This window comes from Labrus bergylta, chromosome 7 (assembly GCF_963930695.1).
Source record: "Labrus bergylta chromosome 7, fLabBer1.1, whole genome shotgun sequence".
Lineage (NCBI taxonomy): Eukaryota > Metazoa > Chordata > Actinopteri > Labriformes > Labridae > Labrus > Labrus bergylta.
In genome coordinates this window covers 18,965,529-19,079,179 of record NC_089201.1, presented here as the reverse complement: position 1 = coordinate 19,079,179, position 113,651 = coordinate 18,965,529, and the positions used below count along the sequence as shown (strand labels likewise).

The 113,651-nt window shown below is 40.3% G+C and overlaps 5 protein-coding genes and 1 long non-coding RNA gene across 14 annotated transcripts; 4 read left to right on the top strand and 2 right to left on the bottom strand.

Moving 5' to 3' along the window:
- Positions 1–25,301: 25,301 nt before the first annotated feature.
- Positions 25,302–67,717, bottom strand: LOC110005077 (adaptor related protein complex 3 subunit beta 2). Of its 7 annotated transcripts, none has more exons than XM_065956972.1 (28): positions 67,474–67,717; positions 54,081–54,156; positions 53,543–53,617; positions 53,123–53,218; positions 52,676–52,836; positions 51,949–52,015; positions 51,361–51,543; positions 50,035–50,232; positions 48,070–48,167; positions 46,367–46,421; positions 46,182–46,253; positions 45,725–45,787; positions 45,449–45,581; positions 44,997–45,106; positions 44,689–44,865; positions 43,793–43,979; positions 43,249–43,379; positions 38,054–38,092; positions 37,208–37,322; positions 36,212–36,398; positions 35,883–36,042; positions 35,618–35,705; positions 35,263–35,372; positions 33,994–34,222; positions 32,756–32,840; positions 32,551–32,648; positions 29,429–29,567; positions 25,302–28,265 (listed from the first exon to the last, which is right to left on the bottom strand). In XM_065956972.1, exons 1-28 carry the CDS (start codon positions 67,584–67,586, stop codon positions 28,115–28,117), a joined length of 3,396 nt encoding a protein of 1,131 aa, XP_065813044.1. In that variant the 5' UTR covers positions 67,587–67,717; the 3' UTR covers positions 25,302–28,114. The 7 variants fall into 7 exon arrangements, with proteins under 7 accessions (XP_065813044.1, XP_065813043.1, XP_020516188.1 ...); XM_065956971.1 differs by lacking the exon at positions 67,474–67,717 and adding an exon at positions 62,291–63,079; XM_020660532.3 differs by lacking the exon at positions 67,474–67,717 and adding an exon at positions 62,291–63,078 and having other exon boundaries at positions 43,261–43,379.
- A 2,986-nt stretch (positions 67,718–70,703) lies between these two features.
- On the top strand, positions 70,704–77,285 carry dnai4 (dynein axonemal intermediate chain 4). Of its 2 annotated transcripts, XM_020660835.3 has the most exons (17): positions 70,704–70,850; positions 70,992–71,166; positions 71,873–72,033; positions 72,337–72,440; positions 72,633–72,789; positions 72,983–73,122; positions 73,260–73,412; positions 73,517–73,702; positions 73,812–73,966; positions 74,347–74,433; positions 74,727–74,881; positions 74,968–75,128; positions 75,694–75,791; positions 75,966–76,064; positions 76,435–76,661; positions 76,796–76,949; positions 77,157–77,285. In XM_020660835.3, the coding sequence occupies exons 1-17, from the start codon at positions 70,801–70,803 to the stop codon at positions 77,220–77,222; spliced, it is 2,328 nt and encodes a 775-aa protein (XP_020516491.2). In that variant the 5' UTR covers positions 70,704–70,800; the 3' UTR covers positions 77,223–77,285. The 2 variants fall into 2 exon arrangements, with proteins under 2 accessions (XP_020516491.2, XP_065813042.1); XM_065956970.1 differs by lacking the exon at positions 77,157–77,285 and having other exon boundaries at positions 76,796–77,030.
- On the bottom strand, positions 72,570–76,047 carry LOC110005488 (uncharacterized). The gene is made up of 3 exons (XR_002279130.3): positions 75,936–76,047; positions 75,542–75,594; positions 72,570–75,138 (listed from the first exon to the last, which is right to left on the bottom strand). It is a non-coding gene; the product is annotated as an uncharacterized lncRNA (long non-coding RNA).
- Positions 77,286–81,168: 3,883 nt separating the features above from the next.
- snx22 (sorting nexin 22) lies at positions 81,169–89,075 on the top strand. Its single transcript, XM_020660847.3, has 7 exons — positions 81,169–81,382; positions 83,716–83,799; positions 85,454–85,558; positions 85,736–85,830; positions 86,289–86,321; positions 87,707–87,774; positions 88,311–89,075. The coding sequence occupies exons 1-7, from the start codon at positions 81,320–81,322 to the stop codon at positions 88,430–88,432; spliced, it is 570 nt and encodes a 189-aa protein (XP_020516503.1). The 5' UTR covers positions 81,169–81,319; the 3' UTR covers positions 88,433–89,075.
- Positions 89,076–90,526: 1,451 nt separating this feature from the next.
- adpgk (ADP-dependent glucokinase) lies at positions 90,527–98,294 on the top strand. 2 transcript variants are annotated; one of them, XM_020660226.3, is made up of 8 exons: positions 90,527–90,729; positions 92,437–92,680; positions 93,559–93,784; positions 93,894–93,956; positions 94,925–95,045; positions 95,135–95,331; positions 95,887–95,985; positions 96,122–98,294. In XM_020660226.3, the coding sequence occupies exons 2-8, from the start codon at positions 92,454–92,456 to the stop codon at positions 96,680–96,682; spliced, it is 1,494 nt and encodes a 497-aa protein (XP_020515882.2). In that variant the 5' UTR covers positions 90,527–90,729; positions 92,437–92,453; the 3' UTR covers positions 96,683–98,294. The 2 variants fall into 2 exon arrangements, with proteins under 2 accessions (XP_020515882.2, XP_020515874.2); XM_020660218.3 differs by having other exon boundaries at positions 96,119–98,294.
- A 263-nt stretch (positions 98,295–98,557) lies between these two features.
- ppib (peptidylprolyl isomerase B (cyclophilin B)) lies at positions 98,558–103,167 on the top strand. The gene is made up of 5 exons (XM_020660237.3): positions 98,558–98,814; positions 100,116–100,229; positions 100,424–100,517; positions 101,400–101,584; positions 102,752–103,167. Exons 1-5 carry the CDS (start codon positions 98,680–98,682, stop codon positions 102,872–102,874), a joined length of 651 nt encoding a protein of 216 aa, XP_020515893.1. The 5' UTR covers positions 98,558–98,679; the 3' UTR covers positions 102,875–103,167.
- Positions 103,168–113,651: the final 10,484 nt, after the last annotated feature.

Sequence of the window (113,651 nt, the reverse complement as noted above, 5' to 3'; positions counted from 1 at the left end):
GATGAAGGTGGGTCAAAGATGACACCAAGGTTACGGATGTGGGGGGAAGGGAGCACTGTGGCGAAATCGATGGCGACGGAGAAGTTGTTGGTGGATTTGATGATGGGTTTGGGGCCGATATGATGATGATGACTTCTGATTTGTTGCAGTTGAGTTTGAGAAAGTTGGTTTGGAGCCAGGATTTTATTTCTGTGATGCAGTCAGTGAGGATTGAGTGAGTGGCAGGGTTGATGGCTTTGGTGGCCATGTGGAGCTGGATGTCGTCGGCCTTTTCCAGGAATTGTTGGTGCCGTAAATTTTACATTGCAAACAAAAACTAAACAATGAAATTCAAAAAATCGAAATGTTTGACTGAAACATCCTCAAATGGGAACAAAACGACTTCTCAACATTTTCACGAGCTGGAAAAATTTGAGGCTTTTGGATGAAGATTTGCACGAGGAACCCTCTTCCGTGGCCTGTTGGTGCCATAACATTAACAGTGTCCAGAATGAACAATTAAAGGTCAAAGCAAAACAACAAGAATATTCTTTAACCCCATCCTGAAGTTGACCTCAACCAACTTTACAACACGAATGGTTGGAAACTTCTGTGAGAAGATTTGAAGAGGGTCTCGACAGCTGAAAACGAGAGTGATGAGCGGAGGCGGACGATGTTTTGAAGATTGAAAAAGGCTGTTTTTTGGTGATGTGTTTGTCCAAGGAGAGCGTTGGGTCGAAGATGACATCAAGGTTACGGATGTGGGGGGAAGGGTAGCACTGTGGAGCCATCGATGGAGAGGGAGAAGTTGTTGGTGGATTTGATGATGGGTTTGGGGCCGATGATGATGATGACTTCTGATTTGTTGCAGTTGAGTTTGAGAAAGTTGGTTTGGAGCCAGGATTTTATTTCTGTGATGCAGTCAGTGAGGATTGAGTGAGTGGCAGGGTTGATGGCTTTGGTGGCCATGTGGAGCTGGATGTTGTCGGCCTTTTCCAGGAATTGTTGGTGCCGTAAGTTTTACATTGCAAACAAAAACTAAACAATGAAATTCAAAAAATCGAAATGTTTGACTGAAACATCCTCAAATGGGAACAAAACGACTTCTCAATATTTTCACTAGCTGGAAAAATTTGAGGCTGTTGGATGAAGATTTGCACGAGGAACCCTCTTCCATGGCCTGTTGGTGCCATAACATTACAGTGTCGAGAATGAACAAATAAAGGTAAAAGCAAAACAACAAGGATATTCTTTAACCCCATCCTGAAGTTGGCAATGACCAACTTTACAACAGGAAAGGTTTGAAGCTTCTGTGAGAAGACTGCCACATGAGCAATACTTTTAGGATTGTTGGTATTAAAAAAAATTACAACTTTGACAATGAAAAATAAAAAAGTAAAACATAAAAACAAGAGTATTCTGCAACCCCATCCTGAAGTTGGCAATGACCAACTTTACAACAGGAAAGGTTGGAAGCTGTTTTGATAAGACTTTAACTGGAGGAAAACTTTCAAAGGCTTGTTGGTGTAAAAAAAATTACAACTTTGACGAGGAAAAAGTAAAAAATCAAAAACAAGAATATTCTGAAACCCTATCCTGAAGTTGGCCTCAACCAACTTTACAACACGAGCGGTTGAAAGCTTCTGTGAGAAGATTTGAAGAGGGTCTCGGCGGCTGAAAATGAGAGTGATGAGCGGAGGCGGGCGATGTTTTGAAGATGGAAAAGGGCTGTTTTGGTGATGTGTTTGATGTGGTTGTCGAAGATGAAGGTGGGTCAAAGATGACACCAAGGTTACGGATGTGGGGGGAAGGGAGCACTGTGGCGAAATCGATGGCGACGGAGAAGTTGTTGGTGGATTTGATGATGGGTTTGGGGCCGATATGATGATGATGACTTCTGATTTGTTGCAGTTGAGTTTGAGAAAGTTGGTTTGGAGCCAGGATTTTATTTCTGTGATGCAGTCAGTGAGGATTGAGTGAGTGGCAGGGTTGATGGCTTTGGTGGCCATGTGGAGCTGGATGTCGTCGGCCTTTTCCAGGAATTGTTGGTGCCGTAAATTTTACATTGCAAACAAAAACTAAACAATGAAATTCAAAAAATCGAAATGTTTGACTGAAACATCCTCAAATGGGAACAAAACGACTTCTCAACATTTTCACGAGCTGGAAAAATTTGAGGCTTTTGGATGAAGATTTGCACGAGGAACCCTCTTCCGTGGCCTGTTGGTGCCATAACATTAACAGTGTCCAGAATGAACAATTAAAGGTCAAAGCAAAACAACAAGAATATTCTTTAACCCCATCCTGAAGTTGACCTCAACCAACTTTACAACACGAATGGTTGGAAACTTCTGTGAGAAGATTTGAAGAGGGTCTCGACAGCTGAAAACGAGAGTGATGAGCGGAGGCGGACGATGTTTTGAAGATTGAAAAAGGCTGTTTTTTGGTGATGTGTTTGTCCAAGGAGAGCGTTGGGTCGAAGATGACATCAAGGTTACGGATGTGGGGGGAAGGGTAGCACTGTGGAGCCATCGATGGAGAGGGAGAAGTTGTTGGTGGATTTGATGATGGGTTTGGGGCCGATGATGATGATGACTTCTGATTTGTTGCAGTTGAGTTTGAGAAAGTTGGTTTGGAGCCAGGATTTTATTTCTGTGATGCAGTCAGTGAGGATTGAGTGAGTGGCAGGGGTGATGGCTTTGGTGGCCATGTGGAGCTGGATGTTGTCGGCCTTTTCCAGGAATTGTTGGTGCCGTAAATTTTACATTGCAAACAAAAACTAAACAATGAAATTCAAAAAATCGAAATGTTTGACTGAAACATCCTCAAATGGGAACAAAACGACTTCTCAACATTTTAACGAGCTGGAAAAATTTGAGGCTTTTGGATGAAGATTTGCACGAGGAACCCTCTTCCGTGGCCTGTTGGTGCCATAACATTAACAGTGTCCAGAATGAACAATTTAAGGTCAAAGCAAAACAACAAGAATATTCTTTAACCCCATCCTGAAGTTGACCTCAACCAACTTTACAACACGAATGGTTGGAAACTTCTGTGAGAAGATTTGAAGAGGGTCTCGACAGCTGAAAACGAGAGTGATGAGCGGAGGCGGACGATGTTTTGAAGATTGAAAAAGGCTGTTTTTTGGTGATGTGTTTGTCCAAGGAGAGCGTTGGGTCGAAAATGACACCAAGGTTACGGATGTGGGGGGAAGGGTAGCACTGTGGAGCCATCGATGGAGAGGGAGAAGTTGTTGGTGGATTTGATGATGGGTTTGGGGCCGATGATGACTTCTGATTTGTTGCAGTTGAGTTTGAGAAAGTTGGTTTGGAGCCAGGATTTTATTTCTGTGATGCAGTCAGTGAGGATTGAGTGAGTGGCAGGGTTGATGGCTTTGGTGGCCATGTGGAGCTGGATGTCGTCGGCCTTTTCCAGGAATTGTTGGTGCCGTAAATTTTACATTGCAAACAAAAACTAAACAATGACATTCAAAAAATCGAAATGTTTGACTGAAACATCCTCAAATGGGAACAAAACGACTTCTCAACATTTTCACGAGCTGGAAAAATTTGAGGCTTTTGGATGAAGATTTGCACGAGGAACCCTCTTCCGTGGCCTGTTGGTGCCATAACATTAACAGTGTCCAGAATGAACAATTAAAGGTCAAAGCAAAACAACAAGAATATTCTTTAACCCCATCCTGAAGTTGACCTCAACCAACTTTACAACACGAATGGTTGGAAACTTCTGTGAGAAGATTTGAAGAGGGTCTCGACAGCTGAAAACGAGAGTGATGAGCGGACGATGTTTTGAAGATTGAAAAAGGCTGTTTTTTGGTGATGTGTTTGATGTGTTTGTCCAAGCGGAGGCGGGCGATGTTTTGAAGATGGAAAAAGGCTGTTTTGGTGATGTGTTTGATGTGGTTGTCGAAGATGAAGGTGGGTCAAAGATGACACCAAGGGTACGGATGTGGGGGGAAGGGAGCACTGTGGCGAAATCGATGGCGACGGAGAAGTTGTTGGTGGATTTGATGATGGGTTTGGGGCCGATATGATGATGATGACTTCTGATTTGTTGCAGTTGAGTTTGAGAAAGTTGGTTTGGAGCCAGGATTTTATTTCTGTGATGCAGTCAGTGAGGATTGAGTGAGTGGCAGGGTTGATGGCTTTGGTGGCCATGTGGAGCTGGATGTCGTCGGCCTTTTCCAGGAATTGTTGGTGCCGTAAATTTTACATTGCAAACAAAAACTAAACAATGAAATTCAAAAAATCGAAATGTTTGACTGAAACATCCTCAAATGGGAACAAAACGACTTCTCAACATTTTCACGAGCTGGAAAAATTTGAGGCTTTTGGATGAAGATTTGCACGAGGAACCCTCTTCCGTGGCCTGTTGGTGCCATAACATTAACAGTGTCCAGAATGAACAATTAAAGGTCAAAGCAAAACAACAAGAATATTCTTTAACCCCATCCTGAAGTTGACCTCAACCAACTTTACAACACGAATGGTTGGAAACTTCTGTGAGAAGATTTGAAGAGGGTCTCGACAGCTGAAAACGAGAGTGATGAGCGGAGGCGGACGATGTTTTGAAGATTGAAAAAGGCTGTTTTTTGGTGATGTGTTTGATGTGTTTGTCCAAGGAGAGCGTTGGGTCGAAGATGACATCAAGGTTACGGATGTGGGGGGAAGGGTAGCACTGTGGAGCCATCGATGGAGAGGGAGAAGTTGTTGGTGGATTTGATGATGGGTTTGGGGCCGATGATGATGATGACTTCTGATTTGTTGCAGTTGAGTTTGAGAAAGTTGGTTTGGAGCCAGGATTTTATTTCTGTGATGCAGTCAGTGAGGATTGAGTGAGTGGCAGGGTTGATGGCTTTGGTGGCCATGTGGAGCTGGATGTCGTCGGCCTTTTCCAGGAATTGTTGGTGCCGTAAATTTTACATTGCAAACAAAAACTAAACAATGAAATTCAAAAAATCGAAATGTTTGACTGAAACATCCTCAAATGGGAACAAAACGACTTCTCAACATTTTCACGAGCTGGAAAAATTTGAGGCTTTTGGATGAAGATTTGCACGAGGAACCCTCTTCCGTGGCCTGTTGGTGCCATAACATTAACAGTGTCCAGAATGAACAATTAAAGGTCAAAGCAAAACAACAAGAATATTCTTTAACCCCATCCTGAAGTTGACCTCAACCAACTTTACAACACGAATGGTTGGAAACTTCTGTGAGAAGATTTGAAGAGGGTCTCGACAGCTGAAAACGAGAGTGATGAGCGGAGGCGGACGATGTTTTGAAGATTGAAAAAGGCTGTTTTTTGGTGATGTGTTTGTCCAAGGAGAGCGTTGGGTCGAAGATGACACCAAGGTTACAGATGTGGGGGGAAGGGTAGCACTGTGGAGCCATCGATGGAGAGGGAGAAGTTGTTGGTGGATTTGATGATGGGTTTGGGGCCGATGATGATGATGACTTCTGATTTGTTGCAGTTGAGTTTGAGAAAGTTGGTTTGGAGCCAGGATTTTATTTCTGTGATGCAGTCAGTGAGGATTGAGTGAGTGGCAGGGTTGATGGCTTTGGTGGCCATGTGGAGCTGGATGTTGTCGGCCTTTTCCAGGAATTGTTGGTGCCGTAAATTTTACATTGCAAACAAAAACTAAACAATGACATTCAAAAAATCGAAATGTTTGACTGAAACATCCTCAAATGGGAACAAAACGACTTCTCAACATTTTCACGAGCTGGAAAAATTTGAGGCTTTTGGATGAAGATTTGCACGAGGAACCCTCTTCCGTGGCCTGTTGGTGCCATAACATTAACAGTGTCCAGAATGAACAATTAAAGGTCAAAGCAAAACAACAAGAATATTCTTTAACCCCATCCTGAAGTTGACCTCAACCAACTTTACAACACGAATGGTTGGAAACTTCTGTGAGAAGATTTGAAGAGGGTCTCGACAGCTGAAAACGAGAGTGATGAGTGGACGATGTTTTGAAGATTGAAAAAGGCTGTTTTTTGGTGATGTGTTTGATGTGTTTGTCCAAGCGGAGGCGGGCGATGTTTTGAAGATGGAAAAAGGCTGTTTTGGTGATGTGTTTGATGTGGTTGTCGAAGATGAAGGTGGGTCAAAGATGACACCAAGGGTACGGATGTGGGGGGAAGGGAGCACTGTGGCGAAATCGATGGCGACGGAGAAGTTGTTGGTGGATTTGATGATGGGTTTGGGGCCGATATGATGATGATGACTTCTGATTTGTTGCAGTTGAGTTTGAGAAAGTTGGTTTGGAGCCAGGATTTTATTTCTGTGATGCAGTCAGTGAGGATTGAGTGAGTGGCAGGGTTGATGGCTTTGGTGGCCATGTGGAGCTGGATGTCGTCGGCCTTTTCCAGGAATTGTTGGTGCCGTAAATTTTACATTGCAAACAAAAACTAAACAATGAAATTCAAAAAATCGAAATGTTTGACTGAAACATCCTCAAATGGGAACAAAACGACTTCTCAACATTTTCACGAGCTGGAAAAATTTGAGGCTTTTGGATGAAGATTTGCACGAGGAACCCTCTTCCGTGGCCTGTTGGTGCCATAACATTAACAGTGTCCAGAATGAACAATTAAAGGTCAAAGCAAAACAACAAGAATATTCTTTAACCCCATCCTGAAGTTGACCTCAACCAACTTTACAACACGAATGGTTGGAAACTTCTGTGAGAAGATTTGAAGAGGGTCTCGACAGCTGAAAACGAGAGTGATGAGCGGAGGCGGACGATGTTTTGAAGATTGAAAAAGGCTGTTTTTTGGTGATGTGTTTGATGTGTTTGTCCAAGGAGAGCGTTGGGTCGAAGATGACATCAAGGTTACGGATGTGGGGGGAAGGGTAGCACTGTGGAGCCATCGATGGAGAGGGAGAAGTTGTTGGTGGATTTGATGATGGGTTTGGGGCCGATGATGATGATGACTTCTGATTTGTTGCAGTTGAGTTTGAGAAAGTTGGTTTGGAGCCAGGATTTTATTTCTGTGATGCAGTCAGTGAGGATTGAGTGAGTGGCAGGGTTGATGGCTTTGGTGGCCATGTGGAGCTGGATGTTGTCGGCCTTTTCCAGGAATTGTTGGTGCCGTAAATTTTACATTGCAAACAAAAACTAAACAATGACATTCAAAAAATCGAAATGTTTGACTGAAACATCCTCAAATGGGAACAAAACGACTTCTCAACATTTTCACGAGCTGGAAAAATTTGAGGCTTTTGGATGAAGATTTGCACGAGGAACCCTCTTCCGTGGCCTGTTGGTGCCATAACATTAACAGTGTCCAGAATGAACAATTAAAGGTCAAAGCAAAACAACAAGAATATTCTTTAACCCCATCCTGAAGTTGACCTCAACCAACTTTACAACACGAATGGTTGGAAACTTCTGTGAGAAGATTTGAAGAGGGTCTCGACAGCTGAAAACGAGAGTGATGAGCGGACGATGTTTTGAAGATTGAAAAAGGCTGTTTTTTGGTGATGTGTTTGATGTGTTTGTCCAAGCGGAGGCGGGCGATGTTTTGAAGATGGAAAAAGGCTGTTTTGGTGATGTGTTTGATGTGGTTGTCGAAGATGAAGGTGGGTCAAAGATGACACCAAGGGTACGGATGTGGGGGGAAGGGAGCACTGTGGCGAAATCGATGGCGACGGAGAAGTTGTTGGTGGATTTGATGATGGGTTTGGGGCCGATATGATGATGATGACTTCTGATTTGTTGCAGTTGAGTTTGAGAAAGTTGGTTTGGAGCCAGGATTTTATTTCTGTGATGCAGTCAGTGAGGATTGAGTGAGTGGCAGGGTTGATGGCTTTGGTGGCCATGTGGAGCTGGATGTCGTCGGCCTTTTCCAGGAATTGTTGGTGCCGTAAATTTTACATTGCAAACAAAAACTAAACAATGAAATTCAAAAAATCGAAATGTTTGACTGAAACATCCTCAAATGGGAACAAAACGACTTCTCAACATTTTCACGAGCTGGAAAAATTTGAGGCTTTTGGATGAAGATTTGCACGAGGAACCCTCTTCCGTGGCCTGTTGGTGCCATAACATTAACAGTGTCCAGAATGAACAATTAAAGGTCAAAGCAAAACAACAAGAATATTCTTTAACCCCATCCTGAAGTTGACCTCAACCAACTTTACAACACGAATGGTTGGAAACTTCTGTGAGAAGATTTGAAGAGGGTCTCGACAGCTGAAAACGAGAGTGATGAGCGGAGGCGGACGATGTTTTGAAGATTGAAAAAGGCTGTTTTTTGGTGATGTGTTTGATGTGTTTGTCCAAGGAGAGCGTTGGGTCGAAGATGACATCAAGGTTACGGATGTGGGGGGAAGGGTAGCACTGTGGAGCCATCGATGGAGAGGGAGAAGTTGTTGGTGGATTTGATGATGGGTTTGGGGCCGATGATGATGATGACTTCTGATTTGTTGCAGTTGAGTTTGAGAAAGTTGGTTTGGAGCCAGGATTTTATTTCTGTGATGCAGTCAGTGAGGATTGAGTGAGTGGCAGGGTTGATGGCTTTGGTGGCCATGTGGAGCTGGATGTCGTCGGCCTTTTCCAGGAATTGTTGGTGCCGTAAATTTTACATTGCAAACAAAAACTAAACAATGAAATTCAAAAAATCGAAATGTTTGACTGAAACATCCTCAAATGGGAACAAAACGACTTCTCAACATTTTCACGAGCTGGAAAAATTTGAGGCTTTTGGATGAAGATTTGCACGAGGAACCCTCTTCCGTGGCCTGTTGGTGCCATAACATTAACAGTGTCCAGAATGAACAATTAAAGGTCAAAGCAAAACAACAAGAATATTCTTTAACCCCATCCTGAAGTTGACCTCAACCAACTTTACAACACGAATGGTTGGAAACTTCTGTGAGAAGATTTGAAGAGGGTCTCGACAGCTGAAAACGAGAGTGATGAGCGGAGGCGGACGATGTTTTGAAGATTGAAAAAGGCTGTTTTTTGGTGATGTGTTTGTCCAAGGAGAGCGTTGGGTCGAAGATGACACCAAGGTTACGGATGTGGGGGGAAGGGTAGCACTGTGGAGCCATCGATGGAGAGGGAGAAGTTGTTGGTGGATTTGATGATGGGTTTGGGGCCGATGATGATGATGACTTCTGATTTGTTGCAGTTGAGTTTGAGAAAGTTGGTTTGGAGCCAGGATTTTATTTCTGTGATGCAGTCAGTGAGGATTGAGTGAGTGGCAGGGTTGATGGCTTTGGTGGCCATGTGGAGCTGGATGTTGTCGGCCTTTTCCAGGAATTGTTGGTGCCGTAAATTTTACATTGCAAACAAAAACTAAACAATGAAATTCAAAAAATCGAAATGTTTGACTGAAACATCCTCAAATGGGAACAAAACGACTTCTCAATATTTTCACTAGCTGGAAAAATTTGAGGCTGTTGGATGAAGATTTGCACGAGGAACCCTCTTCCATGGCCTGTTGGTGCCATAACATTACAGTGTCGAGAACGAACAAATAAAGGTAAAAGCAAAACAACAAGGATATTCTTTAACCCCATCCTGAAGTTGGCAATGACCAACTTTACAACAGGAAAGGTTTGAAGCTTCTGTGAGAAGACTGCCACATGAGCAATACTTTTAGGATTGTTGGTATTAAAAAAAATTACAACTTTGACAATGAAAAATAAAAAAGTAAAACATAAAAACAAGAGTATTCTGCAACCCCATCCTGAAGTTGGCAATGACCAACTTTACAACAGGAAAGGTTGGAAGCTGTTTTGATAAGACTTTAACTGGAGGAAAACTTTCAAAGGCTTGTTGGTGTAAAAAAAATTACAACTTTGACGAGGAAAAAGTAAAAAATCAAAAACAAGAATATTCTGAAACCCTATCCTGAAGTTGGCCTCAACCAACTTTACAACACGAGCGGTTGGAAGCTTCTGTGAGAAGATTTGAAGAGGGTCTCGCCGGCTGAAAATGAGAGTGATGAGCGGAGGCGGGCGATGTTTTGAAGATGGAAAAAGGCTGTTTTGGTGATGTGTTTGATGTGGTTGTCGAAGATGAAGGTGGGTCAAAGATGACACCAAGGTTACGGATGTGGGGGGAAGGGAGCACTGTGGCGAAATCGATGGCGACGGAGAAGTTGTTGGTGGATTTGATGATGGGTTTGGGGCCGATATGATGATGATGACTTCTGATTTGTTGCAGTTGAGTTTGAGAAAGTTGGTTTGGAGCCAGGATTTTATTTCTGTGATGCAGTCAGTGAGGATTGAGTGAGTGGCAGGGTTGATGGCTTTGGTGGCCATGTGGAGCTGGATGTCGTCGGCCTTTTCCAGGAATTGTTGGTGCCGTAAATTTTACATTGCAAACAAAAACTAAACAATGAAATTCAAAAAATCGAAATGTTTGACGAAAACATCCTCAAATGGGCACAAAACAACTTCTCAACATTTTCACGAGCTGGAAAAATTTGACGCTTTTGGATGAAGATTTGCACGAGGAACCCTCTTCCGTGGCCTGTTGGTGCCATAACATTAACAATGTCCAGAATGAACAATTAAAGGTCAAAGCAAAACAACAAGAATATTCTTTAACCCCATCCTGAAGTTGACCTCAACCAACTTTACAACACGAATGGTTGGAAACTTCTGTGAGAAGATTTGAAGAGGGTCTCGACAGCTGAAAACGAGAGTGATGAGCGGACGATGTTTTGAAGATTGAAAAAGGCTGTTTTTTGGTGATGTGTTTGATGTGTTTGTCCAAGCGGAGGCGGGCGATGTTTTGAAGATGGAAAAAGGCTGTTTTGGTGATGTGTTTGATGTGGTTGTCGAAGATGAAGGTGGGTCAAAGATGACACCAAGGGTACGGATGTGGGGGGAAGGGAGCACTGTGGCGAAATCGATGGCGACGGAGAAGTTGTTGGTGGATTTGATGATGGGTTTGGGGCCGATATGATGATGATGACTTCTGATTTGTTGCAGTTGAGTTTGAGAAAGTTGGTTTGGAGCCAGGATTTTATTTCTGTGATGCAGTCAGTGAGGATTGAGTGAGTGGCAGGGTTGATGGCTTTGGTGGCCATGTGGAGCTGGATGTCGTCGGCCTTTTCCAGGAATTGTTGGTGCCGTAAATTTTACATTGCAAACAAAAACTAAACAATGAAATTCAAAAAATCGAAATGTTTGACTGAAACATCCTCAAATGGGAACAAAACGACTTCTCAACATTTTCACGAGCTGGAAAAATTTGAGGCTTTTGGATGAAGATTTGCACGAGGAACCCTCTTCCATGGCCTGTTGGTGCCATAACATTAACAGTGTCCAGAATGAACAATTAAAGGTCAAAGCAAAACAACAAGAATATTCTTTAACCCCATCCTGAAGTTGACCTCAACCAACTTTACAACACGAATGGTTGGAAACTTCTGTGAGAAGATTTGAAGAGGGTCTCGACAGCTGAAAACGAGAGTGATGAGCGGAGGCGGACGATGTTTTGAAGATTGAAAAAGGCTGTTTTTTGGTGATGTGTTTGTCCAAGGAGAGCGTTGGGTCGAAGATGACACCAAGGTTACGGATGTGGGGGGAAGGGTAGCACTGTGGAGCCATCGATGGAGAGGGAGAAGTTGTTGGTGGATTTGATGATGGGTTTGGGGCCGATGATGATGATGACTTCTGATTTGTTGCAGTTGAGTTTGAGAAAGTTGGTTTGGAGCCAGGATTTTATTTCTGTGATGCAGTCAGTGAGGATTGAGTGAGTGGCAGGGTTGATGGCTTTGGTGGCCATGTGGAGCTGGATGTTGTCGGCCTTTTCCAGGAATTGTTGGTGCCGTAAATTTTACATTGCAAACAAAAACTAAACAATGAAATTCAAAAAATCGAAATGTTTGACTGAAACATCCTCAAATGGGAACAAAACGACTTCTCAATATTTTCACTAGCTGGAAAAATTTGAGGCTGTTGGATGAAGATTTGCACGAGGAACCCTCTTCCATGGCCTGTTGGTGCCATAACATTACAGTGTCGAGAATGAACAAATAAAGGTAAAAGCAAAACAACAAGGATATTCTTTAACCCCATCCTGAAGTTGGCAATGACCAACTTTACAACAGGAAAGGTTTGAAGCTTCTGTGAGAAGACTGCCACATGAGCAATACTTTTAGGATTGTTGGTATTAAAAAAAATTACAACTTTGACAATGAAAAATAAAAAAGTAAAACATAAAAACAAGAGTATTCTGCAACCCCATCCTGAAGTTGGCAATGACCAACTTTACAACAGGAAAGGTTGGAAGCTGTTTTGATAAGACTTTAACTGGAGGAAAACTTTCAAAGGCTTGTTGGTGTAAAAAAAATTACAACTTTGACGAGGAAAAAGTAAAAAATCAAAAACAAGAATATTCTGAAACCCTATCCTGAAGTTGGCCTCAACCAACTTTACAACACGAGCGGTTGGAAGCTTCTGTGAGAAGATTTGAAGAGGGTCTCGCCGGCTGAAAATGAGAGTGATGAGCGGAGGCGGGCGATGTTTTGAAGATGGAAAAAGGCTGTTTTGGTGATGTGTTTGATGTGGTTGTCGAAGATGAAGGTGGGTCAAAGATGACACCAAGGTTACGGATGTGGGGGGAAGGGAGCACTGTGGCGAAATCGATGGCGACGGAGAAGTTGTTGGTGGATTTGATGATGGGTTTGGGGCCGATATGATGATGATGACTTCTGATTTGTTGCAGTTGAGTTTGAGAAAGTTGGTTTGGAGCCAGGATTTTATTTCTGTGATGCAGTCAGTGAGGATTGAGTGAGTGGCAGGGTTGATGGCTTTGGTGGCCATGTGGAGCTGGATGTCGTCGGCCTTTTCCAGGAATTGTTGGTGCCGTAAATTTTACATTGCAAACAAAAACTAAACAATGAAATTCAAAAAATCGAAATGTTTGACGAAAACATCCTCAAATGGGCACAAAACAACTTCTCAACATTTTCACGAGCTGGAAAAATTTGACGCTTTTGGATGAAGATTTGCACGAGGAACCCTCTTCCGTGGCCTGTTGGTGCCATAACATTAACAATGTCCAGAATGAACAATTAAAGGTCAAAGCAAAACAACAAGAATATTCTTTAACCCCATCCTGAAGTTGACCTCAACCAACTTTACAACACGAATGGTTGGAAACTTCTGTGAGAAGATTTGAAGAGGGTCTCGACAGCTGAAAACGAGAGTGATGAGCGGACGATGTTTTGAAGATTGAAAAAGGCTGTTTTTTGGTGATGTGTTTGATGTGTTTGTCCAAGCGGAGGCGGGCGATGTTTTGAAGATGGAAAAAGGCTGTTTTGGTGATGTGTTTGATGTGGTTGTCGAAGATGAAGGTGGGTCAAAGATGACACCAAGGGTACGGATGTGGGGGGAAGGGAGCACTGTGGCGAAATCGATGGCGACGGAGAAGTTGTTGGTGGATTTGATGATGGGTTTGGGGCCGATATGATGATGATGACTTCTGATTTGTTGCAGTTGAGTTTGAGAAAGTTGGTTTGGAGCCAGGATTTTATTTCTGTGATGCAGTCAGTGAGGATTGAGTGAGTGGCAGGGTTGATGGCTTTGGTGGCCATGTGGAGCTGGATGTCGTCGGCCTTTTCCAGGAATTGTTGGTGCCGTAAATTTTACATTGCAAACAAAAACTAAACAATGAAATTCAAAAAATCGAAATGTTTGACTGAAACATCCTCAAATGGGAACAAAACGACTTCTCAACATTTTCACGAGCTGGAAAAATTTGAGGCTTTTGGATGAAGATTTGCACGAGGAACCCTCTTCCATGGCCTGTTGGTGCCATAACATTAACAGTGTCCAGAATGAACAATTAAAGGTCAAAGCAAAACAACAAGAATATTCTTTAACCCCATCCTGAAGTTGACCTCAACCAACTTTACAACACGAATGGTTGGAAACTTCTGTGAGAAGATTTGAAGAGGGTCTCGACAGCTGAAAACGAGAGTGATGAGCGGAGGCGGACGATGTTTTGAAGATTGAAAAAGGCTGTTTTTTGGTGATGTGTTTGTCCAAGGAGAGCGTTGGGTCGAAGATGACACCAAGGTTACGGATGTGGGGGGAAGGGTAGCACTGTGGAGCCATCGATGGAGAGGGAGAAGTTGTTGGTGGATTTGATGATGGGTTTGGGGCCGATATGATGATGATGACTTCTGATTTGTTGCAGTTGAGTTTGAGAAAGTTGGTTTGGAGCCAGGATTTTATTTCTGTGATGCAGTCAGTGAGGATTGAGTGAGTGGCAGGGTTGATGGCTTTGGTGGCCATGTGGAGCTGGATGTTGTCTGCCTTTTCCAGGAATTGTTGGTGCCGTAAATTTTACATTGCAAACAAAAACTAAACAATGAAATTCAAAAAATCGAAATGTTTGACTAAAACATCCTCAAATGGGAACAAAACGACTTCTCAATATTTTCACTAGCTGGAAAAATTTGAGGCTTTTGGATGAAGATTTGCACGAGGAACCCTCTTCCATGGCCTGTTGGTGCCATAACATTACAGTGTCGAGAATGAACAAATAAAGGTAAAAGCAAAACAACAAGGATATTCTTTAACCCCATCCTGAAGTTGGCAATGACCAACTTTACAACAGGAAAGGTTTGAAGCTTCTGTGAGAAGACTGCCACATGAGCAATACTTTTAGGATTGTTGGTATTAAAAAAAATTACAACTCTGACAATGAAAAATAAAAAAGTAAAACATAAAAACAAGAGTATTCTGCAACCCCATCCTGAAGTTGGCAATGACCAACTTTACAACAGGAAAGGTTGGAAGCTGTTTTGATAAGACTTTAACTGGAGGAAAACTTTCAAAGGCTTGTTGGTGTAAAAAAAATTACAACTTTGACGAGGAAAAAGTAAAAAATCAAAAACAAGAATATTCTGAAACCCTATCCTGAAGTTGGCCTCAACCAACTTTACAACACGAGCGGTTGGAAGCTTCTGTGAGAAGATTTGAAGAGGGTCTCGCCGGCTGAAAATGAGAGTGATGAGCGGAGGCAGGCGATGTTTTGAAGATGGAAAAAGGCTGTTTTGGTGATGTGTTTGATGTGGTTGTCGAAGATGAAGGTGGGTCAAAGATGACACCAAGGTTACGGATGTGGGGGGAAGGGAGCACTGTGGCGAAATCGATGGCAACGGAGAAGTTGTTGGTGGATTTGATGATGGGTTTGGGGCCGATATGATGATGATGACTTCTGATTTGTTGCAGTTGAGTTTGAGAAAGTTGGTTTGGAGCCAGGATTTTATTTCTGTGATGCAGTCAGTGAGGATTGAGTGAGTGGCAGGGTTGATGGCTTTGGTGGCCATGTGGAGCTGGATGTCGTCGGCCTTTTCCAGGAATTGTTGGTGCCGTAAATTTTACATTGCAAACAAAAACTAAACAATGAAATTCAAAAAATCGAAATGTTTGACTGAAACATCCTCAAATGGGAACAAAACGACTTCTCAACATTTTCACGAGCTGGAAAAATTTGAGGCTTTTGGATGAAGATTTGCACGAGGAACCCTCTTCCGTGGCCTGTTGGTGCCATAACATTAACAGTGTCCAGAATGAACAATTAAAGGTCAAAGCAAAACAACAAGAATATTCTTTAACCCCATCCTGAAGTTGACCTCAACCAACTTTACAACACGAATGGTTGGAAACTTCTGTGAGAAGATTTGAAGAGGGTCTCGACAGCTGAAAACGAGAGTGATGAGCGGAGGCGGACGATGTTTTGAAGATTGAAAAAGGCTGTTTTTTGGTGATGTGTTTGATGTGTTTGTCCAAGGAGAGCGTCGGGTCGAAGATGACATCAAGGTTACGGACGTGGGGGGAAGGGTAGCACTGTGGAGCCATCGATGGAGAGGGAGAAGTTGTTGGTGGATTTGATGATGGGTTTGGGGCCGATGATGATGATGACTTCTGATTTGTTGCAGTTGAGTTTGAGAAAGTTGGTTTGGAGCCAGGATTTTATTTCTGTGATGCAGTCAGTGAGGATTGAGTGAGTGGCAGGGGTGATGGCTTTGGTGGCCATGTGGAGCTGGATGTTGTCGGCCTTTTCCAGGAATTGTTGGTGCCGTAAATTTTACATTGCAAACAAAAACTAAACAATGAAATTCAAAAAATCGAAATGTTTGACTGAAACATCCTCAAATGGGAACAAAACGACTTCTCAACATTTTCACGAGCTGGAAAAATTTGAGGCTTTTGGATGAAGATTTGCACGAGGAACCCTCTTCCGTGGCCTGTTGGTGCCATAACATTAACAGTGTCCAGAATGAACAATTTAAGGTCAAAGCAAAACAACAAGAATATTCTTTAACCCCATCCTGAAGTTGACCTCAACCAACTTTACAACACGAATGGTTGGAAACTTCTGTGAGAAGATTTGAAGAGGGTCTCGACAGCTGAAAACGAGAGTGATGAGCGGAGGCGGACGATGTTTTGAAGATTGAAAAAGGCTGTTTTTTGGTGATGTGTTTGTCCAAGGAGAGCGTTGGGTCGAAAATGACACCAAGGTTACGGATGTGGGGGGAAGGGTAGCACTGTGGAGCCATCGATGGAGAGGGAGAAGTTGTTGGTGGATTTGATGATGGGTTTGGGGCCGATGATGACTTCTGATTTGTTGCAGTTGAGTTTGAGAAAGTTGGTTTGGAGCCAGGATTTTATTTCTGTGATGCAGTCAGTGAGGATTGAGTGAGTGGCAGGGTTGATGGCTTTGGTGGCCATGTGGAGCTGGATGTCGTCGGCCTTTTCCAGGAATTGTTGGTGCCGTAAATTTTACATTGCAAACAAAAACTAAACAATGACATTCAAAAAATCGAAATGTTTGACTGAAACATCCTCAAATGGGAACAAAACGACTTCTCAACATTTTCACGAGCTGGAAAAATTTGAGGCTTTTGGATGAAGATTTGCACGAGGAACCCTCTTCCGTGGCCTGTTGGTGCCATAACATTAACAGTGTCCAGAATGAACAATTAAAGGTCAAAGCAAAACAACAAGAATATTCTTTAACCCCATCCTGAAGTTGACCTCAACCAACTTTACAACACGAATGGTTGGAAACTTCTGTGAGAAGATTTGAAGAGGGTCTCGACAGCTGAAAACGAGAGTGATGAGCGGACGATGTTTTGAAGATTGAAAAAGGCTGTTTTTTGGTGATGTGTTTGATGTGTTTGTCCAAGCGGAGGCGGGCGATGTTTTGAAGATGGAAAAAGGCTGTTTTGGTGATGTGTTTGATGTGGTTGTCGAAGATGAAGGTGGGTCAAAGATGACACCAAGGGTACGGATGTGGGGGGAAGGGAGCACTGTGGCGAAATCGATGGCGACGGAGAAGTTGTTGCTGGATTTGATGATGGGTTTGGGGCCGATATGATGATGATGACTTCTGATTTGTTGCAGTTGAGTTTGAGAAAGTTGGTTTGGAGCCAGGATTTTATTTCTGTGATGCAGTCAGTGAGGATTGAGTGAGTGGCAGGGTTGATGGCTTTGGTGGCCATGTGGAGCTGGATGTCGTCGGCCTTTTCCAGGAATTGTTGGTGCCGTAAATTTTACATTGCAAACAAAAACTAAACAATGAAATTCAAAAAATCGAAATGTTTGACTGAAACATCCTCAAATGGGAACAAAACGACTTCTCAACATTTTCACGAGCTGGAAAAATTTGAGGCTTTTGGATGAAGATTTGCACGAGGAACCCTCTTCCGTGGCCTGTTGGTGCCATAACATTAACAGTGTCCAGAATGAACAATTAAAGGTCAAAGCAAAACAACAAGAATATTCTTTAACCCCATCCTGAAGTTGACCTCAACCAACTTTACAACACGAATGGTTGGAAACTTCTGTGAGAAGATTTGAAGAGGGTCTCGACAGCTGAAAACGAGAGTGATGAGCGGAGGCGGACGATGTTTTGAAGATTGAAAAAGGCTGTTTTTTGGTGATGTGTTTGATGTGTTTGTCCAAGGAGAGCGTTGGGTCGAAGATGACACCAAGGTTACGGATGTGGGGGGAAGGGTAGCACTGTGGAGCCATCGATGGAGAGGGAGAAGTTGTTGGTGGATTTGATGATGGGTTTGGGGCCGATGATGATGATGACTTCTGATTTGTTGCAGTTGAGTTTGAGAAAGTTGGTTTGGAGCCAGGATTTTATTTCTGTGATGCAGTCAGTGAGGATTGAGTGAGTGGCAGGGTTGATGGCTTTGGTGGCCATGTGGAGCTGGATGTCGTCGGCCTTTTCCAGGAATTGTTGGTGCCGTAAATTTTACATTGCAAACAAAAACTAAACAATGAAATTCAAAAAATCGAAATGTTTGACTGAAACATCCTCAAATGGGAACAAAACGACTTCTCAACATTTTCACGAGCTGGAAAAATTTGAGGCTTTTGGATGAAGATTTGCACGAGGAACCCTCTTCCGTGGCCTGTTGGTGCCATAACATTAACAGTGTCCAGAATGAACAATTAAAGGTCAAAGCAAAACAACAAGAATATTCTTTAACCCCATCCTGAAGTTGACCTCAACCAACTTTACAACACGAATGGTTGGAAACTTCTGTGAGAAGATTTGAAGAGGGTCTCGACAGCTGAAAACGAGAGTGATGAGCGGACGATGTTTTGAAGATTGAAAAAGGCTGTTTTTTGGTGATGTGTTTGTCCAAGGAGAGCGTTGGGTCGAAGATGACACCAAGGTTACGGATGTGGGGGGAAGGGTAGCACTGTGGAGCCATCGATGGAGAGGGAGAAGTTGTTGGTGGATTTGATGATGGGTTTGGGGCCGATATGATGATGATGACTTCTGATTTGTTGCAGTTGAGTTTGAGAAAGTTGGTTTGGAGCCAGGATTTTATTTCTGTGATGCAGTCAGTGAGGATTGAGTGAGTGGCAGGGTTGATGGCTTTGGTGGCCATGTGGAGCTGGATGTTGTCGGCCTTTTCCAGGAATTGTTGGTGCCGTAAATTTTACATTGCAAACAAAAACTAAACAATGAAATTCAAAAAATCGAAATGTTTGACTGAAACATCCTCAAATGGGAACAAAACGACTTCTCAATATTTTCACTAGCTGGAAAAATTTGAGGCTGTTGGATGAAGATTTGCACGAGGAACCCTCTTCCATGGCCTGTTGGTGCCATAACATTACAGTGTCGAGAACGAACAAATAAAGGTAAAAGCAAAACAACAAGGATATTCTTTAACCCCATCCTGAAGTTGGCAATGACCAACTTTACAACAGGAAAGGTTTGAAGCTTCTGTGAGAAGACTGCCACATGAGCAATACTTTTAGGATTGTTGGTATTAAAAAAAATTACAACTTTGACAATGAAAAATAAAAAAGTAAAACATAAAAACAAGAGTATTCTGCAACCCCATCCTGAAGTTGGCAATGACCAACTTTACAACAGGAAAGGTTGGAAGCTGTTTTGATAAGACTTTAACTGGAGGAAAACTTTCAAAGGCTTGTTGGTGTAAAAAAAATTACAACTTTGACGAGGAAAAAGTAAAAAATCAAAAACAAGAATATTCTGAAACCCTATCCTGAAGTTGGCCTCAACCAACTTTACAACACGAGCGGTTGGAAGCTTCTGTGAGAAGATTTGAAGAGGGTCTCGCCGGCTGAAAATGAGAGTGATGAGCGGAGGCGGGCGATGTTTTGAAGATGGAAAAAGGCTGTTTTGGTGATGTGTTTGATGTGGTTGTCGAAGATGAAGGTGGGTCAAAGATGACACCAAGGTTACGGATGTGGGGGGAAGGGAGCACTGTGGCGAAATCGATGGCGACGGAGAAGTTGTTGGTGGATTTGATGATGGGTTTGGGGCCGATATGATGATGATGACTTCTGATTTGTTGCAGTTGAGTTTGAGAAAGTTGGTTTGGAGCCAGGATTTTATTTCTGTGATGCAGTCAGTGAGGATTGAGTGAGTGGCAGGGTTGATGGCTTTGGTGGCCATGTGGAGCTGGATGTCGTCGGCCTTTTCCAGGAATTGTTGGTGCCGTAAATTTTACATTGCAAACAAAAACTAAACAATGAAATTCAAAAAATCGAAATGTTTGACGAAAACATCCTCAAATGGGCACAAAACAACTTCTCAACATTTTCACGAGCTGGAAAAATTTGATGCTTTTGGATGAAGATTTGCACGAGGAACCCTCTTCCGTGGCCTGTTGGTGCCATAACATTAACAATGTCCAGAATGAACAATTAAAGGTCAAAGCAAAACAACAAGAATATTCTTTAACCCCATCCTGAAGTTGACCTCAACCAACTTTACAACACGAATGGTTGGAAACTTCTGTGAGAAGATTTGAAGAGGGTCTCGACAGCTGAAAACGAGAGTGATGAGCGGACGATGTTTTGAAGATTGAAAAAGGCTGTTTTTTGGTGATGTGTTTGATGTGTTTGTCCAAGCGGAGGCGGGCGATGTTTTGAAGATGGAAAAAGGCTGTTTTGGTGATGTGTTTGATGTGGTTGTCGAAGATGAAGGTGGGTCAAAGATGACACCAAGGGTACGGATGTGGGGGGAAGGGAGCACTGTGGCGAAATCGATGGCGACGGAGAAGTTGTTGCTGGATTTGATGATGGGTTTGGGGCCGATATGATGATGATGACTTCTGATTTGTTGCAGTTGAGTTTGAGAAAGTTGGTTTGGAGCCAGGATTTTATTTCTGTGATGCAGTCAGTGAGGATTGAGTGAGTGGCAGGGTTGATGGCTTTGGTGGCCATGTGGAGCTGGATGTCGTCGGCCTTTTCCAGGAATTGTTGGTGCCGTAAATTTTACATTGCAAACAAAAACTAAACAATGAAATTCAAAAAATCGAAATGTTTGACTAAAACATCCTCAAATGGGAACAAAACGACTTCTCAATATTTTCACTAGCTGGAAAAATTTGAGGCTTTTGGATGAAGATTTGCACGAGGAACCCTCTTCCATGGCCTGTTGGTGCCATAACATTACAGTGTCGAGAATGAACAAATAAAGGTAAAAGCAAAACAACAAGGATATTCTTTAACCCCATCCTGAAGTTGGCAATGACCAACTTTACAACAGGAAAGGTTTGAAGCTTCTGTGAGAAGACTGCCACATGAGCAATACTTTTAGGATTGTTGGTATTAAAAAAAATTACAACTCTGACAATGAAAAATAAAAAAGTAAAACATAAAAACAAGAGTATTCTGCAACCCCATCCTGAAGTTGGCAATGACCAACTTTACAACAGGAAAGGTTGGAAGCTGTTTTGATAAGACTTTAACTGGAGGAAAACTTTCAAAGGCTTGTTGGTGTAAAAAAAATTACAACTTTGACGAGGAAAAAGTAAAAAATCAAAAACAAGAATATTCTGAAACCCTATCCTGAAGTTGGCCTCAACCAACTTTACAACACGAGCAGTTGAAAGCTTCTGTGAGAAGATTTGAAGAGGGTCTCGCCGGCTGAAAATGAGAGTGATGAGCGGAGGCGGGCGATGTTTTGAAGATGGAAAAAGGCTGTTTTGGTGATGTGTTTGATGTGGTTGTCGAAGATGAAGGTGGGTCAAAGATGACACCAAGGTTACGGATGTGGGGGGAAGGGAGCACTGTGGCGAAATCGATGGCGACGGAGAAGTTGTTGGTGGATTTGATGATGGGTTTGGGGCCGATATGATGATGATGACTTCTGATTTGTTGCAGTTGAGTTTGAGAAAGTTGGTTTGGAGCCAGGATTTTATTTCTGTGATGCAGTCAGTGAGGATTGAGTGAGTGGCAGGGTTGATGGCTTTGGTGGCCATGTGGAGCTGGATGTCGTCGGCCTTTTCCAGGAATTGTTGGTGCCGTAAATTTTACATTGCAAACAAAAACTAAACAATGAAATTCAAAAAATCGAAATGTTTGACTGAAACATCCTCAAATGGGAACAAAATGACTTCTCAACATTTTCACGAGCTGGAAAAATTTGAGGCTTTTGGATGAAGATTTGCACGAGGAACCCTCTTCCGTGGTCTGTTGGTGCCATAACATTAACAGTGTCCAGAATGAACAATTAAAGGTCAAAGCAAAACAACAAGAATATTCTTTAACCCCATCCTGAAGTTGACCTCAACCAACTTTACAACACGAATGGTTGGAAACTTCTGTGAGAAGATTTGAAGAGGGTCTCGACAGCTGAAAACGAGAGTGATGAGCGGAGGCGGACGATGTTTTGAAGATTGAAAAAGGCTGTTTTTTGGTGATGTGTTTGTCCAAGGAGAGCGTTGGGTCGAAGATGACATCAAGGTTACGGATGTGGGGGGGAAGGGTAGCACTGTGGAGCCATCGATGGAGAGGGAGAAGTTGTTGGTGGATTTGATGATGGGTTTGGGGCCGATGATGATGATGACTTCTGATTTGTTGCAGTTGAGTTTGAGAAAGTTGGTTTGGAGCCAGGATTTTATTTCTGTGATGCAGTCAGTGAGGATTGAGTGAGTGGCAGGGGTGATGGCTTTGGTGGCCATGTGGAGCTGGATGTCGTCGGCCTTTTCCAGGAATTGTTGGTGCCGTAAATTTTACATTGCAAACAAAAACTAAACAATGAAATTCAAAAAATCGAAATATTTGACTGAAACATCCTTAAATGGGAACAAAACGACTTCTCAATATTTTCACTAGCTGGAAAAATTTGAGGCTGTTGGATGAAGATTTGCACGAGGAACCCTCTTCCATGGCCTGTTGGTGCCATAACATTACAGTGTCGAGAACGAACAAATAAAGGTAAAAGCAAAACAACAAGGATATTCTTTAACCCCATCCTGAAGTTGGCAATGACCAACTTTACAACAGGAAAGGTTGGAAGCTGTTTTGATAAGACTTTAACTGGAGTTAAACTTTCAAAGGCTTGTTGGTGTAAAAAAAATTACAACTTTGACGAGGAAAAAGTAAAAAATCAAAAACAAGAATATTCTGAAACCCTATCCTGAAGTTGGCCTCAACCAACTTTACAACACGAGCGGTTGGAAGCTTCTGTGAGAAGATTTGAAGAGCAGGACTCCTTTTCCGGGCTTGTTGGTGTCATTAAATTTACATTGAAAGAAAAACTAAACAATGAAAAAAAACGCAGAGAAATGTTCTATAAAACATCCTCCAATGGGCACAAAACAACTTTTCAACATGTTCACTAGCTGGAAAACGTCTGAGGTGTTTGTAAGTAGATTTGCACAAGAACAATGCTTGTTGGTGAAATAAAATGTACGGTGTTGAGATTGAAAAATAAAAGACAAAAAATAAAACAGCTTATGACACTATCCTCAAGGCAGCACTGAACAGCTTCTCAAATGTAAACCAGCAAGTAAAAGTTTGAGACTTTAGTGAGAAGACTTACACATGAGGAACCCTCTTCCAGGGCTTGTTGGTGCCAAAACATTCACAGAGTCAAAAATGAAACATTTAAACCTAAAAACAAAAAAAGATAAAGCAAAAATAAGAATATTCTGCAACCCCTTTCTCAAGTTGGCTAAAACATTTTTAGGACAGGAAGGGAAAAGGGGAGTAAAGTTGCAACATTTGTCAACAGAGACTTATGCAGAGATTAAAATGGTAAAAACAAAGCACCAGGGAGCACAGCCTCAAAAAAACAAGGTTACAGTCACTCGTATTTTTCAACCTAGCACGTCGACACTTACCTGAAAAATGTAAAGTTAAGGATTACTCAACATTTCCTCGACTTTCCAGCGCAGCAAAAGTCAACGAAGTATCCGGCAGCCTCAGCATCACGGAACAGCGCCAAATAAGATGTCCACCACAAGAGTGTGTCAAAGTCAGTCTTTTCCTTTGTGAAGAACAAAAACAGCGAGGGTCTGCAGTCAGACCACATCCAACTATCACCCCTGTCTGGCGGCTAACCTGTCCTGTATGTGAAGTAACGTTCTGAAGTCTATGACGTAATAAAGAGAAGAACACAGAACGTCACACATCAAAGACGGAATGCTGCGCATGCGCACACCTACCCATTATCAGATTCAATTTATAAAGCTTTATTGGCATGAATGTTCCATGTACAATGGTGCCAAAGCATCAATTCAATGCAAAATAATTACAAAAATGATCAATGATGTTGCATAAGTAAAGGTAATAATTATTTCAAAATGGAAAATAAACTATCAAAAAATATAAAACAACAACAAATGATCAGAAATAAGAACAGGTGTCATTCAATATATTACATTTTTATTCAATCAATCAACACATAGGTATAATCCAATAAACTAACTGTATATTCTTGGCTTTGCTGCAAACTTGCAGTAAGTGTGAGAGATGTAGAGATGTAGTAAGAGTATGAACATAGCCATATATGTTATATAGATTCTATATCTATATAACATATGGATTATATAGTATAATCCATAGCCTTCCATCCTCACTCAATCCCACACATTTTCATTTGTTACTCACGCCTCAACACCAGCTTCCTTTACAGGAACATCCCGTCTCACTGGGCTTTGTTGAGGAAGAGTCTTTCATGTGTCCCATATAGGCGTCTCCTTGAACTCCATGATCTGCTCGGCCAGTGGTCTAACACCCAAAGAAGGAGATCTGTGACTTTTGACATTTTAACATTCACAGTGTAGAAAAAAAACTGTCTGAAACTTGATGTTCAGAGCTGCCTGCAGACTGAGCTCTGTACAGTCTGAATCTACAGGGAAAGCTGCAGCTGTAAAGTAATGGAAGATAAGACCTCTAACATTTCCCTCTCCAATGTAGCTTAGCAAAAGTAATCAATGAAATCAACAAGTAATACATGAAAACTAATACAAGTTTCTCAAAAGTGTACTGATGTAAAAAGTACTGGTGTGGTGTGCGTCTTGTACTTATCTTGACACTTTAACATGCAAGTATGTAATTTGTGATTGTTTCTTTTTTTCCACATTATGTAGTGCACGTTGTGTTGCCTTGTGTGTGAAATGTGCTCAATAAATAAAGTTTGTCTTGATCTGATTATTGTTGGGATAACTTTCCATCACTGTTGAATTCGACAGAAAATCAGGTCATCTGCTGAAATCTTTACAACCTTGGTTCTTAATGTTCATATGCAACAAAAAAGCATTGTAAAATTTCAGCAGATGAAGGTTTTGAGGTAAGCTTTGTCACCACTTTTATCTACTATATTTTTCTTTTACGGTACATCAAATCTACCTGAGGGCACATATCAAAAAACCTGCACCAGAGTAAATCATGTAAACTAAACTTCCTCTCCTCCAGTCATCACTCAAGCTGCCAGTCTGTTGATCTCTGCATATTCGCTACTCGATGAACAATCACACCTGTCACAGATTTAAAGGTCCAGTTATTGTTCTTAACAGATGACACGTGACAGCCATGTTTCTGTATTTTTTATTTGTATAATAAATAAACTTGTAATACTTCAGAACCACAATTCACAACCACACACGGAGTATCATAAACCATACTTTGGATATTTGAAAGCAGATGCAGATAAAACATGTTTCCAGTGGAGAGTTTTAACCCTTTTTTTTTATAACATTAAAAGTAGAATTTCTAACTTTACATTCTTCATGACGGCCTGCTGCGGAGACTTTAAGTGTGAGAGGTTTCATTGTAAACAATGCAACAAGGTCATAACAGGCCTACAATGATGCTGCTGCTGCTGCTGCTGCTCGATGTTTATGAAGCTTGACTATAATATACTCCTTTGGTCAACACAGCTGTAACATTTTCTGAAAGTAAAAAACAAAACAAAAAATAGAAGAAATAAATGAACAGATAGGAAACATGCAGCCACCGGACACGTAACAAAAAAATGAGCCACATGGCCATAAATCATAATATTAAAGAAAGGCATGAGAATGACTAATAGAGTGAGACGAAGGCAACACGCAATTTGAAAATGTTCGACGTGATCATAAGCAGTCCTTGAGTTATCATCTAGTGTTACTATAAAATAAATCTTACCAACTGAAACCTGTCTGTGACGAAACAATCATTTTTATGTAGATTTACCATGGAAATATAAGTCATGAGCATGTTTACAGTTTACATTTGAATCCTTTAGTGCCTTTAATCCCAGTGTTGCCAGTCACTGTAGCTGCACCTCCTTTGTTTTTAGTTGCACCCTAAGTCATTTTCTTCTTGAACTGGGCCTGCAGTACACAACCCTGCCTCACGGCCTGTGTGCACACGAGCAGTAACCTGCCTTTCTTGGACAGATGTTGTAGTTCATCTTTATTTTTGTGTCCTGCACAATCAATAAAATCAAAGGGGCCTTGAATTGAGAGCTGCCTTAATTTGTGAAAACATGTGGCAACTCCAGGCTAGTAAAAGTGGGGCCTCAGATTAGATGGGCTTATATTTTCAGTTTTACGCTAGCCTCTTTGCTTTCTTGCTGACAGTCAGATGAGCAGATTGACACCACCTGTACCTGTGTGGTTAATTAGCTGCGTTAGCTACATGAGCTAGCTTGAATCTGTCTCAAGAAAAAAATAATAATAATGAAATTCCTCATTTATGAAGCTAAATAAATTCCATTTTATGTTTTTATTAGCTACTATTGCTTCCTACTAAAGCCTACAGTACAGACGTTTACTCTAAGCAAGATTTTTTTTTATTTTCTATTTAAATAAGTAATTTTGTTAGTTGAGGCCTTAGATGTTGTGTTTCTTTCATCTGTCTTCTACATTTTGCACAGCAGCTCAATCACATTTGTGGGTTGGTCGGTCAGAAACAAAATTCCAATTAAATATAAGCTGGGTTAATTATAGATAGATCTTATTTAAGCTGTCACCAGAGACAAATAACTTCTCACTTCTTGTCCAGTGGACTGATGGTTATGACTCCTTTCATGACGATATCGAGTCAAAACTGATAGTTAATGTTTACTAGGTTGATTTTCAGTGTCATCATGCACACACACACACACACACACACACACACACACACACACACACACACACACACGGGCTCACACACACCCTACTTATAGGATACTGTACTACATGACGCAGTACATACAATAACATTTACACATCTTCAATCTTTTATAAATGCTTCACTTGTAAGAATGAGCATGAGCACGATGACAGATAGGAAACATCAACATTTGACTCCTAGGATTGTTCCGTTATTGATCATGAAGATATTTAGAGCCAGAATGAAATGACTGAGTTTATAGGTCATTGTTTTTGTTTTTTTAGTTGAGCCTTCATGCTACGTTGAGGTACTCTGATGACTTCAAATGATTGGATGAGAATCGACTATACTGATCTTAAAGTCTACTTTGCCTTCGTTGTGGTGACGTTGTTTTTTTTTTTTCAGGGACTGTTTACCTAATCTATACAAAGCCTTACTTTGATCATCTACATGTATAAATACATGTAAGTAAAAAGCATAAAATTAGAATTACTGAAAAATGTATGCATCCATCTTTTAAAAGGAAAACATTTTCCTACTTGGAAACCTCATTTTGAAGCATAAAAGCAAAAACTGCATCTCATAGCCTTCATAAGCACATGGAGTAAGCGAGCATTAAGTTTTATTTTTACACTTATTTATTTTGTTTTTATCTTTTCAACTGTTAGTTAATTTATCTTGACATTTATTGTCCAAGTGAGAGACAGCAAAAGTAGTAATTCTTCTGATCTTAACACCTCTCTATTTCTTATGTTCATCACCTGCTGCTGCACTATTTTGTTGAAACATGCAACTTAAAAACACTTCCTAACTTCAAGTACTCTGTGTGCTGATAAAGGCCGCAAAATTGAGTTGAAATGAAAAAATGTTTAAGCTTTTGAAAAGAAAGTCGAGGGTGGAAGTCTCAAAAGATGTGCAAATCCATGGTATTGTTCAGTTATTATCTAGACTTAAATAAATCAGATGAAACAAAGGAAAAGATGTTGAAAATACTAAAACTCTAAAAATGTAAATAAAGGAGGAGGTTGTATCACGTCAAATATCAGTCACGTCTGATTGTCAACAATATAAACTACAGCTGTGGCATTCAGTGAATATCAGAGTTGTTCCTAAAAGTCGAGGGCTCTTGAACAAAAAAAACAACAAACTGGACTTAAACATTCGGGAAACTTCCCTCACTGGTTGGTCAGAGGAGTTGGGAGGAGTTGCTACAGGTGTGATGGACGATACGTGGAAGGCGTGTCGGGATGAAGGGGCGGTGAGGTCACTGCGTCAGAGCCAGCAGGATGTCCTTCACCAGCATGGTGCCGATCACCATTTTCTCACAGTTGACTGTCAGCTGGGCCGCTCCTTCCTCTTTGGTCGCCACGGTGACCAGCACCAAGCTGCTGCTGTTCACCGTCCTGCCAGCGAACCTGTGGACAGGATGATCAGGAGGAGGAGGAAGAGGAGGACTGAGGTTTAAAGCAGCAAAGATCAGAAGTAAAGATGAAGCCGCAGACATAAAGGAGGGAGACAAATGTGTCAATGCAATAAAAAAAAACATGAGAAGGTTTAATAAACAGCAAAATAATGATGTAAGATTCAAATTCAATTTTTACCTTCTATAAAGCTCTTTCTTCTAACATGCATTATTCTTTTATATGTTGTAATCCTCTCTCATTTAAAAAAAAAAATCTGTATTTAAGATTTGTGTTCTCTTGCTCATGTTTAAAAATATTACCCTGAATATATTTCAAATATGTTACAACCAGCAATTGTTTGACTTAATAAATCCACCCTAAAATCATCATTTCTAATTGGGTTTTCACCAAACTGACTTCTGCAGAGATTCAGTTATGCAGGTTTGACATTAAGGAAAAAACAATTCTTAACAATCAACAAAACAATCTATAAAAAAAATAGTAAAACAACACTAACGCCTAATATCATTGTCTTTCTTTCCAGGATGTAATGATAAAGATATAGAAAAAAAAAAATCAAAAACAAGCATCAACGTTTTTTGGTTAAATGTTCACATTAAATAAATAAAACTCATGTTTTGTTGTCAGGTTAAATGTTTGCACTGATTTTAACAGACTTCAGTTACCATGTCGACACCAATATTTGAATGAAGGTCCAGATTAAATGGATGTATTTTGTTTAAACCTAACATCAAGTAAAAGACCTTCCACACCAGCTACAACAACTTTAGAAATAACCATGCACATGCTAATTTCTTCAGCTCAGGAAAATGGATTCTGATGACTTCTTTTTTACATAATCATGCAGAGAGAGTGTTTTCCATTTCCATGAAATACTTCAAAAAGAGATGATCTAAGACAACCTAACACTTTGCTATGAGAGTTGTCATCGTTTAAGGACAAGTCTGTTCAATGGTGTCTTGGCGGTCATCAAACAAGACTCGAACACTGCAGAAGACTGTCAGGGAGTGTTTCAGCAAGTTTCCAAATGAGCCTTAAAAATATTTTATAATTTGTAGACAACAATCAGTTTGATTTACATACGGTAAAAAGTAAGCAGATTTAGTTTGAGATCATTGACAGCACCAACAGAGGGGGGTGTTGCTCCCCTTTACCTGCACTCTTTGTCAGAACCACAGGGCACTCTGCTGAGGTTGGCGGCGGTGGTGACCCTCTGGACGATGGCGTGCTCGTTCCGACACTTCACGTCCAGGGTTAGCTTCTCCGTGATTTCATTCATACCCATCAGCTGACCTGCAGAGGAGTGAGCAGAGCACTGGTCAAACAGGAACGCTCTGAAGCCAGTTAGCAGTGAATAATTCCACAACATGACACAACAGGGAGCTGCTTGTAGAGTGTCCTTAAAGGGACAGTACTGTTTTATTATCTACTCATGTTCAGGATACCAGCTGTAGACGTATAGTGTCATATACTTACTGTAGGGCTCACAACACAGAGATTTGCACACAATTGTCTCCTACAGTCGTCTGGGACATTCATGTGACACAAAATGAATGACGCAGTGCTTTTCAAACTTTAACTGGAATGAACTGATGCTGAACACAGCAGAGGAGTGACTCAGCGCACTGGATCAATTCAAAGCCATGAAGAGGCTCATTTGTGCGAGCTGTTTTTTATGCCTCATGAGTTCACATTGTTTAGTGAAAGTGAGATATTAGAGGAACTGCAGTTTTTGGACCTTATTTTCGTTCAGCAGTTGGAAAGTCTCTGGTTATTTTGTCTTGTCTGATTGTCCTCTCAAAAACTTGATTAAAATAAACAAATGAAACAAATAAAACAAGCACTCCTTTTTGTTTAGGTGAACATTTCATAGGGGAACTTTTGATTCAAAGGGGGTCAGGATCCTCAACAGGGAACACCTGGTGGGTCATATAAATATGCCTTATCTCAACTTAAATTTCAGCTATTTTGCGCAGGAATTAGTTCATAATCTTGCATCTATGGATAATATTTAAATATAAAACTTTGTACCGTTAGTTAAACTAACCCCCAATGCAAAGTAATATATCATTCAGGCAAAATGTATTTTTGTAAACACAATACATTTGTCAGATATTTGTGTCGAAGGGGCTTTACAATCGGTCCATGTGTATCCTGAGGCACTTTTGTAGGATAAGAAAAACTCCCCAAAGATATCCATTTAAAAGCAGATATTAGAGGATTGAGTTTTCTTTAAGGTTCCTGAGTCAAAGGGAAACAATGGACTTAATGAACAATCCAGCAAGAATTTATCATAAAATGATCAATGATTAAAATGAATGCTGGTTGCACTCTAAAAGTGGACAGTTGAAACTTTGATCTTTTACATTTTTCAAATTTCTTGTTCTTAAATGTATTCAAGCGTGGTTTTAATCAGGCGTCAAGGTTTTTGTTTTACTTGCAAATTGAAAAAAAATAAAAATTCTCAATGCAGAACAAAAATCAAACAGAAGAAAAATGCATAATGACACTGAAGCATTTCAGATTCCCAACATGTTCAGTGGTTACCAGCAGCGTGAAGGCTCAGAGAACAGAAATAAGAGCGATGGTGCACATGATAGGGTGCAGCTGTTTCGAGTATTTTATCGGTACTTTTTGTCCACATGGTGCTCGAGTAGTGAATCAGTGGATGAGCATTTCCATGTCATTCCTGACGTTGCAGAGCGTGAGCGGCCTTTTATAGATGCAGGTTAGTAAAGGTGAGTCTGTTCAGTGGGGATTACCAAGACAGGGCAGAGAGTAAGGCAGGGAGAAAGGGAGGCGTTAGAGGGTTGTGGGAGTGAGGGGTCTGTGTGAGGTTAAGGTTGGCTTGAAGGCAGGTGAAAAGACAAATCTATCGAAGCCAACTTACCTAGATTCTGTAAAAGCTTCTCTATGGGAGGGGGGAGGTAGGAAAAGGGAGGAACCGTGGATATAACACATGTTTTAAAGAGTCACTACGGGTTTGTTAGAGCTCAACGACCAGCTCAGTGTTAGACTAGACAGGAAATGAAAACCAAACAACAGAAACATGCTGGAAACTGTTGTCTGTAGCTGCTCAAACAAACTACTTGTGGTAACATTTTAATTTGCAAAATCAGTTTTACAGTGAGAGATCACTGGGGATCCATCCCAACACACACACACACTTGCAGGAATGTTAACAATTATATGCAGTGTCTCTAATGCACCAATGTGTTTAAGCCTCACTTTAGTTGAGTACTGTATTATGTAAAAATTACGTCTTCTGATAGACAATGGTAACAGACAAAGAATTGAAAAAATCTGACAAAAATGTTCCTTTGAATTGAAACAGATACTTCAAAGAAAGTGTTTCAGAAATAAATACACGTGTCTGATTACAGGTGTATTTATTTATTTTAAGCTGCTATTTCCAAATTAGGCAATGGGGGGGGGTATAAAAAAGGCTGATGATGACAAATTAATGACAGTGATTGTAGTGATTATCTAATGTCCAAATTTCTTATCTTGCTTTTAGTCACTTGCATTGGAAGGTTATTGACTTGTAATAAAATAAAATGTCCAAAATTAAATTACTTCCTGATGTTCCAGTTTATTGTCACATATGAAGCAGAGACAAACCGTGACGATGATATGATGAGTTGTTATTTCCGAGATTATACTGTTGGTTGTCGTTCTTTTGTTATAGCCTACTTGCGTTATGTTGTGTTACAGTAAGAACTGTATGTTCCCACCACCTATGCCCTCGTTTCCTGTTCTGTGACATATAAACACTCAACCAACAACCTGACCTATTAACCCAAATGATCAATTATCACCACCTAGTGTCCAAATTAAGTAAATAAATAAACATATAAACAAAACCCATTGAAATACAATACATAAATATACACACACTAAATTGGCTCCTACAGTGATGTAGATTTGTTTCTCTCGGACCATACATCCAATTTTCAGTCAGAGTTTCAAAGATGTTTCCTAAATAATTGACCCTCATTTTATCAGTGGGCCTAATTTGTCTCTAGTTATTAAACAGCCTACACAAACTCCTGCAGCTTTGATCAACAAAGGTGGAGTATTCTGTTCTTCTTTTAATGTGGTTATACAAAGCTCACAAAGATCTGATTCAGTGCAACAAACCCCGACCCTCCAATGCATGATATATTTACAGGTTTTAGTTTCAGGACATGCTACAGTATAATCTCTGAAAGACTTAGGCTCAAAAGATTGATGAAGAAAAAACAAACGTCTGCTTTGATTTTCTTTAATCACTCACCTTGCTCTTTTTTAAACTCATTCTCAGTCAGGAAGACGGGCCTCATCAGCTCCCCGACGGGCGGCTGAATCGACACGAAGAATTTCCTGGTGTGAGTGCTGACAATAGAGATGATGAGACAAAAACAGAAAACAGGGATTCTTAATATTCTTCTGTAAAAGACAAGTGATTTCTGAACGTATGCATTTTCTGGCTCAATGCTCACCACAGCTGGAAGTTTGCTGCTTGTGTTGAGTCGCAGAAATCGATGCCCATCACAGCTGTGGCCGTCTCTCCTGCTGGCAGCAGCTCTGTCGACACACAAGAACAAAAAGACAACAGTGTTGAAACGGTATCACAAACCTTCAGACAGCAGCTCTGCAGCTTTGATCAGAGATGAAGCAGCTGTCCTCCACTGCAGACTCTGTGGTTTTCAATATGTGTACCACAGTGAAATGTCCAAGCTGGCAAACTTGAAACTTTCTTATCTACTAGTTATGTTGTAGTCAAGACCACACTAACCGGAACCAAGACATACCGGAGTGCTCAGAGCCCGAGACCAGACCAAGACATTTAGGGATCAAGACCGAGGCAAGACCAAGACCAAGCAGGGCGAGATTGAGACAACACCAAGACCATAAATATCAATGAAAAATCATCATCTTGAGTGCAGGGGTTACTCACTTAGACTGTAATGCCGGGGAGGTTGCGGCCGTAACCGGGGGATAAAAATCAAACTATAAATGAATTTAAGTTCTTAGTTCTTCAAGAAAGCGACGTTTTCCTTCTAATCACAGTGATGACCCAGAAAAATAGCCTATCAGTGGTGATCTTGATTTAAAATCCGGAGTCCACCCACTCTGAAACCGAGACAAGACCAAATAATTCAATTCAATTCATTTAGCAGGCTTTTAACCAAAGCGATGTACATCAGAGAGTAAGTACAACACTAATCCATTCATACACCGCCACTGAGGCAGGGGGAGCAATGCGGGGTTAGGTTTCTTGCCCAAGGACACATCGGACATGTTGATCAGCTGGAGATCGAACCCTCAACCTTCCGGTTGAGAGGTGATGACTCTACCAACTGAGCCACAGCCGCGAATGAAAGTCCATTAAGTCCGAGATGAGACAGGGTGTGCTCACTTTAGTTTCTCTTCTCGCAGATCAACTAGCCTGTTGTTCAATTAATCAGGCCTTATTAGGAACTTGTGCACAGGAAATAAAAAGTATATATCTCTTTTTGCTCATACCCATCCTTTACCCCAAAATTCTTGTAGGTCTAACCAGTCGGTCTCTAGTAGGATACTGTGAGCACATTTGTGCTAACTAAACACTTTTCCTAAAGTAAGCTAACAGTATGGTGTTTCCAGGTTTGTAAAAGAATAATGGGGTCTGGTTTGGATTACATTGCGTTAAAAAGCCCAGACCCTCCCTGACTCCGACCAACAGCTCATCACTCACCAATCTCAGGAAACTCTTTGACCCTCATCCCGGACTGGAGCTTCACGTCCTCCATGTGCAGGTTCTTGGTTTCAGAGGTGGCGTTGTTGGTGAACTGCATCTGCACCGCCACCATGTTGGCGTCGGGGCTGAACGGCTGCCGACTGAAGCAGTACTCCACTGACAGACCCTCCCCTGTGATCCGGTGCAGCAGCTCGTAGCTCTTCAGTGCACTGGAGGGAGCGATGGTCTGAAGGCGGAGACGAAGATTCATTAGCAACGCTGAGACGCTCTTGTTTTTCAGAGAAACAGGCTATATAAATGCAGGCTATATTTTTTACTACTGAATGTGTTCGTAAATGTATACACTTAAGCAGATGTTTGGAGTTAAAAATCTGTTTGATTGACTTTGCTGAGATTGGATGTCTAGGACGGGTGATGCCTTGGCACTTAAATAAAGACATGGATGTTGTATGTAAGATATCTACTGAATCAAATATTAAAACTACCTTACTATATCATCAGACATTAAGGAAACATGCTACAGTATGTTGAAGTGCTAGCTTATCTGACAACAATGCAGCAGCCACTATGTCCTCTTAAGGTTCATTTCTGGTCCGTAATGGTCTGTATTTGTTTTGACCAGAGAATGTAGGAGGTTTTGAGGCACCCCCACACAGTGCTCCGCAGTTTGCCAGGTAAACAGTAGACCAACAGGTGTTGCAGTGATGGGCAAGCAAACTGGTTCAGATAGAACTAAATCTACCTGACCTAAATAGCCTCTGCATTTTTCTAACACTCCTGAAGACATAGAAACGTGGCAAAATGAGGAAAAAAATTGGAGATGCTTTTGAACAATGGAGAGCTGTGAGAACGCAGAAAGGTTTCAAGACTGATGCAGAGCTGGCTAAACACTGAAGCTTCTGTGTCCATAACATGGCATCCTGTGTACACATTGACTCTATGGAGGAGGGGGCGAGACTTTATTGGAGAAATACACAAATACAAACAGTATATATGGTTTGCGGCGTGATTAGGCTCAAATCTGAACAGGCCAGACGGACTGTCCTTTAGCACAGAGCACCACATTTATAATAAAGCCTTCTCAGAAAGACATACTGTAGGTGTCCTTGACTGATTATGCCACAGAAGACTTCCTGAACTACTGAACTACTGCAGGATTCAATCCCGATCATTTTAGTCTCCTTTTCCTTCAGATAGAGCCAGCCATCTCTTCTAAAATATCTGTGAAAAGAGTGAAGATGCTAACAAGGAAGACGATTCACTTACTGCAGGCGAGAGAACGGCGTCAGACAAAGATAATCCCTCCAGGTCGGTCACAAGGCTGTTAGAGAGGAAGGTGTTGACGGGTGTGACTTGAGGAGATGGAGTGGGTTCAACTGGGAAAACAGACAAGAGAGGGAGAAGTAATCAGGAGATAGATTCAAACTTGTATCATCTTGTGAGAGAACAAAAAGTTGTCTTTTTTGTTCTCTGATAGCCAGAAGTGTTGGCAACTGTGATTTCAAAAAGTGATTACATGTTTTTCAAACGTCCTTGTTCGCCTAACTGAGGTAGCATCAATGCTTCGGCACTTTCTGTCAGAGCACACACTTTTTTTTTTAAGAGGATAAAAAAAACTCACAATCATCAAGGTCAAGCAGAGACATTTCTTTCTTCTCCTTCTTGCTTTCTTTCTTGACAGGCTTCGAAGGAGGTTTAGATTCAGCTGCCTGGGAGGTAGATGAAAGAAAACAAACATGAAGACATTTTTATGTCACCGTGTGCAGCCTGAATCCCAGTCCTGAAGTGAATGACAAAAATACAGTTCCAGATTTTAAAAGTCTTTTTTCACCTAAATTACAAATTTTAGGGTGTTTTTTTTTGTAATGTGGAGACTTTTTTGATACCTTTTTTTTCTTTTTGACTTCCACCTCAGACTCAGAGTCTTCAGACTCGGAATGGCTGCTCTCAGACTCGCTGTCCTCCTCCTCAGATTCAGACTCTGTGTCGCTCTTGCATTGTTTCATCTTCCTCTGGTGCTTCCTCTCTTCTTCGCTGCTCTGCTCACTGCAGAGAAAAGCGATCAGAATCACAGATGTATTTTATTAAGGAATGAAGGGCTTGTTAGGGAGTCAAGATATTTCTCTCAGAACATAAGAACGGATCACATTAATCCGCAAACAAAATGCGGTCATAAAAGAAATATCAGACTAGGATTAAACAGATTGCGACAGACCTTTCGCTCTCTTGCACCGGCTTCTTTAATTCTTGCTTTTTCTTCTTCTTCTTGTCCTTTTCATCCTCATCTTCCTCCTCCTCCTCCTCCTCAGACTCAGAGCCCTCCTCGCTTTCTTCGCTCTCTGATCCAGAACCGCTCTCCTCGCTGCCGCTGCCACTTTCCGAGCCGCTGGCCGAGTCTGACTCTGAAGGAGAAAAGGTCAGACTCAGTCGTAAAGGTCAGTGATTCTACACAGAATACAGGGAGCTAAAGGTCTCCCTGTCTCCCATTAAAGTTTTTGAACAATTCAAAGGAATCCTGGTCAAACTAAACCGAAGTGTCTAAAGTTACTTTTGATCCTGTGATATCTCTCTTTGTTTCTTCACATACACCAATGAAGAACACATTTTTATTGTCTCTTGTATTATTGATGCTCCAATTTACAATAAAAAAAGTGCACCTCCTACATTCACAGATTTGATGTCTCTTAGGATGAACCTGAGGCACACACACACACACCACAAAAATGACTAACGACAAACATTAGTAAGACAATTTTATGTCAAGGCTACAATTTGATGGGTTTCCCCCCTTCACAAATTTTAAGCAGGTGGATATCAATTCTTTTTCTTTTAAAGTCAATCTTGTTCATCTCTAGGAAAACAACTTGTCAGATATAGAGATGCCAATGAAGAAGTCATGTCCATCTTTATGTAACGTTTCCAAGTTTATCAGTTCTATTTATTGATGCCAGCATGTTTTCTTCTGTTAGGTTTAGATTGCAAAAACATGAAAGTCAAACTCTTGAGTCTACTCTAGTGGAAACGAGTTCTTAGAAGGAAGGCATGGAGGAGGAGAGGAAAAACCTGCAATCTCGTGTTTTTAAGATTTGTTGACAACAGTAAAAAAAAAAATCTACTGATCTCATACCAACACAAAAAAACACTGTTGTACAACTAGTTTTACAAACTAGATGTGCATACACAGACACATCCAGGAGCCCCAAATAGTTACCGCTGTCAGCCGACTCAGTTGGCCCCGACTCGCCCTCTGAGTCTGAGTAGAACGGCTTCTCCACCTTCTTCTCCTTCCTCTTCTCACGGCTGCTGCATTTGGTCCATTCAGGCACCTGGCAGGTGAAGCAGAGTTCAAACAGTAAGTCGTCAGCTCTGCCTCAGTTGAAATAAGACCCTCAGACAGCAGCAGAGACGTGGGCAGATTACAATAGCATGGCCATGAATGCCTCTGCCTGGGCGTGATGCAGCCAAATAAAGCCAGCGGTCAGATCTGCTCTTAGATCTGACGGTCAGACAACAGATTCAGTACAGACAGAAACGCTTGCATGGAGCTTTCCTTCCTTTTTTTTTTTTTTTTTTTTTTGAACAGATAAATGTCAGCACCAGGGGATGCCTTCATGACCAGTTGCAGAGATGGCTATTTATTTTTTTTTAAATACAGGGAGCAGTTCCATTAAGAGAAGTGATGTCTTCGAGGAGCGTGACCATCCTCCCACACACAAAAACAGGCCATCTGTCTCGCTCTTTCTATGACCAAACTCATTAGCTAAAGCCAACAGCAAATGAGTGTGGACATCTCCAAACCGCATTTAAAAACCTACAAAGGCTGCTAATGCATCTCGACATGTCGGAGGAGGAGCACGCCCTGCTAAAAGAATCACTTCTTTAATGGTAGAGACCGCGGAAGAGGGTGCTGTGTTTCAGGTAGCTTTTGGCTGAGCTTAGCACAGAACAGCGACTACGTTAGGCAGGGTGTCAAAAAAGCACTCGGGGGTTTTTTTGCGTTTCGTTATATGGGTGTTGAGGCTTAAGGAGTTGGGCTCTTTGCCGCTAACTGACTCACACTCGTTAAGGTTGTGACTCTTTCAAGCAGCGTAAAAACCTGGCAGATGCAGAAAAGAAAAAGATTGGGATGGAGGTGAGAAAAAGGAAAAAAGAAGGGAAGATTTTTAGAAAAAACGTCAGGAAAGCAAGAGAAAACAGGCACAGGAAGGATTCTGGGTCTAAAAGAAAAGACGTGTGAGAACAGTTTCTGATAACACAGAGACAAAAACAAATCCCAAATGTCATCACAGTAAACCTATTTACCACAATATGGCCGCTCAATAGCTACTAAAAATATCAGTATATTTTCCTAATCATACACTCCAATATAACTTAAATATATACTTAAATATATACTTAAATTAAGAAATTAAAAGTAAAATTTAACATTCACTACTTACTGAAACTTCAACATAATACACAACAATGCATTGAGTATAAATGTCTTCATCAGTGACAAAGCAGGATGTTGTATTAACGTGGACTGAAATGAGTCAAAGGTGGGTGGAAAAGGTGGAAAAGGTGAAACAGACGAGGGGGGGTAAATAAGCTGCTATGGAGTAAGAAGTCACATCACTCAGCATCACGCAACAACTTTTGTGACACTTTAACACACTGTGTCACAAATTTCATGAGAGACCATTGAGGTGCAAGAAGAGGAAACAATGTCAAACTAAAAACGACCAATCAATTTCCACTCTGATAACTCGTTTAACTACTTGCTTGTTGATGATCTTTTGCCCCCCCCATGTCCCAAAGTAGATATCTCTATGTAGAAAGTGTTTTATCCAAAGTCATGAAACTGTAGAGGGTCAAACTTTCCCTCCTTTTTTTCCTGCTTTTAACATCAAACTCAGAATAAGCAGGTCAGTAAATGGACTTTTGGAGAGAATGGTTTTGTCAAGTGGTTTTTTTATTTCAGTTCAAAAATGAACCTTCACTCTCAACCTTTTTAATCCTCATGGCACATTAGTGGACATGTGATATTATATCATGAGAAGTTTGAACTTCTTAGTTCACTGACATGCCATCAATTTCACCAATTCATGAGATCATGGGATATGATTGAAACGATAAATCATATGAAGCCGACAACCAGGAATCACCATGACAACAACCATTAGTTTGTGAACTCCCATTTTTGAGGATTCAAGTTCAGAACTTTGGCCGTCCCCATGTTGTTTTTTCTAGAGCCAGAACTGACCATATTTTGACAAGATGTTTCATTTCTTCGTCTCTATACCCTGATGTAAAGGTCACCATGGGAACGACTTGACTATCACACATGGTAAGGCCTTAATCACACCCTGCTTTATAGTCTATTTAACTCTAAATGGGACCATTATTTACACATTGAAAATCAGGTCATGACTAGAGTTTAACCTGACAAGTGTAGCCAATGCGTGAGTTCTTGAACCTGCATTCTTCCTAATTTCCAGCAGGGGAAGACTCCTTTGGTTGCCAAAAAGACCTTGGATTGTAAAAAGTTTGTGACAAATCAAGCCAACTTCATAGTTTCAAGATTACCTTGACAAACTTTTCCTAATAAGTCTATTGTCTGTTGCTTGTTTCAGGACATTTCTTGTGTTAGTGATGATCCCATTTACAGTAAAATGGACAAAAAAAGCATTGCATGGTTTAGGACGAGGCTACTTTCTAATGAAGTGCATACTCAATCGGCCCCATTGACCATCTAATCCAAATATGGTCACTTCTGTCTTCAAATTAACAGAATGGAAATGGCCAAAATGCCAAAAAGTCCACAAAACAAAAAGTGATGACACAGTGGCTAAATCTATGTCTTGTAAGTCTGAGTACAGAAAGCTCCAGGACAGGCAAGTCAGTAAAGCAAGTGTTCTATAACGGTCTTGTGTTTGTAAGCGGGAGAATTAACTATCAAGCTTAGCCGTCTAATACTTGGTGTAATTTGCCACTTCAGTCAGTTTTGCCTTGAAGTTTTAGCGCCAACTCTTACTTAACAACTTTAATTCTTCATGTTCTGCTCTTTTAAGAGGATAAAGAATAATCTCTTTCCACTTGAGACAAAAGAAAAACAGCTGCCACGTTTATCCTCTGCTTATCTTGCAAAGATTCAGAGTCGAATCTCATTAATCGTATCTTGTCAATTCGATCATCATCGCTTACTGCATGATGACAACCAGAGTAAGACTATAAGAGGAAAGAGAGAGAGCAGGCATCAAAACAAACACCACCGCACTCCCAAACTGGGGACACCTCTCGCCAGTCTCCCAGCAGGCCGATCCGCCCCTCGCTGGTGTCTATGACCTCCTCTATCTGTGGAGATGGGGTAGTGAGCAGAGGAGACAGTCGGTCAGAGAGGTCGGGGCTTCAGAGGACCCTTCCAGCATCTACAGCCACATCATCAGTGGATGTAATGGGACTCTCATTTTTGATAATAAGCCACTGAGGCGTCTAAGCTTCACAAGTGAAAGACCATACCAGAAGTTTCTGCTCATTTTTGCTCCTTAACTACAACTCAGGTCAATTTTACATCATTGTCAGTAGTTTGCTTAATTTGATAAGTGTGCAATTTAGACAGTGTGCAGTAGTTTGCTTGCAGGTTTTCTGTAATAAAAAACAAAGTGTTTCCCAATATTGGGGGCCTATTTTTGTTGCCCTGATATAGAAACAGAATCCTAAGATTTTTACTAGAATTGTATTGAAGTTCTGGTACATCTGTTAACGTGACATCATTGTTGACCCTTCTCAAAGCAAACTTCTCGTTTTTAGACTGACTTCCAAGCTTCCCATTCTCATTTATTTAAACAGACTTTTAATAACAGAGTTTAAGTTTCATCTGGATGTTGATAACATGACATCTTTTAGAGTCGTTTTTTTTAAGCTTTGTTCATGATTTCATTTGTGACTCAGATAGTCAAACATGTTCTTTCTTTAAAGGTTAGCAGTAATCCTGGGGTTGTCACTGTTAAGTGTGGTCTTTTTTTGTGGCTTTTAGTGGGATTGCTCTACCTTGTCTTTTTGCTGTTAGCACTTGAAGTGGCAGTAGTGTTTAACATTTCCACAGATTATCCATGTATTTGAGTTATTTCAAGGTTTTCATCTTGCATGTTTAGTTTATTTTACACGGCCGCAGCATTTGGTTTCAGGTGTTTCAGCTGACAGAGGCTGGTGGAGGTCTTGTCACAGATGCCCCATAATAAGTTTATTTCATAACACATTCATTACTGCTTTAAATCAAACCGTACTGTAATCTTATTCCGATGTTTATTTTACTCATTGTTCTTTCTTTTAATCATAAATACAAACAAATACCTAAAATAAACATGGCACATTTTGAGAAAATTTGTATTACTATGGGTGTTTAAACCTACACAGAGAGGTTATATTTCATTTTAAAATACTTGTCTTAAATCCAAACTACATCTCAGTTTTAGCCACAAAATTTTGCTGAGGAAGTAACTGATCCTGAACAGATGCATGCCGAACTAATTAGCGAAGACATTTAACATCCAAATCTAAAATATAATTCAAGTAAATTTTAGCATAATTATGAATTTAATGTACTTAGATTTTGAATTTTTTTAAGGCCTGGACTTATTTGAGTTTTGAGTTTTTGTTTTAAGCACATCATACATGAACAGCTTACATGTTGAAAACACACTATGTTAACTTGGTCAGGTTAGGAAATTAGTCACCTTTTGTTATCTATCATTAAGAAGACATTGCGTGAAAAAATGTACGTTATTATTAGACCGTATCCTGGTTACAATAAGAGAAGTGGAACATGAGGTCAGCGTTGCAAACCCTGCTGAGATGTGTTATCAGAAAACCAATCCAATGTTGCAGTGTCTTTGAATGCAGCTACAGAAAAGAAAAAGTGTGTCTGCTCACAGCTGCTCTATCTCATGTTGTCTGAGGTAACAAAAGCCCCTCTGATAAAAGGCTGGAAGAGTTCACTGTGACTGATCTCAAACAGAAATCAATTCTGTGCAATGAAGACCAATATCTGCCTGGAAAGGTTGAGAATTGAATTCGATGAAAATTAAATGGAAAACAGACGACACTAATGAAGCTTATTTGACTGATTTAGCTGAACCTCCTGGTATGGTCTGTTTTTGTGTTTGTGTCTTGTTCATTCATAAACATTGTTACATAACTAGAGTGTAATGCAGCAATGCACCTGTGGCCTCATCCTGAAATCTGCTTCACAAATATAGGTTAACACTCAGCATGGAACATTTAGCATGTAGGTTAATATATATCTACACTACATTAGAAATACTCAACAAATATGACAACAAAATCAAGTCTTGAGGTCACTCCTAGAATTTAAAATCAAGTGTTTTTTTGTGGCGTTAAGTCTTGATTTTTTTTTTTTTTATGTACACAGAAGTGACGGCCTCAAGTTTTGATTTCATGTCTTCATTCAGATCACATTGTTAGTTATGAACCGATGGCACATTAAGGGGATGGCATGGAGAGGGGGAGGAGGGAATCTGGTGAAGTAGGATGGTGCTATAAAGAAGGAGGTGTTGTGTACTCCTGATACACTTTTGTTCATGTTCAAGTGTCTTTGTTCAGGAGGATATAACTTGTATATCTTTTTTTACTTGGAAATTTGGAAATATAGACTTTGAAAACAAAACTGGTAACACTTATAAAAGTATTGGCATGATCCTAGATGTCAGGAGCCGTAGTGTCCTGTTTATACAAAATTGTAGAGAAAACTTGGGTTCTGGCTTGTTTTTGTATCACATGTGCTATTGGCTCAAACAATGGTGAGAAATCACCTGGACGGAGCGAGTGAGCTGCTGCCAAACAGAAGCAGGTGCAGCACAGAGGTTGAGGAGTTCACTACAGGTTTTCACAGGGAATCAGAAGTTTTTAAATATAGCCTTTTAATCCTCCTCTCCTCCATGGAGGTGGGGGGGGGCAGTTGTTGAGAAGCATCATCCATTTGGAGACTGATGGAGGCCAAACAGGATGCATGTTAGCGATGAGCTGTTAATGCTAATGAGATATAAGTGAATGAAAGATGGCCAATGAAAGAGGAATCAATGTTATATTGGAGTTAATGTTATATTGGATGTGAAGCTTTGGTGACTCTGTCCGCCCCCTCTGAGGCACTGCTCTGGGGCAGGAGCAAACGTTGCTCCCCTCCACCTTTCGGGGCCCCTGGAGACCCCAGAGGGCCCCTGTGTCTCTGTATGTTACTGTTCCCACTGCACGCACAGACTCCTTCACCTCCACGTTGCGCACGGAGGGGTCTGGGGCGGCTTCAGGCCAGTCAGGCAACTCCTGGTAGCCGCCAGCCTTGGCATTCAGCAAGTGGGACAATGACCCCAACTGGAAGTGGTCTCGATCTGCAACGGTACAAGAAAAAGGGGAATCCAGAATGCAAAACTAAAACTACAAACAGAGTTACAGTAACTCTTATTGTAGATGTTTTATGAAGCAGGAACTCATGCTTAACATTTAAAAAAAAAAATGTTTCCTGTAACTTGAGGGCTTTAAGTGAAGTGTACAGAAAGTGAAATGTTGCCATGGAAACATTTAGTAAGCTGCCGACTATATTTCGGAAAATGAGTCCTTCTGAAAGTATGCAGAATTAGCTTTAAGAAGTTTCTGTGTGCAGGGTACCCATGGATATAAAGACAACTACTATCATAATATGCTGTTGCTGAAAAAAAGAAATAAAAGCATGATGCTTCACAGGAAAGTCCTGGAGTTATTGGCATATTTCCCTGGATGATTTCTTTTGAAACGGCCTCTTTACCTTTAAATGGAGACTCGAGCACTGGTGCAGGTTTGAGGGCGAGGAACAGTTTCTTAGCGTACTTGCTGAGCGCTCCACTCTTCTCTGTCGGGACAATGAGCTGGCGGATGAAGCGAGCCCGATCACGGATGTCGTAGTTCTGGTCATACTTGGCCAAGTTGAGAACGTACTGCGTCAACAGTTTAGTCTGTGAGAGGAGAGGATATGAACGAGACCTGTGACGAGGACAGAACAAACGAGAATACCTGCCATCTGACAGCTCATGCTTTCATTCATGTGCGGTTGTGTTTATTGTAAGACGAGTTGCAGTCAGCAAGTCAAACCACTTTAAAATGTCTGACAGGATCAGTTAAAGACAGTGAACACTACGTGGATAATTAGTTGGCTAATGAAGTATCATAAAGGTGGCTGTAGCGAGTACACAGCTTTTTCTGTAGCTGTTGAGATGTTGAAGAAGAAGTTTGAAAGGTGAATTTCAGGCTTGCCGTGGTGTAGCTTGGGTGTTTCTAAGTAGTAAGGAGGAATTAGCTGGTTGCTAGGTAGTTTTAATTATGTTCTTAGTAGTTGGTAGAAAGAAGCTGTCCTGGATATTTTGATGCTTGTTCTCTGTTACCCCCGGTGTTTCAGCCGTAGCTTGCCATGAGCACAGAGGTGAGTATTGTGGGCATAGGTTATCATAGGTATCGCAGTTTTTGGTAAAGATTTAAAAATAATGAATGGTTTTTATGTCTCAAAAAGTCTGAAAGGGGCCATCATTTGTGATCTTACCAAAAACATTATAAAATCTTTTGGTCAAGTATTTAAGTTAACATCATTTTTTTGTGTGGGTGATGTTTCCACAGAGCATCCTGGTTACATTGCATACACTGTTTAATAAAAAAATGTGTCATTCCAACCTGTTTCGAGTTGGTTAAATAAAGCTTGGCAGCCAAATTTATGATCTGCAGCTTGACGATGTCCTCTTCATTGGTGAATGACTTTGCCATCTTCCTCAGGACGTCTGGGGCGATCTTGGGTACATGTTCACAGTATTCTCCAATCAGCCACAGGATGCTGGCCCGCGCCATCGGCACCTGAGAGCAGGTTCAATCAAATATAAAAAAGGTTGTGTGCGTCTACCTCTTCTACTTGTTATAGAGACAGATGGAACTCCTGCTACAAAAGGTCAGGTTTAAACAAACAGTATGACTTTTGGCAGTCTCACCTGGATGTTGTCCGTTAGTTTGGCCATGTGCTTTATGATGTCGCTGTGCTTCTCCGGCTGCATCTGCAGCAGCTTCTTAATAACCACCACTGACTCAGCTACAACCAACTCTGCACAAAAGAAGAAGAAACCCCTTCATGAATTCATAAACAAACATTGAATGGTAATTGCTTTATCTTCATGCTCAACTGAGTTACAAAAGTGAAATGTGTTTATGAATTAATCTCACATTTCTTAACTTATCCTTCAAATCTTTAAACCTTCTTTACATTTTTCTTATCTGTTAAATTCAATTTTTTATACCCAAATGCATCCGAAGGCTTGAATATAATGTAACAAAAAAAATAAAACATATCGTTGCAAATTTTCAAACTATGGCCAACACAATTAATTCCCTCCTTGATTATGCGCATATGTGTACCACTCAAAGAATATCACAAGGACATACTTACCATCTCGATTAGACAGCAGCTGCACCAGGCCGTTCAGACATGTGTCTCTGACCTCGCCGATGTTGGTAGCACAGCGGCCAATTGCTTGGATTGTTGCGGCCACAAAGTCTTTATCCATGCTCTTAATGTATGTCTGCAAGAATAAATGTTCACATACTAATAATAGAGTTTGTCTATAATCACTTTACCAAATATAAATTCTGCAGATCTGTCTTTCAGCATGAAGGGACTCCATGTCTCTCTTCAGAAAGTATCAAACTTGATGTTGCACTTTACCTGAAACTCTCTGAGGATGGTGGAAATGTTTGTCTCGTTGGCCAGATTGGTGAGGACCTCCAGCTGCGGAAGACAAAAAGAAAAATATGTTTTTTGAACGCTGCAATAAATGCTGTAGACTTCTTTATCATAGCATAACTCAAATTCAAGAACCTGCTCCAGTGACAAAGCTTCTGATTAAAATCATTATTTCAGTATGTTAAAATTTCAAGTTGAACTCTAAAGCTTAGGACCTGCTTAAACCTTCATTAAGCACAGCAAGGTCACACCATCCTTTGATTAAGTGGTCAACATTGCTGCTTGTAACAACCAAACAACGCGGTGTAAGTGGGTTTAAAATGATTAAAGATAGGCCGATGTACTGTACATGAAACCACCATGCGTCTGAGTTAAGAGAATCAATAGTCTTCCATTGAGTCAGAGCTAAGATTCAATAAAAGAACACAATAGAAAGCACCTTGAGGACTTTTATCTGAGTTGGGTCCGTGGAGCGGATGTAGAAACTCTTCAGGTACGGTTCAAACATCCCCTGTGAAACATCAAGGCAGGAAAAAGTCAAAAAGTAATAAAGGTGTAAGGCCTTGAAAGTTTGATTTCCATCCCAACATACAACCATCCACAGTGCTAAAAGATGTGACTCACCCGTCTCTTAATGGTCATTGTTGCCACGTTTTGAAGAACAACATACTGGACTTCACTGCAACAGGACACAGACACGGAAGAGAGATTCATAGAAATAAATTCAGGGTTATAATAAAGATGAATATTCTAAGATGTTATGTGTTATGTTATGAAATAAAAAATGGTAAATGGACTTGAGCTTGTATAACGCTTTTCTAGTCTTCTGATACTTAAAGCGCTTTTACACCACATGTCACACCTACCAACTGAGCCACAGCCGCCCCATTAATAAACCATGTGGCCATGATAGAGGTCAACATCTCATCACATTAGTAGTGATAATCATAAATAATCAGGATAAAACATCACTAACAAATGCATCAGATGTCATCAGCTCGTTAATGTGTCAGAATGCCCAACCCTAGATAATGTAAGCTACCAGAATGCTTAACTAGATAAGAAAATCTGATTTTTCTAACGTGCTATACGTTTCAGTTGCTAAATGGAAATGGTACACAGATCTTGCAGCCATGACTATCTCTACAGTAAGTGAGCTTGACAGTACAAACTTTTCACAATTTTATTTTAAGTTTTTATAATTGCTGTACAAGAAATGATTATTGTTACCACTCATACACATGCCTAGTCTCTTTAAAGGTCACATATTCTCCTCCTTTTCAACAAGCTTAAAGAAGTCTCAGAGCTCCCTAAAACATGTCTGTGAAGTCTCTTGTTCTAAATCCACTCTGATCCTGTATTTGATCATGTCTATAAACCCCTCTATTTCAGTCCAGCTCAGAACAGGCTGTTTCTGTGTCTGTAGCTTTAAATGCAAATGAGCTGTGTCTGACCACGCCCCTCTCTGAAAGGGCTTGGGTGCTACTGCCCTTTGTGATGTCATAAAGGGAAAATTTTCATGTTTATCTTCATGCGTACCATAAACAAATAACCTTTTCTGACATGACGACTCTGGTGAAATGAGCTTTACATCTGCATCTTCATTTGAGTATCTGCTTGTAGATGGTCTAAAAACATTGACCAATTAAAAATGGTTTAAAAGAACTTGATTGTGTTCATTTTCATTTCTTCCTTTTTTGTTGTTGTTGCAATGATTTAGCTGTGCCACCGATAACTCCACGCTAATAATTAGGCCTGATGAAACATATCATACAGTACAATGGATTTCTGACAAATCCCCCACAGAGAGAGGCTGCTGTTAGGTCGCTGCTGAGTGATGATCCCATTACAAACACACCCTGAACCACCGGAGCACTTGTTCAATAAGGAGCTGACAGTTTTCAGGACTAACAGCCACAGAGCCACTGATGTGTCACCATCACTCCTCATGGTTTATGCTTTCATGTTTACCTCAGTCTCACTCTGCTCCCCGTTTAATTTCACTCGCTGCTTCAGGGCTGGAGAGATTTATTTTACTATCCTCGCTTGTCCTGTTTTTTTTTTTCCAGAGTGTTTTCCACTTTGTTGAGTTTCATGGTTATTATAGGTTTCTCTTATCACATTCAGCTTCTCTTTTTGACACTTTGACTTGTTTTATGTCTCTCTTTATGCGCGTCTCGCATCATATTTCACCCTCAGCTCCGTTCTCAGACACATTAACAATTAGAAATGGCTCATACTGCTAGTTTGACTGACTCCACTGAGATTCATTTTAGAATACCCTGCTATGGTACTGAAATGTACAAGTCAGAGCTACTACTGCTCACCTGTGGCTCCTCAGGAGACGGACCAGGGCCTTGGCAATCACCCCAACCTCTGCTTTTGGGGCAAGATGAAAATACAGCTGAGCCACAGCCATCACCACCTGGAATGAGGAAACAAGGGAGAGGTGGTAAAATGTCCCCAGGGATACCATCTCATAAATGTAAAATACAGTACAAATTAAAGAGGACATACATGTGAGGCTGAAATGTCCTGACCTCACATTGTTTGAAATCTAAACAGGGTGAAATGTCTCTAACTTCTTATGAACAGAAAAATGACTGATTAGAAGATACTCACAGGCAAAGCTGCGGGATGTAAACACGAGCAAATACTCTGTCATAAAGTAGTATGTGTACGGATGGAGTAATGATGTATCTGTCTCTGAGCTGATTGCATACACTTCTGTAATCTGCACACTTGTAGTCAAACTACTAAAAAGAAAGCCTACAGAAATGACATGTAGCTTATACTGTAACTATGCAATGAGACTGATACTAAGAGACATGGTGCAGTCAGTGCAAGTGAAATGTTTGTTTTTTTACAAGAGTCAAAAATTGTCCAAGCTGAAATCTTTTATAAATGTATTTCCCAGGTTGATTATTCTGAAAAATAAAAACTCTTGGTTTTATAAACGTCAGAAGTAATTATTAATTGCTACATATATCAGAGTTGGAGACATTGGTACAGTTGCCTCATTATAATTAGCTATCTATGGGGCACTGGTAGCCTAGTGGTGAGAGCAAACGCCCCATGTACGGAGGATAAGGCCCTCCAAGCAGGCAGCCCGGGTTTGAATCCGATCTGTGGCTCCTTCCCTCTCTCCCTGATTTCTGACTCTATCCACTTTAAAAAAAATAATGACCTATCTATATATTTTGCATTTCAAACCATGAACTCTTATTGTGCTCTCATTTCCTTGCTACTTTTCCTTGCAAAATCTTTGCTGTGTTGTTTTGCTCATGTTAGATTAATGTTTGGTGTCTTTCAATAATACATCAAAGAGTATCTGCTCCCTTTTCGTAAAGTGTCTTTAGATAACTTTTGTTAAAAGCAGGCGCTACAAAAATAAAGACTGATTGATTCTGTGTATTGCCTTGTTGTATATATCAACCTTAACTCTGTCAGAAAGTTTAGAAATTAGTTTAAACTCAGTATTTGTTCTCCATTGAAGATACAATAACTTTAAAGCAACAGCCCTACATAAATGCATCACTGTTCAGGATTGGATTGTGTCTGATTTATTCTGCCTCTGTGCTGAATATGCATGAAAGAACTGATCAGATAATCTGCCAATGACTTATTCAAAAAAGGCTCTGTGTCTTTTTCAGGTTTTCTAAGAACTCAATCAGCATGTTGCAGCTTTTAAATACTTTTTCTGCCTGCACATAAAGTTTTAAACACAGTATGTATTACCATATAAATATGGTGGAGGAGCAGCACTAGCATTAACTTTGAGTCTTCTTATTCTCAGTCCAATATCTGCTCTTCTTTTTATCTCTGCTTTCGGCCTCTTCTTACTTCAGGGAAAAGTCGTCTCTTCAGCTGATAACTGCTTCCCCATGTTCAGCAGCTAGGTGCTAATCTGATTGCTAATTTTATCTGTTTGGTGTTGGGCACTTGGCAACACTGGGGGTATCAGAGCTTCTTCGTTGAAACACCTTGAAGATAGCAGCTTGGCTACAGCTGTAGGCAGAATAGTGCGTGAAACAACATACAGGAAACGAAACTGGACTTCAAAGGTCAGTAAAGCAGAAGTAATGTAGCATGAATTAAAAAAATATTATCCCTCAAAGATTTACTTTGAGTTAGTATCTGGTTAATGGTGAAACAATGGTGACTGAGCCTGGGACATAAAGTAATGCTGGAGAAAGCAACTTGGATAAGCTCTACCATGGCAACTGTCTCAAGGCTGCTCTTTGTTGAACTGATGTAAGCTATGTGAACAATCAACAGTGCAGTTGACTCACAGCAGCATTGCGGCTCTGCAGGAGCGGCTTGGTGTTCCTAAGCAGCAGCCGGTGGTCTGGATCCATCACGTACGGCTTCCTCTTGGCCATGGCATGAGCCTCTTCCTTCTTATCTTTCTCCTCCTCGTCATCGTCCTCATCTTCGTCCGAGCCGTAGAAGGTCTTGTCTCCGCCGCTGCCCTCCTCCAGCAGAGACTCCTGCAGAGAAAGGGTTGATGAAACGGTGATGTGGGGAACAGACTTTCTCTAGCATGGAAAGTAGTTGCGGCTGATAATAATAAAAGTCACCAGATGGTAATTTGCTCTTGAATATATTAGAAGTGTGGGGAGCATTATCATAAGACTTCCTGTAGAGCCGAACAGTTATACCGATTTATCACCCCTTATACACTGGGGTTTTTCTGCAACAGTAATATTCCAACACAGCATGAAAAATTGCTCAATTTATTTTCTAGCGGCTTATGGGAAAATAAGTCAACAGGTGGGTCTGAAAAAACGGATAAAAACAGAAGAAAAATATCAAAAGTTGGCAACTATTGAAAGAGAAAATAATGACAGGACAGCCTCAATTTGTGCCTCTGCAGGGTCATAATGACAGACCTGGAAAAACATAATTAATCCAAACAAATAGAAGTCGTGCAAAAAACATGCACTTGTACACCGAATGTTAGTAATCTCATAAAATCATATTCTTGTGTAAATATGTTGTTGGTGGCAGCACAAAACAAGACATTTAGGATTATGGTCCATATTCTTTTAAGGGATCAGAAAGCAAGCTGTCTGTGTAAATCTTTGTAAAAACCACTGAACATGTTGTATAAAATAGTCTAAATAAACTAATGGCTGTACAAGCAGTGACAAAATACAAAGAAAGTGCTAAAGGTCACATATTTGACTCTTTTTCAACATGTTTAAATAAGTCTCAGAGCTCCCCAAAACATGTCTGTTTGTCTGTCTTTAAACAACTGAAGAGAATCTGATGTTCACCCAGCTCCACATGACAGCACAGCACCCGTTAGTGATTATATTATCAGGGGTCTCTCTCTATCTCGCTCTCTTTCCTCCCACAGTGAAGCAGGTTAGCAGAGCTGGGCTGTCTTACAAATCAAGAACTAATTGGTGATTTGTAATTGAACTTTTTTTTTATCAATAACTTCATTTTTTCAACATATTTTTTTCTGGTGTAAATTTACAATTTTGTAGTCTTTCCCATCTTTGCTGTTCACAAATTAAAAAAAATTAAAAAAAATGTAAAGGCCGGTCTGGTATTGAGGCCTGTCCTAATTAAAAGCCGGGCTTTTCATTTTGTTTCTGTTTCTTACTCACATTCATGTTTGGGTTTAAGAACTGGGTCCTGGCGTAGCGGGTCAGCATGTTGATGATGACGACCTGCCCCCACTCCTCCACGTCAATCAGGAGGTTACACAACTTCCTGTAGTTCTTGTGGATCAGGTCGATGCGCTCCGGACAAACCTCCTCAAAAGCCATGACAACGCTTCCTGCCACCAGCTGCAGCACAGTTACAAACACAACTGGTGGTTATATTAGGATCATTTTCTGAGATACGTTTTGTCAAGAGAGCACATGATGTCACTCAGGATTACTGACCCTGTGCCTGTGTGCTGAAATCATACCTTGAGTTCAACAAGAAACCTCAATTTGTAGATTAAATTCTACAGCCTGTTATTTTAGGAATATTTCATCATTTTATGCAAAAACTACAACCAGAGGAAGATTGGTTAAACAACTGATACAGTTTGAGTCAACTGAGGCGTGGAATTCAAATCAGGTTATGTGAACAGAAGCTGGTTCTTATTATTTTGTGAATTCTGTGTTTTTCCAGACTTGTATTTGCCTTTGTTGGGAAGAAAAAGTCCTGTGGAGAAATGTTTAATCAGCAGTGCAAATACTCACCGTGGTTTTGTCAGCGAGGAGTTTCTCTATGACTTCAATCAGCTGGTCCTTCTGTTCTGGATCCAAACTGAGAGCAGAGGTGAACAAAATATTTTATGTGTATAAAACAAGAAACGTTTAAGGAAGAACGACTTAGTAACATTATAGGATCAAATATAAAACAAATTGATTTTCTTCCCTCCAGCCAGAGCAGAAAATGATTTCTGCAGGATGAACCTCCCACCGCCAAAAAACAACAACAAGTCAGAATAATATTTGATCTTAGCAGAGTGGTTCTCAAACTTTGGATCAGGACTCTCTTTTTATAATGAATGTATTATTTTAGTTTCTGGTATCAATGTTATAGAATGCTCAATGGCAACATTTCTATCGCTTAACTAGAAGTCAAATTATTTTTTACTGATACTGAAGTGGATAAGAAGGCTGCACGGTGGAGCAGTTGTTACCGCTTTTGCCTCACAGCGAGGAGTTCCTGGTTTGAATCTTGCAATTGCATGTTCTCCCCGTGCATGGGTTCCCCCCCACCAGTCCAAAGATATGCTCGTTAGTGTGACTGGCTATTCTAAATTGCCCGTAGGTGTGAATGTGAGTGTAGCTGGATGTCTGTCTCTATATGTCAGCTCTGTGATTGACTGGAGTTCTGTCTTTACACACAAAATAAGTGAAGTAAGATATATTTTTTTTTTCTAATTGGATCCTGAGTGCTGAGAAAGTCTCGATGCGTTACCTGTACAGTTTAGGGATGGCGTGAGCAGCTGTCTTTCTGACGTATGGGGACATATCGGAGGCCGCCTCTTTGATGGCCAACATCATGATGGGCACGATGATCGTCACTCTGATGCTGGAGAGAACTCGCAGAGCGCTGGCTCTGATCAGCTGGTTTGGATCCTGCAGAAAATACAGAAAGATAACTTTGTAAGTTACATTTCTGCCAGGATCGACTAGGTTTGTGCAGAATATACATGCTAATGTTAGCATGCTAATGGCCTCACAATGACAGCAATGGGAACAATAACTGTTTGAACAGATAGTGGCAGTCAGTCCCATGAAAACAAAGTGGTGGACCACTTAAGATAACAAGCTGCTAATGATGTCTAGTATACCTTTCTCGAGATTCATCCACATTTTGAAGTAGAAAATCTGCCTGAATAGTGTCGTATAAAAGCGGCTGTACCTTCAACCCTCGCTGAAATGTTGAAATGGACAGCAGAGCCAGATCCTGCTGCTCCTCGGCATAACGCACCAGGTAAACGTAGACCAGCTTCTTCACCTGCAAGAGGAGAAACACAGATGGATTAAAAAAAGTTATGTAGAATAGTTCAATTATTTTCACTGAGAAAAGAAAAGATGAGAAAAGAGATGAAGCAGCGGGATTGAAAGCTCAAAAAGAGGAAAGGAAATTTGGAATTTTGTTTAGGTGATATAAAGCATGATCCTTTGGGGCTTTGGGGCTGCATTAATTATATGCAAGCAAAACAAAAACTGAAATATTTAAAAGCTTTTAATGCAGGCAGCAACTTTTTGTTTGCCTCATACAAGCTAGCTCTAGAGAAATGATAGAAGAAGAAACATGACACTGGAGTTCATTACAAACCTCAATGTTCTTACACGCCACATTTTTCACCACAGCAGGGAAGAGATCTGATGCATTTTTACCCCGGGCAATCATCTGCAGGAAACACACATACACGCACGAGAAGAGAAGGTAATAGCATTGAGAACTCAAGGTGACATTTTAAAGAGTGTGAATCATTTGCAGCCAAAGCTTCAACTTCTGTTTTATCTTGTGTTTTCTCATTTCGTTCCTTTTCCTTCACTTTTATCGTCTCGGCCCTGCAGGGAAGATGAATGAGGAGCTGGGCGTGGAGCTTCAGAAGGAAGACTCCCACACAGATTATGAATATTTAACAGCTGACTGTGCAGCTTGTGTGTTTCACTTTCAGGATCCTAACTTCACTACAGTTTTAGTTTGTATGATCACCCATGAAGGCATTTTTTTTTTTTTTTGACTAAAACTCAGTTTAAAGAACAAGTTTTGAATCTTCAGATGCTTCATGTTGTGTTGTTCGTTCAACTAGCAGCTGCACCTGCTGATCAGTGAAATCCCAAAGTCAACCATAATTCATACTCACAGCTACAATCCGCTTCATTGCCTCCAGCTTCAGGGAGTCTTTGTTGCTGTCCAGCATCTCCTTCAAGTCGTCGTGTCTGAGGGAGGAAAGAGCTCAAATTAGCTCACGGCATGCCACTCTTTTTTTTTTTTCTTCGCAGTATTGTAAACACCATAACAACTCTTATTACACAGACTTCAAACAAAAAATACAGACCAGTTTGACAATTTTCCATTCAAGGCTCAAAATGTATTCAATTCTGCAAGTGTGACCCAAAAATTATTCTCTTTGAAGTGGGAACTTCGGCTTGAAAAATATGGAAACCTTTGAAACTGCAGCTCATAAAGCGCGATAATGTGAAAGTGACATAATCCCTAAAACATGTTGACATCCACGAGACATGATCTTCTTCTTTTAGCAGGATAGAGTAAACAACATGCCTCCATCAGAGGAAGTCTGTGGACGATGTGACACATTAGAACTGTAAATCAGCTTCTTCTCTGTTGTTCTTTTGTGTATCCAGTGTTTATTAGTTACGCCTTATGTTATATGTCTTAACCACCCTCAGGGGACATTGGGGGTCCCCAGTCTCTTGCATTCTTATTTTTTGGAGGTCGCAAGCTGAAAAGTTTGGTAACCCCTGATTTAAACTGTCCCTCCTCTTGAAATATGAACTTGTCTTCCTCGCTGCATGCCGCTGATCTTTCTCAGAGTAGAGACGGTGTAAGACTCCCACACTGCCAACATTTTTGAGATTTCAACAAATCAGAACGGGAGACTTCTGTCAAATAATAAACCCTCTTCTCTGAATCAGGAGATAGGTATGCTAACTCTCCAGCATGAAGCTGATGTGAGCAATAGATAAAAGTCGACAACCAACATCTGTGAATGTCACTTTAATCCCAAATGGGACGATGTTTGTCAACAGAGCGGATTTCTGATACCGATGTTCAACCAATATATCAGATTAGGTAAAACAGATAATTCCGTGTTTTAATCAGATGCTATTCTAGTTATAAATTACCACCCTGAACCATTTAAAAGTATGTAAATTCCGCCGCCAGTGGGCTCTCAATCAAAACAATAACAAAAATATGTTGAGGCTGGTGGAAAGATTTATGGGAGTTCTCTCTGCTCCCCCCGAATGAACTCTGACTAGACCGTAGTCAAGATGAACGGGCGAAACAGACGAGAATACGTTTAATGACCATGTTGGTAGGGTTTTAGATCATATTTAAAACATAGTTAACGTTAAATTATAACCAGCTTTTCAAAATAAATCAACATTCAAGAGACGCAAACATGTCACTGTGCAGCCACTTTAGCTTGTCCTCCTTTTTAAAGATATTGGGACTACAACCAGCGACTTCACCCATGAGAAGCAGGATCCATGTGTGTGGATCATCCAAGCTGACATCCCCACCCTGCTGCAATATAAACACACATAAACAACAACGGCAGGCTCAACCAAAACCTGCAACGGTTAGTCAGAGGCAGCAGAGCAGTGCAGACAGGATCACTGCTTCAGCTGCCAAGATAAAGACGCCAGCTAACTGAAGGTTAAAAGCCTGATCAACGGCAACTTCTAACAAACATTTAAACTGTTTTGAGATCTCTTATGCCAAATACTACAATAATTACTTCAAATTGCCTTTACATTTCCTTTACGGTTTGAATCTTGTTCAAGACATCTAAACCTGCAGGACTATCTTGTTTTTTCTTATCGCTCATTACAACTTTTGGTTAACCTTTAAGTTAAATCAACAACCAAGCCCTTCATTTATATAAACTGAACGTACTCTGTCGGCAGAAATCAAAGAAATGCTTATTAAGTAGTATGTTTATTTGGAGAAAATTAAAGTTGTACTTAATTAACCTTTGAGATATTAACAATCATCCATACATTGTGGTGATGCATATAACATGCCCATGTGCAAATATGGGCAAACTTTAAATTTTTGGGTTTTGTTTAAGAGAGACAATGGACGTAAATCAACATCCATATGAAAGCGACACGTCAATTAATCAATCGATCTTTAATCGGGGCGGCAGTAACTAAGTCTGTAGGGACTTGGGTTGGGAACCGGAAGGTCGCCGGTTCCAATCCCAGTGCGGACCAAAATCTGGAAGTTGGTCTGGTAGCTAGAGAGGTGCCAGATCACTTCCTGAGCACTGACAAGGTGCCCTTGAACAAGGCACCAAACCTCCCACCCACCACCAGCTCAGGACCGCCCGCTGCGGGCAGCTCCGTCACTCTGACATCTCTCAATTAGTCCATTTCCTTTTTGTGCATGTGTATATTTCAGCTTTTGTGTGCATGACTATTGACAGAGTGTAAAACAGAATTTCCCCATGCGGGGATCAATAAAGTAAATCTTCCTCTTCTTCTTTATTTTTATAGCTTATTATCTCGAGACACTTGACAAAAAGAGTAGGTCTATTATATATTATATATTATGTAAGTGTTGAAGAAATGAAAGCACAAAAACATACAGTGTCATCATTTTGTCATACTTTTAGTATCAACAAGTCAATTGCTATAATGGTTCGACAAAACTACTTCACTACGTGATAACGTTATGAACGTTAATCGTTCCTATGAGGTGTCCTTGATAGTGACAGTTTGTCTAAACTCAAAACTAACAGACAGAGGGAGGGAATAACACATGCAAAGATATTAAACGTCTCGTCATTAAAGGTGTGGGTTTAAGGGAATTAAGGGAGGGTTTGGTCGGAAGTGGGCGGGGTGATTAAATAACTGCAAAGCTGCTGATTTCTCCTCTGACTTGTTTCCAGGGCAACACAGGATGCAATAAAAATGTGTTAAGTGATTTCCTGTCTTCGTGCAGAGCATGTGTAACATCTGACAGTTTTTCTACAGGGGACTGAAGGTGTGTGGAGCTAAGCTGCAGACACACAGAGGTCTGCTCCTGATCCATGCCTCTCTCACTGGCGTTCAGTAACAGGATTTACACGGTGGACATCATGTAATCCATGCACCACGTTTGTCTGTTATACAACTAAAGTGGTGCAACAGTTTAAAAAAATATTGGTCATCGGATCAAGTCGACCTGATAAGCTGGATATTGCAAAACGTCCCATATCATTTTAAGTGTTAGACTGAAGCCATGAGGCATCGAGAGGGTTTGTCTTGATTTTCTTCTTTTTTTACCTCCTCTTAACCAAATGTGCATAAAAAAAAGTTTAATTTGCTTGTTGTTTTTTGGCCACATTTGAATATCCATATCATGTTTACCTTTCTTGAAATCATCCTTTTTATGAAGTCATTTTATTTGTGTAGATTTTGGTTGTCAGACATATCATCAGTGTCAGACTCATCAGCGCTTTAAAATGCATGCTTGTAGGCTGATTTTAATCCAGAGGCAGATTAAAAAAACATTTTCTATCAGCAAAACACATTAAAGGAGTGATAAGTAACTCTGGTACTTAGTGTTTAAATTTGGTACTGCAGTCCAAATTCAAAACATTAGATAGAGCTGTCTCCCCTTCGCTCCCATCTCCCCAGAGTCGATGCGACCGCTGGTTGTCATGCCACGGTCACGGAAAGCTTCAGTGTTTAGCCAGCTCGGCATCGGTCTTGAAACTAACCTCTCAATATTTTTCAAAAGCATCTCCAATATCTATCCTAGTTTTACCACGTTTCTGATCTTGGAGTTCATTGGAAAAATGCCAAGGCTTTTTAGGTCGTGTACAATCAGTTATCTTTGCTTGCCTTCTGCCATCGCTGCAACACCTGTTGGTTTGCGATGATAACTGGTCTCATATCTGGCAAACCGAGGGGCATCCAAAACAGTCAGGTGCCTTAAAACCGCCTACATCCTTTGATTAAAAAAAATAAATACAGATCATTCTGGACTGGAATCAATAGAAGGTGGAACTTTTATAATTTAATTCAGTAGATATCTTACATAAGAAGAGTGTGCAGATTTAACATTTTCTCTGACTATTGATATTAGGATTGATTTGTGAATACTTCACTAAATTAACCACTCTGATTACAGTCTTTTCATCCTTTGTTTTTGTTTTAACTTTCTTGTGCTCTTTATATCACATACAAGGAATACCAAAATACTTCCATAAAATCCATTTCCAAACTAGATGATCCAACTCGAGTTAGACATTTTATTTATTCATGTGCCTGAGTGGGAGACTGATGAAGGGGTACAGATATTCAATCTGTGTTTGTGGTGTGACAGCAGGGAATGGAGGCCTTGCAGTCTATGAGGAGGCCGTTGCAGACCCCAGCTGATTTATCACGACTAAAGAAGCATGTTTGTGTGTGGCCGTGCGTGAGTGTGTGTGCAAGCAAGTTGTCCTGTGTGCTAACCAATGTGTCCTCTTTCGTCTCCAACAAGCATTAAAGTGTTAATAATTAGATTGCATGAGTAATACAGTTCACTCTGTCACACACTTCAAAACCTTAATTCATCAAAGAGTGTCAAATTAAAGACAGTATCTATAAAATGCTGCTCCTGATTATTTTGGGAGGCAGGCAGTGAACTGACTCGGGTTTCTTGGATGCATATTATAGTGGTCATATCCCAAAACAAATTAAAAAGTAAATCTGTGAAAAATGTAAAGATAACTTGCCCAGAGCAATGAAGGCCCAGCGATGAGGATGAGTAACACTGATGCTGATTTCCAGCAGAAAATGAAGGTCCCACTGGTTCATTTCTCCCTGTGAAATTGTGATGATGGGTTGCGGCCTCTGGCCATGACTCCAAAATTGTGAACACATTTCAATCAACTAGTCTCTTTATGACAGTCTCAAAACTCCTCCACCGCCTGCGTTTGATGTCAAACCTGAAGTGTCTCTCTTCTTACAACATTTGAAGACATGATATGAAAGCAAAGGTCAAACTTTAAACACAGAAAAAGAGCAACTAGTATTAAAAAATCTCCCCGTTTATATATTCTTTTCCCCATGTTTGTACAACTAGTCTACCGCCGACGCTAAATTGACTCCACTTCTTTGCCTTGAAAGTTAGCTTGAGATTTTATTTCAAACATGGCGACCGCCTTCATAACGCCCATCAGAAACCAATGTGTGATGTCGCTGAGGCTACGTCAATGTTTCATACAGTCTATGCATAAAACCAAAGTAGTTGACTAAATGAAAACTGTTGGATTTACCAACACGTGATGCAGATCATTCTGAGGGGATCATGAACACCGCATCAAAAAGATGTGGAGATTTCACCCTTGATACCAAAAATGTCAACTTTATAGCACTGCTCGGGGAGAAGTCAGGGGGATTACCAATTACATTAGACTTCATCTTCAGGGCACCATAAATGTCTGTATCCATTTCGTGACAATCCAAACAAAGTTGTAGAGAAATTACAAACTAGTCTTACGTATAACCTTTGATGTTTAAGCTTCTTTCAAGACATGCTACTTTGCACCAATATTAGGGAATCATACCGGGCAGAATCTAACAATTTTCCGTTAAAAGTACGATGTCATTGACCCAACGCTGCTGCTACATGATGTTGCTCTGACCTTGTTCATACTGTGTCTCACTCTCACTTCCACTCCTTGCAGCTGAAAGCAACTCACATCATTTCTTTGGCTGTTATGAACAGAAAACTCAAAGAAACACAACATATCACGACTGAAACCATGATAGACAGGTCAATTTCAAAATTTACTTCACACTGTCAAAGTGACAAAGTGTAATGGTAGAGAGGAGACACATATCAACCGAAGACTTAATTAGTTTTGCGGCACGTGTCTATTTACCGCCTTCATCGGCTTCACTAATTAATAAAGTGACAGGGATTTGTGTAGCCTGTTTGATGACAAATAGGTTTTTGAAGATCTAATTAAAACGGGCCCTGAAAACATTGATTACGTTTGCTGAGGCAGTGACCAAACATGAGACCTGTCAACGTGTAAAACTGATCCTCAATTTGCGACCACAGACGAACATGCACAAACATGGTTTGACCTACGCCAAGGAGATGATGTCTTACAGACCCAATTGTCAGTAGAATAAAAAACTAACTATAACACTTTTTTTTTTTACATGAAATTTGATGGAAGTTAACTTGATGGCGAAGACCAAGACAATGAATAACCCATTTTTCTTTTACTCATGTATCAAAACTCATGTTACTCTTTCATTCATGATCATGTTTAAAACTGTATCTGATTAGAGGGTATTTTCTGCTTTCAAACATGCATGTTAAAATACTCAAGGCGTTTTTTTTAACAAAAGCTAACTGCTCGAGGTACTTCAGTTTCCCTTCTCAACTATGATATATTTTTTTATAAATAAATGCCATCTATAAATGCCACCTCAGTGAATTATCTTTGAAATAAAGCTTTGTCTTGAGCACATGCAGGAAAAAGACGACCCTCTGACTGGGTTCACACTTCACTGCTCCTGCCCAAAGGTCTCGCAGTAATTTTACCCCAACACTGGTTCTCTTATTTCCCTGGATTTTGTCCCGTCCTCATGACGAACAACAGCTGAATTTACAAACAGCTTTGAATTATTTAACCTGCGCTGGTACAACAGAGAACACCGGTGGTCAGGTTACCTGGCACCAAACCCGGCCAGGAGATCTGGAGGACTCTCCAGCTGGAAACTCTTTGCGGAAGAAGTCCAGTGTTCAGTGATACAAGACGCAATGTCGTTTTTGTCCACTAAGAAGAGAGACTGCAAAAACATTAGAAGGAGTAGATATGGAAATGTATTTGCATGAATCACAGAAAAGCTTGCATTCATAAGCAGCTGGTAAGGCTGTTTTACATAAGCTGACTCTTTTGGAAGAGACTTTAGAAGTTTCTTGTTTTTCTTGGTGACAGATGAAAAATGTGCTTGCATAAACCAACCACGAGTGTACTTCAGTAAAACCCTCATCCAGTAAACATAAAAGCATATTCTTGTCTATATTTATGAGTCAATAAAGTCGAGAAGTGTTATTTTTGATCTCTCTGAGCTAATGTGATTCTGAAGAGCACCACTTTTGATGTTCATCATTGGCTGTTTTTTTTTTCAGTCCAATTAACTAAAGAGCACAACGGCTCCCATGGACTTTGAATGATAACATGAGTCTGATTTACTGAACAGTATGTACATTTGATAATTGAACAGCCACGTTGCAGCAAAGCTATGAAGATATATGGATGTTGTATTTCCATGAAAAGATGATCTAGTGTGGGTAAAGTCTATTAAGACTTTTCAGGGCACTGTGAGGACTAATGACAGTAGTTACCATATTTTTTGACTAGCGATCCTTAAATATAATGCAATGTATACCCTTACTTCCATCTTACATATTGCCAGCAGTTAAAGGTAAAAAAACAAGAATCAGCCATTGAATAGGTGTACTTGTACAATGACAAATAAATCTATTCTATTCTATTCTATTCAGTTTCTGTTTAATACAGTTATACACTGAGTGTTTTTTACAATTAGTTTTTACAAACTACTTAAAAAAAAGGGCTTTGGATGCTGTGAAACTCACATTTTCAGTATTTTGTTATCCTTCACACACCAAACCAACTTGAACAATCAAGTGAACAATCTGCAGACTAATCAATAGCGTAATGAAAATAAGTATTAATTGCAGCAATGACAACACTCTCTCACTGCCAACATAACTGTCTTTCATTTGAGTTTGTCCAACAGGTGACTTATTGTGTCTCTGAATAAGCAGTTAGGTATACTACTGTAGCTGCTTGCAAGCTTTTATCTGATGTGACACAACAGACACACATCGGCTACTGACATCTGTGCATGCCGCATTACTTGCCGATGGGTCAGCGTCTGTCAACAGGTCAGATGCCCATGTTCAACCAGTGTTGTTGTGCATCTCTAGGTATTCAAACTATCTTTTTCGGCTTTTGTCCCTTAATAGTGAAGCATTTCCCATAAGCCAAACCTGGTCATATGTTCTGTATCTCAATAAGTGTAGTAGGCAGTTCAACCGAAGCAAGGCAAAACATCTATTGTGTTCATATAATGGAGAAAATAAAATCCGTAAAATAAAAAGAAATGTAATTGAAGATATAGTTTGTCTTATTGTCTCATTGTACTTGGAAATGACCGATTTCAACCCAATGACATTTTCTACTTTCCTAATAGTTCTACTTTCCTAATAGTTTAAGCTTCCATCCAGTTGCATTGGACGTAATCTGCCCTGGAAAGGAAGCAGCTAAATGCCCTGTGAACATGTATGCATCCTCTTGGAGAATCCTACCGCAAAGGTTGACTCTGGAAACTGCCACCTCCACTACCGTCTTCCAGTGGTGCTCGTTCCTCGTGGTCTCCCCCTCCTCCTCCACCACCTGAACCTCCAGATCGGAGGTGTCGCAGCTCGTCAGGTTGCAGGGCGCTGTACCAGGAATGCTGTGCGTTGTCAGGGGTCAGCACGGGGCTCTTGTCCTCCTCCTGGCCCTGGACCTGACTCTGCACCGTCTTCACAATGTTCACTGCGTTGACCGGCAGCTGCAGCAGCCTCTGCATGGTGGTCATGCTTGCAACTTGGCTTATGGGAAAAACCTGTAGAATCCCTGGTGGATTAAGTGCAAAAACAGCACTTTTCTTAAACTGATCCTTTGTCTTAATTAGCTGGATCAATTCTTTAGATTTCCCAGAGCAGAGAGGCGCCTCAGGTATAAATACTCCTTTGAGGTTAAATACATCCAATGTGGATCATTTTTGCTGAAATGATGCAACAAACCTCTTCAGAAATGCTCCAGTGTCTTCCAAATAGTCTTCTCCACGGTGACAAGAATGATATACTCTTTGTATACTCTGTCCAAATCCACACGAGACCCAGTACACCATAGGTTTTCTTCTTACTGCTGAGTCTGTACGCATCCAGTGAGGCAGCAGGCATCAGCTGCTCAGTAAATGGATGCTCGACAGAGAGGGGCGTGGAGTTTTATTCGCCATAAAGCCTCCTCTCCTCTCGCGACTCCTCCCTCTCTCTCTCGCTCTCTCTTTCTCTCTCTTTGCCTCCCTGTACTACACACATCCATGTATCCCAGCTCTCCAACGATGACACAGCCTCTCCCATCTTTGGCCACGTAATCATCACCCCCCCCCCCCCCCCCCCGCTTCATGCTTGTCATCTCTGCCTCCGCCTCCAGCAGCTAGAAGTCTCGCTTACCTCATTCACCTTTACTCTCGCTCTTTCACAGCTTTCTTTATCTGTCTCCCCACCTAACAAACCCTTCCCCGTACCAGACAGATGCTTTTACATATCACTAACACCTCCTGCTTATTAGGTGAAAAATGTCCCCAGTCCTATTCATTTTTAATACTCCTTATTTTTCATTTCTGGTCTTTCGTGACTCAGCTTTCTTGGCAGAGTCGTGATCAGGACAACTCTCTCTCTCTTTCTCTCTCTCTCTCTCTCTCTGTCTCTTTTTCTCTCGCTCTCTCTCTCTCCCACTCTTTTCTTTTTGGCTGAAACCAAAATAACTGCCTTGAAGCACAACTCACATATGCTCTTCGTGTGATCTTTAACAGCTCAGTCAGGTGTTGAAATTAACCAAAGACTAATTGGATTTTTAACCTGTCTTGTCAACAAGCTACACAGCCCAGGGCTTCAGCATTCTTAACGATCATGGCATTAAATTAAAGCAATGTTGGATATAAAACAGCAAGATGATCATTGAACAGATTGGAGCCTTTGATCTCTTGAGTTCTCAATGTTTTTGAATGAGATCTACTTTAAAAAATCCCCAGAAATATAGTCATTATCTAAAACAATTCAATAATAACCAATTTTTGTAAATCTCTAATTATTCTCACAACAAAGCACTGATGCTGCCAAATGTTACTTAAAAAGTATCTGTGTTCATTTCCCCTTTTTATTGTCAAAATGTCTGATTTTGGATACAGTGCTGTGGTATCAAATTCTCATAATAAAGAGAGCTTAACTGAGTATATATCTCAAGAGGAATATACTGAGACTCTCATGAATTAATCAACTGCTTGAAGTATGTATCTAAGTCTTAAAGTTGGGTAATTTAAATTCATTCCCTCCCCTACTGGGATCAAAATGGAAATACGCTTTTTAGCTTTAGCTCTGTATCTTTAATGATTTCCAAAATGCTAATGTGTGTGTGATTTTTTTTATTAATTTTTTAGAGACATTTAAAAAAAACACATTTTTGCTTTTTGCTGCCAGTAAATGAGCAGATTGATGCTGCTTAAATGAAACACTACATCCAGCCGGTGGTAAAGTTAGCTTAGCATTAAGACTGTAAACAGGGGAAAAACAGCTAGCCTGTCTTTTTCTGATGAAACAAAGTCAGATGCCAACAGCCCTAAAGTTCACTTATGTTATATCGAGTGTGTTTTATGTAAAAAATTAAAGTGTGATGACATTTTGCAGTTTTATGAGGCTCTTATTCAGGAAACATTCTTGACTAAATGCACTTATACTTCTAAAGTGTGCGCTGTTTGCCTGACAACATCAAGGTGACGACAACAGCCTGACATTTTTGGGGGAAAATGTTTTGTTGCTTGTTTGTTGCATGGTTGTAGAACATTTTTATCCTTTGATACTTTTCAATACCACGTGTATTAATCATGATACAATTTCCATCATTTTAATGCAGCAGTGGTCCTTTCAGATTCACAGAATGGTAAATATTGATGTTTCTTTATTCATTTTGAGTAATTAAAAACTAGACAGTTACAATATTGAGCGCCTACTCTATTTCCTTTACCGTGGTAGTATTGTATCAAAGTTTAAATTCTGGTTTCATGACAGCCCTGGTTTGTTGTGGATCATATGAGAAGATGAATAGCTTTTTAATTTCTGTTTGTTAAAGGTCACATTCTCACAAGTCTCAAAGCTCCCCGAAACATGTCTGTGAAGTTTCTTGTTCTAAATTAACTCTGATCCTGTATTTGATCATGTCTATAAACCCCTCTATCTCAGCCCTGCTCAGAACAGGCTGTTTATGTGTCTGTACCTTTAAATGCAAATGAACTGTGTCTGACCACGCCCCTCTCTGGAAGGGGATTCGGCTTGGGCTCTCTTGTTCCATGCCCTATTGTTTACGGTGCAAAGGCAAACTCAGAGGGCAGAACAAACACCTAGCTGTGGGAGCGTTAGCCTTACTTGGCATAAATACTGAGAAGCTATATAGTAACTAGCTAGCTCAGTTTTTGTCAATTTTGTCTTCAACTTTTGTAGAAAGGAGGTTTTAATGTTTAACTCTTAAAATGATGGCAGGCTGCTTTATAGTTACAAATCAGGGTTAAGCAAAAGTGATTTTCCAAATATATTCAAGCTACCTTTGACCTTTATTTATGTTTAAAGGTTCAAAGAAACCAAAAACAACATAGAAATCTATGTATGGAGTAAAAAGTGATATTGAAATCAAGCTAATGTTAGATAACATTTTCACAAAAGAACTAGCTCCCCTTTAACTCAAAAAAGCTTCAAAATCATCCGCCAGAATGTTCAACCACATGATGAGATACAATTATTCTTATTCAATATTTGATTAAACGGCTTGAGAACAAAATGTTCTGCAAAGTACTTCAATAAAATGTGCAGGCCATGAATGAGGTTTTTAAATTCTGAAATGTCCGTACCTGACCTGACAATGAACATTTTTAAACGTGATCGTTTTTAAACCACCAGAGTGAAAAAACAGAGAGTTGAGCATGTTTTGTAGACTGAAGCAACAATTCACATCTGCCGTGTTTCCAAGGAGATGACCATGAAGGACGAGCCAGTGCTTTCATTGTCATGTTTACAGATAAACCAGTTGATCTACTTTCACTGAGGAGACATCAACCTCTGCAAACACTGATCTAGTGTAGAAAGGGACACACCCTGCTGACGCCTAAATCAATTAATGATGGCAGGATGTGCTCAAAATTAATTCACAACTTATGGGTAACTTATGGCAAACAGACACAAGACAATAAACCCTCCTCCATCAGAGTAAAAGGTCACAGATCACAGACACAAATGCCATCTACCATCCATGAACAATGAGCTCCCCCTGCTGGTGAATAATGGTATGTAACAGTGAAGCTTTTCGATGCCTCTGCTGTTTTAATAGTTTCATCTAAAAGTTGTAATTTGACTACAGTAATGGCACAAACAATAACGTTATACCGTTATAAATGTTTCTCAACTGAGATAGCTCAATTGACAAAGTATGTTTAAGCATAAGAGAAAGGAAAAGTAGGCATAGATTAAGAAACTACAGGATCCCCTCAGATTAAACATGTACAAATATAGAAGTCTGCCTTGGGAGAAAGTGTATGTGTTAAACACTTTCAATGAGGCAATAATGAATGTAATGTAATTTCCCACAGAGACGTACAGTATAACTGAATCATGCACTAAGGCACTGATTAAGGAGCATTAGCTGGCATAGCTATCCAACTGACACATGTAGAAAACATAGGTTGACATCTGTTTTGAAGTGAAATCAAATAGCTACTGAACATAACCAATCAAACAAGTACCAATCAAGAAGAATTTTTCATTAAAATCACTGTCAACCAATGCATAGCCTACTTAAACTCCCAAACATCAGAATCTGGCTCTTGTTTTGCTTGTATATGTTGTTTGGATAATAAAAATAAATCTTTTTTTTGTAACCTTTTTCCTGACATTTAAAGCCCAAACAACAACAATCAGTATCAGCCCTTTAAACTGTTTTTATGTGTTAAAAAAACCCATTATTATAATGCTTGTCAAGTGACTATACTGTGTACTTCTAAAGAGACAGAACACAACTGATATCCCTTATTAAAATCGCAATATATTTAGCAAAAAAAAGAAAATATATGGCAATGGGAAATTTTTCCAATATCGTGCAGCTCTAATATACGGTCTTACTTGTATTTTATAACTCATGGCTGGTGTTAATCGTGTTTCAGTTCATTATAAAACATAGATGTAAAGCTGGCATGCTCACAGTGAGCTGGTGTCGCTGTGCGAGCTGTCCAGCAGGGGTGGTGCTGAAAAGCAGAGCTGAGGCCTGGCATCCCCCATCTATGACAACAGGCCTTTTAAAACGTCCCAATACAAAAAGATGACATAAACACTGCCAATATGAACACCGAGCACCTCTCTGCTTTGAACACGGGCAAGGGAATGCGTGTATATTTCACGAACAGCGCTATCAATCGGCTGTTATTTGACACTAGGACAAAATCACGGTGAGAGATTCAGCACCACAGTGAAGAAAACAGCTTCAGATCAGGGGCCTGTTATCAAACAAAGTTGAGTTTGAGTGGGATTTTGGGATTCATTCAGATGTTTAAACGCAGTGAAACACATACATAGTCGTGCACCTCCCCCGCCATTAGCTCGCCCAGTAGCCTGTATCGCCCCCCCCCCCCCTAGTCTATATGACAAATGAAAACGGCGTCAAGCGGCAGGTAGCTCCGTACCTTTTGTAGTCGGAGGAGAAAATCCCTCCGCTCGCCGGGTCGTGACCATATTCAGGCTCTCCGACGCTGGACGAGCCCCCCTTCTCGTCGTTGAAAGCAGAGCTGGAGGACATTGTAGTGGCTTTATTTCTGTTGTGTGTGTGTGTTTTTCCTCTCCCCCCCCTCGCCAGCAGAGATGGAGATTTAGTGCAGAGGGCAGCAGGATATACGGCTCTTAAAGGCGCACGAGCACACCACCGTTATCTGTGAGATGCTCGCGCGGAAGGGGGGGTGGGGGGCTGATGGGTGGAGGGATGATGCCGTTGTCACGTGATTTTTGTAGTCCTAACACCCGGAAGTATTTCTCACATAGAGGCTATCTTTTCCTCATAGATAACAACAAATCAAAACCAAATCAAAAATGAAAATGTTGATGTACTTGTACTTCACAACAGGTTTAAATGTCCTGTAGGCCTACAGTTTTTTGTTTTTTTGCTTGTATAGTGTATTTTATACTAGTTAAAAGTTGTAAATACATTGCATGTGTGTTTATATTTTATTCCCATCCATTCTTATTTTATTTGCACTTATATGCATGCTCTCCTTCTTGTTTTTTTTAAACTGCTGCAACACTTGAATTTCCCCTCTGTGGATCAATAAAGGATTAGGTTATCTATATCATCGTACAATATATTATTTTATTAATTATTTTTACATCAACCTACTGACCGATTTTAAATCTTTATTGCGAACATGTGAAGAGAAAATGTAAAAAAGGATGAAGGATTTAACAAGGAATGTGTCGCTCTAAATTGGCTACATCCAGAACCTGCTTTGTTGTCCTTGTTTATATCGTTCTCTTTTTTAATCTTTTGCCAACTTAGAACTGAAATCAAATTCTTTGTATGTGTGAAAAAAACTTTTGGTAATGCTTCCCTCCCTTAAGTTATTTGAGATTTGTTAATACATTGTAAAAATAAAAAGTTATGATAACATAAAATTCAATGTTAGTTTTACTTCAAGTCTATGAAAATGTTGTGTTAACTCAATATTATGTGCTTATGTCACCTCAACTAATTAAAAGTTTTCCAACTTTGAAAAGTGTTTCATTAACTTAAAAATGGAGAGCTCTGTCGAACCCTCCTCGCTCGCAGAGACATCTAGTGCAACAGAGGGCACTGCTGTTATTTGTGCTTATCTGCACATGGAATTAAACATTGTCACAAACATGTTTGATTAGCTGCAAAACATGTTTCAATTTCGCTCTGAATAAAAATGTAAATAAAAAAAAATAATAATAATAATTATCCAATGGCTGGTGCTGACACAAGAAATATGATGCTCTGAAAATACTTTTCCTGCCAAATTGACTTATCCCCACTTCATGACTCCACTTTTCGCATGAGATTTCTCCCGAAGCACCCTGTCTCTCACCAGCTCCCTGAGACCGGTGGCGAGTCTCTCTTTCTCTGGAGACTGAAAAATATCTTCACTTCAGAAACAAAGAGAAGAACTTCTTTACGTGTCGCTGTGACGAAGCAGTCTGAGGTCGTCTGAGGCAGAGCAGCTTTAAAAAGTGCCAGTTCTCTCTGGTGAAACATGAAAACAGTCTTATGTTGGACAGGGGGGAAAACTGTGATACTATAAAGTCTTTATATAGAGTCTGCATGAGTCAGGTGTTTGACAATGTTTCCTGAATTTTAATTTCAGACGGGATTAAATTACTGGATGTTGAGGATAGTTTCTTATTTTTTACTCCATTTTCTAATATTATCTGTTACCTTTGCACTAGGCTCTCCTTGTGATGTCACAGTGGGATTCTGGTTAAAAAACAAATACCTACCTCTCCCATGATATCTCCTCCCATGGACTCCACCCCCAGCGTAGAGAAAAACTTTTGCACAGGTCCACCATTTTTATTCTTGCTAGTGAAGGAGTGATGTCTAACGGGAAAACCCGAGCGTTCTGAGAGAGCTGGTTTATACAGGGTCACAAACCTCCTCTGGTGCTTGAGTCATGTTATATTTTGACCAAAGCACAGCACAGATGTTTCATTTAGACCACAGGGGACTGTTTGAAAAGGTGGAAAAGGGCTATAATATATTATCTTTAAAGGATTGGTTTAGTTTTCAAAGTTTTTACATTGACATATTTATTTATTGCCTGCTTTTAAAGCCTCAGTTAGACCATTATTCTTAGCCCTGGATTAAACCTTGTTTTGTTTTCTTTAAGCCTAAATTAGTTCAACATTTTTGGCCCAAATTTCATCGATCCTCTGGTTCCTCAGTCTTTTTGTGTCCCATATCGTTGTGCTTTTCGTTTTTCTGATGCCCTCTTCTTCTTTCCCCAACACACACTTGCTCTCTTACCTCTGATCAATAAATCCGCTCTGATACTCCTCTCCATAACCCTTCTTCATTTGCATCACTTGATCTTTGACCTCCGTATGGTTGAAGAGGTTTTTAATTTTGGATTTCAAGTCAAAAGAAATTGAAAGACCATTTTGCCTCAATTAGATCATTTCACAAGAACTGAATTGTGATGAAAAGTTTCGTTAACTTAAAGATTTTAGTACAACGGACTTGATGTCAAGTTTATTTGACTAGAAAATTGTATTTCTTTGGAATAATCACAGATTTATCTCAACTTATCTTTTTAAATTCAGTTAATTTAACATTTTAAGGCAGCCCGGGTACTAACTTTTTTGAGTCATAACAACTAGTTTTTTTTCACAGTATCAGTTGTAAAAGTATAGCACATTTTGCTATAACAGAAGAATAACAGAAGCACTTTGGTCTTTTGCAGCCCCCTAGTGGACATGTAATCTTCTAATCCAGCATAAAATTGAGCCATGAACCATGCAGACGCTTCCTCATAATATGCAGCAGGCATTTTAATGAAATATATGATATGACACAGGATCTCTCTTTCTACAACAGAAGCAAACAGGCATATTTAAGAAAACAACAACAACAACAACAACAACAACAACACGATTCATCACTCGGTGCTCGTCTTATCATGCCTGTTTCTGAAGCCTGTTCGGGACATCCCGGGGATTTAAAGAGTTAAAAGTAGTGACTAAAGCATCTAACCCTTAGCCAACCATCTAAAAGCCCAAAACTGACTTATTTATCTGATGAAAATCTAATTTTAAAGCACAATAATCACTTTTTTTTTCTTCAAGCAAACAGAACTAACAAGCGAGCCCAGAGCGTCACGTTACCATGGCAACCTGAAACAAGCCGAAAGGAGGTTCTCAGCTGTAAAGCAACAAGTGTGTAAATAATTATCGATAGATATTACAGACTAACGCGTTTTCCCTCATTTAGGGTAGACAAAACAAATATGTACACCCAAGCGGAGAGCAAGAAGAAAGCCAGTCGTGTGCTTAACTCGTGAGTTTTTCTTTTACAAGTGTTGTTTTATGCGAGTTAACCGATATAAGTTTACCTATCTGTTGGGTGAACTAGGTGCGTTTCTACCTGTGTTGTCAATAGTAGTCGCCCTGCTTAATTGTTGTTGAATGTGTCTCCTAGGTCTTCACGAGGGATGACCAGTTCTGTTTCAGGCATGCATAAGGTCGGTATGACTTCAAGAAACAAATGGAGCTTCACAGGTTCACTGACCCGCAAAGGATCCATCCTGGCCGGTCACAGAAGCAGCAAACTGAGCATCGTGGATGACAGGAGTGAAGTCCCCAGAGCTGTTCAGGTAACACAAGTACATCATGTTGGCATCAAAAATACTGAGAGTGAAAGCCTTCACTATTAGAATTACCATTTCAAAAAAGGTCTATTGGATAATAGTATTGCCTTTGTGCAGACACCACTTTGATATAGCAGCTAATACATGTGGTGCCACATGAATTATTAACTTAGTAAAAATGCATAATTCTTTCTCACAAATGCAGTTACATAGGCATATACTGTATATTAATATGGCGATTCACAGGTAAGGAAAGATCTGCCCAAAAGTTGAAATAAAGTAGGCTACAGCACCAGGGCAAATGTTTGTGGTTGTTTTCTACTGTTGGCTGAATGTATCTGGTTTCCTATCACAATGGTGAAAGTAGAAATCTAATCCAGAGGAACAAAAGAAAGAGGAAAATACACAAGTAACAACAGTTCAGGGGAATTTTCTGTTGTGTTGATTTCTCTTTGAATGAGTTTTAAAGTTGCATGAAAAAAGCAGTACAGAATATCTGCTCTGTGTACATCACCTTCCGATGTGAAAGTTTTAGATAAGACAAAACACTAATTTTGCATTTACATTCGGTGATAATGTCTTTCCTCTTAAAAGTGACCGATAGATAGTTTCATCGTGAGTCCATATTGGGCCAAACTTATTGAGGAAGAATGAATCAGTGATTCAGTTATGAATGTCACTCTGATTGAGGATGTGGTCCTCGTCTTTGCAGGTCCTGGATGACGAAGGCAATGATGTCACTCCTCTGCCCCTGTATCAAGAAGAGCCAGGAGACAAGCTCAAGCAAGGCAAATTCATCCTGGAAGAAGTATTTTCCAGTTTAAGATCTGACCACTTAAAATCCTCTTCCACCTTCAATCTGCCCAATGCCAGGTAGACTGTCGTCATACACACTTAAGCAACATAACCTTACCATCGTGTGTTAAACAGAAATAAACCCACCACTCAGTAGTCTAGAGTACAATTATATTCAAGAATAGAAAGTGATTGTTTTGTGGGATATAATTAAAATCGCAATAATAGAATAGCATATATTTTATATGGATAAGGTTAAGTCTAGCTTCTATTCTGTAAGGTGTCTTACAGAGTTACAGTTCAGTTTCTTGTAAGAGAAATTTGGCCACAAAAATATACTCCGTACTATATGCTATCATAGGCTCTTTTCTTTTTTTGCAGCTCGTACATGGGAAGCAGCCCAACATCAAGCATGAGAGCATCAATGACCAAGGAGAGTGAGGATAGTGTTCTAGACATACCGACCCTACCTCCAGCTCCATGGGGTGAAGAGTCCTCACTTTTTAAAATATAAACAGTACTTTCATTACCTTTAGCACTTATAAAGTAATTCATCCTGCTGTGTTTAGAATTAAATGTTGTAAGTGTTACATTTTTAAACAAATATTGACGTATGCAGGAGAATTTCAACTTTTATTGATATATATATATATTTTTTTGTCACTGTTCCTCACTAGAGGTCCCAAGAAAAAGAGAAAATGTGGAACAACAGGTGACAGAAGAGATGCTGGATGAGGTAGTAGACGTATTGCTCCATGAGACAGACACCATTACCCTGCTGGACATGCCCAACAACTCTGTGTCAGAGGATGCTGAGGAAGCAGAGGCCATTGAGTGAGTGAAATCCCCTGCTTGTTTTTTCTTTTTACATCTTAAGTAAAAATGTCTAATATTCAGACACAGAAAGTGTTTCCTAAACTTTGGAGCATATATTGTGCAGTACCAGTAAAGAGCTGCATGCAGTATAAGCTCTGTGTTAACATACTCGTGTTCTTCTTTGGTTTGTAACACGCTGTTGTTGTTACAGAAAACAAAACATTCAGTATGCCGAACTTTGCAAGAACAGATTGGGAAACGATAAGTATGTGGACCGATCAACACAGACATTCAGCGAAGCACCAAAACACAAACAGAACCAGTGTGACCAGATAGTCACCCTGGATGAAGGTAAGGTGTAATTATCCATCTGATCTCCTGAGTAAACAATGAAACCCCATAAGCAGAAGATAGTACAGATTATATAGATAGGTCCAATATGTTTAGAGTTAGTAGTCCACTTACAACGACTTGTTTGACTTCCACAGGCACGATGGCAACTGTCTGGGACATCTATGACTCTTTCTGTGAGAAAGAAGAAACACCTGAAAGTGAAGTGGCTGACTTCCCTGATTGTGCTGTGAGTAGCAGTCAGGAGAGGAAAGATGACAAGAGCAGCAGCAGCAGCACAGTCATCACAGGTAACAGCATCTGGGAGAACACTGACTGAAGTACTCAAAGCTGTATCTGAATTATTTAACACAGTTTGTTAATTAAGGTTAAGTTATGCACATCTTTTCTCCAGGTAGTACCGCTAGCTCACTGTTTGAGAAGGAATCATGCAGGAGTAGTTTAAATGCAGAGCCCGACCCACAAGTGATCACGATGTCCGAGTCATTCCAACACAGCTTATTAGTGTTGGAGAGGAGTGTCATGCTAAACCTCTTCCAACCCAAGCTGGCTGCTTATAGACAGCTTCCCATACTAGAAGGTAAAGTCAAGTTATCCCTGCTTTCTTTTGTTCTACTTTTGAAAACAAATTAATTCAATAAATGCAAGTGTATTTGAATAAACATTTGAAGTAATATTGAATGTGATAGATCCTGACAGCACAGAGAAGCCTACAGCTGAGGAACAGAGAAAGGAGTGCGAGGAGAGCTCTTCATCGCCAACTCTAGAAGCTCTTTGGTCTTTCAGCTGTGAGCTCACCAGAGGGTGCAACATAACAACCATGGCCTTGAACAAGGAGAACCCGGTAACACTCAAAAACACACAGACCAGAACAACACAAAACAGCTGCTCTTGTAGCAGAACAGCAGCTTCTGTGCTTGTATATTTATATCATCATTTTATATTTACTTTATACTTTTCTTCAGACACATAGCATACCATATCATATTTATAAGCGGCCTTTGAAAACAAATGCACTCTGTAGCTGTACCTATATTACGTGAACATTTTTACAATTAAGATAATCAAAATAGCAGGGTTGCCACTGAAGTTATAACTGGCAATTTTTACTTTTTCATGGTTCCCTAGCATTACTAGTCTGTTTGAAAGTTGGAATCTTAATCTGCGCTGGTCAAATGTGTCAACGCTCATTTATTTTTTTGTTTGTGCTCTGTACTCTGTAAGGATCTCCTGGCTGTGGGCTATGGTGACTTTGTTTCCTTTAGCCAGAAACCAGGTTTTATCTGCTGCTGGTCCCTCAAAAATCCTTCGGTATGTTTATCCCTTTTTTTTTTTTTTGTTTCGATTTCCTTTCAGCCAACATCTTCCTGTTCCCTGTATCCACCTACTAGTAGAACCACACTGAGATGTAATCACATTTTTTTAAACACTTTTACATATGTTTTCTAAGTAAGTTGAAGTTTACTTAAGACAATGAATTCTAAAATGCACCCATTGGTCAGCCAAAGGCCTCACACAGTGACTAACAGCAGTTAGCATGTGTGGTTAAATGTTCCTCGTTCTTTTGGGACTAACAGTGATTGTAAATATATCCCTCTGTGCAGTGGCCCGAGCGTGTCTTCCACTGTCATAGTAGCGTGACGTCCCTGGATTTCTCAGCCAAAAACTCTGGTCAGCTAGCTGTGGGGATGTATGATGGCACAGTGGCCATCTATAATGTCACATGTCTGAACAACATGGCATGTATTGCCAGCAGCAGGTGAGGACTTTGTGTGTGTGTCAAATTAATGTTGAAATGTACACTTTTGATATACAAACATAGTTTTCCTTATATTTGTGTTGCAGTGAGTGCTCTAAAAGGCACCTGCACCCAGTGTGGCAGGTGAGGTGCATCAAACAAGAGATGAATCTGTCAGGACAGGGAAGTGTAGAAAATGTCGTCTCTGTGTCGACAGACAGCAGGGTCTCCAAGTGGCTCCTCAGCAGCAACGCTCTCGACTGCATAGGTACTTCAGTCTGCACGAGGTTGTGATTTCACCATTTCATGTTCCAGAAGAAATAAAAATAGAAAGGTGGGATTCAGAAGTAAAGAGTGACATTCTTACCTTTAACACACAACAACTCAATACAATGGGTTAATTTTAAAATATGGTTTAAAATCATCGTGAAATAATGATAGAAAAAACACGCTCAACTCCCTTTCAACGTAAAACAACGGTGCTGAATCCCGAAAAACTATTAGGACAGCGCTCCAAAATTGTATTTTAATTGCCACACACCTGTTACACACTGAAGAGCGTCTGCTGGAAATGTCAGTGTGGCAATTCAAAATACAATTTTGGAGTGCTGTCCTAATTGTTCTTCTTGTACAAATCACTGTGCTCATGAGTGTCATGAGTGTGTCATGAGTGTTTCTTACTGTAGTTGCCTGCTCTGCTGGCTTCTTCTTCTTCTTGTCTTACACTCCTTGCCCTAAAAGATTTTTCGAGAATAAATAAAGGTTGAATAAATTAAACAGTTAATATCATAAACCATCATATCTGTGTCCTTTCTGAAAAAAACTTTTTGCAGACCTGAAGAAGCTAAAAAGAACTCAAAATGTGAGGAAGACGGAAGAAAGTGTTTTGCCTGCAATGACTCCTGGTCTGAGTATTGACTTCCACCCAAATGTGAGTTAACACCAAAAATAAGGTTGATTTTTTTTGTCTGTGAAGCTGTTTCCAAAGCCAATCATTCAGTTTTCATGAAAACAATTTGAGTATGTGGATATGGGTTTTGTTTGCCATTTCTCTCACAGAGTATAAAATACATACATGTTTTGCTTGATTGCTCTTGTCCTGCAGGATTCCAGTGTCTATCTGGTGGGCACGTATGAGGGACACATCCACAAGTGCTCCATCTCAGACAGTCAGCATTCTGTTGGTACTTACAAAAAACACATTGTAGGTCCTTCTATATTAAACATTTGATTCAAGGCAAAAGTTGAATGCATGTGTGGGAAATAATGGTCTATTTCAATACTTCGCTTCATTTAAAGATTACATCGTTATGTGTTTAAGGTTGAAGGTCACAGACTTTTGGGCTGAACTCAAGTTTTTCAGCCTCGTAACTGTTTCAAACCATCCAACAGAACAGACATGCAAAAGGTGGTTTTAATTGTTCTGGTCTACAGTTTAAATATTTGTGATGGAGAATGTGGTTTTAATTCAACATGGTAGTATGGGTAAAAGTACCCTGTACAGTAATGTATTACTGTTGTTGAATAGAGGTTGATCATGACAGTTTCCATATCCCATCATGCTTGTCTCTCAGTGCCCTGTGACCCACATTGAATGGTCTCCATTTACTCCCGATGTGTTCCTGAGCTGCTCCACTGACTGGAGCATCCAGCTGTGGAGGCAGGACCTCTCCTCCCCTGTGCTGAGCTTCACATCCACTCAGACGGCCGTCAAAATTGTTAGATGGTCTCCACGCTGGTCCACAGTATTTGCAGCCGTCAAAGCAGAACAGCTGGAGCTCTGGGACCTGAATTCAAACATGTGAGTCAGACTGCCAGAGATCCTGTCCCGTCTCCCGTTTGTACTGCTTGTTTGTTCATTCTTTTTTTTCATATGATGTCACACAAATATCAGAAATCATCCTGTGTGCACTCAATTCAAATGTCTCCCTATAGACTGAACCCAATCGTAGTGCACCAAGCTAAACCTGGTGTGAGGTTTACGTTCCTGCTGTTTGCCAGAGGGACAGACTGTCTGTTGGTGGGGGACAGTGATGGGCAGGTGACCGTCTACCAGATCAAAAACCTCTGCATGGACGAAGGCAAGCAGGTAGATTTGAACCGGCCTATGTTATCTTCTACTTATTATACGTCTTCTACTCCCAAACACATAAAATACATCAACGAATAGATGGATTTATAAAAGAAGGCACAGAGTTCTTTAGAAGCAAAAATATGATTTTAAATTGTATTTTTTTTTCAACTTATTTAAGAACAGTTTTCAATTCCGACTCTTACTTTCTCTTCTTCCTTTCAGGTGGACAGTTTGGAAAACATTGTTTGCTCTGTGGTCTCCAGGCAGATTCAGACTACACAAACCTAATATATACTTTTAGTTTACAGTTTTTTCAAAGGTTGAATTCTCTTAATTCATTAACAAATAAATAAAATAAAATAAAGTCAAGAAAAAAAATACAGCTTCAATGTGATTATTTAGCTGAGTGGTTTGTGTCTTTATGAACAAATAAACGTAACAGAAAAAAACAGACAAACATGTTACGAATATGTTGAAAATATTTTCATCTGCCAAAGGGAGGCCTGGGAGAAAAGGTTCGCAAATCACTGCCATAAAAAAAATGGACAATACCTTCAATAAGAGATGAAAAAAATAACATTACCTGAACTGCTATGGAGTATGACAGACCTAAGACATGGTTTAAGAATTGAATCATTAATACAGTGAAGTCTTTGAGGGATATAATGCTAAAACAAAGAGGTCAAATTTAACCTGACGTATTGTACCCGAGTTCAGAAGTTATTTAGAAAGATTCAAATTGTGCATTTTAGCATCAAGAGACTGATTGATTTCCTTTTTGAATAAAACACGAAATACAGGAGGCTGTAGTGTCAATCAGATCCTGTCAGAGACAAACCCCGAAGTGAAGCTAATGCAGGGTAACTGGCATTTGAACCCTGTGTGTTTTCATATGCAAATGTCTATTCCACCTTATTTAAATCTTGTATTTTGCAAAAATAAAGGAACAAGTTTAAACTAGAAAAGTACCGACTGGCAGTTTGTGACAGTAAACATCACAGATGAACAGCGTGCAGGACTCAAGAATGCGTCAGCTAACTCAGTTATTCTGGATGACAGTGCTCCCTTTCACTCTCACACTGGCTTCCACAAATCACATCACGCTCTCTGGACCGGCTGGTATGTCTATAAACGACAAACTCCAGAGCGTGAAGCTGTGGAGACTTGCACTCCTCACATTCCTCTTAAAAAAAAAAAAAAAAAATAGAGGTTTCAGATAAAGGAATCAAAAGCTAAAATTTATGTGTCATAGTTAAACTCCTTATCCTCCTCCTCTGCCGCAACTTCCTCATGTCAAATTTGAAATGAGCCGATTCACACACTTACGATGCAACACCTCTAAACTACTCTGAACAAAAGGAACTTTAAAATTCTTAAACCCTAAATTGGAGCCGTCTAATTTGGGCATCATTGACTCATTATGTTTTACTATGATTAGGAAAAGCAGATTATTATTATTTTTTTTTTAGGTTTAGTTTTCAAATGTTTCCTCTCTTGGCTGTTTCCTGTACTAACCTCATCTCTTCAGTGTGATAAGGTTTACAGGTACACTTAACTAGTTAAATTATCAAAACAGCTGTGTCTGTACGAGTAAAGTCCATCCATATCCAGGCCTGCCTGCAGAATTGGTTGAGCCCCTGAAAGTCCTGGTGAATGCCTATGATATAAATCTGTTCCCCCATGTTCCTGCTTAGAATGCTAAGCTAGGCTAACTGTCTACATGGCTTAAGTGCCATAAATTTAACCCTAGCATAAAATAGGCACTTTCAAAAAAAATAAACGGAACAGAAATTCAACATTATATGCACGTATGATATATATTTTTCACTTAGAGAAACCTGACACCAAAAGCCCTGGAAAAGAGGATATAAAAGTAAAAAACTGGACTTACTTCTGTTCTGTTAATGTTTATGTATTCTCTCTGCTGACACTGTGACTCTAGTCTGAACAATCATTAAAATGATTTGTAGTAAAAACACTTTGATGACACAACACACAGACGTGTACACTCTGTTATATCTTTACCCCGCTGTGATCTATGACCCTGTAAGGTCACATTTCCTCACAGAGAGCTGCTTAAGTAAGCACTTATGTCTTCTTGAATTAAAACTCAGTGAGCAACAACAGGGACGGGAAGATATAAATCCCATGACGGGCAACGGGTCACAGACAACAGCATGTGATTCTGCACATGGAAAATGATCTGTATGCAGGATTTAAACAGTGGAAGAGGAAACATGACTCAAAGTAAAACAATTTGTGAATCATTTTGTGCAACACTTTTTAGTTTTTGAGGTCTTAGTAGTGAAGCAATGTCACTCCTTTTGCTCCTACTTTTCCTCATTACACAAAGTTTAGTTTGATTTGTAAAGCAGCAAAGCTTTGAGAGGATGTGGGAACAGTTTTGTGTTAAGTGCACAGGGTTTACATCCCTTTTTATATCCAATGAATTGATTTTGTTACGTTTTTTTCAAGCATCATGGAAAGTGAACCCGGATTTGAAAGTGACTGGTGATGACGTTTCTTTCTGATGTCCGTTTGTTGGAACACTTTCTATCATTAAGTTTACTCACTTAACTTCTCATAAAGCAGTGAACCAACCTCTGGTGCTTTAAAGGTGCAATAAAGTAGATGTCTTTATCGTTTATGTGTTACAATAGTGGTTGTGGCACTTACTTGAAATATTTTGTTGTACAATTAAATTAGTAAACTATTTGTCCTTGGATTGGGGGAGGAATATTTAAGCCTTCCTGATGAGCTGTGCTGTCTCCGGGATCAGAAGTTGAAAATGCCGTTCGTTTTGCTTTTTTTGTGCTGACTGGTTTTTCGAGTTAAAACAATCACAGCGTAAAAATAAATGTTGCAACAGTGATATGAGGTCATTTCCGCAAGAGTGAAAAACAATATAATGACAACTCAAGTGAGTAGTAGACGATGTGGACGGTGACATCATCAAATCTTCTCATTGAAAGTACATTTTCCAGATATTTTACTTGGAGACTGGAAGGAAAATGTCTCATGAAGTCAGGGTAACAGATTTGAACGTAAGCACTCAACACAAGCAGCTGACCAGTCAAGCGACAATCTCAGTGTTGAGAGCCAAAAAGTGCAGTTCCTCGAGTGTACACTCAAGGCAGGTTCCATAAGCCCCAGAACGCCCTGACACACCCTGCTAAAAAGGCCAATTTCATCAGCACAAACATTTTTTATTACTCATCTGTCTTGATTTTAATTAGTCTATGAGTTTCTGTTACTAGATTTATCGAACATTAGGTGGAGAAAATATTTCAAATATGGCGACTGTCATCGTTCGGCTTCAAAACACCTCATTAGAAACCAACGGGTGACATCACTGAGATGACGCCCATGTTTTATAGTCTATGAGTGCATTGCTTTTGTAAGAGGGGCTTGAGTAAGTTAAAGATGGAACTTTTATTTGAAGCGCTTTTGGTCACACTGTGTTCAAATATCACTGGAGATGTAGTACAGAGATTTATAAGTATTAGAAGACCACACCTAAAGTCCCTCTTAGGAAGTACTTCCACCTAAACAGTGACCTTTTAGAGGGTTAGGTTAAAAGTATTTATTTGAAAAAGGGAATTTTTTGAGGGTTAAACAAGCTTCCTGGGACCTTGTCTAGACGCTGCTGGCAGTATTAGAAACACACTAAATATCTCTAAAGGTTCCTAGTCCGTGGGGAGAGTTCTTGCAGTGGAAATGTAGCTTTTGTATGAAAAAAATTAAAAACCTGTACATGGGTAAAAGTTTCAAGTCATGTTTCCACCTGTTTTAATTTAGAAAGCCGAAATAATTGGGACATAAAACATTTTTTTAAGCAGTAGCCTTAAAACTAAAACAAGGGCACACAATCTGTGCATTTGGATACATCAATCTTTATTTGTTTACCACCAATTCATATCAAATGCCATCTCAAGACACTTTACAAAAAGCAGGTGAAAGACCTTACTCTTTGTTATTTTATGTTAACACATTATGTAAACATTCAAACAGTTTCCCAACATAATCTCTGCCCACTGAAGGTCACAATGTATAGTCAACCAAACGAAAATAACTCTTGCAATGCTTTTGTGATTGAGTGGCCATGTGCACTTAACTTTAGGATTTCTTCCCCCCCTAAACGTTGGACTGCACCTTTAATATTTGGATTCGCCTGTCTCGCGCTTTGGTTTGTCTAATTTAGAGTGTAGGTGGAGCACAGGAGGAAACTAACCGAGGAGCGACAACAACAACAGACAGGTTTACTTTTTCAGTTCCTGGACGAGGGGAAAAAAACCGAGTGAAGTTACCTCTCAGTCTTTTATCAGCAGCAGAAGTTGATATCAGACAGTCGACAGAGTCTGGTGTCGCTCGGGGAAGATTTCGTGATGATTGAGGTGTCGATACCCTCCATGGAGAGGGAAGTGGATGAGTCCGGAAAGACCAAAAAGGTGAGGACGCGCTTCAATCTTTTGTATTTTTTTGTGTGTGCCCTTCTCTCGGGAGCGTGTAACTTTTTTTTTTACTGCATTTCATGGTTCCGAGAAAATCACATATTTTTTTCCATGGAAAAAGTCAAATACGCCGTCATTATTGTTTGGTGGTAAAGGTGAGCCGCGACGCCAGGTGAGCTCGACCCAGGTAACATACAGGAAGGGGGAGAGTGATTGAGCTCCGGTTTATATCCGGAGGAGGAGGACCGCTACTATAACGTTCAGCAGACATAATGCTAGTGTTACTCTCCAAGTAAAATCAGTGAAAGTTCTTCATTTAAGTTTAGTCTATATTTATTTATTTTCTGAGCTAAAGTCTTACTGTTAAAAGTTCTTCTAGGTACAAAATGTACTTACTTTAAGTATCACAGACAAATATCATGCACATAACTCCAAATGTATGACGAATGATGAATATATTCTGATAGAAATGTATAATAATGTGTACTGCACATTAATACTGTAGTTGGTTGCAGTAAACTGATTTCAGACATTAAATTGCATTTTTTAAATTCACAAATAATAATGAAAAACAGCAGATTTCATTACAATATCAAATAGTTAATGTGTAAAATCTTACACTTAAAATGAACTGCTACTTCAGCTGTAGTGGAGTAAAACATGACCTGATTGAAACTCACACACCTCCAACCATTTTCCTGAGCACAGAGTCATGATGCAAGCAGCATCCTTTCACTTCTAAAAGTACCAACACACTCATTACAACAAGTTTACACCCTGCTTTGATTGTACTTTAGTCCTTGGGTATAATAAATTAAACACAGGTCTTGATCTGGAGGAAGTCTTTTCAGATTGAGCGAGATCAGAACAATTCATACACTGCTGACGAGTACAAATGAAGGAGTATAAAATCCAAATTCAAGTGAATACTGCAGCAAAATATCACAATATTAAAATATTGTCATGAAGTAAAACCTGGTGAAAAGGCTTCTAAAGTCATGGAAAGGGTGAAAATAAACACATGCTACATCTAAATCAACTCTGTCAGTGTAATAATAAAGTTTTCTGTACGCTTTGGGGGTTTGAGTGAAAACTTAAATGAAGACTTCTAAAGAACAGTCACCTCGATGTGAATTTTTTTGTTTTCACGCCTTCATTTTAAAACTGTAAAATCGACACCTGGCTGAGGAATTTACTCCAGCTGAAGGGAAAAGGGTCTGAAAGGACTCCTGTATAAAGGAATGCTTCTACTACAAAATAAGAGCATTACCTTGATTTAGTTTATTTGTCTAATGAAACATGGCGTTAGTTTTAACTTGAATTGTAGCATTTGTTTACTTGAAATTATCCAAATTACTTCATTGGCCGGTATATATATTCAAATGTTTATTTTTTGGGCTCTATATGCATTTATTTCAGAGAAAGGACAGTGGATAGAGTCAGAAATCAGGGAGAGAGAGAGAGAGAGAGGGGAATGACATGCAGGAAGGATTCTAGTCAGATTCAAACCCGGGTCGCCCGCTTGGGCCTCTGTACATGCGGCACGAGCACCAACCACTAGGCTACCAACACCGCCTCAAACTATTATTAATGATTCAAAATCTTAGATCAGTGTTGGATAACCACATTAGTAATGAACTCACAGTCCTGATACAAACAGGTGTAAAAATATTAGCACACAAACTGCATATTGAGCTTTACATAATGTGCATAATGGATGATTAATATTCAAATGGTGTGACCCAACATTAAATGAACATAATAGTGATTAATAAGTATCTATTTTACACCTCTTTGTTTGTCTGATATTGAAGCTGTATGTTTCCCCCTGGTGGATAAATGAGGATGTGTCCCGATGCAAACTTCAGGAATAAATCAATAAAACTTTTCACAACTAGAGGATAGGAACCTTTTAAAAAAATGTTTAATCATTCTACTTTAATTTCTTTAGTTGTCTTCATTTCTGTTTCTTTTTTTGGGGGGTGGGTGTGCAATGTATTGAGGATAAGAATGACTTAAATGTGTTTTGTTTTTTTAAAGAGAAGGTGGTGGTGACATTTTACAGTAGTTTAAGGTAATAGACTGATTCAAAATATTGCAGTACAAACACACACACACACTATGAATTGGCTCTTTTCCGTCCTCATTTTGAAAAGCACAAAGCACATCTCACTTTAGGCCACAGTAAAAGTTTAACCTGACAGTTAACATTAAATTCACTAAATGACAGATTTGCAGTCAGTAAATCCTCTGTGTGTGTGTGTGTGTGTGTGTGTGTGTGTGTGTGTGTGTGTGTGTGTGTGTGTTTACTTTTGTGTATTTGTCTGCAGCTTTTCAGAGTTGAAGTCTTGTTTAACGAGAGGAAACATTTTGTGCTCAGAAGAAGCAGCGAGTTCCAGGCTCTGCACAGAAAAGTAAGTTTATGACTTGAATACCTGTTTGCTATTTATATGGATTTAAAACCAGAGGGGAGCATAATTATGAGGGTATATGAGTTTACACGCACAGCTTTGAAAACAGGTTGGGTCGTGTTCAGAAACTTTGTGTAATAAAATACACAACAAACAAAACAACTCGTTCAAATAATCTGATTTTAGCTTTATAATAAAGCCTAAATATCGTATATCAGTCACAGTGTGTTTGTTTCCTTCAGGGCTAACGGATGCATCGCCTTCGTCATAAAACATTTGGTTCAAGGTTCAGCTTTATTTTCATCACACAATTACATATTGTTAATAAAGATGGAGGCCCCTCAGTTTAGCTCACACAGAAGCTGCACAAACAAACATCCAAATATTTAAATAAGAACTGATTAAACTGTAAAGTTGGCAGTAAGATATTTTAAGTGCAATAAAAGTGCTTACAGTATATATAAAAGGGGAAACTAAACTATAGTCCAAGATAGATGTACAATCAGGGATTTTGCTCATATACAGTATGTATACATACATGGAGTGTGTGTAAATATATTTATATGTACAGAAAATGTTTCTATGCAAACTTTCTCACAAAAAAGAAATACAATGTTTGTAATTTGGAGGAGGAGGAGGAGGAGAGAGGAGCTGTGCTGAACAATGTTTTTATGAAACTGAAGTGAGGATCCAGTGATTTAAAAAAAAAACTCAGTTGGTAGAGTCGTCGCCTCTCAACCAGTAGGTCGAGGGTTCTATCCCCAGCTGAGCAACATGTCCGATGTGTCCTTGGGCAAGACACTTAACCCTGCATTGCTCCCGCTGCTTCGGTGGAGGTGTATGAATGGATTACTGTTGTACTTAATCTCTGATGTACGTCGCTTTGGATAAAAGCATCTGCTGAGTGAATTGTAACATTGTAACATTGTAATCACAGTGTGTAAAGCTAAATATAGTGCAGCATTTCTAGTCTGTTCTGGGATCAAATGTGTAGTAATAATGCTGAATTATTAACATCCATATTTGCTGGCTAGCATTCTTCTTCTTCGTCTTCTTCTTCTTCGCTGCCTTTTTTTTTGAGTTACTTATTATTTTCAACTCAACTTCAACTTTATTTCTCCCCGAAGGGCGATTGGTTTTGTGGCAAGTTATAACAGGATACAAAAAATACATTAATAAAGCTAACACAGTAAAATGTAAGAGGCACTGAATATAGCAGCCTTCAAGAAACAACAGTGATCCTTTCCTAATGCTTTAAGCAGCTTTCATTAGAATAAAGTGCTGAGTCAACATGAAATATAAACAGGTCACTGTTAAATATTCATCACTGGTAATACAATTCAAAAGTGCCCATTCCAACACAGTCAAAGACATACGAAACAAAACCACAATGATATTAGCCTACATACATAAGTGAGTAACTGCCGACAATGTTTCCAATGATTAGTGTTACATTACTGCCATTGATCATGAAAAGAGTAACCAGAACAGCATCCCTCCAAACTGTACCTCTACAGGGGGTCAATAACAATACAGGGAATCTCTTAATGTTTGCCACCGCATATGTCCTGTACCATCACGTCCTGTGCCATCATAGCTCGTACATTACAGTCGATTTGAAGGTTGTTGTTTTTTTTCTTTTTCTTGGTACCTTCAGCTCAGGAAGGTCATCCAGACCCCTGATTTCCCCAGCAAAAGAAACCCCCACTTGAGGACCAAACCTCCAGAGCAGAGGAGGCAGGAGCTGGAGGACTACGTCCAGGTAACACGACCAGGTGACCCTCAAGTGAGGAGGGGAATTCATCTGGGACTCATTAAATCATCTTGAAAAACTCTGTCCTGCTAAAGGGCTCGTTATGAAAAACAGAAATCTGAATATTTTTAAGGTAGTGAAACAGCAGAGCATCTCTTAAAGTGGCTTATTTTCTCTGTTGGTCAGGATATCATCTATCAGAATGAAGACGTGCCGCAGGTGCTGCTGGACTTCCTGCATGTTAGACACTTTCACACGGGGAACAAGGTCAGCAGCATGGAGTAAGTCCTTCAGCCCGAGATGTTGGACATGTTGCTATATTTAGAGACTCTATTTTTGGATTGGGGGCAATGCAGCAACGTAATAAAACTTTGTACACATTTCTCACAGTGGTGCTGCTGCACTGCGTCTAATCTACAGAAGGAATCATGATAAATGAAGTAAACGTAAATAAAACAGTCCATCTGTGAGTCTGTGAGGTTTAAATCTTGGACACAAGAGTACAAACTCTTCATATGTCATTGAACATAAAAAATAAAAAAACACTTATTATAAAGAATGCATACGTTTTGTAGGTCAGTTGGATTATCTTTTTTTCCCAACCTGATGTAACTTTTATAACAGCAGTATAGCATCTTATTTTCTTGCAATCTGTGTTTAATATTAAACATTTATATATTCACTTTATGTGATTGCTCTCTTGCAGGAAATCTGTAAAACTTGTGTTCTTTCATTTCAGGTCACTTGACGAACTGGACGGTCAGGACTACAGGTAGGAGCTTTACAAGAGTTTCCAGTTTCACATGATCTGTGAGGTGCAGTTTATAAACTGAGTCTGAGCATATGCGACCTGTGCACCGGAGATTAGTCTCCACTGTCTTCTTGTCCCTGCAACACAATGATTTAAGCGATAACGGATACAATATAAAGACTGCAAATTGACACTGTTTCTCTTTCCTGTGAGAATATTTGTGTCACTGCAGCCCTGCAGGTGTCATATGAACCCAACTTCAAAACCCAAGAGGCATAAAAGGAAGCTTTAGATGACGTTAGTTACCTTAAAGGTCACATATTATCCTTCAAGTTTCAGCCCTGCTCAGAACAGGCTGTTTCTGTGTCTGTAGCTTTAAATGCAAATGGACTGTGTTTGACCACGCCCCTCTTGTAGGGTTTGGGTGGCTGGGAAACCTAGCTGTGGGAGTGGGACCCACCTGGGGGAGGGGTTACTGCCCTTTGTGATGTCACAAAGGGAAAATCCCCAAACAGCCTGTTTGAGCACACATTTTCTGAAAGTGGAGCAGGCAAAAGATGGAGAGGACGGACTTATCTCATAATTAGGGGGTTTGTAGACAGACTAAAGACACATATTGGGGCGCTGGTGGGGCAGTGGTTAGTGCACGCGTCCCATGTATGGAAGCTATGCTCCTCCAAGCGGGCGGCCCAGGTTCAACTCCGGCCTGTGGCTCCTTTCCCACATGTCATTCATTCCCTACTATCTCTCCCTGATTTCCATCTCTATCCACTGTCCTATCTCTCAATTAAAGGTACAAAAAGCCCCCCAAAAAATAAATCTTAAAAAAAATAAAAATAAAAAAGACACATATTAGTGTTAGAAGAACATTGTAAAGTGTATAATGCATAATATGTGACCTTTAATGTATCATATTTTGTTTTTAAGCTGAACAGTAGTGAGTATACTGACATCTTTCAATCAGGTCAAAGTAATGCAGCAACTTAGAATTCCTTTGTTACAGATTTATTTATTCAAACATTTTTTTAAGATTTTGAAACTGACTTAAAACCTTTAAAAGAAGACATACACTTACTGCTCTAATAGCTCTTTTAAAAGTAATGGTTATGACTCTTGAGAGTAATGTTTACATCACTGTGATCTTGCAGCTGGTAAAGGTTGGAATTCTTTTTTAGAGGTACCTTCACATTAGACAGACAAAAAACAATTTCTTAATTATGAGTTGCATCAACTTTTCTGATTTTTTTGTGTACAAATGTCCACATCCAGGTCACCATACCTCTAGAAATCTGTCATCATGTGCATATTTGAGTTGTTATTATAGCATGAGTCTTTATCCAGGCAGTTTAAGTGGAAAATTCACAAGGGACTAATCAATCACATTGTCTCTTCTTGTTTGTCCTCAGTTATCAGTTAACACATCAGCAAGTGTTTGGATTTTTTAAGGATCCGTACATCTCTGACTGCACCTCAGGTAAGAAAAAACAGACTTCTGCTTCTGCATGGAAAAGTCAAATTTACCCTGAAACATTAGCCCTATTCAGACTGCCGGTTCAAGGTGCAATATTTACGTTCTTATGCATTTCACCTTCAATATGATGTGGTGTAATGGGGGGGACGAAGTGTTCCACACTCTTAAACGTCTTCTGAGGTAGTAACAGAGGCATAACAAGGGCCAGACGGGATCGGTGGAGCCAGCAGGAGAGCACAGCGCTTTGTTTGTGCGCTTGTCTGACTGTGTGTGTATGTGGAGCTCTCGCTGTGCCGTGCTCTCTTGTGCTTCTGAAACTCCGTCAGGCAATGTGAATTCACAGATTAAGACACCAATATTACTCCTTTAAGAAATCAATATGAATGTCTTAATTTGTAATGACAGCGGAGCTTTCTTAGAGCTACTATGAAAAGGGCTGTTGTGACACTGAATCTGCTTTTCTGTGGTGCCAAAAAAAAAAAAAAAGCATCCAAAAAATGTGCCTGATGTTGGAATATAACCTGAGCTTTGTCTTTCAGATCTCCCAGACGTCATCGTGGACGGGGTTCTTCAGGGTTTTTATCCGCGGGACATCCGGGTCACCTTTACCTCACCCACCGTCACTGAGCCTGGCTCTACTATTTCTATGGAAGACGCGTGAAAAAGCCAGCTTTTAAGATGCAAAGTTTTAAAATAGAATATCCAATAACAACAGCAATAAAGCTTGACAAAATAACAATCAGCTTATGGTTAGATACTGCTGAAGAAAAGCAGCCTAAACCAGGTGACTTTGACAATGCTTTGGTCCAAACTCAACACTCCCAGTGGGGGAGCTGTGGTCCTCATACTTCTGTTGTGACGTTCAACCACATCAAACATTTTAAACCAAAAAAGCAAAACTCAGACATGAAGCCGGTGTTTGTTTGAGTAGCATATACTATTTCCCTTTCTTAGAGGGATACAAAAGCTGGTTTTAGTCATTTACTGTCTAATTTAGCTCGAAAACAAAAGAGCTGTGTGTGCGTGCGCGTGTGTGTGAATAAAATGACTTGAAGTTAATGGGCAGAGGGGTCATAGTTAGATGTGTATAACTTTTTTAGAAATGTGAGACAAGTCAAGCTGATGTAAGATTTCTAGTTTTTAGGTGAATCACAGTCAGCCTTTGAAGCTTCGGGCCAAATACTGATGTAAAGGGGTTTGGGGGGTTTTGTAGCATTTTTGGTGTAATAAAATGTTTCTGTAGATGCTCTATACTTTTGTATCATATTGTTAATATTGGAATTATAATAAAGAATGCAAAATGACTGCTGCGTGTTTATTCTCTTTTTCTACTTTAGTTGTCAAACGAGATGATCCACATCCTTCTGTGTGGGGAAACTAAATACTCAAAGCACAGTGTTGTTTCAACAGCTTTGTTTCCTTTTGGCTGCATCAAGCGTGTTTAAACTGTTAGATCTTTTTCACCCCTAACCTTTTTGTAAAAAATGAGCAATTTGTTGTGTTAAATACATTTCGGGTCATCTAAATCCTTAAAACCTTTAATGTGATTGACATTTCTTAACTATAACATGAAATATCCGGATTAAATAGGCAGAAATCAAAGTTAAGTTTAATGACCCTGTGGTTAATTTAAAAATAGAAAACGCAGAGCAGAAATTAGTTGAGATGTATGATGTAATTTGACAGCAACCAAACAAATGACTGCTGTCAGAATCAGATGAACACGTTTACAAACTTATAATTTTGACCTCTAAAGAGTCTGGCTTCTTCAGACTAGTAACAGACAGGACAGAAACACTGTGATGACTTCAGTATGCTGTAAATCAACTGCCTCAACCAGTATTAAGATGTAAAAAGTGTCAGTTTTCTCTGCGGCAACCACACCTCATGCTGATGCTGCCCTGAGCAGAATAGTTTCACAAGCAGCAACACGCAGATCAGGCAGAGCGAAGGCACATGTTAGCCTGAGGGAGAAAAGACGAGAAGAAAAGGGGCCTGAGCCTTTAATTGTATTTTATTGTTTGGGGTTTACTGATGCTCTAATTGGTAACCTGTTTGGCTCATTTCATGCCATTGTACTTTGTGAGGACAACTAAAGCAACTGGACACACTTACTTCAGAATGGAAGGAGAGGTTTAACTGTGAAAAACTATGGAAGAGGATCAGGGCCAGGCGTGAGAAATAAATAATAAGAGGAGGATTATTGTTTTTCATCATGCACTTTGAGATAAAAGTGGAAATGTCGAGAATACAATTGGAATACAATTTCCAGAATAAAGTTGAGATTTCACAAGTTGTATTTTTAATTAAATTATCAACATTTTGACTTTTTCCTCCATATTTTGCTTTCATTCCTGAAACTGTATTTCAACTTTATTCTCAACATTTCAACTTTTTTTCTCGCAATGCTCATTGGAAAATAAAAACCTGCTTTTCCTCCTGTCATTATTTATTTCTCATGTCTGGCCATAATCCTCTTCTGTACAAAACAGTTGAGTTGTTTGGAGGTTTATCATAGTGGTAGCCTAATTCCCCTCCAGCATGGACCACTTTGGCTTTATTATTTCAGGGAATGCCATGAGTGAAATATTATCAATTAAATCCAAACATTTATTTTAGAACAAGAATAAATTAATATCATTTCAGGACTCACATTAAACCTATTGACCTTCTCTGCTCTGTTCTCTGTCTGTTCTTCACACTCTGTACCGTGAATGTTCCCTTAAAGCCGCGCCTGCGCAGTGCGATAACCGGAAGCCGCTGTGTGCTGGCGGTCTCCGGTTGCTGCTGCTGCGTCTACCAATCATTGCTCCTTCAATGACTCGTACCGACTCCGTACTTCTTCACTTTCCTCTCCCTCCTCCGGCGGCATTCAGCGAGCTACATGCTGTTAATGTGATTGACCAGGAAACAGGATCTTCTTCCTGATTAACTAAACTTGAAGCCTGCACATTAACGGTACGTGCCGCTAACATCTGTGAAGCTTTGGCTACTTCGTTGTTTCACCGACGCTGTGAAACTGAGCCGTGCACTTCTTGTGTCTTTGACTGGCTGACTCCAGATGGGGTTTCTCTGCTAAGCCGAGTAGGAAGCTTCTCGGCTGCTGTCAGATTAGCTTTAATAAACTGCAGCCAAAGAGACACCCTGTGTGCTGGTGTTAGCATGTTAGCTCACACACTGAGTGTCCGTGTTAGCAGTAACTTAAACCCTGTGTTCTGCAAAGTGCATGACATAGCTGCAGCTTTAAGGGCACGGTCACTTATCTCGGATATATCAATAATTAAAGCAGTAAAATACAAGTCTAATGAGTCATCAATAATAGGTGTGCTCCTACGTTTCGGGTTGTCTTGTAATAATTGACCTGTAGTACTACAACAGAGCAGAGTTCATTCCTGCATCCAGTGAGATTTTTTGATGTGTTTCCAACTTTTTTCTTTAATTAACTACATGAAGTGTCTTGTAAACTGTCAACACTTAGTAAAGCCATCATCCCTGCAACTATTTTGGAAACAAATGTCTAGGCAGAAATGCAAAACGCATGATGAGTTGCAGGTTATCCACTCAGTCAGTTACTTTTTATTGGTCTGACTTCCCTGAAGAATGAGTGACTAAGTCATGAAATAACACACAACTTATTTATTTTGTTTCCATTGACATTGTAATAGCAGCTTTTGTACAGTTAATAATTTATTTATTTTTAATAAAAGAGAAATATCACGTGGTGCACCGATAACCTGCTACACACTTTTTGTATTCACAGTAGGCTCCATTATCTTCTAATAATGGGCAAGTTTTTAAGATAGGTAGATACATTTTCAAACGAGATTGGGGTAAGACAATATTAGTTATATCGATATTGTTAAAGTTGCATGAAAATAACGTTTTATGTTTCTTCCGTAGAGCCGACAGTTCGCCTATTTTTAATCTCACCGTCTGCCTCTCTGAGCAAAACCCAAAAAAACACCTGAATAACAAAATACACAGCTGTGTTTTATATATATATATATGTATATGTATGTATGTATGTATCTCCTGTGTAAAACATATCAATATATTGTTTTTGGCCCATATCCCCCATCCCGACTTCTAATTATCTGGTTTATAATTTATCAGAATAACTTGTATCTCTTTGCCCAAGTGTTCATTGAATGTTTTCATTTTGTGCGACCAGGAATAGTTGCAAACTCTCGTATTTGAGAGCCTCTAACCATTAAGTATTTTCCTGAATAAATTACCTTCGAGGCAGACGGCGTAGGTTCTATTTGTTGAAGTGTGTAAACAAAGCACAATTAAAGTTGGCCCCTCCTTTCAGTCTCAAGCACCCGGGCAGATTCCTCTTGGGTGCCATTGTAATTCTAATTGACAACAGGGAGTCACCTTCAGCCACTGCCCAGAGGCCGACCCCCCAAAATAACCATATCAAAGTCAAATAGTATGAATATTCAGGCAGATCCTATTATTGTGCTTTTGTTTTAAACATTTCTATCCAAATTATTAATTTAGCTGTAACTACAGAGGGCCAAAGTTAGTTATTTTTTCCTATACATATCAATCATAACTACTGCTTCCAAATTTGAATGACCCTAATAAGTAAGGATATCACTTTTCAATGCTAGCAGTTGATAGAACATGAGAAACAGAAGTGACTGGTTTCCTTTGTTGCAGGAGTGCGTGGGAGCATCATGTGGAGGAAGGCTTCTGTAGCGGCCCTGCTGGCGATAGCTGTCGGCTATTTGTACCACGGCAGTCCAGAGCTGCCGGAGCAGATTCTGCAGTATATCAGCCTGCCAAACTTTCAGCAGTCATCACAGAGCCAGGACAGTCAGAAAAGCCTGGAGGAGGTGATCTCCTCCGCCTGGGAGACTCTGATCACTCTGCCCAGCCGGCAGTGGAGCAAAGTGGCTGTGGGGTGAGTCAGACCGCCAAACTGCAGTACCGTAAGAAATAGATACACGTCTTTCTTTAGTCACCGAACTCCAGCTGGAGTTTATATTTAATTCTGCTTTAGCTGCTCTCCTGTACAGTGTGGGATGTTGAGAGGCTGTTTTCAGATCTGCTGGTGAGAGGGAATGTGTGATCATGAGCTCACATGACTGGGTCCGAGACGACGGTGCCTTAGTGACTTAAATGCTGTCTATACCTCTCATATAGCCGGCTCTGCTGGACTACACATAGCATTGATATAAAGGCAAATGTTGTCGTTACAGCGTCGTGTAGCGTGTTGCTTCGTCCGCTCCTTCTGTGTTGTTGTTTTTTTTACATCATGTTACCTCAGGAGACCCCCCCCCCCCCCGGCTGACAGGAATAGTCTCCAGCTGTGAGGAGCCTATGTGAACAGCGGGAGAATCCCCGGAGTGGTCCTCCCGTAATTATCTAGATATTACCCGGAGCTCATATCTGGAAAACGCCTTATGAGAATTATTTAGCTTTATTGTATGTCAAAACTCCAGCTCTTTAAAAAGAGGTGACATCCAAACAAACACCTCACACCTGATCCTCAGAGTGCCATGCCAACATATGACATATAGTTTACAACTTATACAAAAATGTTTGAATAAAAATCCCTAGAATAAGTTCCACGGAAGGAGCCACAAGCCAGATTTGAACCTGGCGCCCCTCCTCAAGGACAACAGCCTCTGTACATGGGGAACACAAAGTGACTACTTGGCTACCAAAAGAAATCTCCTGCCCTAAGGGTTAGGGTTAGGGGTTACTATCCTAAGTCTCACCATATACAGCTGGAGCTCAGTGCGTACTTAAAGCTGTTGTCCTGTCCTCTGTGTTCAGGGTGAATGCCTGTGTGGATGTGGTGGTCTCAGGAGTGGGTCTGCTTCAGGCTATGGCTGTGGATCCTGGCGTCGGCCTGGATCATGAAGTGTTGCACTCCAAAGAGGACTTGAAGGAAGCGTTCATCCATTACATGGAGAGAGGAGCAGCAGCCGAGCGCTTCTTCAGCGACAAGGAGGTGTTTCAGAGAATCGCACGTGCAGCAGCAGAGTACCCCGGTGCAAAGGCAAGCCTTCCTTTACTCACTGAGAGGATCAGTTCTTGTTTTTTTTTTGTTTTTTTTAACAAGTTAAATGATCTTCCTTCTTGTTAACTTTACTTTTGTCTTCTTTCAGCTGTACGTGGGAGGGAACGCTGCTCTCATTGGTCAGAAGCTCGCCACGTATCCCGATCTGATTGTACAGTCGCATGTTTATTCTTCTTTCATACCACTGACAGTATAGCAATATGGACGACACATCTCCGTCCCGTTGTACAAAATCGAAGCCAAAATACGTCTGCGTCAGGCGCTAACATATTGCACTTATGACGTCAGCAGGAATCTAGTCCACAGCAGAACAGATTCCTGTGTCGGTTTGAAGAAGACACTCGCTGTTATGGAAAGTTCAGTGACTCTCACTTTCGTCTCTGCTGATCCGATGAAGAACTATTCAGAAGCCTCATTTGTAAACAGAGATGTCAATCATGACATCGGGTCTTAATCACGTTAAATAAAACTAATTCAAACTAAACAATAAAGCCTTCGACAAAAACCAGCGAGATATTAACTTACTATAATGACAGAAACCATGTTTGAGAAAAATAAATTCGATGTGTATTTTGTCATTTTAAAGTTGGACCCTTGTCCCATCTGTTAACATGGAGAAGGCGGGCTTTATCCCCTACACTGCAGCCAGTTGACGGGGTGCTCCAAATATTTTGGCTTCACTTTTGGAGAGCAGTTGTATTGTCTATCTTTTTGTCTATCTATTTTTTATACACTATTGTAATCATCCTAGGTTATCGAGATCTCTGGGTCATTAAATAAATACTAAGCAGCTGGTCAGTCATATTTCAATCTGGTATTTAGGTACGGTATGTTGAGTGATGTTTTGGACTCTTTACATCGAGTCAATCATGAGATATAAACTCATGTCATAAAAAACGTTTCATATCTGGAAACATTTTATTGTCTTTTCCCATTATGATTAAGAATTCCTGGACTTCCTGCCCAAAATCTAACTTTTTAAAAATTCAATTTGCACCAAAAAGTAAATCAATGATTTGATTTTTAAGGCAGCCAAACTATGAAGCAGGATTTGAATACAAAATGTTCCAGACTAGTTGAAGATAAAGTTCTTACTGTTGAATATTTTTTATGCCCCAGGTTTTGTTATGCGGGCCAGTCGGTCCTAAACTTCACCAAATGCTGGATGAGCAGATAATTGTTCCCCCAGAGTCTCTCCAGGAGACGGATGAATATCACCTCATCCTGGAGTATAAAGCAGGTAAAGTCATTTTAACCCCTCCCCCCCCCCCCTCCGTTTGTCAGGATGTATTATAAACTGTTCTGCTTATTCTGCTTTTATATCTCCAGGGGAAACTTGGGGTTCGACTCAGGCACCTCAAGCAAACCGCTTCATCTTCTCTCATGACGTGTCCAACGGGGGGATGAGCTTGCTGGAGACATTCGTGGCGAGCTTGGAGGACTTTGAGCCCGAGCTGGTTGTCCTGTCCGGGCTCCACATGATGGAGGGTCAGGGCAGAGAGCTGTGGGAGGAGCGGCTGAAGGAGGTAAGAGGCTGAAAGCTGCTCCTGTACAGTTTCACTACCTGCTGTACAGTTTCCCTGACGACTTGTATTCATCTACAAAGCTGGTGTTGCCTTTTGACACATCATATATTCTTGATGTGCACTTTCCTTCTCTTCCCCAACAGCAAATGTCTGTTTTTTTTTCCTGAATTCCATTTGTGTTAGTGAATGAAGTGAAAACTGCAGCTAACATTAAGGGCGATTAATTGCTCAAACCTTTATAATTACCACTATGTAATTAATGTAATAACTATGTTTTAATATGGGAATTGGTTTGCAGTATTGGACTCCATGCCCTCAAGCTCAAGCGCAAAAACGTTGGTGTGCCCACTTTGATTTCAGTTACTTCAACAGATCAGTTTCCAATCTTAAATGCTAACAATCCACATTAATGTAGAGTCAAGGTATAAAGCTGAACAGAGATTACTTAATGTATTCATGACAAAGCATCTTATAAGTCCACAAGTAAGGTTAATGTATGCATGGTAGCATTGCAGTCAAACTACAGAGATGTCAGTACTTTCTTCCTCTCTGCAGGCTGTGTCGGCCATACTTGACATCCGTAGAGATATTCCCATCCACCTGGAGCTGGCGAGCATGACTGACAGAGACTACATGAACAGCATCATGCAGGAGGTACATGTCGGACAAAGTTTAACTTCATAAAGTCCTTCTCAGAGAAAAGATGAGTGTGTGTAAAAAAAAAAATCACAGATCCCTTCAGAGTTCTGTTTATTTAATTAAAGTTTTTCCCTATGTTTCCCGTTAGCAGGTCATGCCCATTGTCAGCTCCATCGGGCTGAACGAGCAGGAGCTGCTCTTCCTCTCTCAGGCCGATGAGGGGCCTCATGCAGACTTGGCCGCCTGGAAAGGCATCCCAGACGTGGGCCAGGTCAGCGACATCCTCCTCTGGGTCCTGGAGCAGCACGGCCGCAGCGACCCTCTTTCAGAAGCCGACCTGACTCGCATTCACTTCCACACGCTCGCCTACCACATCCTAGCCACAGTGGACGGGTACTGGGGGAACCAGGCGGCGGCGGTGACAGCCGGCGCTCGAGTTGCGAGCAGTCAGGCCTGTGGACTCCAGGCTGTGGATGTTAGCAAAGTGGAGCTAAAGGCACCGCTGGAGTTTTACAGTTCACACACTGAGCCGCGAGAGAAGCTGACAATAAACCCAGCACAGCCGGTGACTGTGTGGCGCAGAGGAAACGTCACCTTCCACATGACGCCGGTGCTGGTCTGCAAACAGCCTCTGAGGACAGTCGGGCTCGGGGACGCTATCTCAGCAGAGGGACTAGTTTACTCTGAGCTAAAAGCCGAGCAGCCTTTCTAGACTCTGCTCGAAGCTGACACTCCGTTTGTCTTGAAAAAGTATGATGGGAAGTGCTCCTGCTGCTCCAGTTGTTGGATTTTTTTTTCAGACCCGTGTGTCTCGAACCAGGTTTTGTGTCTTCCTTCCCGAAGCTTCACTGAGTTAAAGAATGTGATCATGAATGGTGATAGTTTTAAAATCCTGCCTGATGAGTCCTCCATCCGGCTCTGCTCTCCTCTCTTCTCGCTCCTCTGATCCTCCAGCAGAAAGAAACTTAGGCAGAGCTTCTCCCACGTGGATCTGACCAGACCGTGAGGCAGTTTGACTCTATGCACTGGGCGCAGCTCAAAGACGATTTCACAAACTTCAAAGAGTTTAGTTGGCCCCTCTTATTTACCTTCACTTGCGTACCTTCAGTACTCTGTGCCTTGAGATAATAATAGTCATAGTTTAATATTTTATTCATACTTTAGAGCCAAACAAACATCAAATTAAGCATCTCGTCAGTTACACTTCTACTATAGATACAAACACATATAAACAACTGTGTAGTCTGTAAACTGATGACGTCTTACTATATCATAGAAGCTAAGTGGTATTCTCGGTGTTCTTTGTTTCTGGTGCATTCATGTCAAATAGTCACTAGATCACTTGAAGGCTCATTCTCTCGTGGGTATCTGACTTCTTAATGTGTAATAATGGTTCTATCTAGATAGTCTTGTCTTTGTCCCTATCTGTCCTGTGAGGATAAAACTATAGAAGAGTTTTTACACTCCCATTTTAAAGACGCTAAAGTCTGGAGGCTCTGCAAAGCTCAAACAAACACTCCTCATGTGGTATGCGTAGTCTTGGTGTTTGCTCTACCTTCTAAATTCCTGATCAAATAATGAAATATTATGCTTTTAAATGCAATGTTTAAATTTGTTTTTGAAGGCGATCCTTCTTTATGCAGTAAAGCTCAATAAACAATAATGTGTTTTTTTTTTTTTAAACTAAAGGTTCTGTTGGCAATTCAATCTAAAATGAACTTCGAAATAAGGTTTAGGTCAGCTGTTATCAGGGTTACTGTACTGCCTCGTTTACTTTGTTTTGTTGCTGTAACTATAAATGTTTCATAAATTTTAATTATATATCACTATTGGCTTAAATCCTTGAAAAATGGCAAGTGTATCAAACTCCTGGTCAAACTTCTTGGTTTATATTCTATTGCATTGGTACATTTCCCTGTTTTTTCATTGCTTTCTATTTTGGTTGTTGCTGTTTTTTTTTTAAATCTTACTTGGTAAAGCCTGCATCATGTTAGATGTACAGTACGTAACTGTCACAACAGTTTATTTGTATACCTCACATGGCCCCTGAAGGCATGCAATAATAATGAGTCTTAATGCAAACATACAACTAAAAGATGTATGGCATTTCGTTTAGCAGAATTAATTCTTTGCACTAGTAGGAAGCTGCAGGTGAGGAGCCTGCAAAGGTGAATGTAACCTTAACTCCCAAACCCCCGTGTTATTTCTAGCAAGTACAATCTTCACGCCTTTCTTCATTTCATAGTTTTTGTCTTATGTTTTTAACATGTCAACAAGTTTAATGTACTTTAAGTTAGTCATTAAAGTATGTATTGAAAGAAGAACTTTGCTCGATGTGTGTGTTTCTCAATGTTGAAACTCTCACATAGTATCTGTCTTTTGTGTGGGAATAACGAGAAAGTGAAATGCAAAAAATGGGAACAAACTATATTTCCAGAAATTTCACATTTGCTGGATCGCTGACAAACTGCTTTACGCGTCTGCACCTGATTGGTTAAGACGTGCCGCGACGTGATCCAATCAGAGCGCCGTGCGTCTAGTGCGCTTCGCTCTTAAGCCCCGCCCCTCGTCTAGAGTCACAGCACAGCCACAGCACAGCCCGCAGCGGCCGCCGCTGTAGTCCCCACCCCGGATACCACGCTCCTTCCCCTCATATATAAAGGTATTTAGACTGTCAGGCCGACCCCGGGCTGCTCTACTTTCTCGTTGATGGTGAGGCTGTGTGAGAGAAGGATGAAGTTACTTGTAGCCGTCACAATCATCGTGGGATCGTTGATTTTTCTCGCCTTCCCCAATGGCTCATCCGCTGACGAGAAGAAGAAAGGCCCCAAAGTGACTGCTAAGGTAGGTGGTAGCTCGCTAGCTGGCCTGCTAGTGTATCATGATGGGAAAAATCAAAGCTCTTCCTGATTGCTGACTCTTGCTGCAGTAAAGCCACGTCACACGAAGGCTAGCTCCTAACGGGTTATCCTTTACGTGCAGCTTTTATGGGCTTGTTAGCCGGGAAGCTAACTGTAGCCTTTAGACGGCTGATGTTATATTGCGAGGTTAGTATCTGTGCGTGCAGAAAATAAGGACATTTATAATCGCATTAAAATTGTGCATCGAACCATTTAAAGCCAGGACCAGGACAGCAGACTGAATGAACCGGCCATGTCTGTACTCCTGGTTGCTAAACTAGCTGACAAAGCTAGTCCCTCGGCCCTCAGCTGAAGTCCACTGTTGGCTCTTTTCATATATAAACATCAATTGCATCAAAATACATCAAAGCTGAAGTTTTAATTTCAGGGTTTAAGTTTGTTGTTTTCCATTATCTAACGCTCCAATCTGATGCTATTGCGTCTGTCTTTGTTGTGTCTGGGTGCAGCAGGTTTGTCCACGTCCACACACAGAGAGAGAGAGAGAGAGATTAGAGCAGGACAGCAGCTGACCCTGTGGCCTCTGTGACTGTGTGACACGGAAATTATTCTTTTCACCTGCAACAAAAATACTCCCGAGAAAGACTTTTATCTAATTCTACATGAAGCTGAATAAACACATAAACATGCACGGCCATGAAAAACCTACCATTCACTGAAGTTAGTGGAAAGACAACTAACTGTCTGTGCAGAGAAACAAAAGTAGAGACTTTTAATTTGATTATTTCTGACCCTTACTTATTTTGGCAAAAAGAAATTAAGATGATATTGATTACTAACACAACAGCTGGGCAATTTTTTATTTTATTTTTTTGGGCATTTTTACCTTTTTTATTAGATAGGAACTCTGCAGAGAGTCAGGACATGCTGGGGGGAGAGACTGGAGCATGCAGCAAAGGACCGAGATTGGATTCGAACCCACGGTCGCAGCGATGAGGACTGCACATGGGGGGGGCCGCGCAACATAACCGCTAGGCCATAGGCGCCCCAACTTGGCTATTATAACTTGTAATTTTAAATCAAGAATGATATCGTCCTGGCTAACTCCCCAACAGAGTACGGCAGCAATGTAATGGTTGATTGATATTGTTGTGCGGCGTCTTTTTAAATGTAGAAAACTGGAAAGAATGCACATCAGCACTTTATGAACTCATCAATTTAAAAAAAAAAAGGAAAATCCTGAGAAATTGGGATATTGTAGTCATGAAACCGTGATTTCTTTTATAGGTGTTCTTTGATATTAGAATTGGAGATGAAGATGTTGGAAGAGTCGTCATCGGAGTGTTTGGGAAGACCGTTCCCAAAACAGTCGACAACTTTGTTGCACTTGCAACAGGAGAGGTGAGAAGAACATCACAGTTCATGATGTTGACCCAAAGTGATATGATGGTTATATCAAAGAATTCAAAGGAATGACCCCTTTCACCATTCGGCTAAGACTGAATGCAGTAATGAAATCAAATATATGCAGCTGCTTTGTTTATCCTAGTTTTTTAACCAATTGTTTATGTTTTTGCGTTGTTCTAAATAAACAGAAAGGATTTGGCTACAAGAGCAGCAAGTTCCACAGAGTCATCAAGGACTTCATGATTCAGGGTGGAGACTTCACCAGGGGGGACGGCACTGGAGGTAAGATGCCATCGCCTGACACCTGCAGGCTGGAATTTCTTACAGATTTGTCCCTGCAAGAACAAACTTGCCCCCTACTGTTTGAATCAGAGCTCTCTTGGACTTTGAATGGCTCAAGTATTTTTACCCCTTCTTTCAAAAAAAAAAAGCAGTAATACTGTTGGAGAAGACAACTTTATAGTGACCACTTTTTCACTGTGTTTTTATAATGAAAAAAATAGTCATCATAATGACCCAAGCACAGGCATGAGCCGTTCAAATAAAAAATATAGTCTTATCAGTGCTTCAGGCCGTCTGAAGTAGTTTGTTGTTTGATCCAGCAGAGGGCGCTCTCAGCATAACTTGACCATTGCGTGCACTCTTGACCTCAGTAAATGAAGACAGTAATGTTGTTGCAAAAGCAACGGGAGCGATTCAGGTGATGCAAACCTTCTTGAGGGAGACTCGTCTCTCTGCAGGCAGCAGCCAACTGCATTGGTGGAGAGACACGGGGTCACTGCAAACCCGCAAAGTAAATGAAATGAGAGCTGCACTCAATTCTTAACAAGATAATAGACTTGTGTTCACACTTAACCGTTTCATATTCTAAATTTGTTCGAAGTTTAATTTTTTTTTTAAAAGACAGAACTATTTGGAAATGGTCATGTTGCCATTTTATGACGATACTAGCTGATTACGCTGACAGTGTCATTCAGAGTGTCTCTCAGCTGTTTAGTATTCATGAATTAGAAGATGTCATCAGGATGATAGCTTTGGCAGAAATCAAGTCACCCAAGTGATATGCACAGGTTGAGTAAATCTTAAAGTATAACCAACATGATTTAATTATCCTGTACAGAATCACATGGTACAAATAAAGCATTTCTGTTTTTTCAATTAAAGGCAAGAGCATCTATGGAGACCGCTTCCCCGACGAGAACTTCAAGCTGAAGCACTACGGCCCCGGCTGGCTCAGCATGGCCAACGCCGGCAAAGACACGAACGGATCTCAGTTCTTCATCACCACCGTCATGACTCAGTGGCTCGATGGCAAACATGTCGTCTTTGGAAAAATTTTGGAGGGCATGGTGAGTTCCAGGTTTTCTTAACTCTGTACACCCTCAGTCTGCATGAGGAAAAAAACAAACACTTTTTTTAGCATTCTAGAGCAGAGACTCTCAATACAAGTCCTTTAAGGGGGGGGGGGGATATCAACCCCCAGGTTTGTCACAGGATACCTTGAGTATAAGAGCAAAGATGTGTGATAGGTTGGTTGTGGATCGGCCCCTCCCCTTCGGATCAAGGGATACCTTGAGTATCTTTGAAATCACAAAAATAGCAGGCGGACTAAAATAGACTTCCTGCTCCGCTTCCCCTCAACATCAAAAAGTAAATAATTCAACAACCCAGTCAGCTTCAGCTCACATTTAAGTTAACATGTCACCCATTTTTAAACTTTATACACTTCAGTATTGAAATAAAAGGTTTCATATGGCTGCGTAAAGCATTAGAATCTGTGTACATTAAGATGTTGAACAGAATCTAAATGATCCGTTGTCCTAAACATTTCATGTTTTCAAGCTTATTTTTTCATTTTGGTTGGTTAAACAAAAGCAGCACAGTAACCCTGATAAAAGCAGCCTTTGATTCACCTTTTCTGAAGAAAATACACACAAATGCTTTTTGCACCAAGACAAATTCTTCATGCGTGTAAACCTGCTTGACATTCGACCTGATTCTGATTACAGCTCGGCCTTTGCTTAACAGTCCGGAGCAAATGGTTCAAAATGACATCTTAATAGAAAACAGAAGAGGAGACCTAAAATCCAAACTGCAATAAACACTTCAGAAGCTCTTGGAGAATAAAGACCAAGTGGAATCTGTGGCTGTAGCAGGACAGTTTATAAGCCTGTTGAAATTAAATGATCTAAAGGCCTTCATGCATGTCCATATACTTACCTGTACCCCTATGCAAAGTCATTCTGGTTATTTGATACAATGAGTGATACCCACAAGTCTGTGTCAACTTGTCCTGAGTGTTGTGGAGGCTGTGCACATCAGTGTTTCGCTTTAGAGCTTACTTCAGTTGGTCCAAGTTGTCTAATCCTTCATATCAGTGTTGATGTGATAATGTATATTTGTCTCTCTTTTGAATGGATCAGCTTTTATGTAATAGTAACAACCTCTTGAATTTGGTTCTTGCCTCTGCTGATTATTCAGATATCTGATATATATCCTTTTTGTGCGTCTTCCAGGATGTGGTGAGGAAGATCGAGAAAACGACGACAGACGGTCGTGATAAACCTCTGAAAGACGTCATAATCCACGATTGCGGCAAAATCGATGTGGAAAAGCCCTTCGCAGTGGCCAAGGAGTAAAAGTGCTGCTTGAAAACAGGACTGGGGGTTAGGGGGTCATTGTGCGGGTCACCTTGTTTTATCACTAGCAGCCCTGTGTGGTCCTGGAGGAACGGGCTGTGTGGGTCATGATGGTGATGATGATGTCGGTGGCTGCCGTCTTCAAGCACCAGAAGAGATTTAACGTTCGAGCAATCATGACAACACTCTGGGTCCATTTACCAACAAGCATTCCAAGGTGCACTTACTGTTGGTTGTTTTTGTAAAAAAAAAGAAAAGAAATCTGAAATAAAGGTTTCCCTTTTTGTTAAAAATGTTGAGTGAATTTCTTTATCAAAACAAACACCGCTGACTAAGAGCTTTATGTGTTACTTGTTTTGTTCTTAGACGGTTCAGTGTAAAAGTTATACATGTTAGCTTTGTTTGATTTATTTAGACAGAAAATGTAAATGTGTGTTCATAACAATTCACAACGCTGATGGTTCTTCTTGTAACCACTAGGGGGTGCATCTCCCTACAGCACAGGAAACCTGCTATTGGAGTGAGTTTAAATTAAATTAAACTATTTCCAACACAAAAATATACTGTCAGCTGTATCCAGGTAAAGCTAATAACTTCTCAGAAATGTAATCTTCCCACATTTCTTCAAAACTGATTGCTATAAGAATAATTTATGTTCACTACATAATTTAAACATAAACTACAGATTTTCTTTTAAGCGCTTCTCTACCAAAAGGTTTAATCTGAGTTCTTCTAACATAGCTTAAAACAAACAAAAAGAACAATCTCATTATAAAGCTGATGCATGAGTTACACATGTCATCCGTATTTTGCAAAGGACAAAGGTAAAAAAATCTCATTGAACACTCTGGACTAACGGCACAGACTGTGTTTGACCTGCAGAGGGCGCCCTCACACCGCAGAGATCAGTGGCACAGTCGAGTACTGACTCTTTGTGGTGTCGTGTTTTTACTGCAGTATAATGAGTATTACATTTCTGTGGTCTCTGTTCGTGATTGATGAGGACATAAACACAACTCCTCTAGCTTTACGTGTTTGTTTCACTCACATTCTGCAGGCAAATCAGTATTTAAAAGAGTTTTAATCATTTCTATATATTTTTTTTAACTTGTACATATTTATTTATGCCATGAGGTGAAATTACTTTTACTCTCTGATATTAAGACACGCTACATGCACAAACAGGATCCTGCAGTATGGACATGCACTAATGGAGAGATGTCAGAGTGAGGGGGCTGCACATGAAGGAGCCCCTGAGCAGTTGGGGTTCACTGCCTTGCTCCAGGGCACTTTGGCAGTGCTCAGGAAGTGATCTGGCAACTCTCCAGCTATACCAGACCAAACTTCCAGACTTGGTCCGCACCGGGACTTGAACCAGTGACCCTCCAGTTTCCAACCTCAGTCCCTACAGACGCCCCAGGATGTTTCATATATTTGAGGATAAGCTGGAATGTGGGCTTGATTTTGTTGATTTATTTTATTTTACCAGGAAAATATTCTGGTTGAGATACAAGATCCCTTTTTTCAAGAGAGTCTTCGCCAAGACAGAACCAAGAAAGAAAGACACTGTGGTTATTGTTGTCTAATGCAAAAAAATAAACAGTGGACACACCTTCCTGTGATTGTCTGATCTTCCTGATGCTCATGTGATAATAACCACTCCCGCCTGGAGCTTCAAGCATGATAAAACAAACACTGTGCAGACAACTGCAGGTGGGACATGCTGCCATGTCTGTACAGTATGTTCTGTCGTTTTACAGTCGTCATCATCAGACCATTGAGCTCAAAATAAATACTCACCTCTTTGTTATTCAACCAACTTCCAATAACAACTGAGCTGACTGGTTTGACTAACAGAGGGAAGAGCTCTAATCAGGCGTTTATAATTGTTAGTAAGGAGAGCATACCTTTGTGAGAGCTGCTGTAGGGAACTAGTCATGTGAGGATTTATAGGAAATATTAGCTTTCCTTTAAATGATCAACAATTAATTTGGGCTTCTTAAAAGCTCTTACTCCGAAAAAAAACCAAAACATTTCCAATATATCACAGCTACCCTCTTCAGCTTTGAGATATATCCAAAATGTTTCCAGCTGAAATACCACTGAAATAATTTGATTTATTCCCATGTAGCCATTTTTAGAAAAAGTCTCTTGAAGCCTGTTAAGGCCATGGGAACGGGACTGGATGAGAAATGCCTGAACATAACTGACCTCGTCTGCTCTTTTGTAAGAGAAATATGAAAGTAATCTGAAACATTTACCCAGTGTTCACATCTCAAAGTTATGGCTTATCTTTCTGTTTCTTGTATCCTTGTATGGGAATGTAAATAACCTAAAACTAAAGATAGAAAACTGGGCGGTGTTGGCCTTAATCCTGTTGTTGATGGCTCTAAAGTTGAAAATTAGAGTAGGCTACCCTCAATTATTATTCTTTTTTTAAAAGATAATTCGGTTATTTTTTAAAGTTATATCACATTTAATTGATCACAAGTTAATTTAAATTAAAGTCAAATCATTATATGTATCATAGCCCTTGGAGAAACGGTCTGTTACTGTATAGCCATATCTGTCCAATGTTAGCATTGCTAACCAACCAACCATTGCTAACCAATAGCATTGCTAACATTCGCTAAAAGACCGTTTTAGCTAATAAGAAGTGCTTGAGGCTTGATTCCGACATAAGTAAAAGTTGACATTCAAGGGAAATCAACGTATACTTCTTTTACTAGGATATGGATAACTTAGCTACCATGCTCATGCATGTAGCCTGTGGTAAATAAAAATCCAGCACCTAAAGCTCACCAATGAAAATATAATATCTCTTAAATGCACTTATATATCTTTAAAAGTGACTCATTTAGATGTTTTTATCTCGTCCAATGAAACAATAAAAGGTGCATAGCTGTAGCCAGGGGCGTGTCCAGAGGGGTGGCATTTCCCCCCTCTTGAAATCTTATTGGCCACCCCAGGTACCACCCAAAATCCTTGACTATCAGGCCTATTGCCTACTCGCCTGGCCAGAGGGGCTTATGTTGAAATCCACTATTCAGGCTGCGTTGCAGCAGGCAGCTCATAGTTTTCAGTGTGCAGATGTTTGTTTGCAATTTTTTAAATACTTTAAATTGTCACTCTGCACATAAATAATGTGTTGAGTCCTTGAAGAATTAATCTAAGATGTATATGTTTCCATTATCTTGTGTTACTTAAAAGTTGATGTGAGAACGGGTGAATAAATGTTCTTCATGTATGTGGCAGAAATACAAAATTTTCTCTAATCGATTACTCGTCCTATTTTTAAAGCGAGTATTTGACTAATCGTTTTGTAGTTCTTTTTTTTCTGTGATTCTTTTCCCCCACGGGAGGCCCCGCCCCCAACTATGACGCGATGCCGACTTTATCTATTGATTAATTTGAATCTTCGGGATTTTAATAATTGTTAGTAAGATGCCTTTGTATTAACATTCAAATATGACATTTCTTACTTCAACAGACAGCACACCTCAAATAAAAATTCACACAGAGGTGTTCTGACCGTTTTAACACTTTATTATAATTAGAGCAGTGAGGTACAGACATTAATGCACTCATCGCACGTTGAAACTGTTTTGACAGCAACATTGTGTTAACAAAGACTACAGTCTGCAGTGTAGAGCACACTTTACTCTGGTGAATGAAGTTACAATAAAACAGGTGAATGATTTAAGTGTCTGTCTGTTTCATCTTTCTCCTCTGTGTGTAATGACACACTCGCTCAATCTCGCTCATCTGTCTGCTATGAGCTATTTCTCCCTATAAGGTTGTTCTGTTTTGTAGTTATTTAAAGAATAATCATCTAAAATTCCAAAATATAGGAAAACATCTAGTTATGCTGCTCTGTCCTGGATGATCAAACGTCATTGGTTTAGCGGAGTAAAGCGATAATCGCAAAGTGAAAGTCCTTCTTTTTCTGTGGACTAAAAAGACAATTTGAACTGAACTTTCGTAGATCATATTGCATATTTCATTTGTTTGGGACTTTTTGTTCATTGTGAATTCATAGGGGGGTAAATTAAAGGGATATTTTTGTTAGGGTAGCAGTTAGGCCTATCCTAGAACCCACAATGCAACAAGAAATATTTACAAAAATGTGGACTACAAAACGATTGTCGATTACATTTTTTTTGTAACCGATTATTATTTAATGAATGAGTACTCAGGTACCCGAGTACGCGTTTGCACAAACTTCAGCCCCCCCCCCGAACAAGTCAGTGCCAAGTTGGCCTACACCAGTCCAAAAAGTCTGGACACGCCCTGGCTGTAGCTTCACTTGAAACAGGCAAGTCTCATTAAATGGTGCGTGAAGCCAATGTAGACTTGTTGTCACAGGGCTTTTTCTTCCCCTTTAAGTCTGTAATTGCAACCAATTTACTCTGAACTGACATTTATTCTGTAGAGACGGCTTGTCAGGTTACTTATAGGCATCATAGAGGAAAAATGACGAGGTTACAAGGTGTAAACAGCAAAGAGGTCCACATTGGAAGCTGGTTGTAGATCCTAGTGTCAAATACAGGCAAGCATGTACGGTATGAAGAATGTTATTCGTGTCACGTGTGAGCCCAGAATCAAGCCAACCATGACTCATTAAGACGGACACAATTTACCAAATTTAGATAACATGTAATTTTACCAATTACTACAATTACTCATATTTTTACATTATTTAACCTACCCTCCCCCTTTTGAAACCCTTTTAAGTAATATTTGGGTGAGCCCCCCTGGTAAAGACCATTCAATGTGCTGTGTTGTATTTTGACATATTCTTGCCATAGAGGTCCATGGTAGGGATTGGTGTCCCACCTGCATGTAGAACTGGACCTTGCACTAACATATTTGACCCTGTTACATAAATGCTGGGCAAGTTGTGACGGTTCTAAAATTGTTATTTGCAGGCAGATTGAGGAGACAGGGTAGTATTTAGCATACAAGTGTGAGGGTTGTATACATCTTCCTATCTCAACAAAATAAAGTGGAAAAAGAAATGTATCAAATTGTCTGACTATCATGGGCGGTTCTAGGCAGGGGCCAACAGGGGCCAGTGCACCTGTATCACTGAGTTTGGCCCCCCCTTCAAAAGGAAGAGCCCCCCTCAAAACACATACACAGTATTTGACTCAACAACCGGAGTCACAATCAAGTATTAAATTCTGTTACTGAAATAAATCATGGCATTTAATGATGTGTGCTATTATTTTGCATAACATTTATATATTTTTTAAAGCAACCATCTTTGTCTATTTTTGACCTGGGTTTGATGTTCCCCTCTGACAAAACAACTGGCCCCCGTTTGGCCCCCCTCAGTAAAAGTGGTCCAGAACCGCCACTGCTGACTATTCCTTAAAAAACAGCTCTTGCCGTTTAAGTTCACACACAAGCATGACCCTAATTAAAAACATCCTCAGCCATCAGAAAAAAAACAAGTTCTTTAAATGTACACATAAACAAATATATCATCTTACTCAGAAGTTAAAAATGAGATTTGGACCACTGTTTAATGTTTTTGACGTACTGAACTCGAAGTACGGCAGGTACACGCCCAGACTGAAAACCTTTCCACCAAAATGGGGAAGTCCATCTTATTTTCAGATGTGGTTAAGCTTGAAAAAGTTGTATAATTACAGAGGAGTGTGTCAATGATCCGAGTATCCCACTGAAAATTCAAAACATGTGACCAATTATTTCTTTGATTAAAGCTTGAAATGAGTCAAAAATTGTAGAAATAAATATTGCACTACGAAGGTTCACTAGTCTACAGTTCTCTGTATTATGCTCGGAAATTAATGTTGAATAAATAATTGATCGCAGTGAAATATGCTTTAGTATTGCGAAAACAACAATCCAACCAAGAAAAACATTTTGGTGAGCAACAGAAAGTGGGATCCGTGCCCCGCAGTCCTTGTTTTGCCCAGATTCACTCAGGCATCCAGTGACTCACCAGAAGCCAAATATGGAAAGAATTCCCTGGAGTCGGCACAACCCCGGTCTTGGTTAAACCCTCTGTTGTTCGGTTTGGCCTTGTTTGTGGCGATTGGGGATTGTCCGGTAAAACACTGTTATTCTTCACTTACTGGCTCTGCTGGAAAAGCCGTGACGGGCCGGACATATCTGGCATAGCTTCCTGCAAGAGGCTTTGTCAATGAGATTAGAAGAACACTGGAGAGAATCACAACACGGAGCGAGGAGGTTTTTCTGTCACACCGGAGGATCAAACGGCCACATCCTGCCATCCTGTGAGGGACCAGTGGAGCATATTTTTGTTTGTGTCCTCAATCTGAAAGTTTGATAGCCGATACTGAAAAGTTGAATCTGTTGTTATATCTGGAATAAATCTCATTACGTCCCCATATGATGATTTGATCTCAGGATGTCAAGAAAACGCCTTGTGGCTTTTTTATGTGCTGCTTTATAAGACAACTTCAAGCTGCATGAGTCTTTATCTAAATTATACTCAACATGTTTGTTAAAGGTATCAAACCTTTGAGCAGATGAAAAAGCATCACAGAACCAGAAGCAATGATATATTGTTTTATATTCCACACATCTTCCTTCCTCATCAGAATCCTGCGCCTGGTTTTTCCCGCCTTGTGTGTCGGCCCCGCCCTGAATGAACCCACCTGGGTCTCGTTGTCCCCTGATTGTCTGTGTATTTAATCCTGTGTTTCTGCTCTCGTGTTATCCTTCATGTTACTTCAGCCTAGTGGTGACAATGTGATTGGATGTTCTGTATCAAACCAGACTGAGTAAAATACCTGCGTCATATTTGATTAACTGTTGCTGGGTGCTTCATGCAGCTCCAAGTTTAGTTTATTAGGATCCCCATTAGCTGCAGCATTACATCAGAGCTCTATTCTTCCTGGGGTGCTCACAACATAGTGAACTTTAGATAGTGACAATGCAACCAATACAACACGTAATAACACATAACATTAATCATAAACAGGACAAGACTGTTAATGCTTGCAATGCTAAATATGCACTGTATGTGTAAGAGAAAACAAAGTAGCCCAATTAGCCTTATATGTCAAATGCACATGAGTCTTAGGCCTAGTCCACACGTAGGCTGGTATTTTTGAAATCTGTGCGTACACACACAAACAGCATTTCAGGTCACTGAAAACTCCTTCAGGGCTGAAGATTTTCAGAAACTCTGTTTAAGGTGTTTTTTTTGTAGATGGGGAAAACTGAAAAATTTACTTTTGTTTACATGAGATTAGTGTGGTGGCAGGTATAACCAAACTAGTGTTAATGTTTCTAACTGGACGTTTTACATGCGCTCCCACTGTGACAACTTTGTAAACGACATGGTCATTGCAAAGGAATGGCGAGAAAATGTTAGCATGTCAAGGACATCGTTTTTGATCTGGCATGCTCATGACAGCCGTAACAGTGCGTTCTGCATTTTCATGTGAATTAAGATTTTTCTTTTTTGAGAATTTAACGCGGTGAACAGGATTATTCTTTGGAAACAGAGGATGAAAACCTGCGTTAATCTCCTCCGTGATCACATTTTCCCTCTGTAGTTCTGTATTGGTAAAATCTATTGCATAAACTACAATGTACAGGTTTTAGGTCACAGAATCCAAGCCCCAACGTCGGCCTGGGCTGTGAGGGACACTGAGAGACTTGTCCCATAGCTACTCCAATGTTTTCTCTCTTTGTGTTTTGCGTCGCTGTTACGCTGAAATTTGAGTCTTCTCCCCAGGCATCGATCACGTTTGCCCTGGTTCTTTTTTAGCCATTCACTCTCTTTACAGCAGAGACCTGAATAGTGAATTGTTGCAGAGACTGTTGTACCCCTTGGCAGCTCCTCCGATGACTTTTTGAAATGAAATCATCACTTTACTCACAAGACCTCTTCTTTCTCAGACACTCTGTTTGGCAGAATTTCAAGCCTTTGACTCTTGGTGGTTTCATATTCCTGATGGAGCCAAATGTTCTCCTCGGATACTTTTCAGTGCATTAGCAACTAATTAGGCTACTTATCATCAGTGCCTGAATAAACTCCTTTGTCACGTTTGTGGACACATTGTATAGACTTTTATGTGTAGTGTAAAGCAAACTTGTTGTTGTTGCCAAGTTTCAGTCATCTCGAGTAAAAAGTCATTCAAAAACTGTCCATCTGAATTGAAAAGGATCTTTTTTTAGTGATAAAACTTACAAAAAGGTTTGCTTGTATAAATGAGTTTATAGTAATAATTTCAAGATTTACAGTAGCACAACTATCTGTAAAGTCAGAATGTTATTGCAGCTTATTGGCTTGGGTGGGTGACACGGGGAAATGATCGGCAACAGCAGAAATAATTCTTAATTAGGAAAAACATGCTGTAAATTCAGAAATGATGCAGATTTATTAACCCATGCAAAATGCTCCCCTCAGTAGTTTCGATGAGCACACCTACACACCTGGAGCACTTCCATTGAAGACTGGATTGTAGCGTTTGTCTTGAAAATGTTTTCTGAAAATGTGTGTATTTGATTTTGCATTGTTTATGAATCTGCAGCATGTTTCATGTTAACACAGCTGTTACAGCATATTTTTTTCCATATGCTGTGTTTCAGTAATTTTTTTAAACTTCTACACATGTTTTGAAATTTGCATCGTTCTAGCTGTTACTGATTTATTTCCAGAATGGATTTTTTCCATTAAAACTATAAAAGGGGGCGCGCTGGTGGCGCAATGGTTAGGGCGTGCGTCCCATGTGTTGAGGCTCTCGTCTCGAGCGGTAGGCCCGGGTTCGCCTCCACCCATGGCCCCCCTCTGCATGTCATTCCCCACTCCCTCCCTGGTTTCCGACTCTATCCACTGTCCTCTCTCTGCATTAAAGGCACAAAAAGCCCAAAAAATAAATCTTTAAAACTATAAAAGACGCCTTTGACATACATTGAAAAGACGTCCGCAACTGGTTCAGAAGTCCAAGATCTTTCAACCTGGATTTGAGTATGTCGTTTCAACGTCTAAATTTAGACTATATTTGCCAGGTAATCAGCCTCGCCCAATGGATTTGTCTCAAATTAACAGCAATTTTCCAGTCTTAATTCACACATATTTTGAATCATTGTATTACTCAGCAGTGCATCAAAGTGACCAACAACGGTCCACTGCTGACTCAAGTTGGCCACCAAACTGTGTCTGTACCTTTGAACTCGGAGGTATGAATTCTTTCAGCACTAAGAGAGCTGTATGGACTCAGTATCTGTGCAAGCACAGTATTCTTTCTCTTCTTCATGGCATGGCAGTTGTGTTGCGAACCCCTCGTACAGAGGCTGTAGTCCTCATCGCAGTGGCCATGGGCTTCTAGTCCGGCCTCAGCCCTTTGCTGCATGTCTTCCTCAGCGCTCTCCTCCCGGCATTTCTTGTCTGATAAAGTGTCGTATTGATGTGTTGAAAATACGAGTTGACAAGATTTACCCACCGCTGCAAAATTATTTTGGAGAAACGCCACATTATCTTCTGGTCACTCTGTCAATGCTAAAATGAACATATAATCTAAATAATTAAGCAAATTGTGTTTTCTGACATGTTATGCATAAACGTTCAGATGTGATTTCAACCTGTTATCAACCAAAGTCCAACATTGAAATAAAGACTAGTGCTCATTGGGTTTGCCCTTGTCAGCTACTGTAGTTTGCCTGCAGTTGAAAGTGATTGCATTTACGGTGAAAACAAACCTTTACCAATATCTGTTAGAAGGTCTTAAAACCAGTTTGAAAGAAGTGGCTAGTGACACTGACATACCTTTGACTTCACTGTGGAATGACAGCTGGAGGCTGGTGGTGGTTTCTGCTGAATTCTTGCTGTGTACAAAGAGGTGATATATTGTAACCAAGGGAAAAGGATTTCATATCAAAACTGCATATTTTCTGTTTCTTTCTCAAGGTTTTTTTTCTGTGGAATGGGATCTACTTGTGCAGGGAACACAGCAGAATAAGAAACCACAGTCTCTATAGAAATATCTGAAGTTGAACGGCCTGGTCCAAGATCAAGTTCAAAACAACAACATGTCCACAAAGATAAGGAAACATGCCGCGTACAAGCAAGGAGGGGAAGCAGTTTGACAAGAGTAGTATAAATATACAATATGAGGAGCAGTGTGGGAAAGGTCCTCGTGGGAACTGGGCCTTGTTTTTTGTCAATGAGTTTCAGAAAAGCCCGGCTCTGACTCCAGTACAACCGACTTTTTGGTTCCCACCCAGACGTGTAGCTGAGCAGTGTCCCATCCACTTCTTCATTGTTCTCCAGCTTCCTCTCTGGTTTCTTTTCCCTTCCTACGATGTTTGCAGAGTTTGTCATGTTTCGTCTGAACGTGGCCCAGGCTGCGGTGACACTCTGGTTCCCACGATCCCTTGCCCTTCCTCCAGAGTTACTGCTTGCTCACGGCTCGGAACAGGAAGACAGGTCAACAAGGCCACGGAGAGTGTGTGCTAATTTAGTCTGACTATGTTGGGTTTCTATTGTCTTAAATGGGAATTACGTGGACGACCATACGCCTTAAACTTATAAGACATAGAGGAACTTATAAGGATGGAAAATTGGGGAAAAATCTCAACAACCAGTGAGAACTCAGAGGTCACTGGCCTGAGGATTCTGTTGGCTCACAAAATGATAAACAAGATAAGAAAGAACAAGAACAACAAGCTTACTATTTCTATTTTTAGTTTAATCTTTGCCCTTTATTGACTTGTAAGAAGTTTGGCTTTTGAGTTAGAAATGTTGGTCAATCACTGCTTCGATCCAAACTGA

Excerpts from the sequence above, each read along its gene's own strand:
- dnai4 (XM_065956970.1), top strand. The coding sequence starts at position 70,801 with ATGTACACCCAAGCGGAGAGCAAGAAGAAAGCCAGTCGTGTGCTTAAC. Across the intron at positions 74,434-74,726 it reads GGTCCCTCAAAAATCCTTCG|TGGCCCGAGCGTGTCTTCCA; the intron begins GTATGTTTATCC and ends CCCTCTGTGCAG. Across the intron at positions 74,882-74,967 it reads GCATGTATTGCCAGCAGCAG|TGAGTGCTCTAAAAGGCACC; the intron begins GTGAGGACTTTG and ends TTTGTGTTGCAG.
- adpgk (XM_020660218.3), top strand. The coding sequence starts at position 92,454 with ATGTGGAGGAAGGCTTCTGTAGCGGCCCTGCTGGCGATAGCTGTCGGC. Across the intron at positions 93,785-93,893 it reads CAGAGTACCCCGGTGCAAAG|CTGTACGTGGGAGGGAACGC; the intron begins GCAAGCCTTCCT and ends GTCTTCTTTCAG. Across the intron at positions 95,986-96,118 it reads TGAACAGCATCATGCAGGAG|CAGGTCATGCCCATTGTCAG; the intron begins GTACATGTCGGA and ends GTTTCCCGTTAG.
- LOC110005077 (XM_065956971.1), bottom strand. The coding sequence starts at position 62,565 with ATGACCACCATGCAGAGGCTGCTGCAGCTGCCGGTCAACGCAGTGAAC. Across the intron at positions 45,788-46,181 it reads CTCAGATAAAAGTCCTCAAG|CTGGAGGTCCTCACCAATCT; the intron begins GTGCTTTCTATT and ends TGTCTTCCGCAG. Across the intron at positions 35,706-35,882 it reads AAGTCAAAAAGAAAAAAAAG|GCAGCTGAATCTAAACCTCC; the intron begins GTATCAAAAAAG and ends TCTACCTCCCAG.
- snx22 (XM_020660847.3), top strand. The coding sequence starts at position 81,320 with ATGATTGAGGTGTCGATACCCTCCATGGAGAGGGAAGTGGATGAGTCC. Across the intron at positions 85,559-85,735 it reads AGCTGGAGGACTACGTCCAG|GATATCATCTATCAGAATGA; the intron begins GTAACACGACCA and ends TCTGTTGGTCAG. Across the intron at positions 87,775-88,310 it reads CATCTCTGACTGCACCTCAG|ATCTCCCAGACGTCATCGTG; the intron begins GTAAGAAAAAAC and ends TTTGTCTTTCAG.
- ppib (XM_020660237.3), top strand. The coding sequence starts at position 98,680 with ATGGTGAGGCTGTGTGAGAGAAGGATGAAGTTACTTGTAGCCGTCACA. Across the intron at positions 98,815-100,115 it reads GCCCCAAAGTGACTGCTAAG|GTGTTCTTTGATATTAGAAT; the intron begins GTAGGTGGTAGC and ends TTTCTTTTATAG. Across the intron at positions 100,230-100,423 it reads TTGCACTTGCAACAGGAGAG|AAAGGATTTGGCTACAAGAG; the intron begins GTGAGAAGAACA and ends CTAAATAAACAG.